A 141,104-nucleotide genomic window follows, 5' to 3' on the forward strand; every position below is an offset into this window, starting at 1 on the left:
ATGTTGGAAGGTGGCTTCCAATGCCAGCAAAGGGTGCTGGTCTCCCGCATGCGGCTTGAGTACGCCCTCCCCGGGCTGACAGCCACTGCTCACCAAGAGAGTCCAGCCCCTTCCTAGGCTCCACTCACACAAATACACCATAACCAACACCCCCCACACCCCCGCCCACCCAGTTCTGGACGAACGATCTTTGCAAATTAAGTTACCGTGAGTTATGTGAACTCCTAGCCTGCAAGCACTGGTGCTAGACTGGCTGTCTGCCTCCGGCCCTTTTGCTTCCCGCTTCAGGAACTAAGTCACCATGAATTTTCTTAATGATATGTTATTCGCCTGTTTTAGCCATTTTTCTTCTCTTTCTATCTGAGGCAGGGAGTGGTCTTGAGGGAGACAGCGTGCTATTGCAGAAAAGACAGAGGCCTTGAAATTAAATAGAGCCAGGTTTAAATACTGGCTTCACCACTCCACCAGGTAACTGTGGGCAAATGTCTAAAGTCTCTGTGCCTCAGTTTCCTCATTTGTAAAACAAAGGTGATAGCAGTATGTGCTTCATAGAAACATGAGGATCAAATGAGATAAATCAGGTAAAGACTTAATACATCATCTCATCTATATCCGGGATTACTAAGTGTGAAAAAAAGAATGAAGAATTAAATGCCCAGTGGAATGCTGTTTCCACTGAGTAGTATCAAGAGAAAGACGTGCACTTTGAAGTCAGACTGACTGGGTACCAGCCAGGCTATGGTGCCTTAGCAAGCTCGTCACATCTCTAATCCTCAATCTTTCTCATCTGCAAAATGGGCACACTAATATGCCATAGAAAGTTGACAGTTTTAAGTGTGATAATTTGTATAATAGCCTCCAGTATAACTCTTGGCACATAGTAAACCCATGATAAATGCTAGTTCTATTTCCTTTATCAGATAAATGAAGGTTTTGACATTTATGAGCTACCATGTAAAAATCCTTTTGGGATGGGCACAGTGGCTCACGCTTGTAATCCCAGCACTTTGGGAGGCCAAGGCAGGCAGATCACGAGGTCAGGAGATCGAGACCATCCTGGCTAACATGGTGAAAATCCATCTCTACTAAAAATACAATAAATTAGCCGGGCATGGTGGCACGAGCCCGTAGTCCCAGCTACTCAAGAGGCTGAAGCAGGAAAATTGCTTGAACCTGGGAAGTGGAGGTTGCAGTGAGCCGAGATTGCACCACTGCACTCTAGCCTGGGCAACAGAGTGAGACTCTGTCTCAAAAGAAAAAAAAAAAAAGAGGTTTTATCCGCTGAAATGTTTTTGATTTTCATTGTTTGTTGTCTTTATATATGAAATAGGTTTGTATGGATAGCTTTATATGAAACTTGCCTCCTATGTTCTGTATTTTTTGAAATACCTTAAATTATCCTTGGTTAATGTGACATTCCCTATGGAAGAGATCAGAGGTTTCACTTGTTTCTAGGACTCTTACTTTCTTAGTTCTTTAGTTCTTTTCTTAGTTACCGATATTTATATATCAAGAAAATCACCACTTGATTCAAAAAATTTGCTGCAAATATATTCTCTAGTTTATGTGTTTTTCTTTATAGTGTTTTATTGCTATGTGGCATTTAACATTTTTTGTATTTATATTTCTCATGCTTATTCTGTTCTTTCTAATAAATTATTTAAGAACATTTTCCCCAGTCTGAGATTGAAATATGTATATATATATATATGTATATATGTTTGTACTCCTACCTGCCATGGCCTATTCTAGATCTTGAATCTTAGATTTCTTTGGTGTTTATTTGGAAATAGGACATGAGACAAGCTCCAACATGCATATGTACTCGGCCTGTTAATTTTGTGTGGATCAATATCTAGTGGGCCTTTCTTTGTTGACATCACTTTGTGTTTCAGATTACATTCAGTTGCTTCAGCTAGTCGGTCAGTTTTTTCTCCTGAGTTCTCTCTGGGGGCCTCTGAGCAGCTTCCACACAGATAGGCTGTCCACTGTCTGCTGAAGGCCATCACCTTGGAATCATCCTGGGATTCCCTTTGCCACTTTTCTTTGTTCAATATTCTCATCTTCCTTTTTTTATTTCCTCGTGGTGAGTGTTGAGGGTATTCAGTGGAGCTGATGGTATGATACATGATTTTAGAAACATGATGAAAAGCCAGACAATGAAGAACCTCATATGCCATGAGTTTTAGCTTCCTTTTAATGGTAGTGTAACTATTGAGAATATTTTATAGGTGAGTTATATTTGCTCTTATTGAGGATCCACTGTGGCTAAAATTTGTGGAATAGATGGAATGAAGGAAAATTAGATAAAGCCTGTTGTAGTAATTCAGGAAAGATATAATGGTGTAAAGAAATAAGACAGCCATAGTGGGGGTGTCATTTTCACAGAGCTTGGGGTTAATTGGGTGTGGGAGAAAGGAAAGAAGGGTCAAGGATGGTATCCAGACTTCTGAGTTTGGCTAGTAGATGGATCCTCAGAGTAGGAGTATCACGTTTAGAGTAGGCACTGAGTTTAATTTTGGACATACAGTGTAAATGATTGCAATAGATCCCTTGCCCACATTCACCAAATGTTAACATTTTACTATGTTTACTTTATAATTTGTCTCTCTGTCTTTATCTCTTTCACTTTGTACGCGCGTGTGTGTGTGAGTGTGTGTGTGTTTTCTGACCCATTTGAGAAGTTTGTGGACATGATGCTCTTCTAAATCTAATTACTTCACTGAATGTTTCCTTGAAAGGACACTGACCTCCACTCTTCTCACTTTCTGGAGCAACACAACAAGCAGGGTGAGTGGAGAGAGAGGGTCTGGCACATGACCTTAGCCTTGCGGGAGAGGTAAGGTAGGCTCCATTTTTCCTGCACTGTGCGGCAGAGATGGTGCCCCTGTCCTTGGGCTCCTACGCTCAGCACGAGTAGTAGAACTCGGAGCTTCTGTAGGGCCTAAAATGCAGATGCTTTCTACATATGTTGATTTGGGCTTGCAGTCTTATTCCCAGGAGATCTCGAGCAGAACTGAAATGGTGGGCCTATCTGTCCCCCTCTGTAAGGTTCAAGAAAGACCATGTCACCTTCCTGCCCTTGAAAAGAACAGCTCCCTCTTACTACCTGCTTCTTTGCCACACCTGTCCTGCTTGGGTGCTGAGTAGGTTAAGAAGTCAGTAGGCAGAGATTTGTCCCAGCCCAGTTAGGGAAACATAGTACTTGAAAGGGAAAGAACAAGAAGACCAGGTATTTTTTCTTTTTTTGAGACTGAGTCTCACTCTGTGGCCCGGGCTGGAGTGCAGTGGCCTGATCTCCACTCACTGCAACATCTGCCTCCCAGGTTCAAGTGATTCTTCTGCTTCAGCCTCCCAAGTAGCTGGGACTACAGGTGCTCATCACCACGCCCAGCTAATTTTTGTACTTTTAGTAGAGACAGGGTTTCACCATATTGGCCAAGCTGGTCTCAAACTCCTGACTTCGATGATCTGCCCACCTTGACCTCCCAAAGTGCTGGGATTACAGGCATGAGCCACCACACCCAGCCAGACCAGGCATTTCTTATGGAGGCAGAACCAATGGAAGAGACAGAAAAGAATTTTAACAAATATTGAAAACTCTATGGAGAAGGCAGTGGGTTTTTTTATTTGTTTGTTTCCGAAAGTCTAGAACTGAAGGGAATGGCCTCTACTAGGGATAGCATTGGTGCTTTGAAAGGCAGTATGAAATGGCACATTGAACCATTCAGAGCTGATGGCAAAGACATAGAAACTTGAGAGGAAACAATAAGAAATATGGAGTGGAGGTCCAGGAGACCTCACATGCCAAGTGCCAAGAATTTTAGGAGGAATAATGAACAGATGGAAGAGGATTTCCAGTCGAGGAAATAATAGCGGTCATCTTCTGGTTGAACATGCTCTTTTCTGATACTGTTCTCAAATGAGAATAAAAGAATTAAAAGTTGTGAAACCACAAGGGCAGAAGCAAAAGGAAATGTGGCTAAAGCAGATGAATCTTGTTACCTTGTCTTCGTATTTTGGAAGTTGAAAATTACCACGGACTCCATGATTTAAGGCAGTGCTCGTTTATTAACCTGACAGTATCCATGGGTCAGGAGTCTGGGCTTGGTATAACTGAATCTTCTGCTCACAGCTCACACACTTGATATCAAGGTGTTGGCTGGTGCTGAGATTCTCAGTTGAGGCTCGGGGTTCTCTTCCAGGCTCACTGATTCTTGACAGAATTCATTTTCTTGCAGTCTTTGGACTGACATCCTCACTTTCTTGCTGGTATTTGGCTGGGGTTCACTCTCAGCTTCAAGAATCTGTCCTTCTTCTTCATTGACAGTTTACTGCATACTGTTTCCTTTCTCTTGGTGGCCAGCAAGATTGCTTCTCATGCCCTGAGAAGCAGGGACTCATCCCCCTCATGCTTCAAACATCTTTGACTTCCCTCCTCTGCCATCAGTCAGAGAAAATGAGTTTCAAATGTCTCACTTGATTATCTTAGGCTCACTCAGGTAATCTGTGTATCTTAAGATTAATGGAATTGGAACTTTAATTATGTCTTCAAACTCACTTCCCAATACAGATGCTCCTTGATTTACAGTGGGGTTGCATTTCAGTAAACCCATCATAAGTTGAAAATACCATGTAAAAATGCATTTAATACATCTAACCTACTGAACATCATAGCTTAGCCCAACCTACCTTAAATGTGCTCAGAACACTTTCATTAACCTACAGTTGGGCAAAATCATCTAATGCAAAGCCTATTTTTTTTTTTTTGAGACAGAATCTCACTTTGTCATGCAGGCTGGAGTGCAGTGGCATGATCTCAGCTCACTGCAGCCTCTGCCTCCCAGGTTCAAGTGATTCTCTTGCCTCAGCCTCCTGAGTAGCTGGGATTACAGGTGCACACCGCCATGCCTGACTACCTTTTGTATTTTTAGTAGAGATGAGATTTCACCACGTTGGCCAGGCTGGTCTCAAACTCCTGACCTCAAGTGATCCACCTGCCTTGGCCTCCCAAAGTGCTGGGATTACAGGTGTCAGCCACCACGCCCTGCCCACAAAGCCTGTTTTATACTAAAGTGTGGAATATCTCATGTAATTTATTGAATACCACCCTGAAAATGAAAATCAGAATGGTTGTATGAGTATTCCATATATGGTTTCTACTGAATATTGTTTTGTACCATCGCAAACTAAAATATCATAAAATGGCAAGTTGAATCATTGTAAGTTGGGGACCAGCTGAAGTATCTAGATTAGTGTTTGAACAGCCAGGATGGTGGGGCTTTGGGGACAGGGCAATCTTTAGCATTCTGCCAACCACCACCGTCCCCAGAATGGAGGGCTACACAGCTGTGGAAAGGCCCAAGGAAGATGTCCGTACACAGCCATGGAGTCATCTACAAGATATTATTATCCTGATAAAAGTCAGATGTAGAACAGTTATTCATAGCATACTATTAATACCTTTTGTCTAAGAAAGGGGGTGAAAACAGAGAAGATATATGCCTTTACTAATATTTTACAAAAGACAGAATGGAAAGTTAGATAAGTTAACAAGAGTGATAGTTTACAGGATTAGAAAGAGAATAAGGAAGGTGCAGGGGCAGGAATGAGCTATGCTTCTCTGAATGTACCTGCTTTATGGTCTAGACTTAAGAGCCATGTAAATGTTTTATATAATGTTAAAAATAAAAATGATAAAAATAAAGTGGTCTTTAAATGTTGAAAACCATCTGTGTGTCACGTTTGTGGTATGATTCCCCAGAGAAGAGATATTTAAACCGAGTGCTTTTAAATCACAGTATTATGGCAGAATATTTCTATCATAATATATTTTAGTGACCAAAATCCCATTAAGAAACCTTAAACTGCATTCAGTGTTCTTGTTGTCAGTGTTAATATGTGTATTGCCATTTGAAACTATTATATATATTTATATATATGGATATATATGGTGTATGTGTGTGCGTATATATATATCGTGTGTGTGTGTATATATATATATATACTCTCTGGTGTGTGTGTTTATATGGTCTCTCTATATATGGTGTGTGTGTGTATATATATATATAAGTGGCCTCTCTCTATATATATGGTATATATATGTCTCCATAGTGTGTTTGTATGTATATCTATATATATATATCTATATATGGTCTCTATATATATGGTAAGAGAAAACTAATAATTTTGCTAATTCCAATAATGACCAATATTAGTGTAAAATAAAATGTTCAATTATAAAAACATAAATAAAATTCTCTCGTATTTAATTTGACTCAAAAGTGTTAGGATAAACTCATTTATTTTTCTTTTTAAGGAAATTATATATTTCATAGTTTTATCTACGTGTATTGGTTTGCTCGGGCTGTCATAACAGAGTACCACAGATAGGGCAACTTAAACAACATAAATTTATTTTCCCACAGTTCATCGGCTACAGATCCAAGATCAAGGTCCCAACAGGTTTGGTTTCTAGTGAGGTCTTTCTTCTTGGCTTACATAGAGGGCTGCCTACTCCCTGTGTCCTCACATGTCCTTTCCCTTGTGTGTGCACACTTGTAGTGTCTTCTCCCCTTTAAGTACACCATTGCTGCTGGATTAGGCACCCCCCTTATGACCTCACTTAGCCTTAATTACCCCCTTAAGTCTCCAAATACAGCCCTATCTCTAAATACTTACCTATCTTCAAATATAGTCACATTGAGGATTAGGGCTTCAACATATGAATTTTGGGGGGAACAGAATTCAGTTTATAACACTAAGAAGCTATCATTCAAGTTTTAATTTGCAAATATCATTTTTTACTCAAATCATGGTCTCTTGTATAAATAGGTTCTGAGTCTCTGGCACAGCATTACATTTAGGCCAGAAATGAACAAATTGAGGCTGGAATATGTCTTTCCTGAAAGTGAGGAAGTTATCAGAGACTTCTAAGGTCATCTTAAAAAGAATGCAGGAGCCAATGTGAAGGAGCTTCTACTGGCCAAAAATGGAATTTCGAGGGTTCTTTATATATTTTAGACATGAGTCCACTGTCAGATAAACGGTTTGCAAATTTTTTCTCTCCATGTGTAGCTTGTCATCTTAACAGGATATCTTACAGAATCAAAGTTTTGAATTTTAATGGGTTCACTTTATCAATTTTTCCTTTAATGGTTTGTATTTTTGATGTCAAGTCTAAGAACTCTATCTAGAACCCAAAGATTTTCTCCCATGTTTTAAAAAATATTTTTTATGTTTATACGTTTTACATTTGAGTTTGTGATCCATTTTGAGGTAATGTCCACATAAAATATAAGGTTTAGTTAGAGGTTTTCTTTTGGTTTTGGTTTTTGCCTGTGGCTATTTAATTGCTCTGGTGTTATTTGTTGAAAAGGCTATCTTTCCTGCATTGAATTACTTTTGTACCTTGTCAAAAATCATTTGGGCATATTTGTGTGGGGCTACTTCTGGGTTCTCTAAACTTTTCCATTATCTGTGTGTCTGTCCCTTTATCAATACAACATTGTCTTGATTACTATAATTAAGATTACTTGATCATAATGAGGCTTAATATTGGGCAGAGTGATTCCTCTCCTTTTATTCTTCTGTGTCAAGATTGTTTTAGCTGTTCTGGGACCTATATGCTTTTCCATATAGGTTTTGGAATGAGCTTGTTTATTTTTGCAAAAACCTTGTTGGGCTTGCATTAAACTAATGCATCAATACAGGGATAGTTGACATATTTACTATATGGTCTGCTGATCCTTGAACGTGGTCTCTCTCTCCATTTATTTAGTTTTTTTTAAACCTTCTTTTATTAGCATTCTATAATTTCAGCATGTTTTGTTAAGTATATACCTAGTATTTATTTTTGGAGGGGAGCAACTGTAAATGGTATTACATCATTAATTTCAGTTTCCACATTTAATTGATGTGATTTTTCTGTTTGTTGATTTTATCGTCTACAACCTTACTAAACTCAGTTATCAGTTCTAGGATTTTCTTTGTTGTTGTTGTTGTTTTTTTTTTTTTTTTTTGCAGGTTCCAGGAGATTTTCTATATAGCCAATCATGTCATCTGTAAATGTGGACAGTTGTGTTTTTTTCTCTCTTGTTTGTGTGCCCTTTATTTTTATTGCCTTATTTTAATATCTAGAATTTCCAGTACTATGTTGAATAAGAGTGGTGAGAGCAGATGTTCTTGCTTTGTTTCTGGCCTTGTAGGGAAAGCATTTTTAGGCCTTCATGTTAACTATGATGTTAACTCTAGATTTTTGTAGATGTTCTTTATCAGTGGAGGAAGGTCACTCTCATTCCTATTCTTTATCTCCAATTTTCTTAGAGTTTTTTTTCTCTCATCATGAGTAGGTGTTGGATTTTGTCAAATGCTTTTTCTCTATCAATTAATATGACAATATGATTTTTTTCAGCTGTTGCTATTATACACTGCATTAATTGTTTTTCAAATTCTACAGCAGTTGCATACATAGAGTAATCTCACATGGTAATAGTGTGATAAAGATAAGAGATTAGGAAAACTGCTGGGAGCAGTGGTTCACACCTGTAATCCCAGCACTTTGGGAGTTCAGGAGCTCCCAGCACTTGAGCTCAGGAGTTTGAGACCAGCCTGGGCAACATGGTGAGACCTCATCTCTGCAAAAAATACAAAATTAGCTGGGCATGGTTACACGCACCTGTGGTCCCAGCTACTTGAGAGTCTGAGGTGAGAGTGCTGCTTGAGCCTGGGAGGTGGAAGGTGCAATGAGCTGAGATCATGCAACTGTACTCCAGCCTGGGCAACAGAGTGAGACTCTGCCTCAAAAAAAAATAAATAAATAAACAAATAAAAAAGATTAGGGATACTAAAATGAAAACATTAGTGTTTGGAGAGAAGGTCAAATGGATAAACTGAATCGATATTAGAAAAATAAGAGAATTCTGTAAGATAGCTGAAAAAGCTGGCATTTTATACACTGAAGTCATAATTGCTGTCCTTTAGAAGTTAGTTAATAAGAATTTGAGTTTAGAGTCAAAAGGGTCAGGCTCCATCAAATACTAATATCCTAATCAAAGAATTACTTGGCTGGGTGCGGTGGCTCACGCCTGTAATCCCAGCACTCTGGGAGGCTGAGGTGGGCAGATCAGGAGGTCAGGAGATTGAGACTATCTTGGCTAACATGGTGAAACCCCATCTCTACTAAAAATACAATAAATTATCCGGGCGTGGTGGCGGGTGCCTGTAGTCCCAGCTACTTGGGAGGCTGAGGCAGGAGAATGGCATGAACCCGGGAGGTAGAGAGCTTTCAGTGAGCTGAGATTGTGCCACTGCATTTCAGCCTGGGCAACAGAGCAAGACTCCATTTCAGAAAAAAATTATTTAACTTAACTTTAGGATGCTCTAATAATCAAAATTGATAGTGGCTTGTGAACAGATGGATCGCTTGAATAGAATAGAGCCCAGAAATAAACCCAAATGCTTCTGGGGGAGTTTAGTATATTATAAACATGACATTTTAAATCAATGAGGAAAAAGAAATCATTTACAGCTCACCTGACCATCGGCAGCAGGAATAGGAAGTCATTGGCAGAATAAAAAGATGGGTAGGGACAGAATTATAGAACAGTGCATTTCTTGCTCCCCCACTTTTCAAAGTATTTTTTGCTTTTACACAAGTATAAGTGTAATTTTATTTTCTAAATATATACTAATTCTTTTGTCTCTTACTTAGATGAATGAAAAAATTACACCTTTAGAAAAAGAGTTGTTAGAAAAAAACCTTGGCTGCGTGTGGGGGAAGTGACAGCACAGAAGAGACCAGAGAAGAGCCTCCTGGAGGAGACCCTGCACTTTGACCATGCTGTCCGGATGGGTGCGGTGCCCTCTTCTGCAAAGTGTTCACTTCTATGCTTTTTCTGTGGTTCCATTTCATAGAAAGACTTAGGGTGATATTTCTTTTCCCTCAACTTTTTATTTTAAAAACTTGCAAACACAGAAAAGTTGATAAAATAATACAGTGAACATCGGTATGCTATTCAACTGGATTCACCAATTGATGTTTTGTCATATTTGTTTTCTCTCCTCCGTGTATGGAAGATTGTATATGTGCCCTTTTCCCCCATGAATCATTTCAAAGTAAGTTACCAGTATCATGGCATTTCACTGTTAAGTACTTTCACAGATATCTTCTAAGAACCAGGACATTCTCCTATATAATCACAATACCATTAATACACTCCAAAAATTTAACATCAATACACTAATGATACCTACTGTATAGATTATAATCAGCTTTCTTGCAGTAATCTGTTTAGAAGGCTTGCATCCTGTCACTGTTCACTGATTAAACTTTGAACTCTAACTTGAAACCCTGGTCATCTCTTTGCCTTCTTTCTTATCTCCATTAAGTCAAAATGAGCTCTCATTTTATTTCAATGGAAAAGAGAATAGAAAAGAGGGGAAGAGTCCCTAGGAACCTTGGATAAAGTATGAGCACTTACTACCATATGTATTCTAGTTCTGTAGTTTTCAAACTTCAGGGAGCATCTCAAGGATTATTAAAGCACAGATAGCTGTCCCTCTTTCCCACTTTCTGATTCAGGAGGTGTGGGGCTGGCCCAGGAATTTGCATGTCTAACATGTTCCCACGTGTTGCTGATGCTGAGGGTCTAAGGACTACAATGCGAGAATCAGTGGTTTAGTGGATATCTACCTACTGAATACATGTTGTATTTCCTTTAGCACCTGTGATTACAGAGGAAACACCTTTCAACTGGAAGATGTCATTAAACAGAGGATAAGAGATCAGGTCAGTAAGAATTAGATTTAACTTAATGGAAATGTCACTGAAATGTTTAGAAATAATATGACAGGCCAGGCACAGTGGCTCATGCCTGTAATCCCAGCATTTTGGGAGGCCAAGGCAGATGGATCACTTGAGGTCAGGAGTTCAAGACCAGCGTGTCCAAAATGGTAAAACTCCCTCTCTACTAAAAATACAAAAATTAGCTGGGCATGGTGGTGCATGCCTGTAGTCCCAGCTACTCGGGAGGCTGAGGCAGGGGAATCGCTTGAACTCGGGAGATGGAGGTTGCAGTGAGCTGAGATGTGCCACTGCAATCCAGCCTGGGCAACAGAGTGAGACTCCATCTCAACATAAATAAGTAAATCAATAAAATAAAAATAAAAATAAAGGGAAGATGGGGCAGCTTTGTGTACTTCACATCCTGAAAATGGGCTGATTTCACTCAAGAGGCAGTGATTTAAGCTCTCTAGCCTGCATGGGATACATACAGGAGAAAAAAGAAGGAAAAGAAAAGAAATATAAATATAAATAAATGAAAATAACACTTCTCCCTGATTATAAAGGAAATCGCATTTTTTTTCTAATAATTTGGATGACAAAATATAAAGAAAAATCTTTAATTTTGCCACTTGAAACATTCTGGTTTGTTGCTTTTTACACTTTTTATGCATATAAACATTTTAAAAAGTAGAATCATAACATATGGTCTTCTGTCACTTACTATATTTTAAGCATGTTTCTGTGGCAGAAATATATCCTGGCATCATCATTTTTAATAGTTGGATGTATTTTTCTTTTTTTTTTTTGAGATGGAGTCTCCCTCTGTAGCCCAGGCTGAAGAGCAGTGGTGCCATCTTGGCTCACTGGAAGCTCTGCCTCCCAGGTTCATGCAATTCTCCTGCCTCAGCCTCCTGAGTAGCTGGGACTACAGGCACCCGCCACCACGCCTGGCTAATTTTTTGTCTTTTTTTAGTAGAGACGGGGTTTCACCGTGTTAGTCAGGATGGTCTCCATCTCCTGACCTTGTGATCTGCCCGCCTCGACCTCCCAAAGTGCTGGGATTACAGGCATGAGCCACAGCGCCCGGCCTATAGCCGGATGTATGTTAAGTGAATCGCTGCCACCCCAGAGGTGAATTTCCTTCTATATACATTTTAAGGGACTCGAGTGAGGATTTTTGCACTGAATTCATAGAAGTAGAATTCCTAGAGGAAAATAATATAAAACTGTTTCAGGATTTTTAAAAGAAATGTTCCAATTATCCTGTAGGAAAATTGGTTCAGTTTACACTCCCACCAACAGGGAGAGAGCTCCAGGTTCCCCCTTCCATTTGTCACCTTTGCTGGTCTTTAAGCAGAAAATCTCATTGTTTTCATTACATTTCTTTGATTTCTAGTGCTTTTGAATCTTTTTCATTTGCTCATTGGCCATTTTTATTCTTGCGGGACATGCCGGTTTCTCCATTGCCCATTTTCTGCTGGAAATCATTCATGTTTTTTTGTGAGTAATTTTAAAGATTTCTTTATAGGCTAAGGATACAAACTTTTTATCTGTCAATGAGGTTACAAAGACTTTCTCCCAGTAAGTAATTTGTCATTTCACTTTATTTATTTTTTGCTAGCAAAGCACCGAAATCAAATTTCACTTAATTTTTATCCTGCTGAATGAACACATTTTAACTTAGTGATTTTAGTGGAAACAGGAGCAGGACAGAATGTAATACCTAGATCTCACTCTATCACCCCAGCTGGAGTGCAGTGGCATGATCATAGCTACCGCAGCCACAAACTCCTGGGCTCAAGTGATTTTCCCACCTCAGCCTCCCAAGTAGCTCTAGGACTACAGATATGTGCCACCAAGCCCAGCTAATTTTTAAATTTCTTTTCTAGAGATGTGAATTCGCTATACTGCCCAGACTGGTCTTGAACTTGTGACTTACCCCACCTTGGCTTGCCAATATGCTGGGAGTACAGGTGTGAACTACTGCTCCCAGCCAAGAGCTTACTTTGTTTCCTAGTGAGGTTCTTGGTATCTTTTTATATTTGAGGCTTTCGTGCTAGTGCTGAAGTATTACACTCACCATCTGAGGTTTACAGGACTTTTGTTTTAATATTGAACAGAGGGAACTGTTTAGTTTTGCATCTTTGCAGGTATACAAAATGTGCCTACCAGGACTCTGCTTTATATCCATTGAAAAGCAGGGAGTAATACAGTAAAAGTTTGCCTGTCTAGAGGCTTTGGAAGAATGGAGTATTCTAGCTTAATTCTATTAACTTGGAAGGATGAAGGTGAAAAAAATTCAAAACTTTAATTTCCTGTTGAATGCAATTTGAAAATATAGCCAATGAGTCCACTTTTCTTCTCTAGTAAGTTTGGACATTCAGATCTACTTGGTCTTTTATCATAGAACTTTCAGTGCACCTGAGTCTTACATTGTGAAGATCCTTTTCTAAAATGTTAGATGTAAGAGGATAGAAATGATATTGGATGAGATCAGGCTGGATGAGAACTGATACCTGTAAATATATTTTTTAGATGAAATCTCTGATTGCCACTCATTTTCTTATTGAACTCATAAAAATAAAACACACTGGCTGGAGGGTGGAAGAAGGAAGGAGATTTATGTCTTTTAATTGCATGTCCTTGTTTCATATCGAGACAGAACATATAGTATCCCTGGCTTTGGACCTACAGAAGGAAACACATTTTTCTACCTGCTGTATGGCAGAGGTTCCTGAACACCTGGAGGGCTTATTGCAGCATGGATTGCTGGGTCCTACTCCAGAGTTTCCGATTCATCAGTTCTAGGGTGGGGCCTGAGAATTTACATTTATAAGAAGTTCCCAGGTGCTCCTGGTCCAGAGACTACATTTTTTAGAACCACTCTTATATGCTAATTGTAAATTGTAGAACTCTAGAAAAAAGCTTAGTTTGGTCTGGGATAAGAAGCACACAGGTAATGGAGCAAATCATGAAAAAGTCAACCCTTGATCCCAGGTAACAAACAATACACAGTGACGTAACACAATTCTTGGTTTTCATGATTGCAAGTCATAGCCAAGTATCAAGTGAGAAATTCAGTTTCATTTTCAGGGTTTAGAGGTCAGATGATTCTAGAAAAATAGGACTTAGTGATTAACCTCATGAGAGTGGGAGTTATTTATGTCCTTTTTCTCTCCCCCACCACTTAGCATTTAGCCTTACTTTAGAAGGGTCCTGCATTTGCTTTAACCTTGTAAAGAACTTTGAGTGCTTATTAAATGGAAAGGTGTGTGTGTGTGTGTGTGTGTGTGTGTGTGTGCATGTATTTAGAGACAGAGTCTCATTCTGTAGCCCAGGCTGAAGTGCAGTGGCACGATTTTGTCTCACTGAGACCTCCGCCTCACAGGTTCAAGGGATTCTCCTGCCTCAGCCTCCCAAGTAGCTGGGATTACAGGCACCTGCCACCATGCCCAGCTACTTTTGTATTTTTAGTACAGACAGGGTTTCATCATGTTAGTCAGGCTGGTCTTGAACTCCTGAATTCGGGTGATCCACCCGCCCCAGCCTCCCAAAGTGTTGGGATTACAGGCATGAGCCATCACGCCTGGCTCAAAAGCTTTCTGTTTTTAAGGATATTAGACATGTTTCTTGTTGTTTTGTTTTGTTTTTTTTTTTAATAAAAACTTAACACTAACGTAGGAGAATAAGAGAAAGTTTTTCCAAAAAAGAGAAAACATTGTGATTACTTTATCTTATTGGAATGTTGGATACTAAAGTCTGCTTTATCAATCGTCAAGCACACTATAAAATTTCCATTTTAATAGGATATGTACCTCAATTGAGGTAATAAAGTTTTAAAGTTTTTAAAGTGAAAGCCAGCCCCGCCCCTCTCCTGGAGTGGGCGGGGACAGCAGTTGCATGGGCAGCTTTCCTTGTGACAACACAGGTCCTTCATGACACGCTGCTGTCTGGCCACGCCTCCTTTTCCTTTCATCTTTCTCATTGACCAATGGGCTTCAAGCATTAAGGCCACGCCCCTATTCTGCATTCCAGTGCAGCCCTGGTTACGCCTCCTCTGGCTCAGTCACACAGCGACGTAGAGGTGACTGGAGGTGTATAGTTGTCCTCACCTGGATCATGCTGATGTGGCCCCAACCCCACCTCCCTACCCATCCCCACCTCCCTACACACCCCCACCTCCCTACACACCCCAACCTCCCTACCTATCCCCACCTCCCTACACACCCCCACCTCCCTACACACCCCCACCTCCCTACACACCCCCACCTCCTTACCCATCCCCACCTCCCTACCCACCCCCACCTCCCTACCCACCCCCACCTCCCTACCCATCCCCACCTCCCTACCCAACCCATGATGTCCAAAGAAACCCAACAGAACAAATTGGCCGAGGCCAAGGAAAAGGTAAACGCACCAGCACCCCAACCCAAGCCAAGGCCCCCTCTGACAGCCGAACTGCTGCCAGTCTGTGCCACTCCCGAGGCACACCAGGCTGGGCCCCCCCAGTGCCTCTGGGATCCCCACACCAAAATCTTGTCAGCCAGCCCAACCCCCACATGAGTCCTGCCCCTGCCCTGCCCAGCACCCCAGGGTGACTTTGAGCAGGTGACTCCCGGGGCTTCCAACTCCATACTCTGCCTTACCTCCTGCTACCCCAAACCCGACCTCCCTGGGCTCTTTGGGCTCACATCTCCAAGGACCTGGGTGCCCCAGAACCTGCCCTCACCAGTTGCCACAGGGTGACTTTGGGGATGTGACTCCTGGGGCTCCTTGTCTCTTACTTGGCCCTCACCTCCTGCCGCCCCAAGCCTGACCTCACGGGGCTCTTTGAGGTCACGTCTCCAAGGACCTGTGTCCCAATTTTGTTACCCCCACTCCCCAGTCTCAAAGTGGCAACTTGGGCATTGCGCTCATATGTCCCCACCCCCCGCCACTCCACCAAGGAGTGGAATGTAGTGATGTCACAGTCCCTCTACAAACTGTCATTACTACCATGAGACCAGCCTTTGGTCTTAGGACCCAGTCCCCTAAGTGTTCTTGCCCGCTTCTGTTTCCTCTGGTTGCAGCACAGGTTTCCAGCTGGAAGGGGAATGGGGACTGTGGGACCTAGAAGAGAGAGGTTTCAGGCTGCCTGACTTCCTTATCACAGACGTTGACAGTGTGAAAAGCCTACACCTCCCCCATGAGCTCAACATGTTGACAGTGTCTCTGGGTGGCAATGGGAGAATGGGTTGGGTTTGGTTTTCTCCCAGGCTTCTACTCTCCAGAGAGACTTTAACATTTTTTCTGAGTTCTGCACCTCAGATTTGAATTCTCCATTGTTCTTGAACCAGAGTGCCCCTCAGTCACTGGTTTCTGGAGTGAGATCTGCTTATCTTCTGCGGAACAGATCTTGGGAAACTGGACTTGACAGCTTGAGTCTTCCTCATCTCATCTCAACCTGGGGTACTTTGAGTGCCACAGGATAAATATGGGGCATCTTTCTGAAGCATCAGTTTCCCTTGATTCTATTGAGAGACAAAACATTAATGTACTTAGGGATGAAAGTCACATAGATTTATAAGAGTATACAAGACTTCTCTCTGAAATGAGGCTTGGGTTGTCCTCTTTCTGTTAAATTCCCAGATTTAACAGAAAGGCTGCCTTCTGCCATAAGGATACATTGATGTAAAGGTTTGAGAGGTACTGGTGCACTTCTTAACACTAACAGATGTGTGAGGGTGAATAACTCTAAACCACAGAGTGTACAGTTCCTGCCTACTTAATATTTGCTTTTCTACCAATGCCTCTGGTTTTGGTCCCTGGCAGCTGCTGATTTGTGGCAAAATCCCAGAGCTCAGAGTCAGAAAACTGAGTTTAAGTTCCATTACTGCCTTTTTTTTCAGCCATGGTATCAATCTCTCTCAGTCACTAACTGATTGTGACAACATTTCCTACAGTTGGTGGCATTAAATCAGATGGTCTACAAGAGTATTTAGTATAAACTGTAAAGCAGGATGTGACTGTAGGAGCTTGTAGTTCTCATGAGTATCACTGCTCTTCCTTTCCACAGTTGACAGACCATCATGCCCAGACCAACCCTAGTGTTGGTGCAGGAGCAAGCGACACCAAAAAGAAGAAAATAAATAATGGCACTAACCCTGAGACAACCACTTCTGGTGGTTGCCACTCACCTGAGGATGTGAGTCTTGGCTGGCCAGGCTCCTGGGGACAGAGGGCCCAAGGGGTGGTGGAGGGTAATTGTTAAGATTGTGGAAGAACTGCCAGGTACTGGTTAAGGGTTCTGGGTTTGAATCCTACCTCTCCATCTGCTAGGGATATGATTTAGGGCAAATTGCTTGAGCTCTTTGGGCCTCTCTTTTCACATCTGTAAAACAGGAGTGGTATTGTTTTACTTGTATTTGTGAAGTTTAAATGGGATTTGTCATTGTGTTTTTATGTTAATCCCTAGACCAGGGCCTGCTGTAAACTCTCCTTCTTGGGCTTGCATTTCCTGAGGTAGAGTTAGAGAGTATCAGAGGTTTCTGTTAGCTCTGAGAGCCTGACAGTTAAAGGCCCACTAGAATGGAAACCTCGGGGCCAAGGGCTCCTGTCTGCCTTTTCTGACCTCTATCCCCGCTGTGAGGAACTGTCCCTGGCCTGTATGTGCTCAACGTTTGCTGAATGAATGCACCTTTCTAAATCACAAGTTGGCAGAAGGGTGGGCTTTTCTCACACTCCATCTCCGAAGGTTTCTGTTACTGTCTTTTCAAGAGAATCTAGTTTCAGACTTTGAGTTCCGTGGCTGGGGGCAGAAACCAACAAAGACCCAAATCCTTCTTCTTTGGGAGTTGAGGAGAGTTTACCAGTTTGTGTTCCCATTAGGTCTGAGAACTGTGCCTTTTAAATCCATTCCTGAGCCCTGCCTACTGCTTCCTGGCCTGGGGAGTAGAGTCGAGGGGGCCACCCTCAGTCACCTTCCTTTGACTCTCCCCACAGAAACAACAGAACCGAGCTCAGCTGGAAGAAGTAACGCGATTTCTTTGTTTGCTCACGACATGACCGCTGGGTTTGGGGTCACTCAGATGTAGAGGCCCCAGTCTCATCTCCCCCACTCCCAGCCTGGGGAAGAAGGCTCACCCCCCTTATTCCACCCCATCCCCACAGGGTCCCTGATAAACTGGTCCCATGGGTGGGCCTGTCCTGGGGCAGTGGTGCCATTCTGGGGGCATGTCTCTTGCTGTGCCATCTCTGCCTCCTCCTAGCAAGAGCTCTGTCTTCCTCTTTCTATAGGAAAAGAAGGCAAACCACCAACATCAGGAAGCTCTAAGGAGGGAGCTAGAGGTGAGTGGAGGGTGTGAAGTTCCCTCCTGTCCTCTGGAGAATGTTTCTTTGCTTCTCTTTCAGCATTTGCTTGTCTTTTCTCCCAAAGGCCCAGGTTCATACCATACGAATCCTTACATGTCAGAAAACCGAGCTTCAGACGGCACTCTATTACAGCCAGCAAGCTGTCAAGCAGTTGGAAGGTAGGAATCTGGCACCCCATCATCCTTGAACCTGGCACTTTGACAGGCCTTTAGGGGGAGTCCTTTGGGCCACATCTGAATGTCTCTCATTCCAGGAGAGGCCAGGGATCTGATCGGCCGCCTGCACGATTCATGGAAGTTTGCAGGAGAGTTAGAGGAGGCTCTCTCTGCTGTCACTACACAGAAGAAGAAGGCGGATAAGGTGAGTTCAACCACTGCCCCGTCCCCTGGGAGCCCAGCTTTGCAGATAGAGGAGTGAGCCTAAAGTTCCCTTCTGTAGGATGGAGTGTCCTGCCCAGAAGGCAGCATTGCCATTTCTTGCTGCTTTTGTGTGTGGTTGTTAGAGGCAGACTGGGGCTGAGTCGGCTGCTGCAGGTGAATTGGGGAGCACTGTGGGGAGCGAGCACTGGACATAGAGCTCAGAGGCCAAGTGCCCGCCCTGCCCATCCTTGGCTGTGGCCTTGGCCAAGTCCTAAGTGGCGGTTAGGGTACTTGTACCATAAAGGTACAGAAGAGTATCTTGAGTATGTTATTATTTGTGTGGAGAGAGGGAGCAGGTATATATGTGTGTGTGTGTACATATTATGGTAATATATATAAAACATGTTTGTAAGGATTCATTAAAAAACTCAGGATAGAGGCACAGTGTGGGGGGGAGATATTTCCCTTCTGGACTTTCTGAGTTTTGGACTATGCGAACGTATCATCCTTTCAAAAATTCAACAAAGGATTAATTTCCTCCTTCTTAACTGTGCCCCTACCTCCAGCGAAAGAATGGGCTTAGAGAATCAGATATACCTGGGTGTTGAAATTCCAGCTCTAAGTGATCTTAGGCAGCACTTAACCTTTAATGCCACACATTTTTCATCTACACAATAGAAATAATAATGGTAATCTTCTCCTGTGGAGGTTGTGAGGATTAAATGGGATTATTAGCATCGTGCCTGGTGAAGCACTCAATAAAGGTTCCAACAGTGGTAGTAATAAGAGTAATAACAATAGCAATATTATCTGAGCTCTCTGGGCCCCTGTTAGCCAGCCCTAAATTCAGTCTCTTTTCCTGTCCCTTCCACCTTCACTGAGTTCTCTGAAAAACAAATGAGGGCCGGGTGCTCTCACTCACGCCTGTAATGCCAGCACTTTGGGAGGCCGAGGTGGGCGGGTCATCTGAGGTCAGGAGTTCAAGACTAGACTGACCAACATGAAGAAACCCCGTCTCTACTAAAAGTACAAAATTAGCCGGGTGTGGTGGCACACGCCTGTAATCCCAGCTACTCGGGAAGCTGAGGCAGGAGAATCGCTTGAACCCAGGAGGTGGAGGTTGTGGTGAGCCGAGATTATGCCATTGCACTCCAGTCAGGGCAACAAGAACAAAACTCTGCCAAAACAAAAAAACAAACAAACAAACAAAGAAAAACAAATGAGAACATGGGCTTGGAAATGCCTTGAGAACATGTCAGGTGTGATTGAGAGTGAGGAAGTGTTACTGTGGAGTAGTCACAGTGGCTGTTGTTCCTGGTCGTCCAGCTACTCCTCTGCCTGCTCTGTCCTGACTTAACCTTTCTCTATTTGCAGTACATCGAGGAGTTAACAAAGGAGAGGGACGCCCTGAGTCTGGAACTGTACAGGAACACGTAGGATGGGGGAAGGTGGAATGGGAGGTCTGGGGGCCCTTAGCGTGGGTGGTGTGCTGGGAGGTGGGGGGTACAGGTGAGCATGGGGAGAGGCTCCTACAGGTTTTCATGTGTGCACAGGGAAGCTCTAGTTCCAGCTGTGTCACTGACTCATGGGGTAGCCTCAGGCAACTCATGTCTTCTCTCTGGCCTGCCACCTGTGACTTTTAATTCCTGGGGTCCCTACCAATGCCACAGTTCTGTGGTTGTGGGCTGAAAGTAGAGGGTTGATCACCAAAGCGGTCCTTTCTGTTTTTCGTTCATTCCTTTCTCTACTGCCTCTGGCCATAGCATAACCGATGAGGAGCTGAAGGAGAAAAACGCCGAACTACAAGAAAAACTTCGACTTGTAGAATCTGAAAAGTCTGAGATCCAGCTCAATGTAAAGGAGCTAAAAAGGAAGCTGGAGAGGGCCAAGCTCCTGCTGCCACAGGTGAGCAGCTGCAGCCCCGGGGGTTGTGGGAGCCCCACCCGGCTGGGACCATGGTCTAGGGATCATGCAGGGTATGGGGAAGCTCCAGCCAAGAGCTGGAAAATTTGGGTCCCTGTTCTGGTCCCACCATAGAATCCTCTAGAGTGTGCTAAAAATGTACAAATTGGGGCCCTGCCTGGGGAATCAGAATCTCAGAGTTAGTGCTTAAAATATTTCTTTAAAGGATCCTGGATGAAAACCATTATTTTATAGATTACATTTATTTATTTTTTTATTTATTTATTTTGAGTTGGAGTCTCGCTCTTTCACCCAGGCCAGAGTGCAGTGGCGCAATCTTGGCTCACTGCAAGCTCCGCCCCTGGGGTTCACGCCATTCTCCAGCCTCAGCCTCCCAAGTAGCTGGGACTACAGGCGCCCACCACCACACCCGGCTAATTTTTTGTATTTTTAGTAGAGATGGAGTTTCACCGTGTTAACCAGGATGGTCTCCATCTCCTGACCTCGTGATCTGCCCGCCTCAGCCTCCCAAAGTGCTGGGATTACAGGCGTGAGCCACCGCACCTGGCCTATAAATTACATTTATATGGCTAGCTCATGAGTCTGTTTCCTTCTGAGGTTCAAACCAACACTTTCACTATTCCAGCAGCAGCTGCATGCAGAGGCTGGCCACCTGGGTAAGGAGCTGCAGAGTGTGTCAGCAAAGCTCCAAGCCCAGGTGGAAGAGAACGAGTTGTGGAACCACCTGAACCAGCAACAGGAGAAGAAGATGTGGAGGCAGGAAGAGAAGATACAGGAGCGGGAGGAGAAGATAAGGGATAGGGAGGAGAAGATACGGGAATGGGAGGAGAAGATACAGGAGCAGGAGGAGAAGATATGGGAGCAGGAGGAGAAGATGCGGAGGCAGGGGGAGATGATGCGAGAGAAGGAGGAGAAGATACGGGAGCTGGAGGAGAAGATACACGAGCAGGAGAAGATACGGGAGGAGGAGGAGAAGAGGCAGGAGCAGGAGAAGATACACGAGCAGGAGAAGAGGAAGGAGCAGGAGGAGAAGATGCGGAGGCAGGAGGAGATAATGCGAGAGAAGGAGGAGAAGATACGGGAGCTGGAGGAGAAGATACATGAGCAGGAGAAGATACGGGAGGAGGAGGAGAAGAGGCAGGAGCAGGAGAAGATACACAAGCAGGAGAAGATACACGAGCAGGAGAAGAGGAAGGAGCAGGAGGAGAAGATGCGGAGGCAGGAGGAGATAATGCGGGAGAAGGAGGAGAAGATACGGGAGCTGGAGGAGAAGATACATGAGCAGGAGAAGATACGGGAGGAGGAGGAGAAGAGGCAGGAGCAGGAGAAGATACGCGAGCAGGAGAAGATACGTGAGCAGGAGAAGAGGCAGGAGCAGCAGGAGAAGATGTGGAGGCAGGAGGAGAAGATAAGGGAGCAGGAGGAGAAGATAAGGGAGCAGGAGGAGAAGATGTGGAGGCAGGAGGAGAAGGTGCGGAAGCAGAAAGATATGATGCGGGAGCAGGAGGAGAAGATACGTGAGCAGGAGGAGATGATGCAGGAACAGGAAGAGAAGATGGGGGAGCAGGAGGAGAAGATGGGGGAGCAGGAAAAGAAGATGCAGGAACAGGAGGAGAAGATGCGGAGGCAGGAGGAGAAGATGTGGGAGCAGGAAGTGAGGCTGCGGCACCAGGAGGAGAAGATGCAGGAACTAGAGGTGAGGCTGCAGGAGCTGGAGGAGAGGCTGGGGGAGCTGGGGTGGAAGGCCGAGCTCTGGGGGGAGCAGACGAAGGTGCGTGGAAACCCTGGAGATCATACAGAACGACCTCACCACAACTTAGCAGATGGTGGTTGGCTCCCTCTGCTTTTCCACCAGTCTGTGGCCTACAGTTTAAATGGTGGGAAGAAGGGTATGAGATTTGAGGCTGGGGAGGGAGGCATGGGCCTCTAGGCAAGGGAGGCAGTCATTTAGGCCTGGAGGAAGGGGACAGGGCAAGGGGCCTGGGCAGGCGACAGAGCCCCACAGTGTCCTCGCCACCCTGTTTATGGGCCCAGAATCTGGAAGCCAGCCACTACCTACCCTGACACCTATCCTGCAGGTGGAGCTGAAGAGCCAAGAGGCTCAGAGTCTGCAGCAGCAGCGAGACCGTTACCTGGGTCACCTGCAGCAGTACGTGGCCACCTATCTGCAGCTGGCCTCTGAGAAGGAGGCACTGCACAGCTGCAGCAGCAGGAAGCTCAGGGCGAAGCGGTGGCCGAAATGGGCCACCAATAGTTGCAGGAGACCCGGTTGAGGGAGGTGATGAGGGCGGGGCCCCAAGCGGGATGACCTGGCAACCTCCGTGCCTTCTCACTCTCTTTCCTGGCCCCTTAGGAGCACCTGGAAGCTGCCATCTACCGAGCAAATGACAAGAACGCAAAAACAATAAACATGTAAAAGCCAGCAGCAAGGCCTGGAGAAGAGTAAGCCGCCACGTGACTGTTTAGAAGAGAGTCTGAGCACAAACCTGAAAAAAAACATTTATTTATTTTAAATTTTGGCAAAATACTGGGGCCAGGCACGGTGGCTCACGCCTGTAATCCCAGCAACTTGGGAGACCGAGGTGAATGGATGACCTGAGGTCAGGAGTTCAAGACCAGCCTGGCCAATACAAAAATTAGCCAGGCATGGTGGCGCGTGCCTGTAATCCCAGCTACTTGGGAGGCTGAGGCAGGAGAATCGCTTGAACCTGGGAGGCAGAGGTTGCAGTGAGCTGAGATCGTGCCACTGCACTCAAGCCTGGGTGACAGAGCGAGACTCCGTCTCAAAAAAAAAAAAAGTTTCTTCCTTACATGTATGTTTCTATTGTGTTTTTTCTTGGTCTTTCTCGTTTAGTCTTGTGTTGTCTTATGGCATTCCTAATAAACTTTGTTCTGCCTCCAGAGAGTATTGACGTTGACTTTATGGCACACAACTGGAGTAAGGGCAGATCGCCTTCATCTAGTTTGGGACTAAGCTGGTTCAAAGCAAGTTTTAGGTTTTGTGACAGCTGGTCTATGTTTTATTCATTTGGACTACTAGGGGTGGCCCTTCCAGGGTCCCCACCGAGGTCCCATCTCCTTCCCGGGACCCAAATCCTCATTAGATCATTTCAGCCCTGTGAGAGTGCCAAACATTCAGGTAGGCTCTCCAGCCCCTTAAGTACTACTTCATACTCAGTTTCTTAGCCTCTTAGCCCTCTACTGTTGACCAATCACCAAATGTGGGAAAAGCACCACAGACTGTCAGGGTCACCTCCTAGGCCTGGTCACTCAAGTTCTGGCTGAGGTCTTCAGTTACCTTCCAACAATTGTTTTTGATTGGGGGCAGGGCACACTTTTGTCCAGTTTTTCTAACTGCTCTTGTGGGGAGGCGAATCTGTAACAAGCTCCTCTGCCTTTAGTGAAAGTTGAAAACCTTCATCTGTCCTTTTTTTGTTGTTTTTGAGATGGAGTCTCACTGTTGCCCAGGCGCTAGTGCAGTGGCACGATCTCTGCTCACTGTAACTTCTGCCTCCTGGGTTCAAGCAATTCTCCTGCCTCAGCTTCCCGAGTAGCTGGGATTACAGGCGTGTGCCACCATGCCTGGCTAATTTTTTTGTATACCTTTAATAGAGACAGGATTTCACCATGTTTTCCAGGCTGGTGTATCGAGCTCCTGACTCAGGTGATCTACCTGCCTCAGCCTCCCAAAGTGCTGGGATTACAAGTGTGAGCCACTGTGTCTGGCCCATCTGTCTTTTAAAAAAATGTTTTTAATTGGAGGTATAATTTATATTCAGTGAAATGCAGAGATCTGTTTTACATTTGGTGAGTTTTAACTCATTTAACATTAACCATGGAAGCTACCTCCTTTGAAGATACAGAGTATTTCTATCATCCAGAAAGTGTTCCTGTGCTTTCATCCTGTCCGGCACTCCCCCAGCAGCTGATGAACATGCTGAGGACATTGGTACTGGATTCTGGCCACCCCAAAAGAGCCGCTTTGACAAGGCTTACCCAGCACTAAATCCCTGCCTGCTCTCTCAAAATTTCCATCTTTAAACTGGTTGTACCTATAACCCTCCCTCATCAACTCAATAGATAAACAAACCCTGAAAAATAAACACCCCTTCCTGGCCCAGCAGCCCACAGCCTAATATTGACTGTATTCCCAGGCTTTCAGAAATGGAACTCGCCTGCCGGTTCACCCTCACTAGGGCGGCAACTGCACAGGAGCAGCTGGGCTCACCCATTAAGCAAGAAGCCAATAGCTGGACAGTGACACTCAGACCCCAGCCTGGGCCAGCCTGGCTGAAAGCCCCCTTCTTTCCATCCCACTGTGGAGAGAGGGGGTGGAGCATACACAACTCTACTGCCCTCCGCATCCTTCAGCTGTGCTTCCTTCTGGGAGAGGGAGCCGCTCATTAATTTGGCCAAAGCCTTCTTGAGGGCTGTAGGTTTCACAGGCTGGGTGTGTGGGGCCCACCGCGCTAGAGAGAGAGGCTGGTTTGTCAGAAGGCAGCCACCTGGCCAGAGGAGGGTCAACCACCTTGGTGATCTCCTTCCCCCGGCTGGACACAGCGTCCTGCACTCTCTACATGTGACTGTTCCCCTCAGAGCTGCTTCCAGGGGAGGGGTTCTAACCCTGTGGGTGGGGACATTGTGTCACTTTACAGTGGGCCATGGCTCCCTCTGACATCTCCAACTCAGAGGCAGTAGAGAGAAGACGAGAAATTCCCTGGCCCTCCTCCCTCAGCGCCCCCACCTCTGCACACGTCCACATATGGAGACCCTGACAATGGGCCCTGGGAGTGCCGCCATCTGCACCTCCTTTCCATGCCTGCAGCAGCCATGCCCACTCTCCAGACCCTCACCCGCCTGGCTCAGTAGACGCTGCACCGCCTGTGGTCCTGCGCCTACACCTGGGCCTCTGTACCCGTCAGTTCCCCCAGTCTGGTTCTTATTTTCCCCAACAAGTAGGGAGCCTGTAAGGTCACCTGTTGAGCAAGCTGGGGGGGAGAGTAGGGTGGGGCTGGGAGGATGAGGAGGAGAAGCTCATGGTCATGCTGGAGAGTCAGCTGAGCAGAGTCTCTGCAGGCCCCTTGGCTGCCTAGCCAGTGGTGATCCCGCTCCCACCCTCATTTCTTCTTTGTTAACAAAACCATGACCTCATTAAATATTGGACACCTATAAACCTCATGGACCCTCCTCCAGCCTCCCCACCGTGTACAGGTGAGTCTAAGTCAACTCTAGTCATTTCATTCCTCCGGACTTTGACTGCTTGGGGCTTGGGCATGAGCTGCCTCTTCGCCTGAGCCTGACCCACAGGTACCCTCTGCGCCTACCATGCTGATGCACTGGGCCAGGGAGAGCTCCGTCTCGATGGAGATGAGCTGTGAGGAGGTGGCGGCTGGGTGGATCAGGTTGTGGTAACGGGTTTTGTTCGGAAGGTCGTCCATCAGTTTCTGCTCAGCATGGGCCACGTGGCAGTCCCCTGGGTAACCACACAGACATGCTGGGACCTTGTGCAGCTGTCCCCCACTGCAGCTGACAGCTATGAAGCAGGAGCTGAGAGGGCCAGGGAGCACAGACACCCTGAGAGCTAGCTGAAGCAGTGAAGGTGCTGGCAGGCCTTTCTTTCCCTGGGGACTTCAAATGACATTAATGACAGAGCTCAGCTACCTCCTCCCCATGCCATACCTCTTCCTCCTCCCCCTCCCTCGATCAGTGAACAGCATCCCACGCTCTACACATCTGATACAAAACTGGGTGTCTCTTCCTGACTCCTCCCTTGGTTCATCCAAGTAGCCCCCAAGTCCTGTCTGTCCTCCCATCTCCACGGCTACAGCCATGTCCCTGCCTCCCCCGCCCTGCCCACCTTCTATTCTCTCCACCTGCACTCTGCCCCTGCCATCCGTGTGCCATACAGTGGCAGACTGGTCTTTCTACAGCAAACTGAACTAGGGCCCTTCCCCACCCACAGCTCCCAGAGCTGGAGGTGGAGTTGAAGCTCATGTTCTGGCTTGGCATTCAGAGCTCTTTCCCCCTCAGCACTGGCTTATCCAGAGTGCTCACAGTGCAGGGCAGGAGCCCCATGACTCAAATGTGGGTTTGGTGCAGAACTGGGTCTGAGGTGGTGCTTTCCCTATGAAGAGACAGGGCCGACATGGGGGGATTTTCTGGGTTCAGAGTTAGACCTACAGAGTGCAAGGTTTCTCTGAGGCACCAAATGGAGGGGTCGAGCTAGCAGCTGGCTCCTGGTCTGGAGCTTCAAGGAGGGGTCTCAGCTCAGAGCCACATTCAATAGCCAGCTTACATGCAGCCTCCCGCAGGGAGCCCCTGGAGCTTCCACAGCCTCAGATCTGCCCCTCTGCATACCCCAGATCTCTTGCCAAGGGGCGTTTGGGTCTTCATGTCATCTCCCTCCCATGTCTGGGAGTAAAGTTGAGGTGCGGGGACTTGCGCTTGTGTACTCTGGTGTCTTAAGGGAGAGTGTGTCAAGTAGAGTGGAGGCGGCTTGGAAAGAGGGAGACTCAGAGGAGAGTGAAGGACACGTGACCAGGCAAGCCTGGGAGCAGGAAAAGAGAGTGAGCAGAGGAAACCGCTGGGTCAGGGGAGCGGATGGGAGGATCAGGGAATGAGGGGGGCTGGAGACATGGGGGTGGGGACGCTGGTGAGGGGATGCCTGGCTCACCAGGCTCAGGAGTCAGTTACATCCTCCCACAAGGGCCAGCTCACCTAGTCGCCCCAAAGCCCTCCCTCTGTGGGTGGGACCAGAGGGCCAAGAGCACAGATAACCCAGTTGAGCAGGACTGAGGCGGACTCAGGTGGGTGCTGGGCTGGACTCCTGGCTGTGGGGAGCAGCCGCCCCCCTGCCTACTGCATCCACTTTCCAACTCGCTGCCTATCTGAGCAGATGCAATATTGGGCACCTTGTGAAACATGCTCCTGGTGCACCTGCTGCCTGCTGCCCCTCCTGCAGAGTGCCCGGGCTCTCCAGAGAGGATTCCTGTAGAGGCTTGGCCTAGATTCTGAGTCCTGCCTCTCATACCCGGGGCTGCTACCCCAGAGGCCAGCTGCTTGAGTACCCTGGAAGCTAGTCTGTAGCCCCAGGCTACAGCTGGGTCCATCCCACAGCCCTTCTTTAGTGTATCTATTTGGACTGACTGCTCATTTCATAGACAGGGGTGTGTCTTGCCCCAGCCCATCTGGCATGTCTAAGGCAGCTGTGGGGTCAGAATCTGCAGCTCCCAGCCCCCAGCCCTGCAACACTAGGAGAGGCTGGACCCCACATCTCTGAAGTCCCACTGGGCTGGTGCGAGCGGGCTCCCGAGTCCAGAGCTGCTCTGCAGGCTGTGGGGCTCATGCACCAGCTTTGAACCCACCTGATGTGCTCAGGTTGCTCATCTTTGGGCCTGTCCTGACTCTCAGGCATTCAGCTGAGCCTGAGGGCCTCTCCCTCATCTTGACCACCAGCTACAGGCTCTGACTTAGAGGTTCCCAGAACCTTAGACCATTTGGCCGGCCCCCCATTTCTCACCTGAGGAAACTGAGACCAGAGAGGGAAAGCAACTTTCTCAAGGACTCCCAGCAATTCAGAGGCAGAACCAGGTCTAGGAGCCTCTTCTCGATAGATTTTTCTCCCTGTCCCTTGAGCCTTCTTTAGTGCCTCATTAACTTCCCTGTAAGGAAACTGCCCCGCTGAGGCTGGAAATGGTGCTCTCCAGAGTGGTGTGCACCAGTGACTGCGCCTGTGTTTGTACTTGTGAGTGTGTATGGGGGTGGGGATGAGGGGGGGAAGAAATGGCAGGGATTCTGAGGGCTGGATGCACTCCACCTCACCCCAAAAAGGGGCGCAGGAGAGCCCAGCCAAGCACAGCACATGCTTCCACTTTCCAATCTGCTGAATGCCTGTGAGGCCGGCTGGGCCCAGAAGACAAGGGACAGGTCCTTCCCCATAGATGGCAGGGGGGGCCCAAGATGGGTGGAAGCTTCTGCCGCAGCTTTGGGGGTCACATCCCAGCCCATGGGCTGACACTTAAGCAGAAAAAGCCACCTCTAGGAGTCAGTCATGGTCTAGTGATTCTGATGAGGAGGGGCCCCACCAGCCTTTGTCCAGGGTCTTGTCTGGGAAAAACTGCTCCCTGGCAGAAAGAGGCTAATAATTTGAGAGGAAGCCATAGCTGAAATCCTAAACTGTGTGAGTGTGTGTGTCCAGTTTGAAAAAGTGTATCTGACCTAAACATTTATATTGAAAAAATGGAAAGATATATTCCCCTTGTTTTGGAATACAAACTACAGAAAGCAACACTTAACAGAATCTCATCGGAAAGGTCAGATTCTGCATCTGGAAAGGCACAGTGATTTTCAACTGCAGTGTGTGTCCTTAACTGAGGAAGGGAAGGTGAGATTTATATTTAGTAAAAGGCAGCTATGAATTTACCTTTTATAAAGAGCTTGCTATATACTATTAGTGCTTTTCAATCATGTCAGAATCAGCCAGATGCCTGTGGAAATGAAAATTCCCAGGCTTCATTCCCAGAGATTCTGGTCCTGTGAGCCTAGGGTGGGGCCCAGAAATCTCTATGGGGTGGTGCAGGCTGCCCCAGGACCACACCAAGAAACACTGCAACTAGCCCCCACACATCCCAGTCCACAAATATGCAGGCAGGCATCTTATCTCCACAGAACAGATAGGGAAACTGAGGTCCAGAGTGGGGAAAGAAATGTCACGGGGCCACCCAGCAAGTGGTAGCAGAGCCAAGATACACCCACTGTCTGCAGACACCATCTCTGATGACAGCTCCACCTCCCCACGGGAACCTTGCCTACCCCCACCCCTACCTCCTGCTGCCTGTATGGTGGGTCTCTGTCCAAGGAAGATGTATCCTAGGTCCTCTAGGCTGACTGGGGCTCAGAGGAAACCTTGGCCCAGAGTGTAGGAGCTAGAAGGGTCCTTGGAATTCATGGGGGGAATTTGAGGCCCAAAGAAGGCAGTCCTCACATTTGAACTCTGTCTGGAGAAGGGCTGGGTCTCCTTCCTGAATGGTACGTTTGACTTCACCAGCCTGGCCCTCAGTCAAGCTGGCTGTCCAGGCCCGCCACACCTCAGGGTGGGTGACCAGAGGCGGTGGTGCCATAAAACACATTTCCTGGGAGATCCACCCCCAAAGCTCAAAACATTCCAGGGCTGGTGAGTTGGGCAAGCCCCCTTCCCTCTCAGCCCAGTTTCCCCATCTCTACAACAGCTGTGCTGGTGGAGACTTCTCCCTGAGACTGAGCCGCAGATTTTCTCCTGGGTGCCTACACCACCCAGGTTGCCGGCTCCTCTGTGCCCGCTCTTCAAGAAAGTCCTCTCAGGTAAGGAAGGCTTTGCCTTGGCTCTATCAGGAGCAGGAGCCAGTGCACCCCCAGCCCCCCAGACCAGTGGGGATGGCCAGGGCTGCCTACAAAGCTGCTGCCCAGCCCAGAGACACCCCCCTGGGAGGGTGGCCCTGGCCCTCGCAGCGGCTCTAAGAGGCGGCCCCAAGAGGCGGCCCCCACTCCAAAACTGGCAGAGCCACCCACGCCTTCCCTCAGCCCAAAGAGGCTTTTAGGAAAATGAATCATCTCAGGTTCAAACCCATGGGGTTGCTGAAAGACAAGAAAGTGCGGGGCGAGCTGGCGCGAGGGAGCGCTGCTCCGTGCAGACTTTGCAGGGAGGGCACTTAGGAAAAGGGACTGGAGTCTGGGAGGGTGACTAGCTCAGGGTTAAAGGGAGGGGATGGAGCTGGAGTGAGCTGGCCTCGTCCTCCCCCTTGGGCCTTCCAGCCTGGGCTCAGGTGATTCAAAGGAGCGAGCACCTCCCTCTCCCGGCCAGGGAGTTCTTGCCACATTCTTCAATCAGTACCATTCCCTTGGGGGCTGGGTGACAACACCCACCTCCAGACCTGGCTGGAACTGCTGTCTCAATTCTAGATCCAAAAGAACCTCTGGCAGCTTCTCCATCTCCCTCTCAGTCCAGCCTCACCTCTTCGCCTGTGGAGGAGCTCCAACAGCAAATCTCGCAACTGGAGGAACAAGGCAGGAAGGGCAGGGTCTGAAGAAGGAACCACCTTCAAAACGCAGCTCTGCCACCTTCTCTCCAGGACTCTTAGGCTTGCTTTCCTATTGCGCCCTCGACATCCTTTTGCTATAATCTGGCATGTTGACGTATAGTCTTTAAAAGCAACAACACTGTTGACGTGGAGCAGACTTCCCATTTGGGATGGTCTGGAGAAGTTAGGTTTGAGGGCATCCTCTCTTCTGCAAACTGCAGCAGTAATAGATGAGATATACAAAGTAAATAAAGGCCGCACACGGTGGTCACGCCTGTAATCCTGTAATCCCAGCACTCTGGGAGGCTGAGGTAGGAGGATCACTTGAAGCCAGGAGTTCGAGACCAGCCTGGCCAATATGGCAACACCCTGTCTCTACTAAAAATATAAAAATTAGCTGGGCATAGTGGTGCACACCTGTAGTCCCAGCTACTCAGGAGGCTGAGGCAGGAGAATCACTTGAACCCGCAAGGCGGAGGTTGCAGTGAAACGAGATCCCGCCACTGCATTCCAGCCTGGGTGACAGAGTGAGACTCCATCTCAAAAAATAAAAATAAAAAATAAAGTACATAAAAAAGACATGCCCAGGCTGAAAAATAAGTTAATCTTTATCTCCATGAACAAAAAGCAGAAAAAAAATGCAAAGTGGTTGGAGGCTGAAGAGCCTGGACCCTGCTGGGCTTTGGGAACCAATGATGGTGGCAGGTCCTTTGGGATAAAGAGGGACCAAATGACTCCTAGCTAGAAGCTGGGAGCTTGGGTGTACCCCAGTACTTGAAAGGATGCTGGCCGGGCGCAGTGGCTAATGCCTGTAATACCAGCACTTTGGGAGGCCGAGGGAAAGTAACTCTTATGTCAGTGTGAAAGCAAATCAGACAGGACAGGGGAACATGGAGGGGAGGAGAGCCAAACCAGGGCCTGGTTCCACCCGCCCCATTGGGCCAGAAGCACAAGTGGTTCTCTGCACAACATCAAGAGCGAGGACATGCTTTCAGCTCCACTTTAACTCAGGTTCCTAATGTGACAGCAGGCTTGTCAATCCCACTTGCCCCTGCGGCTCACACCAGAAAACTACCAGCAGTGTGAGTAAGGACAGAAGCAGGAGACTGAGCAGCCAGGGTTTGGGAATCCCACAGCAACCCACAGGCCCTCATCACACACAGCAAGGATGTGCCCTCACTGGGCTCACCACCACCACCAGACATCACCTTCACTACCTAATAACCTGCCTGGGTAACACCACTGTAACACAAGAAACAGGTCTAGAATCTAGCATGTATGCTACACCTGAAGGAGCAAAAGACGGTAATAAAATACGATAAAATTTTTATTTCTTTAATATAAAATTTAGAGCCATAATCAAAATGTGTAATTCTGACGGGGTTCACTACTTATAAAAACTTCACAGCCCTCTATTTTCAAATGTAAATGGTATTCCGTGGCTCCTCGCCAGCATGTAACTAGAGTTGCTCTGAAATCCGTTTCACGGCTTATTTTTTGCAAGCGGCGATTTCTTCAACCCACGTTCTCCAAGGGAAAAAAGGACATGAAATGTTTCCAAAAGTTTCTTACAATCTTTAGATAAACTACTGCTCAACAACTGCATCCTCCAAGTCAACACATCAAGAATCCTTCAATCACAAACACTTAAGGTGAGAAAACGGTGTCTATCCATGCAGGAGAGGGACACGTTATCCATGCTTATGAAGACAGCCTGGATATCGGCTACTGAAAAGCTGTGAATGTATCTTCCTTTTTCTACTTTCCAAAATTTTTGTGAGGTGATACTTATTTCTATGTTTGTTTCTATTCTTTTTATTTTGTATTTTTTAGCAGGTACATCCTTATGATAAATCTACTGTAGAACCAATGTCCCATATAGGACTCCACGTGCCACAGGAACCAAAAAGTCACATGCAGCGAAGATGAAGACACAGCAGACAACCTGTGTGGACACCACAGAGCCACCTGCCCAGGACACCAGTGGAGCCACAGGTGCAATTCAAAACGTTCTTAGTCATATTAATAAACATGGCCAGGTGCGGTGGCTCATGCCTGTAATCCCAACACTTTGGGAGGCTGAGGCGGGCAGATTACCTGAGGTTGGGAGTTCAAGACCATCCCGGTCAACATCGTGAAACCCCATCTCTACTAAAAATACACAAATTAGCCAGGTATGGTGGCATGCATCTGTAGTCCCAGCCACTCAGGAGGTTGAGGCAGAAGAATCATTTGAACCCAGGAGGCAGAGGCTGCAGTGAGCTGAGATTGTGCCCCTGCACTCCAGTCCAGGCAACAGAGTGAGTCTCCATCTCAGGGGGAAAAAAAATTGTTCTTAGTCACATTAATAAAAGTAAACACACACACACACACACATACACACACACACACACACACACACACACATATAAAATTAATTGTAATAATGGCCGGGTGCAGTGGCTCATGCCTGTAATCCCAGCACTTTGGGAGGCCAAGGTGGGCAGATTACTTGAGATCAGGAGTTCGACACCAGCCTGGCCAACATGGTGAAACTCTTGTCTCTACAAAAATACAAAAATCAGCCAGGCGTGGTGGTGTACATCCATAGTCCCAGCTGCTCGGGAGGCTGAAGCAGAAGAATTACTTGAACCCAAGAGGCGGAGGTTGCAGTGAGCCAAGATTGCACCACTGAACTCTGGCCTGGGCAACAGAGCAAGACTCCATCTCAAAAATAAAAATAATTTTAATAATGTATCATACTTATCCCAACAGATTGAAAATATTACCATTTCAACATGAAATATAAGAAAAATGATTGAGATATTTTACATAGGTTCTCTTTTTTTTTTTTTTTTTTTGAGACGGAGTCTCGCTCTGTCGCCCAGGCTGGAGTGCAGTGGCACGATCTTGGCTCACTGCAAGCTCCGCCTCCCGGGTTCACACCATTCTCCTGCCTCAGCCTCCCGAGTAGCTGGGACTACAGGCGCCCGCCACTTCGCCCGGCTAATTTTTTGTATTTTTAGTAGAGATGGGGTTTCACCGCATTAGCCAGGATGGTCTCGATCTCCTGACCTTGTGATCCGCCCGCCTCAGCCTCCCAAAGTGCTGGGATTACAGGCGTGAGCCACCGTGCCCGGCCTGGTTATTTCATATTAAGTCCTCAAAAACCATCAGCATAGCTTACATATGTAGCACATTTCAATTTGCAGTGAAATTTGCATTGAAAATATCTGATCTGCACTTAGACTCATAAAATATATAGTTGACAAAGTAGACTCACGTGGCCAAGTGACATTCTTAAATGCTTTCTAATAACGGAATCAAGTTTTTAAACCTGCATTTTAATTAATAAAAATTAGATAAAATATTCAGTGTCTCAGCTACGATGGACACACTTCAAGTGCTGATCAGCAAACGGTGTGAGTGCCGGCCAGACTAGCCAACGCAGGCTACACCGCTGCAGCTGAAACAGGCCAGTCTCTCTGCGCACGGGAACAGTCTGGGCAAGCAGGAGACGGGGAAATGGGCGCTGCCCTCGTGAGAACAAAGGACCCACAACAGGAACCCTGCACTCATCCCCTGCCAAAGACACCAACAACCCACGACGCAGCCTCCTCACAAAAGGGAGAGGCATTCAAGAACTTAGAAAATCACCTCTTCCTGGAAAATGCTCACTTTAAAACTTTGCATGTAACTTTACATTTTAATTACAAGGTTTTTAACATCCATTTTCTCATGTCTTCTTAACTCTGTGAAAGTAAACACAGCTTTTATTCTTACTCCTATAGTTCCTGTGTTGGAAGTTCACCTATGTGAACAAGCTGTTGCAACTGAAATTTTCTGAGAACAGATCTCCAGCTCTTTCCATTAACACAAACTATATTAAGTTTAGTTCTCTAATTTCCATTGCTTAAAGGCCAGAATGTGTGAAATATGTATTATCAGATTAGAAAAACAAAACAAACATCAGAAAAATATTTTGCAAAATAGCATTTGCTAAACTCTATGACACAAACTAGCTCTAAAACTTCCTGTTTCAAAATTTCACTGTGTGTCCACTAAGTTAGTTTTTCTGGCTGTGGATAGCAGGCCCACCGCACGCCGCAGGCCCACCGCACGCCGCAGACACACCCCATGACACAGGCCCACCGCACGCCGCAGGCCCACCCCACGCCACAGGACCACCCTACGCCACAGGCCCACCCCACGCCGCAGACGCACCCCACGCCGCAGGCCCACCGCACGCCGCAGGCCTACCCCACGCCGCAGACGCACCATGCCCCCCATGAACAGGCCAGCTGAGAGCTGCGGCCACTGCCCAGGGCTCCCTGCTCTGTGCTCAGCTGCCTGATCCAACCTGCCAGGGCTCTGCTTTCTCTATGTGTAGAAACAAAAAAAACCAGGAGCACGATGTGACAAAAAGCAGATTTTTATTAAACAGAGGTACAAATGTGTTTCATTTTCTAATAAATCTCTTTCACAAATCACCTTGTTTTTTCGCTCTTCTTGAATGATCATTTTTAGACAACACTGTCTGACTGTTTTGGCTTCTGCCAAAGTTAGTTTCTGTTCACAGGCTGAGTCTGACTTCTTCCCACCTCCTCCTAGTCGGGTCTTCCAAAACAATGCTCACCATTCTTTCACATTGACTTTGGTTTTGAAAAGAAAAGTTATCTTACAAAGTAGTATGTATAACTCTGTAATATATGAAGTGAGGCAATGATACAACCAGTTTTAAAAATAACCTTCCATGATGATTTTCATTTACATCCACCTGCTTATTAGCAAGAATCTTTTTACAGGTTTACTGCACACCCAATTTCTCTTCTGGAAAAACTTTTGAACATCATCATGCCCTCCAACTTCTCCTCTCACCTATATTTAAAAGGGTCTGCTCTTTACCCTAAAATCTATACTAGGTAATTCTCAGAATATTCCTTCAATCACCAAACAAAGTTTTGAGATCCTCGTGCTGGATTTCACTATCTTAATATGAAAACCAATAATCACCTATTAAAATTCAATACAGGCCAGGCACAGTGGCTAACGCCTGTAATCCCAACATTTGGAGAGGCCAAGGCAGGTGGATCACCTGAGGTCAGGAGTTTGAGACCAGCCTGACCAATATGGTAAAACCCCATCTCTACTAAAAATACAAAAATCAGTCAGGTGTGGTTGCAGACACCTCTAGTCCCAGCTACTCGGGAGGCTGAGGCAGGAGAATAGCTTGAACCCAGGAGGCGGAGGTTGCAGTGAGCCAAGATCGTTGACACTGCACTCCAGCCTGGACGATAGAGAGAGACTCCGTCACAAAAAGACAAACAAACAAACAAAAAAAAGTTAGTAAGTAAATAAATAGGCCAGGCGTGGTGGCTAATGCCTGTAATCCCAACATTTTGGGAGGCCAAGGGGGGTGGATCATCACCTGAGGTCGGGAGTTCAAGACCAGCCTGACCAACATGAAGAAACCCCGTCTCTACTAAAACTACAAAATTAGTGGGGCGTGGTGGCACAAGCCAGTAATCCCAGCTGCTCGAGAGGCTGAGGCAGGAGAATTACTTGAACCTGGGAGGCGGAGGTTGCGGTGAGTCAAGATCGCGCCACCGCACTCCGGCCTGGGCAACAAGAGCGAAACTCTGTCTCAAAAATACAAAAAAAAGTAAATAAATAAAACACAATACAATACAGCTAATACGATTTACCTAAGACGCTGTTGTATGAGCTGAACCAGAGGCAAACAATGTTTGCCAGAAGACTCACAGATCCCCGTATTAATAAGGTCTTTATCCAATGGAGTCCTGCTTCTGTGAAATGCTGAGGCATTTGCTTCCTGTTCATCAATTTCTTTTTCCTTCTGTGCTTCTTGTTTGGCTTCAATATCCTGTAATTCATAAACAGAAATTGTTTACAAGTGATCTCATTACCAGGTGTGAAGACACACAGGCTGGCTGACCCCTGACCCCAGTGCCAAGCTATCCCAGCCTCTGTGGCTGCCGCACACACCTACCCACAGGCCTCCACCTGCCCTGTTGGAAACCCCAACTCAGTTGTGCAGTTTCAAACAGTGTCTTCTGTTTACAGATCCAAGGTCCAGGCTGCCTCTGCTGATGCTCTCCAGCCTCCTTCTGTGAAGTCCCTAAAATCCTTAACCCTGCTACTGGCTCTCACAAAACCCAATGTGATCTGCCCCACACACGCAGCATCCAGCTGCTCTGTAAGGACAAGAAGGAGCTAGAATTCTCACACACAGAAGTCCTGTTTCAAATGTAAATGGCAGAGCCACTTTGGGAAACTATGAATACACACTGACCCCAGAACCTAACAAATTCCACTCCAAGTGTTTACCCAAAGGGAGGACATATGTTCACTAAAGTACTTGTTCACAGCACAATCGTGGCAGCTCTACACGGCCAAAAACAAGAAAGCCTGGACGTGGTGGCTCACGCTTGTAATCCCAACACTTTGGGAGGCCAAGGTGGGGGGATCCCGAGCCCAGGAGTTGGAGACCAGCCTGTGCAACACAGTAACACCTTGTCTCTACAAAAAAAAAATAAAAAAACTAGCCCGGCATGGTGACATGCCTGTGGTCCCTGCAACATAGGAGGCTGAGGTGGGAGGATCATGTGAGCCTAGGAGGACAAGGCTGCAGTGAGCCAAGATCAGGTCACTGTATACAGCCTGGGTGACAGAGCAAGACCCTGTCTCAAAAAAAAAAAAAGAAAACAAAAACCAAAAACAATTTAATGGCCTTCAATAGGAGAATGAACTAACAAAGAGTACTACACCCATAAAATGGAAAACTTCCCAATAATAAAAACGAAGTCACAATAGACACATCAGTGAGTGAATCTGAAAATCATTCTCCAAGGCAAGGCAGGAAAGAGTGCATACTATACAGTTATACTGCTGCGACACTCAGAGCAGGCGAAATGCATCTCATCTGAGGGCAGGGGAGTATCCTGGCTGCAAGTGCCAAGGGCACAGGGATCTTTCCGGGTGACGGGAATGGTCTACATGAGTAACAGGTTATCTGTTAACTTCACTGAAACAGGCAACATGCAGTATTTTATCACAATTAAATCATCTCAATAATTTTTAAAATTAGCACATAAAAGAATTTTAATTTAAGAAAATACTTGGATATAAAAGTTGAGTGTTTTACAGTTTTCAGTTATTCTTCACATGTGTGAGTGTGGTATTTCCGATCTCAGCGCACCACCAGGTCACGTGTGCCTCCAAGGCCATACCTGGATCTCTGCAGTAATGGCTGCGTGTAAGGCTGACTCCAACCCTCCAGCAGCCATCAAGCTGCCCACCAGAAGATCAATCATGAATCGACAACCTGGACTTATGTTCACTTCATTGCCTGAAACTGAACTAGAAAGTGTGTGCCAATTTGAGTGAAACGCCATCCCCTCCCAGCACCCTGACCCATGCCGTCTCCTGTTCCTTCCCCGAGCCCACCTGCGCAGGGCAGGAGAGCAGAGAGCACCCGGGCCTGCTTCTGGGCAGTGGGCAGCAGCACAGACCAGCCGCTCTGCAGCATGGCCTGGGAGGCTGAATGCACGGTGCTCAGCACGCCTGTGCTGCTGGCCGGGGTCACCACCGTCTGCTTCAGGCTGTTCAGGAGGACGCTGCCCAGACCTAAACCAAGGAATTCCGGGTCAACCTGGTGACTAATAGCAGCATGCAACTGAAAGGAGAAAAACAATTTTCACTTAGAACCCCTAAAAATGAGTGAATTTCAAAGTCTTATTAAACACCGAATAAAACTCAATTTGAAGTATTATTTAAATAGACAAAATAACTTCTCAGCTTATGTATTTTTAAAAACTGGACTAAAAAAACTCTTACCCACAATAGTTGAAGTATTTTCTAGAGGAATTTTTGTAACCCCACTATGAACACATATATGGAAAAGCTCAAGATCAGCAGAAGAGCTAAACAACTAGCAACAGCAACCTCCACCCCACTCCAACCATCTGCACCAAACACAAATAATGACTACAATGTAACCACAAAAGCTGCCACAGGCGGTGGCTCATGCCTGTAATCCCAGCACTTTGGGAGGCCAAGGTGGGAAGATTACTTGAGATCAGGAGTTCAAGACCAGCCTGGCCAACATGATGAAACCCCATCTCTATAAAAAAATCAGCCAGGTGTGATGGTACACACCTGTAGTCCCAGCTACTTGGGAGGCTGAGGCAGGAGAATCACTTGAACCTGGCAGGCCAAGACTGCACCACTGCATTCCAGCTAGGGTGACAAAGTGACACCCTGTCTCAAAAAAAAAAAAAAAAAGCTGCTAAAAATTAGATTGCGGAGCTGAGAGTACACAAGGAAACTCCTCAAGTGCAAAACCGAAATTCACATGGGCACACACAGCAGGAATCAAGAGGTTCCAGGCTCTGAAAGCAGAGCCAAGCTGCCAGGCTTCAGCACAACCTCCCACACGGGAATGCACACAACGACCCACTGAACCCGAGCTTCCTGCAGAAGGCTGGGAGCCACTCAGGATCACCTGCCTGCCAGCCAACCACAGCCAGGGGGCAACACACTGCCCGTCCCAGGCTCTGGGTAGCAAGAGGCCCCACGAGGAATGAGAGACCCGGCCCTGCCCTGGGAGTAGAAGTGAAATCAAAAGCACACCACTCATCTAGGTATAGATATCACAGGTCAGGAAATGACCACCGACACTCACCTAGAGTCTGTGAAACCTACAGAACCCTCAGGACCCCGGAGAGGCAAATGCAAAACCATACGCTGGGACACCTCGACAGCCTAAGACATACACGAGGCCACACCCCACAGCACCGACCAGAACAGAAACATCACTGAAAACCAGGAGGGGCAGCAAACACCTGGGGTGCACCCACAGAAACGCCAGGATGCCACAGGTATGGTGATAAATGCGTGCTACAGAGGACTAGAGAAGCACACTTCAGACCTCTGCTCAGTTCATTACTGTAACTAAACACTACACTCAGTTCTGTACATTCTAGAAGCACGGCAAAAAGGGGAGGGGCTGGAAGAGGGACATGACGGGTTGTTACACAGAAACCACTGTAATAAAAGGGAAAAATTACTATGTCGAGAAAACTGTGGTTCTTGTCATTAAGTTAGAGGGTTTTATTACAAAGACAAAAGATGATGATCAAACACTTCAGCTTTAGTTTTGCCAGGGAGGAAGACTTTTGTAGCTTTTATTTTGACCGTAACCATAACCTTCATGGTGAGGAAAGGAAGGTATTGCTTTGGGAGCCGAGCTTACTGAGTAGATCAAGCTTGTCCAACCCACGGCCCGAGGGCAGCACGGGGCCCAGGACGGCTTTGAATGCAGCCCAAAGTAAAATTTCTTAAAACATCATGAGATATTTTTGGGATTTTTTTCTAAGCTCATCAGCTATCGTTAGTGTATTTTATGTGTAGCCCAAGACAATTCTTCCAGTGTGGCCCAGGGAAACCAAAAGACCGGACCCTCTTGGTGCAGGGTTTTCACAGTACAGAGGAGAGACAGGCCAGCACTGGTGTCTCAGCTGAGCGCTGTCTCTCTCCATCACCTGTGATCTCACCCAGTCATTTCTCCACAGGCAACAACAGTAAAACAGTAACAATGCCAACGAACTAATGATTCTAGCAAAAATAACACAATCCATACACACTCTTCCTGCACGCTGAGGCTGACTTCCAGGACAAACATAAAATAAACAGATCACGTTTTTTAAGCCTTGCGTCCATTATTAGTGCATTACAATCTTACTTTAAAATACTTCACCCAACAGGCCTTCAAAATACATAAGCCTTCTTACAAATCGCTAAGACACTTATAAAAGGAGCAAGAGGAAGGGAAATCACAAATACCTGAAGTCGGGGAAGATTCAGCATTGCCACGGCCACGCACTCTTTCTCCTGGGGCGGGGGCCAGTCCGCGGAGCCGTCCATCCCCTCACTCACCTGCTGCAGCAGGAGATCCAGCTGCTTAAAAGTCACTGAGCAAATGTCCACCCCAAAAGGGACACGGAGGCCAATGGACCACTCAGAACACGATGACCAAGCACAGCTCTAAGAGGAAACGCAACAATCTAAAATGAATCTCCAAATGCAGCTGCTGGTCTGTTCCACAGGAGTCACCAGCGTGTGTGATGGAGCTGCCTTATGTTATTACCTATCATCCCTCTAACTGCCCAGTCGAAAAGCATTCATGGGTGTCTAGCTCACACACTACCAGCTTCCAATTTTCGCACCCATTTCCCTAGCCCCATCTCACTTGGCCATACCTAAAAAAGTAAAAACATTTTTAAAAATCTTTTCACTCTCAAAATGATTAATGCACATTAATGGATGGCAGTGAGGCTCTCCATCCACTTGAAGTGGTATAATAGCAACTCTAACTAGACAATGAACTGTTAGACACATATAACACACACACTACCTTTCATAGTGAGAGAACAAGTAATCGGCAAAAATCTAGGAGAACTGTAGAACACCATCAATAAACTGGATCTAATTTATAGAACACTCCACCCAACAACAGCAAAATACATATACTTTTTTTCTTTTGTGAGACAGAGTCTCACTCTGTTGCCCAGGCTAGAGTGCAGTGGTGCAATCTCAGCCCACTGCAAGCTCTGCCTCCCGGGTTCACGCCATTCTCCTACCTCAGCCTCCTGAGTAGCTGGGACTACAGGTGCTCGCCACCATGCCTGGCTAATTTTTTTTTTGTATTTTTAGTAGAGACGGGGTTTCACCATGTTAGCCAGGATGGTCCTGATCTCCTGACCTCGTGATCCACCTGCCTCAGCCTCCCAAAGTGCTGGGATTACAGGCGTGAGCCACCGTGCCCGGCCATACATATACTTTACATATACTTTTATTTTATTTTATTTTTTTTGAGATGGAGTCTAGCTCTGTCGCCCAGGCTGGAGTGCAGTCGCGCGATCTCAGTTCACTGCAAGCTCCGCCTCCTGGGCTCAAGCCATTCTCCTGCCTCAGCCTCCCGAGTAGCTGGGACGACAGGCGCCCGCCATCACGCCCAGGTAATTTTTTTTCTATTTTTAGTAGAGATGGAGTTTCACCGTGTTAGCCAGGATGGTCTCGATCTCCTGACCTCGTGATCTGCCCGCCTCGGCCTCCCAAAGTGCTGGACCATACATATACTTTTTAAGCACAAACAGACCATACATATACTTTTTATACATATATGTATACATATATGTATATACAGACCATACATATACTTTTTAAGCACATACAGAATGTTCACTAAGAGAGAACATATCCTCACACATAAATCTTAACAAATTTAAAAGAAATGAAATCATATGCAGTTTGTTCTCCAATCACAATGGTATTAAACTAGAAATCATTAACAGAACAATCTGCAAACACTTCAAAATAAAACAACGTACTTAATAATCCATGGGTCAGGCCAGGCGCAGTGGCTCATGCGTGTAATCCCAGCACTGTGAGAGGCCAAGTTGGGGGGATCACCTGAGGCCAGGAGTTGAAGATCAGCCTGGCCAACATGGAGAAACCCCATCTCTACTGAAAATACAAAACAATTAGCCAGGCATGGTGGCGGGTGCCTGTAGTCCCACCTAATCAGGAGGCTGAGGCAGGAGAATCACTTGAACCCAGGAGACAGAGGTTGCAGTGAGCCGAGATCATGCCATTGCACTCCAGCCTGGGCAACAACAGTGAAACTCCGTATTGAAGAAAAATAATAATAATGATAATAATAATCCATGGGTCAAAGAACAATTCTCAAAAGAAATTAGAAAATACTTTGAACATAAATGAAAACACACCAAAATTTGTGGGTTTAATTAAAGCACTGCTTAGAGGAAAATTTATAGCATCAAATCATTATATATTACAAAAAAGATAGGTCTAAATCAGCAATCTAAGTTTCCACCTTAAGAAACTAAAAAAGAGCAAAGTGAACACAAAACAAGCCAAAGGGACAAATGACAAGATAAAAGTAGAAAACCAATGAGATTGAAAGCAAAAAAACAAGGCAAAAATTAATGAAACTTAAAGATTGTTCTTTGAAAAGATCAACAAAATTGAAAAACTCTATCAAAACTGACAAAGAAAAAAACAGAAAAGATACAGATTATCAGTATCAGGAATGAATGAAGGGACATCACTGCAGGGCCCAGTGATGCTAAGGAAAACTTGACATGTAAAAATCAGACAACTTAGATGAAATAAAGCAACGTCTGAGTGCCATAAACCAGGAAAATCCTCCTAGAAACAAACAGGTCACCTCAATAGTTCTATATCTGTTAAATAAATTGAATTTGCAAAATCTTTTTTTTTTTTTTGGAGCTGGCGTCTCACTCTGTCACCCAGGCTGGAGTGCACTGGTGCAATCTCAGCTCTCTGCAATCTCCGCCTCCCAGGTTCAAGTGATTCTCCTGCCTTAGCCTCCTGAGTAGCTGGGATTACAGGCGCACGCCACCACGCTCGACTAATTTTTTGTATTTTTAGTAGAAACGGGGTTTCACCATGTTAGCCAGGCTGGTCTCAAACTCCTGACCTCTGGTGATCCACCTGCCTCGGCCTCCCAACGTGCTGGGATTATAGGCGTGAGCCACCGCGCCCGGCGTAAAATCTTTTAGAAAGAAATCTCCAGGTTCAGACGGATTCAAAAACATTTAAAGAAGAAATAACACTAATTCTACACAATCCCTTATAGAAAATGGAAAAGGAGGGAACACATGCCAATACTTTGTATAAGGTCAGCTTTCCCCTGACAGAAAGTCAGACGAGATAGTATAATACAAAGAAAGAAAACTGCAAACCAACATCCCTGATGAGCATCAACAGAAAAATCCTCAAAAACGTGTTACCAAGTCAAATTTAGCAATATAGAAACAGAATAGGGCTAGGCGCGGTGGCTCACGCCTATAATCATAGGATTTGGGATGCCAAGGAGGGTGGATCACTTGAGGTCAGGAGTTGGAGACCAGGCTGGCCAACATGGTGAAACCCCATCTCTATTAAAAACAAACAAACAAACAAAATTAGCCAGGTGTGATGGTGCACACCTCTAATCCCAGCTACTCAGGAAGCTGAGGCAGGAGAATTGCTTGAACCCAGGATGCAGAGGTTGCAGAGAGCTGAGATTGCACCAATGCACTCCAGCCTGGGTGACAGAGTGAGATTCTGTCTCAAAAAAAAAAAAAAAAAAAAAGAGTAGTAAATTGTGGCCAAGTGATCCCTATCCCAGTAACACAAGGCTTGGTCAGTATTTAAAAATCAGGCTGGTATAGTGTCTCACACCCATAATCCCAGCACTTTGGGAGGCCAAGGCAGGCAGATCACTTGAGCTCAGGATTTCAAGACCAGCCTGGGCAACATAGTGAAACCCCATCTCTAAAAAAGAAAAAAAAAAAGTTTAAGAAAAAGAAAGTAAAAATCATCAATGTAATACACCACACTAACACACTAAAGAAGGAAAACTGCATGACCATTTCATTTGGATTAAAAGCATTTAACCAATTTTAACACCCATTCAGGATTTTTCAAAAGCTTCTAAAAGGGGGAATTAAGGCTGGGCACGGTGGCTCACGCTTGTAATCTCAGCACTTTGGGAGGCCGAGGCAGGCAGATCACAAGGTCAGGAGATCGAGACCATCCTGGCTAACACGGTGAAACTCCGTCTGTACTAAAAACACAGAAAGTTAGCTGAGCACGGTGGCAGGCGCCTGTAGTCCCAGCTACTCAGGAGGCTGAGGCAGGAGAATGGCGTGAACCCAGGAGGCGGAGTTTGCAGTGAGCCGAGATCACGCCAGCGCACGCCAGCCTGGGCATAGAGCGAGACTCCGTCTCAAACAAACAAACAAAAAAAATTGGGGGGGAATTAAAGAAACTGCCTTAATCTGGTAATAAGACACCTCCATAAATATGCGCAGCTAACATCACAGTTGATGGTGAAAGACTGAACTGCTTTCCTCTACAGTCAGGAGCAAGGCAGGGCACCCACTGTCACCTCTCCTATTCAGCTTCACACTGCAAGTCCTAGCCAGGGCAATCAGGCCGGGAAAAATACATAAAAGGCAAGCAGACTGGAAAGGAAGAAATGAAACTGCCCCTCTATACAGATAGCATTTAATTGTCCATGAAGAAAACCCAAGGAAACTACAATGAAGCTCATAATAAATGAGTTTAGCACAACTGCAGGACACAAGAACAACAAACAAAACTCAGTGGTATTTCCTATATACTGGTAATGAACAACTGGAAACCCAAATCCTCCAAAATACCAAATCAAGCTCTATATTCAGTACCTGGGCAGGCCCACAGGTAATTCCCACTATGTGTTTGGCGTCCAGTCCTGGCAATGCTGCAGGTTCTGGCTTGGTCACGCGCAAGGTGTCAAAGTGCTGGCACTGGTCGTTGCTCCTCCAGCTGCAGACCTCGCTGTCCTCAGTCAGAGCCAGGCAGTGGGTGGAGCCTGCAGCCACATCAATCACCTTCTTCCCTACAAGGAAAGAGGGATGCAGATGCAGCTTCAAGCCTATGACCTGAATGGCCTAGAAAGATACTTCCACTAAGCCATTCAGGTCAGAAAGCTTTTAATATTAACTTCTTGAGGATAATCTGTTGCTTTAATATTAAGCACAATTCATTTGCTTTGGGTGTGTTATTAAAACTCCTATATTTTGTCAGCTACAATTTGTTAGGATCCACAGCCTACAAAGATCATAATGCTATGATACGAAAAGGATCTGTTCTTTTTCTCCTCATTCAGATTTTCATTCAGAAAGAAACAAGGTGCTTTTAATTAACTATTAGATCATATTCTCCCATCGCAGATATAACAACGCACAGCACACTCTTCACTGAGGAAGGCTTCCTAAGAAGAAATCTATTGTTCTCTCAGAGTTACGTGATAATCACTATTTAAAACGTTGTTTCTATTTAAACACTCAGCAAAATATTCTATTTTTCTTTCCTGGTAAATCTAACATGACCAACACAAAGGGTGTTTCACAGAAATGTCAACATATAAAATAATTCAGCTGAAAAATCACACTGCAGTGAGGGGAACAATTCTATCCTAGGAGCTTACCATAAGTTAACATCAGCAACAACAAAAGGTGTTTTCAACAGTAATTTAAATACTCTGAAAGTAAACGATTTCTGTATCTAATAACTGTCGTAGCTTTCCTATACTAATGGAGGGGAATATAAACAAGGAGGCAAGTGAAATTGAAATACCATTCAATGACACAGAGTAAACTTCTTACTCTGCAACTTATCTCAGAAGCTTAGAAAACAATAAATACCGTATGGGCACACAAAACTCTTAGACATCAAGATATTAACTCTTAGACATCAAGATATTAAAAAGATATAAACAGAAACCCATTTTAAAACTCAGCTCCAATCACTTACTGCAGGACATCCGCAAGCTACCAAAACTCAACGAGTGATGGTGTGTTACAGAATGGGTGTCTGCGTCTTTGAAAGGTTCACATTTGCTCTTGAATGACAATTTTTCTGATATACTGGCCCAGATATGACCAATGATCTCATGCCATCTGGTGTTCAGAGAAGGTACTACAATGAGAAGCAAATCCCAAACAAAAAGGTTTGTCTCTCAACCCCTTTTTTTATTTTTTTTATTTTGAGACAGGGTCTCACTCTATTGCCCAGGTTGGAGTGCAGGGGCCTGGTCTTGGCTTACTGCAGCCTCAACCTCCCCGGCTCTTGCTTACTGCAGCCTCAACCTCCCCGGCTGACGTGATTCTACCACCTCAGCCTCCCACATAGCTGGGACCACAGGTGGGCACCACCAGGTCCACCTAATTTTTGTATTTTTTGTAGGGATGGGATTATGCCATGTTGCCCAGGCTGATCTCGAACTTCTGGGATCAAGCAATCTCTCTGCCTCCATCTCCCAAAATGCTGGGATTACAGGCATGAGCCACCATGCCCAGCCGTGCTTTAATTTAAAGTGTATTTCATTTGATATTAGTACAGCCACTTCGGCTCTTTTTTACTATTTGAATGTTGTATCTTTGTATTCTTTTACTTTCAATCTGTTTATTTTAATTTAAAATGTTTATCTTGTAGATAGCACATTGGTGGATCATTTTCTTTTTTAATCCTTTCAGCCAGTCGGCTTTTTTTTTGAGAGAGAGTTTTGCTTGTCACCCAGGCTGGATTGCAATGGTGCCATCTCAGCTTACTGCAGCCTCTGCCTCCTGGGTTCAAGCGATTCTCCAGCCTCGGCCTCCTGAGTAGCTGGGATTACAGGTGCCTGAAACCATGCCTGGCTAATTTTTGTATTTTTAATAGAGACAGGGGTTTCTTCATGTTGGTCAGGCTGGTCTTGAACTCCTGACCTCAGGTGATCTGCCGCCTCGGCCTCCCAAAGTGCTGGGATTACAGGCGTAAGACCCTGCACCCGGCCAAAGTGGTGGATTATTTTTTTCTCAGAAAATCTATTCCATTCCTTTTCCAGAAACTGAATTTGTACAAGTTAACTAAAATAAATATTTATACTCCAATTTTTTTTGTTCTGAGGTTTTATTGAGTTTTAAGAATAGAATTTTATCTTTACACATTTAGAAAAATTAGAAAATATAGATGAAATATAACTAAGAAAATAATAACATCTTTTCCTTGTGTTCTAAGTTCATTACTATTAGCCGAGTGCAGTGGCTCACACCTGTAATCCCAGCATTTTAGGAGACTGAGGCAGGCGGATCACTTGATTCCAGGAGTTCGAGACCAGCCTGGGCAACATGGCAAAACCCTGTCTCTACAAAAAATACAAAAATTAGCCAGGCGTGGTTGCATGTGCCTGCAGTCCAGCTACTGGCAAGGCTGAGGTGGAGAACCACCTGAAGCCGGTAAGTCAAGGCTGAACTGCAGCCTCTGTTCCCCAGGCTGGAGTGCATTGGTGCAGTCTCAGCTCACTGCAATCTCCGCCTCCCGGGTTCAAGCGATTCTCTTGCCTCAGCCTCCCGAGTAGCTGGGATTATAGGCGCGTGCCACCACACCAGGCTAATTTTTGTATTTTTAGTAGAGAAGGGGTCTCACCATGTTGGCCAGGCTGGTCTTGAACTCCTGACCTCAAATGATCCACCTGCCTCGGCCTCCCAAAGTGCTGGGATTACAGGCGTGACCACCATGCCTGGCCAGTATTTTTCTTAGAGGCAGGATCTCACTCTGTCGCCCAGACTGGGCATGCAGTCGCACGATCTCAGCTCACTGTAGCATTGATCTCCCAGGCTGAGGCGATTCTCCTGCCTCAGCCTCCGGAGCAGCTGGGATCACAGGTGTGCGCCACCACACCTGGCTAATTGTTAATTTCTTTTTTTAAGAGATGGGGTCTTGCTATGTTGCCCAGTCGGGCAACATGGGATCCTCCAACTCCAGGCTTTGAGGGATCCTCCCGCTTCAGCCTCCCAAAGCTCTGAAAATTACAGACGTGAGCCACTTTGCCGGGCCTATATTGTTTTATATTTCTTCAATTTTGTTTTGTGGTCGCTGGAGGTGTTTTTTTCTTGGATTCCCTGCCGAGTGCTTCCACAGCTGCTCCACGTAATCTGCCCAAGACTCTTGCTGCATTCAGTTGAACACACACCAGGAAGCTCTTCAGTCCCCAGCCGACCACACAAAGATCCGTTCTCATCCCCAGGGGAGCTGGTCTCGCCACTCCATCCCTGGACAGCTCCAGTTGGCGTGAGCGCAACCACCCGCGGCATAATTAAGAGCGCTGGGGGGGGGCGGGCAGAAAGACAGACAGTCTCCCGTGGGAGTGCGGGCGGGCGTGCGTGCAACGGAAATCCCGCCTTCCGGCGCCCGCGGTTGGCCCTGGCCGCAGCCCGTGAGCGCCCAGCAGGAAGATAAACGGGATTGCGGGAAGCGGGAGAGTCCGGAGGAGCCGCTAAGGGCTTCTCTTCCCCTTCGGCTGCGCCCGCGGAGCAGCCCCGTTGCGATTGGCCGTACGCCGGGGGGCGGTAGTCCCGCGTCCGCCCGCCCCTCGGGCCGCGAGAGGCGCCGGGATCGTGGGCGCGGGCTGAGCCAGCGGCTGCTGTGTGGCTGTGTCCGCAAGCCGGCGGGGCGAGGCGGCCCGGCCCAGCGCGTCAGGTCCTGGCCTGGGACACCGGGGCGGCCGGCGGCAGGGGCGGTGCGGGCGCGGGGCTGGCGGGCATGGGCGCGGCGGCCGCACCTGGGCCTGCGCTGACCGCCCGCAGCGCAGCCTCCGGCCTCTCTTCATCTCTAGGTGGTGGCGGCTGTGGGTTTTTCTACTAGCGATCCTTTTGAGTAATTTGTTTCACGCACGCGCCCTGCTGTGGGGTAAAGCGGCAGATTTATGCTGCTGTCATTTGTCCGTTAAAACGATGGGCTTCCTGTCGTGTGTGTGTACTTTTTGGATTTGAGGGCAGATGACATTGTGACTTGGCCTCATGTGAGCGTCCATTCTCCAGGTCTCGCCAGCGTGGTGCAGAAACCCGGCACACCCTGCCTACCTTGGAAGGAGGCTTTCCCTTCCCCAATCTCCCTCTCCCTCCATCTCTTCCCTCTTTCCCTCTCTCCCCCTCACTCCCTTCCCCCAGCTCTTCTCTCCCCTCTTTCTGTTCTTTCTCTCTCTCTTTTTTTTTTTCTGCATTAAACTTTTTCGGGAGTGTTTTTGTAAATTATTAAAAAGCGTTAGGTGTTCAACATGTATGTTTACTTGCAGGCCTGAGAACTGGGAGGAAGCTGGAGAAAAGATGCCCTCTGAATCTTTCTGTTTGGCTGCCCAGGCTCGACTTGACTCCAAATGGTTGCAAACAGATATACAGGTGGGGTTTGACATGTCTTTTTCTTGATGTGTTTCTGCTTCCATTAAATTTCTCGGGTAAGGCTTTTTTTTTAGGGCATGTAAGGGGAAGTCAGTTGTATCTTGCTATATTAGAGGAGCAGGTTTATTTCCTGTAACTTATAATGTTAACAGTCTTTATGGCTGTTTTTGTAAATTGTGCACGGCTGCCTTTTAATTAGTTTCTTGCAAGTGCACGAAACTTGAGATATATGAATAGGCAAAATTTTTTTCCTATTTATTATTGCTGGTTAAGAAATCTGCCACACTCCTAACCATATCATGGTGACTGTTGTTACTGACAGTTTTTGAGCTGTTTAGTTAACTGTGGAGGGGAAAATTGGAGAAGTAAGTTCAGTAATTATGGCCTGTAGAAACTCACTCATTTTATGAGGTCTTGTGTTTGTGTTTCTGGAGAGACGAGAGTTAGTTCAGTTGAGCTGTTTGGTTTGTATTTGTAACCAATACAAGGACTAAGGACAATTGTGTTGAAACTGAGGTCATGATGTTAGGATCTTGAGGGCTGAAGGCTCCAAATAAATGGTATATATAGAATTCTATCTGACTTGAAATTTTCCCTTTCTGGACCTCCACATGCTGAGGCTAACAGTGTCCGTATGACAGTGCCTTCCGTGACAGGAATCAGCAACTTTTTTTTTTTTTTTGGCACGTATCAGTGATTCACTCTGTATATTTTAAAAAGTTTTAACCTCTTCCTCCTAGTCCTCCAGTATTTGTTAATAAATTAAAACGTTCCCCAAATTGTTTTCTGTGAAACAGTAGTTCCAAAAGATGCTCTTAGAAAAACTAAGTACATGGAAAAATCTAAACTGTGTGTTTTATTCATTACATTTGATGAATTTTTTTGTTGTTATTTTTTCCTCTCGAGAGGGAGTCTTGCTCTGTCACTCAGGCTGGAGTGCAGTGGCATGATCCTGGCTCACTGCATCCTCCACCTCTTGGGTTCAAGCAGTTCTCTGCTTCGGCTTCCTGAGTAGCTGAGATTACTGGTGCCCTCCACCTTGCCCAGCTAATTTTTATGCTTTTAGTAGAGACGGACTTTCACCATATTGGCCAGGCTGGTCTTGAATTCCTGACCTCATGATCCCCCCGCCTTGGCCTCCCAAAGTGTTGGGATTACAGGCTTGAGCCACCGCGCTTGACCCACATTTGATGAATTTTTTTGCCCTTTGTTCTTTTAAAAATCATGGTTAGAAAGGAGAGCATAATTGTTCTTTACGTAGATCCCAAGTGATTGGGATTTTTAGGGAGATTTTTTGGCACTCAGTAAATGTCTTTATTTTTAGTGTGGCATGATGTGTGTTTTTTATTATTAGAAAATATTTATAGATAGATTTATACATATTAAATTCCTTTTTTTTTTTGAGACAGAGTCTCACTATGTTGCCCAGGCTGGAATCCAGTGGTGCCATCTCGGCTCACTGCAGCCTCCGCCTTCTGGATTCAAATGATTCTCCTGTCTCAGCCTCCCGAGCTGCTGGGATTACAGGTGGCTGCCACCACGCCCGGCCAATTTTTGTATTTTTAGTAGAGATGGGGTTTCACCATGTTGGCCAGGCTGGTCTCAAACTCCTGACCTCAAGTGATCCGCCCGCCTCGGCCTCCCAAAGTGCTGGGATTACAGGTGTGAGCCGCCCACCTGGCTCATTTTCACTCTCCATTAGCTGCTTTTTTCCCCCATTCATTTCCTACCTTTCTGTGTATGATTTCTGAATTCAATGTATTTCACGTCTTAACCTTCTGAATTGTTTGTTCTCTCATTTTACATGTTGTTAAGGAAAATAAGAGGCTAAGTGAGACTTATAAATTTGCATGTAGTTTCTCAGATCAGGATAAATGCTCACCTGTTGCAGAATGGGACTCTGCTCTTGCTTCACCCAGGATGCGTTTCTCAGTTTCTTTCTAGAGTGGGGCCACACCCTACTCCAGCCCTCCAGACCCAGCTCCCTGCTCTCATATGATTCCACCAGACTGTATTCCAGCTGTCCTCCCTAACCTGGACCTAGATATTTTCTTTCTTTTTTTTTTTTTTTTTTTTTGTGAGATGAAGTCTCACTCGGTGGTCGGTGGTCCAGGCTGGAGTGCAGTGGCACAATCTCGGCTCACTGCAACCTCCACCTCCCAGGTTCAAGTGATTCTTCTGCCTCAGCCTCCTGAGTAGCTGGGATTACAGGTGCCGGCCATCACGCCCAGCTAATTTTTGTATTTTTGTAGAGACGGGGTTTCACCATGTTGGCCAGGCTGATCTTGAACTCCTGACCTCAAGTGATCTGCCCGCCTCAGCCTCCCAAAGTGCTGAGATTACAGGCGTGAGCCACCGTGCCCAGCCCCTGGACCTAGATATTTTCTCATGACCCTTTCCAAAGCCAGATTTGCATCGATTAGTTATATGTATGTGATAGGTTTTTCTAAAGTTTTTTTAGATGTTATCTTTTTACTTTAGTATAAAAGTGCTTTGAATATGCTGAATGTTAAATACATGTTTGTAGAATTTCATTGAAACTTTAATATTAATGAGAACCATTAACTTTTGTGTGTGTGTGTGTGTGTGTGTGACACAGTCTCGCCCTGTCGCCCAGGCTGGAGTGCAGTGGCATGATCTCAGCTCATTGCAACCTCCGCCTTCCAGGTTCAAGCGATTCTCCTGCCTCAGCCTCCCGAGTAGCTGGTGTTACAGGCACATGCCACCACACCTGGCTAATTTTTGTATTTGTAGTAGAGATGGGGTTTCACCATGTTGGTCAGGCTGGTCTCGAACTCCTGACCTTGTGATCCGCCCGCCTTGGCCTCCCAAATTGCTGGGATTACAGGTGTGAGCCACTGCACCCAGCTGACGTTTTTTTTAATTAAAAAACTTATATAAAATTTATTTTATTGTGGTATCTAGTTGAGTAAATTTTGACCTCTATAGATTCATGTAACCCCCAGCATCATCAGGATGGGGAAGTTTCATCACCTCAAAAGCTCCCTTAAGGTGCTCCTTTTTATCACATGTTCCCTGGGCTCCTACCCTGGCAACCACTGATCTGTTCTCCATCAGTATAGGGTATTCTTTTTGAGAATGTCATGTAAGTAGAACCGTATTTTAAGTAACATTTTGAAACCATCTTCATTTACTCCCAGTTATATGTTTGAGATTTATCAGTTGTTCTGTGTATTAATGGTTCTTTATATTGCTGAATAGTAGTATTTCATCGTTTGGATGTACCACATGGTGTTTATCCATTCTGCTATCGTAGGACCTTGTGGTGGTTTCCATTTTTCTTTCACAATTGTAATCCTGCTGTGAGCATTTCTGTACAGATTTTGTGTGAATGTAGTTTCCATTTCCCTAGGATAAAGACCTAGTAGTGTGAAAGTTGGGTCATGTGCTGAACTGTTTCCCGAAGCAAGTTAAGGCATAGTTTTAGATGGTCTTAATGGCTTAAAAATATTGTGATCTAAAAAGTTTACCAAGGTGTCATCTGTGTTAAGAACTTGAAATGCACCACTATTTCTTCATTACACTTTTGTTTATTCTTTGGAAAATACGACTTAAATAGCACACAGTTTATTTGTTACCATAAAAATTCTGACTAAATTTAAAGTTATATATGTGTATATAGCTACATATAACTATATATAGTTAAGAGTATTAATACTAATATTGTATCTTTGAAATTTCATGATTCTGCCCTATTTATGCAAATGAAAAAGGTTGGTAAATATTTTGCTAATTATTACTTGAACGGATTTTCTGTGTCAGTTTTTGTTCATGTTTATTTCAGATAACAGAGGGGTCTCTATATTTCAATATGCAAAGTTTTACCACCAAACTATTTCTGTACCTTTTAGGTGTCATTTTGTTTTCATCACCAATGTTACCAAATTATTTAACAATCTTATTGCTTCTAAATAATTTCTATTTGTAAGCCTACCTGTACACTATAATTAAATGTTAACTAATGTTTCTTATAGAAAGAAGTCATCTATACTACATAATTTTCACTCTTAAGAAACTGATTTCAGTAGAATGGCTTAAAAATCCCATTAGGAAGTTGATGGAATATCATTTTGGAAGACATGCTTTAAATAATTTGATATATTGGTTTCTTTTCTTTTCTTTTCTTTTTTTTTTTTGAGATGGCATCTCGCTTTGTCACCCAGGCTGGAGTGCATTGGCACCATCTCGGCTCACTGCAAGCTCTGCCTCCCAGATTCACGCCATTGTCCTGCCTCAGCCTCCTGAGTAGCTGGGACTACAGGCGCCCGCTGTCATGCCCGGCCAATTTTTTGCATTTTTAGTAGAGGTGGGGTTTCACCATGTTAGCCAGGATGGTCTCGATCTCCTGACCTCGTGATTCACCCGCCTCGGCCTCCCAAAGTGCTGGGATTACAGGCGTGAGCCACCGCACCCGGCCAATGTTTTGGTTTCTTTATGAAAATTTTACTGGATCTGTTACAGATATGATTGATGTATTTTATTTTTAAGTTGTCAAACATTCAGTTCATGATGTGTGTTTAACTTTTTGGGGAGGGACATTTGCAGAGACTGACTAATGGTATGGCATTCTGAAAAGCGGTTACAGATTAAAAATTTTTTAATTCTGCAGATGATAGTGTTGAACAAAGTGGAACAAAGAAAGAAGATCTGAATGACAGAGAGAAAAAAGATGAAGAAGAAACTCCTACACCTGTATATAGCACCAAGTGAATTCTGGACAGCTGGGTATGGGGCAAGCAACCAGGTAATCTTCTGAGTTTTGGCACTTTGGAAAGCTTGATCTGACACTTCTTTTCTAAATAACTTGGATGGATTATTAGTAATTTTTTGGTAACAATTTTTTTTTTTTTTTTTTGAGATGAAGTCTCGCTGTGTTGCCCAGGCTGGAGTGCAGTGGCGGGATCTCGGCTCACTGCAAGCTTTGCCTCCTGGGTTCACACCATTCTCCTGCCTCAGGCTCAGCCTCCCGAGTAGCTGAGACTACAGGCACCTGCCACCATGCCTGGGTAATTTTTTGTAGTTTTAGTAGAGACGGGGTTTCACTGTGTTAGCCAGGATGGTCTCGATCTCCTGACCTTGTGATCTGCCTGCCTCGGCCTCCCAAAGTGCTGGGATTACAGGCGTGAGCCACCGCACCTGGCCTGTTAACAATTTTTAAAAATGTAATTTAAAAAATTTAAATATTGTGGTAAAATGTACATACCATAAAACTTAACCATTTTAACCATTTTTATGTGTACAGTTCATTGGCATTAAGTATATTCACATTGTTGCCCAGCCATCACCACCATCCATCTCTAGAACTTTTGCATTTTCTCTGACTGAAACTCTGTATCCATGAGACACTAACTCCTTGCTGCCCCCAAGCAACCACCATTCTACTTTTGTCTCAGAATTTGACTACTCAACGTGTCTCCTTATAAGGGGAATCATACAGTATTAGTCCTTTTGTGACTGAGTTATTGAACTTCTTAGGTCTGTGGGGTTCATCCGCATGTGTCAAAATTTTCTTCCTTTTAAAGGCTCAATACTAGTCCATTATATATGTAAGCCACATTTTATCCCTTCATCAGTGGGCACTCAGGTTGCTTTCATCTCTTGACTTGTGTGAGTAATGCTGCTATGAACATTGGTTTACAAGTGTCTTGAGTCTCTGCTTTTAATTCTTTGTGTCTATACCTAGGAGTGGAATTGGTCAATAGATTTTTTTGTTTTTGTTTGTTTTTTTGAGACTGAGTCTGGTTCCATCTCCCAGGCTGGAGTGTAGTGGCGCAATCTCGGCTCACTGCAAGCTCTGCTTCCCGGGTTCATGCCATTCTCCTGCCTCAGCCTCCCAAGTAGCTGGGACTACAGGCACCCGCCACCACGCCCGGCAAATTTTTTTGTATTTTTAGTAGAGACGGGGTTTCACCGTGTTAGCCAGGATGGTCTCGATCTCCTGACCTCGTGATGCGCCTGCCTCGGCCTCCCAAAGTGCTGGGATTACAGGCGTGATCCACCGCGCCTGGCCAATAATGTGGTAGTTTTATGTTTAACTTATTATTTATTGTTATTTTTGAAATTGAGTCTCACTCTGTCGCCCAGGCTGGAATGCAGTGATGTAATCATAGCTCACTGCAGCCTTGGACTCCTGAACTGAAGTGATCTTTTTGCATCAGCCTCCCAAGTAGCTGTGACTACAGGTGAACAACACCACGCTTGACTAATTAGAGACAGACTCTCACTGTGTTGCCCAGGCTAGTCTTACACTCCTGGCTTCAAGCCATCTTCCTGCCTCAGACTCCTGAGTTACTGAGATTACAGGTGTGAACCACTGCACCTGGCAGTAGATGTAACTTTTTGAGGAACCAGTAAGCTGTTTTCCACAGTGGCTACACTGTTTTACATTCTTGCAGCCGTACACCAAGGTTCCAGTTTCTCCACACCCTCACCAACACTTTTTCTTTTTTTTTCCTTTTCTGATGATAGCCATCCTTTTTTGTGTGAGTAGGTACAGCATCTCGTTGTTGTGATTTGCATTTCCCTGATGATTAGTCATGCTGAGCATCTTTTTACATGCTTATTCACCATTTGTATACATTTACTGGAGAAATGTCTGTTCAAATCCTTTGCACATTTTTTTTTTTTTTTTGGAGATGGAGTGTGGCTCTTGTTGCCCAGGCTGGAGTGCAGTGGCGCAATCTTGGCTCATTGCAACCTCCACCTCCTGGGTTCAAGTGATTCTCCTGCCTCAGCCTCCTGAGTAGCTGGGATTACAGGTACCTGCCACCATTCCTGGCTAATTTTTTGTATTTTTAGTAGAGACGAGGTTTCACTATGTTGGCCAGGCTGATCTTGAACTCCTGACCTCGGGTGATCCACCCACCAAGGCCTCCCAAAGTGCTGGTATTACAGGCATGAGCCACTGTGCCTGGCCCTTTTGCCCATTTTTTAATTGAGTTTTTTGTTTTGGGTTATAGGAGTTCTTTATCATGGATGGAGTTCATAATCTCTTCCCTTTCTCCAACCCGGTGAAACCCATATATTTATTCTTTGCTTACTTTATTTTGTGTAATTAAATTTTTTAAATGTGTGATGCATTTTTGTTCCAATTAAAAATATACCTGGATTCTTATAAAAATGTATAGATGATAAAGATTTCACCTGACTGCCCACCCCAATTTCAGTTTTCCTCTAAGAGTTAGCCACTATTATCCCTTCAGTGTGGATATTCAGACTTTCTTTTCCTTGAATGGACATACCTGTGTAAATGTACATATATAAAAATAATTTGTGATGCCAGGCATGGTAGCTCACGCCTGTAATCCCAGCACTTTGGGATGCTGAGGTGAGAGAATTGCTTGAGGCCAGCAGTTTGAAGCTGCAGTGAACTATGATTGTGCCACTACACCCAACCTGGGTGACAGGGTGAGACCCTGTCTGTTAAAAAAAGTCCGTATGTGGGGTTAATAATAGTACCTGCCTTGTAGGCTATTATGGGATCAGCACAGTAGGCCAGGCAAAGTGCCTATGCAGTTATCTTGTGTGTAGTAAGTACCAGCATATACTACCTGTTATCCAGAAGTTTGCTGAGATGTGCCTTGTATTTTCTCTCTTTCCATTTTCATCAGTTTTACTAGAAGTTATCAGTTTAATTGAGTTTTTTCAAAGAGCCAGTTGTTGGTTTTATTGATTTTGTTTGTTTTGTTTTTCATTGATTTCTGTTTACTCTTTATTATTTCCTTTTTTCTGCTTCCTTTGGGTTCCATTTGCTCTTCTGTCTCTTCTAGTTTTTTTTTTTTTTTTTTGAGACACAGAGTCTCGCTCTGTCTCCCAGGCTGGAGTGCAGTGGCACCATCTCAGCTCACTGCAAGCTCTGCCTCCCGGATTCACGCCATTCTCCTTCCTCAGCCTCCCGAGTTGCTGGGACTACAGGCGCCCGTCACCACGCCTGGCTAATTTTTTGTATTTTTAGTAGAGGCGGGGTTTCACCATGTAAGCCAGCATGGTCTCGATCTCGTGACCTCATGATCTGCCCGCCTTGGCCTCCCAAAGTGCTAGGATTACAGGTGTGAGTCACCACACCCGTCCCTCTTCTAGTTTTTTAAGGTAAAGGCTTAGATCATTGACTTTAGATTTTTTGTCTTTTCTAACAGGTGTTCAAAACTATAACAGAAATTTATCTCTAAGCATTGTTTAGCCACATTTCACAAATTTGGAAATGTTTGTTTATTTTCATCTTCATTCAGTTGAAAATATTTTCTAATTTCCCTTTTAATTTCTTCTTTTACCCACTTATTATTTGGAAATGTGCTATTTCATTTCTAAATGTTTGGGGATTTTCAAATATCTCTTGTTAACAATTTCTAAATTAGTTGTAGTCAGAGAAAATATTCTGTGATTTCAATGTTGAGGCTTGTCTTAAGCCCCAGAATATGATCTGTTCTGTGGAATGTTTCATGCACACGTAATAAGAATGTGGCCGGGTACGGTGACTCATGCCTGTAATCCCAGCACTTTGGGAGGCCGAGGTGGGTGGATTACTTGAGGTCAGGAGTTCGAGACCAGCCTGGCCAACATGGTGAAACCCTGTCTCTACGAAAAATACAAAAATTAACTGGGTCTGGTGGTGGGCGCCTGTAATCTCGATTGTGCCACTGCATTTTAGTCTGGGTGACAAAGTGAGACTATGTCTCAAAAAAAAAAAAAGAAAAATGTGTATTTTGCTGCCCTGTAAAGCTTAATGAGATCAAGTTGATAGTGTTCAGGTATCCTTGACTTGAAATAATTTTCTGCCTACTTGTTCTATTCACTGTTAGGAGAGGAGTTGAACTAACACACAAGGTTGGATTACCACATTAGTTTGACATGAATCTCAGAGATCTTACCCATACCTGATTACTTAGTAACTTTAAAGGTACAAGTAATATCCTCACTTGTGTGCTCAGGCAAAGTGGGGAGAGATGTGGGACAATCTGTGCAACTCCCCCAAGTCCGTCCTCTTTGAACCCCGCCTGAGAGATGGGACCTCTCACTGAGGCGTGCCGTCCCCTCACTGAGGCATGTCGTCCTCTCAGGTGTGTCGTCCCCTCACTGAGGCGTGTCGTCCCCTCAGGTGTGTCGTCCCCTCACTGAGGCGTGTCATCCCCTCACTGAGGTGTGTCGTCCTCTCAGGTGTGTTGTCCCCTCACTGAGGTGTGTCGCCCTTTCACTGAGGCGTGTCGCCCTCTCACTGAGGTGTGTCATCATCTCACTGAACAAGGAGCATTAAGGATGTGCAGTGTTCCCATTTTGTAGTCAGATGGTTTATACACCTTAGGGAACCTTTTCCAGGGAGCCATGTCCCATAAGTCCATGGATTTTAGGTATGTTTACCAAACACAATCCTCAACTAACCACATCTTGCTAAAAACATTTCATAGATAAGGACTCTTTTCCTAGCAAATACTAGTCATTTATTTACAGAGAAGCCAGTCTCAGCATCTCAGCGTTCTGGGGAGATGAGCCCCAGTGACTGGCCTTTATTTCCCTGGAGTATCTCCATTGTGCTGGGGAGGCATGAAGAGCAATTTCACTGCTTAGTTCCTCTTCTGAGGAGAATTGAAATCTCTCATGCTAATTATGGATTATTTTCTTTCAGCTCTGCAGTTTTTGCTTCATGTATTTGAAAACTATGTTATAAGGTGCATGCAGTTTTTTTCTTTTTTTTGGAGACGGAGTGTTGCTCTGTCCCCCAGGCTGGAGTGCAGTGGCGCGATCTCAGCTCACTGCAACCTCAGCCTCACAGGTTCACGGCATTCTCCTGCCTCAGCCTCCCGAGTAGCTGGGACTACAGGTGCCCGCCACCACGCCTGGCTAATCTTTTTGTATTTTTAGTAGAGACGGGGTTTCGCCGTGTTAGCCAGGACGGTCTCAATCTCCTGACCTCGTGATCTGCACGCCTCGGCCTCCCAAAGTGCTGGGATTACAGGCGTGAGTCACCACGCCCAGCCAGGTGCATGCACTTTTAGGATTTTTATGTCATTTTCGTAAATTTGACCCCCTTTATCTCCGGTGATATTCTTTGTTGTGAAGTAACCTTGGTCTGACTACCCTCTTTTCTTCTGATTTGGTGTTTGCATAGTGTGTTTGCCTGGTTTAGCTTTTTTCACTTTCAACCTTTGTGTATATGTAAAGTGGATTTCTTTTAGGTATCATATAATTAGGTCTTGGTTCTTTATTCGCCCTGACAACCTCTGTTTTTTATTTGGAATCTTTAGACCACTTGGGTTTAAATATATCATCTCTGGCATTTTCAGTTACATCTTTAACTTGTCACTCTCCACTTGCAAATGGTATTACGCTGCCTGAGCTGTGGGGCAATGCTCTGACCACAGCTTCCTGCTTCTGACCTGTTCTTGGTTGGTTGTGTTGCTGTGTCATATGTCCAAGTGAACACCACGGCCTGGCTAATTCTGTATTTTTGAGTAGAGACAGGGTTTCGTCATGTTGGTCGGGCTGGTTTCGAACTCCTGACTTCAGGTGGTCCACCTGCTTTGGCCTCCCAAAAGCCACCACGACCGGCCAAAAAAAAAGTATTTATGTTAACCTACATGTTTATCATTTTGGGCCCTTAAGGTTTTGTTTATATCCCAGTTGCCCTCTGGTATCATTTTCCTTCAGTTTGAAGATCTTCATTTATCATTTCTAGATCTGCTGGCAGAGAAGTTTTTTTCAGTCTGTCTCGTTATCAATTTTGGCTTTATCTCTGACTCTACACAAATCACTTTGTCTCACCTTGGGCCTCTCATGTATAAAATAGGAGTAAGTGGCCAGGTGCGGTGGCTCACGCCTGTAATCCCAGCACTTTGGGAGGGCGAGGCGGGTGGATCACGAGGTCAGGAAATTGAGACCATCCTGGCTAACACGGTGAAACCCTGTCTCTACTAAAAATACAAAAAAATTAGCTGGGTGTGGTGGTGGGTGCCTGTAGTCCCAGCTACTCGGGAGGGTGAGGCAGGAGAATGGCATGAACCCGGGAGGCAGAGCTTGTAGTGAGCTGAGATCGTGCCACTGCACTCCAGCTTGGGTGACAAAGCGAGACTGTGTCTCAAAAAAAAGAAAAAAGGAATAAGTATAATATAATGTAAATAATTAAAATTATATAATATATATAAAATAAGTGAATACTTATCAGAGAGTTGCTGTGCAAATGACATGAAATAATGCACTTGAAGCTCCTAAGTCAGTGCCTGGCACATACTGTTTGATAAACATTTGTTGTGATTTTTAAAATCTGTTGTTTTGCCTTTCTCCTTCTTTCCCTTCACCTAGGTATCAAAGTACCTACAGTTATAGGTGGGTAAGTAGCCACGAAGTATACCTTTCTCGCTCAGATTAAAGCCCGGCTTGTTGACTCAGGGTGGCTTTAATGAAGAGGGTTTACTTGGAAGCTCTGCTTGCTCACAGATATGGAGCTTTCGCAGAACCGACTCTCTACCTGGCAGCCTTGAAGGGGCTTGGATTCAAAGCATGTTCTTCAGCCACGTCATCTTTAGTCAAACTGCAGGTGGAATTTGTCGCTTTTAGAATAGCTCCTATTCCTTTCATTCCTGTTTTTCTTTTTTGCTTTTGCATCTCAACCTAAAAAGAAAAACACATTAATTTGAGCCATAGGAATTTAGAACTTGTTTTTTCTTTTGCTTAGATACGTTTGACTAAAGCTTCCTTTTTCACAGGTTTATTTTTTCCAACATTTTATTATGAAAAAAATTATACTGAAAAGTTTAAAGAATTTTACAGTGCGCACCCACATATTCACCACCTAAGACTGTGCCGCTAGCATCATCCCACATGCTTTATCAGTGCTCTCTCCACCTTTTCATCCCTCTGTTCATCCATCAGTCCCTCACATTTTTTTTTGCAGTGTTTCCAAGGAGACCTCTGGACACTTGCTTCTCAACATTGCCGCATGTAGGCCTTCAGCAGGAGTTCAGAAGTGTACGTTTCATAGTGAGCCTTCTGGGAGTGTTAACAGATCACAGCTTTTCTTTTTGTCTAACGAAAAGGGCTTGTTGGCCATTTGGTGTTGTAATCTCTTAGGAGAGTAAACTCTTAGTGACTATCTAAATCATTCTTAATAATTCTCTCTGCTGTGTAAAGTAGGTCTAGGAGGACCCTTTCTGACGTTGTTAGCATAGGTTTTAGCTTAAGGTTTTGTAAATGCTGCTTATCAAAGTGATGAAGTTCCCATTTGTTACTGTTTTTTGAGAATTTTTATGCATGAGTATTGAGTTTTGTCATTTTCTTTTTCTTTTTTTTTTTTTTTTTGAGACGGAGTCTTGCTCTGTCGCCCAGGCTGGAGTCCAGTGGCGCGATCTTGGCTCACTGCAAGCTCCGCCTCCCGGGTTCACGCCATTCTTCTGCCTCAGCCTCCTGTAGCTGGGATTACAGGCGCCCGCCACCACGCCCTGCTAATTTTTTGTATTTTTAGTAGAGACGGGGTTTCACCATATTAGCCAGGAAGGTCTCGATCTCCTGACCTTGTGATTCGCCCACCTCAGCCTTGCAGAGTGCTGGGATTACAGGCGTGAGCCACTGTGCCCGGCCTGTCATTTGCTTTTTCTAAATCAATTGATTTGTAATCATGCAATTTTTGTTCTTTAGCCTATTAATAGGGTGGGTACATTGATTTTTGACTGTTGAACTGGCTTTGCATTCCTGCAATGAAACTACTTGGCGATGATGTGTAATTCTTTTTATATATTGTTTAATTCTACTTGCTAATAATTCACTGAATATTTTTGTGTCTGTGTATATGAAGTATATTGTCCTGTAGTTGGTACTGTCTGTAGGTTCGATATCATGCTAATATTAGCTTCTTAAAATGAATTGGGAAGTTTTTCCTCTTCTAGTTTCCAGAAGAGATTGTTTTGAGTCGTGTTAATTCTTTTTTAATGTTGGATGGAATTATCCAGTGAATTCATTTGGGTCTGGTAATTTCTTTTTTTTCGGGATTCTTAGGATTATGAATTCAGTTTTCTTGATAGTGGTAGGGCTATTCAGATGATCTATTTTATATTTGGTGAGTTGTAGTAATTTGTATTATTTGAGGAATAAGTCCATTTTGCCCAAGTTGTCAAATTTATGTGTGTAGAGTTGTTCCTAGTAATTCCTGTAATTCCTAATTCTCTTTTTTGATATCTTTAGAGTCTGTGACATCACTAATTTTGGTAATTTATGTCTGTTCTTTTTTTTTTTTTTTTTGGTCAGTATTGCTGAGAGAGGTGTGTCAGTTTTGTTGATCTTTTCTGCTTACTTTTGGGTTTATTTTGCTATTTTTTTTTCTTTTAGGTTGACAAGGTAGGCACTTATATTACTGATTTGTTTCCAAGTTTCTAACGTACCATTCATTTAGTGCTGTAAATTTCTCTCTCATCACCCACTGTAGCTCTTTCCCATACATTTTGATGTATTGTGCTTGCATTTTCTCTCAGTTCAGAATATATTTTAAAATTTCCCTTGAGACTTCCTCTTTGATCCATGGGTTATTTAGATGTTTATTGTTAAGTTTCTGAGAGTTAGGCAATTTTCCTGTAATTGTTCTCTTGTTGACTTCTAATTTGTTTCCATTGTTTGAGGGAACATATGCTGTGTGATTTTAATTTCAAAAAATTTGATAGGTTTGTTTTATGCCTCAGAATATGTTCTAACTTATTATTTGTTTTGTGGATACTTGAACAGATTATGTATTCTGCTGTTATTGGCTGGAGTGTTCTATAAATTTTGATTGGATCTAGTTGATTGATGGTGATGTTGAGGTCTATATCCTGGCAGCCTTTCTGTCTCCTAATTTTATTAGCTGTAGAAAGAGATTTTGAGGTCTCCAACTATAAAAGTATAGATGTTTTTTTCTCCTTTCAGTTCTGTTCATTGTTTTTGGTTTCAAATTGCTGCATCTTAATGGTGTATTGACCAAGTTCTCATTTTGTAATGTTGCCGTCTGTTCCTGGTAATTATCTTTTTTTTTTTTTTTTTTTTTTTTTTCTTGAGACAGAGTTTCGCTCCTTTTGCCTGGGCAGGACTGAAGTGGCATGATCTCAGCTCATCAGCCTCCAAACCCACCAGGTTCAAGTGATTCTCCTGCCTCAGCCTCCTGAGTAGCTGGGATTATAGGGGCCCGCCATCACGCCCAGCTGATTTTTGTATTTTTAGTAGAGATGGGGTTTTGCCATGTTGGCCAGGCTGGTCTCAAACTCTTGAGCTCAGGTGATCCACCCACCTTGGCCTCCCAAAGTGCTAGGATTACAGGTGTGCGCCACTGTGCCCAGCCTTCTTGGTAATTATCTTTGCTCTGAAGTTTACTTTATTTGATATTAATGTAGCCATCTTCTGCTGTCCTTTCAGTAATGTTTGCATGATCTTTCTTTTTCTATGCTTCTATTTTCAGTTTGCCTATTTGAAGTCACTTTCTTATGGACAACATGTAGTTGGATCATGTTTTCTAGCCTACTCTCCCAGTGTCTTTTAATGTATTTAGACTTTACATTTAATGTCATTATTGTTAAATTGAGGCTTAACACTGCCATTTTATTTTGTATTTTCTATTTCTTCTGTTTTTCATTTTTTTGGTTTGGTTCTTCCTGGCCCTCTGTGGTTTACTTGACCATTTTTAGCATTTTATTTTGATTTCTCTGTAGTGTTTTAGAGTGTATCTTTTTGTATAGCTTTTTTAGTGGTTTTTCTAGGTAATATATTACATACGAATTGAGCATCTCTAAACCCAAAATCCAAAATCGGAAATGCCCCAAAATTCGAAACTTTTTGGGCACCCCAGCATGATGCCCCCAAGTAGAAAATTCCATTCATAAGTACTTAGCATGAATTTTGTTTCATGCACAAAATTATTAAGAATACTATATAAAATTACCTTCAGGCTCTGTGTATAAGGTATATATAAAACATAAATGAATGTATTTCGACTTGGGTCCTATCCCCAAAATATCTCATTATTTATATGCAAATATTCCTAAATCTGATAAAAATCTGAAATGTGCAGCACTTGTGCTCCTGAGCGTTTTGTAAGGGACACTCAGCCTGTGTATGTATGAACACTTATTAGATTGTACCCGGCGTTGTCATTACTAGTTTCAGAGATATAGAAACTACCTCCCCTGACGTTCCTTTATGTTCTCCTGTTCATAATATACTTGCCTTAAATATTTCATTTGCTTACATTTATAACCACATATGGCAATGTTATAATTTTTGGTTGAACCTTCAGACATAATTTAGCAAAGTCAGGAGGTGAGGGAAAAGTCTGTTGTATTTATGCATTGGTGTGCTTGTCATTTCCTTCTTCCGGAAGTTCCAGGGTTTTCTTCTTTTATGGTTGCTATTCTGCTTAGAGAACTTCCATTAGCCTTTCTTTTGGTGTGGGTCTTCTGGTGACAAATTCTGTTTTACTTCCTCTGAGAATGTTTTGCTTTCCTTTTCATTCCCGAAGGACATTTTTGGTGGATATAAGAATTCTGGGTTAATGGTTCTTTTCATCATTTGAAAAATATTTTGTACTTTCAGCTGGCCTCCATGGTTTCTGATGAGAAATTTGCTGCCATTTGACTTGTTAATCCACAATAGTTAAGGTACAGTTTTTCTTTAGTGGCCTTTGAAATGTTTTCTTTGTCTTTTGTTTTTTGGAGTTTGGTTAAGATATGTCTTAGTTTGGATTTCTTTGGGTTCATCCTGTTTAGGGTTTGCTTACCTTAGATCTATAGGTTTATGTCTCTTGCCAAATTTGGGAACTTTTAAGCCATCACTTCTTAGAGTACAGTTTGAACCCCAACTTCTTTTCTTTTTTTTTTTTTTTTTTTTGAGATAGAGTCTTGCTGTGTCTCCCAGGCTGGAGTGCAGTGGTGCAATCTCGGCTCACTGTAAGCTCCGCCTCCCGGTCAACCTCACCTTCTTTCTCCTGTCCCTTTGTGAGTTCAGTGACTGGAGTTGTTATAGTCCCATAGTCCCATAGGTCCCTGAGACTGTTTTTTTCTCCCCCCCTCCGCGGGGGCATGTACTTCTTTCTTTTCTTTTCTTTTTTTTTTTGAGACAGAATCTCTCCCTGTTTTCCAGGCTGGAGTGCAATGGCACCATCTCGGCTCACTGTAACCGCCGCCTCCCGAGTTCAAATGATTCTCCTGTCTCAGCCTCTCGACTAGTTGGGATTACAGGTGCCCACCACCATGGCCAGCTAATTTTTGTATTTTTATTAGAGATGGGGTTTCACCATGTTGACCAGGCTGGTCTCAAACTCCTGACCTTGTGATCCGCCTGCCTCGGCCTCCCTAAGTGCTGGGATTACAGCTATGAGCCACCATGCCCCACCTTAGGGGCGTGTATTTCTTCTGTGTTATTCACATTGGGTAACTTCTATCTTTTACATCACTGATTCTTTGCCCTTTTTCCTCCACTCTACTGCTGTGTCCATTCACTGAGCTTTTTATTTTGGTTATTGGTATTTTTCAGTTCTAAACTTCCTATTTGGTTTCTTTTTTTTGTCTTCCTTTTCTTGTCTTAGGCTTTCTATTTTTTCATTTATTTCACATGTGTTTGTAATTGCTTGTTGAAGCCTTTTTATCATGACTGCTTTTAATTATTGGCCACATTATTCCCACATCTTTCATTGTGGTATTTCTATAATTGTTGTTTAAAATTTGGTTTTAGATCTTCCTGGTTCTTGGTATCATGAGTGACTTTCTCAATAGAACATGTTGTTAGGCGACTCTAGGTGTTACTTAAATCTTCTGTGTAAGTGGTTAAACCTTTCTGTGACCCTGCTCTGGCAGGGATAGGGTGTGTGCTTCAGCTCATCACTGGCAGCTTCAGACGAAGTCCAGGCTTCCCACTTTGCCTAGAGGCCCCTGGTTACTGTGAGGCAGGGGTAGGAGTTCTGACTCCCCAGTGGTGTCCATGGTTTGTGTATTTTCTCACCCACTGTTTCAGAGTGTACATGAGTGATGGACTGGGCAGTCAGGATTGCGATGGAATAAGCAGGAGGGTGTCAGGGAGAAGGGCACGTGGGTGCTCAAGGGCAGAACTGCCCTCTTGGAGCTTTGGGGTTGTTTCTGGGCTCTGCAGCCAAGCAGAAGGGAGATGTATTATTTAAAAGTGGAAAATGCAGTGACTCTTCAGGAAGGGCTTAACCCTTAAAGTGCTGGGCCAGCCTCCTTGCCTGAAGGGTGGCTCAGTGGGGATGCCCTGAGAAGGGCAGGGGCACTGCTTTACCTGTCAGTCTTTCACTTCTCCATCTTGAGCCCAGTGTGCAATTCAGTATTCTTCATGTCGTTTTAAATAACTATTAGCTCTTAGCTGCAAAGCTCCAGGTCTCACATCCTACTGCCGGTGCTGGGCACAGTGTGCATCACCCTGTGCCTTTCCAGGGAGTGGTAAGATGTGTCCCTCTCCTGCCTTCTAAGGTCCCTCCCGTCCAGTGGAGAGCATATCCAGGTAATGGGTAGCCGGAAAACTGATGTCTTCTGCCCAAGGGGAGGCAGTCAGTAGGGGTGTTGCTATTACCTGTCAGGATCCAGGGCTGTGAGGCTGGTGACTGCTGGCCTCCAGGCTAGTAAGCAGCAGACAGGCAGGCCCAGAAGAGCCCAGCTCTCACCCTGCCACTGGGAACTGTGCTGTTGTAGGGGATTGGTGGGAGGTAACTTAAAATTCCCCTATAATGATCTGTACTCAGGTAGACGCATGCTTAATCGAAAGACCAGAATCATTTGAATTATTTTCACTCATGTGATTGCCTTCTAGCTACTTATAAAACACTTCTTAGTATGGAAATTTTCAAAGATACACAGAAGTAGAGAGAATAATATAATGAAATATCACTTACTAGTTGGAATGTGTATTCTAACTAGTTACTTTATCTTCCTCTAAAATATGTCCATAAATGTGTTTCATGAGTCATGCGTGCTGGGTAATTTTATCAAGACATCGTTTTTATTTTGAATTTGGTTTTGCAACATAAAAATAATGGCTAGTGTTTTTCTCTGTTTAGGAGATGCGCTGCTGATAAATATTGATTGATATTGACTTCAGAGTTCTGTGTTAGTAACTTTTTTTTTTTTTGGGAGACAGAGTCTCATTCTGTCACCCAGGCTAGAGTGTAGCAGCACAAGCTCAGCTCGCTGCAACCTTCCGCCTCCTGGGTTCAAGCGATTCTTGTGCCTCAGCGTCCTGAGTAGCTAGAATTCTAGGCGCGCACCACCACACCCAGCTAATTTTTGTATTTTTTTTTAGCAGAGAAGGGGTTTTGCCATGTTGGCCAGGCTGGTCTCGAACTCCCGACGTGAAGTGATCCACCCGCCTTGGCCTCCCAAAGTGTTGCGATTACAGGCGTGAGCCACTGTCCCGGCCAACTTTTGTATGATGTTTTCAGAGAGGCAGTATGCCATGGTGGTTCAGAGTCTCTGTCATGTGCCGTACTCCTCTGTGTGGCCTCGGAGAAGTTGCTTAACCACTTGGTGCCTCAGTTTCTTCATCCATAAAATGGATGGACAACACTGCTTGACAGTGCTGGGTGTGAGGGTTGCCTGAATTCGTATGTGTAAAGTGGTTAAAACCGTTGTTGCCACATATCATGCCTTTGAGTAGTACCTGTTGTCACCATCCATTTTCTCAACATTACAACAAACTGTGGCCACATTGTCCATAGGTGAGATGTTATCTTGTCTTGTTTTCTAGATGTGAATGAACTGAAGGAGTGTCTTTCTGTGCTGGTTAAAGAGCAGCAGGCCCTGGCCATCCAGTCAGCCACCACCACTCTCAGCCCTGTGACTCAAGCAGAGGCTGGTAATCTTGGAGCACTGTTTCATTGCCTTGAACCATTTTTCAGGAGAATGTCAAAGTTAACTGGAAAAGCAGCGGCATTTCTCTGCCTCCTGTGGACAAAAAAAGGTAATATAAAGCGAAGAAAGAATCCTAATGGGCCGGGCGTGGTGGCTCACGCCTGTAATCCCAGCACTTTGCGAGGCCGAGGCGGGCGGATCACGAGGTCAGGAGATCGAGACCATCCTGGTTAACACGGTGAAACCCTGTCTCTACTAAAAATACAAAAAAAATTAGCCAGGCATGGTGGCAGGCGCCTGTAAGTCCCAGTTACTTGGGAGGCTGAGGCAGGAGAATGGCGTGAACCCAGGAGGCGGAGCTTGCAGTGAGCTGAGGTCGTGTCACCACACTCCAGCCTGGGCGACAGAGTGAGACTCCGTCTCAAAAAGAAAAAAAAAAAAGAATCCTAATGCCAGTTAAATATAAAATTCAGACTGTTTTGTTTCAGAAAGTTTAATTAAGATTTTCAATATAGTGTCTGTCTTCACCTTCTGAAATTTATTCTTGCTTTCCCTTTTTGTATGTTTTATGTAATCTGGAGAATGAATTTGCCAATTTGCTCATGTAGTAACAGACCATACTATGTAATCTCTGTCATTATTTATTCAATTAAAATTTTTTCTTTCTTTTTTTTTTTTTTGAGAAGCAACGTCTTGCACTGTCACCCAGGCTGGGGTGCAATGGTGTAATCATAGCTCATTCTAACCTTGAACTCTGGGTCTCTAGTGATCCTCCTGCCTCAGCCACCTGAGTAGCTGGGACTGCAGGCATGTGCCACAATGCCTGGCTAATTTTTGTATTTTTTGTAGAGCCGGTGTCTCACTCTGTTGCTCAGGCTGGCCTCTAACTCCTGGCCTCGAGTGAGCTGCCTGCCTTGGCCTCCCAGAGTGCTGGGATTATGAGCACGAGCCACCACACCTGGCCAAATTTTTTTTTCTTTTAATTTGTATAGATGGGGTATTGCCATGTTGCCTGGGCTGGTCTTGAACCCCTGGGCTCAAGTGACCCTCCCGCCTCGACATCCCAAAGTGTTGGGATTATAGGTGTGAGCCACTGTGCCTGGCTGAGATGATTTAAATTATACGGGAGGATGTGCACAGGTTGTATGCAAATATTACAGCATTTTCTATCAGGGTCTTGAGCATCCTAGGGTTTTGGTATGGAGCCAGGGGTGGGGCAGGCCTGGTAGCAAACCCCTGCAGATACCAAGGGACAACTGTACGTGTTGTATTTTTGAAAATAGTTTTAGAGTAAATTAAACCAAGAGACAGATGAGATTCCTACCCATTTGGTAATAGGAGTGCCATGGTTCTTTCCTTCCTTCCGGACTGCCTGTGATGGTCATGAATCAGAGTGTTCAGTACAGGTGCGCGGTGGGTGCTAAGATTGTCCAAGCAGTGTTGTGTGTTTGTCAAATCAAACTGAATTCCCTCAGCTGCAGAAATGGCTGAGAGCCCAGCTGATTTTTCTCTGCGCTGTTTGCTTTGTGATGACATAGGGTTGGTGGATTAATTGGAATATAGCTTTCATTAATTGGAAGAATTCCTAAAATTTAAAAAAAGCCTTTTTTTGAGATAATTGTGGATTCACATACAGTTGTAAGAAATAGTATAGAGATTCTTTTACTGTTCGCCCCATTGCCTTCAATGGTAGCTAGTTGCAAACTGTGACACAGTCATCAGAACTAGGGTGTTTACTTTGATAGTCTGCCTGTCTTATTCAGGTTTTCCCAGTTTTACATGCTCTCAATTGTATGTGTATTTCTTTGCAGTTTTTTAATGTGTGGATTTTCTGAGACCTCCACTGCAATCAGGGTACATGGACAAGGGCCCTTTATACCCACATTCACGCCTTCTCTCCCCACCCTACCTCCTGGCAACCACTCATCTGTTCTTTGTGTCTATTATGTGATTTTTTGATATTGGCTTTTTAATTTTTTTTTATTGTTATTACTGTAATTTTGGGAGACAGGGTCTCACCCTGATGCCCAAGCTGGAGTGCCATGATATAATCATAGCTCACTGCAGCCTCAGACTCCTGGGCTCAAGCAGTCCTCTCATTTCAGCTTCCTGAGTAGCTGGGACCTCAGATGCATGACACCACACCCAGCTCATTTTGTATTTGTAGAGACTGGGGTCTTGTGTTTCCCAGGCTTGTCTTGAACTCCTGGCCTCAAGCAAGATTGACTTTTTTCACTTAGCATAATCCCCTTGACATTTTCCCAAGGAGATTGTTGCATGTATCATTATTGCTGAGTAGTTGTTTTTTTTTTTTTTTTTTTTTTTTTTTTTTGGAGACAGAGTCTCGCTTTGTCACCCAGGCCAGGCTGGGGTGCAGTGGCGCGATCTTGGCTCACTGCAACCTCCACCTCCCGGGTTCAAGGAATTCTGCCACAGCCTCCCAAGTAGCTGGGACTACAGGCATGCACCACGACACCTGACTAATTTTTATATTTTTAGTAGAGACGGGGTTTTGTCATGCTGGCCAAGCTGGTCTCAAACTCCTGACCTAAAGTGACTCACCCACCTCCTCTGACCACACTTGGCCCATGTGCTTTCTCTTGTAAGGACTGTGTGTCCTGTTACATGTCTGTGTCTTGTCATGTTCATATTTCTCATTTAGGATTCAGGAGCAAAGATTTCCATCTTCCAGGTACCCAGTGCCCTTCTCAGAGGTTCTTGTGTTTCTTCTCTGAGCTCCCGGTGCATTATTCAGGCACTTGTGGATAAGTGTGTACCGTTGCCCCGGCCAGCCGTGTTCTTCTTTGCCATTTTTATTACACATTGTATCTTGGGGAGATCCTTCCATAACATCCCTGTTTGTTGTTTTGTTTTTTTGTTTTTTTGTTTTTTTTTTGAGATGGAGTCTTGCTCTGCCTCCCAGGCTGGAGTGCAGTGGTGCGATCTTGGCTCACTGCAGCCTCCGCCTCCCAGGTTCAAGCGATTCGCCTGCCTCAGCCTCCAAGTAGCTGGGATTACAGGCATGTGCCACCATGCCCGGCTCATTTTGTATTTTTAGTGGAGACAGGGTTTCGTCCTGTTGGCCAGGCTGGTCTTGAACTCCATATCACATGTTTTTATAGCATATCCCCTGATCATGAAAGCAAATTTTAGTAAATTTGGAGAATATAGTCTATAGTAGCAATACTGTAATATATATATATTAGAAATATGATATAGTATAAAGTATAAAATAAAATTACTTTCTATGCATGATTGAATTGAGATTATGCATTTTTGTATTCTAGCCTTTTCTCTCTTGTACAGGATGGCTTTTGTGGTGTACCATTTGCATAACCTTTTACTACATGCGGAAGGAAACTGTGACTTGTGAAGTTAACATACACAAGTAGTGAAGAGCTTAAAAACACACAGGAGGGTGATGAGCACCACCCTCAGAAGAGGGCGACTCCCCATGGGGTGGGTCAAGCATGCAGGGCTTCACCCGCGGCCAGGAGCAGTCCCCGAGTGGAGGACGCCGGAGCTGGGGCGAGCCAGGCTACCCTGTGCGGCTCTGCTGCTCTTCTTCCAGCTCCTCTCTGGCCTGGTCTCCCATGTGGGGTTTATTCTCCCTCCGTTTATGTATTTATCTGTTTATCGTCTGCTTCCTCCCACTAGAATCTCACTTTGGGAGGTCATTTCATGAGCATTTTCCCAAGACATTTAAAATTCCTTATACGTTTCTTTGACTCTTAAAGAGAAAACTTTTCCTTTACAAAAGACATTTGATCAAAGTTGTTAAACAATGAAACTAAAAATCCACTTGTGATCCTGTCACTTGAAGAAAACCATTGGTCAGATTTTGGTACACACCCTTTCACAGTATTGATTTTATGTAGTATCTGCACCCTCTGCTGCTGACTGGTTGTATGTTCCGTGTGTGTCGTCTGCAGTTCCCAGCCTGTGAGCAAAGGTGTGGAGGGGCTCGCCAGAGTGGGATCCCGAGCGGCGCTGTCTTTTGCCTTTGCCTTCCCGCGTAGGGCTTGGCGATCAGGTACGGTCCCTGGTGTGGCGCATTGTTCTGCTTCCCTAACACATCAACAGACTGGGTTTCGAGCTCGGTTCAGCCACCGTGTGCCCTTCAGCTGATCCCATGTGCTCTCTGTGCCTCAGTTTCCTTGCTTGTGAGATGAGAGGCTGCAGAGGCTGGCTTTTCCATCTGTGCTTTAAAAAAAAAAAAAAAAAACAGAGTGCATGCACCCCCACCCCCACGTCAACCACTACCACAGACTTAATTCTAGAAGTACAGACTTAATTCTAGAAGAACAAGAAGTTAGTGTATTGCTTATGTGACAGCCGTGAAATACAGAGTTGACTGAAACAGCTGCGCTAGATTTTGGCCTGTTGAGTGAGGGATTGGAAAGGTGACAGTGGCATCATCTCTCGCTGAGGGGTGGGAAGCCCAGCAGGAGAGTGAGGGGAGTAGGCAGGCTCCTCTGACAAGTGTGCGCCCAGGCGAGGATGCGGACCTCTGCAGTGAGCTGTTGCAGGAGTCCCTGGATGCCCGATGAGCACTTCCCGAGGCCTCGCTCTTTGACGAGAGCACCATGTCCTCTGTGTGGCTGGAGGTGGTGGAGAGAGTGACCAGGTTCCTCAGGTCTGTCGTAACAGGGTGAGTTCTTTCCTTTCTTGCCTTCTGCATGCAGACACCTGGCCTGCTTGAGGCTGCTTCTCACCACCCTCTCTTTAGAGCTAAGAAGCGTAGTAGGTTGGTTTCTCACCTGTTTTCAGCGGGCTCTCGGCGCTGTGATTCCGGGTCTGGGTTCTCAGCTTTTCAGGAGATTTGATATATGATACTCTGACTAGACCCAGGAAGCTGTGATACTAAATGAGATGGATGAGGGAGGATGCTTAGAGATTTGGCCATCAGTCATTCGTGGAGGGTTGAGCACTTACATTGTGTATCTGTCTGTGATTAGGAGCTGCTGTCCTGAGTGCAGAGTGGTGCTTGGTTTGAAGTCTTATAGATAATGTAGGAGTAAACAACTACTCAAGATCAAATAGTTTAGTCCTGTAGCTGGTCTTTTTAGTGTAAAAAATTTTGAATAGGAATCATTTGTGTGTAAGAAAAACATGAACTCTGGTTTTAGATGCTACGCATTTTTGTTAAGGTTTTTAAATTTAAAGAAAATATAAAATTCAACAGGAAGGACAGATGCAGAGGAAAAGTGAGGCCACTCCTCACTCTCCTTGCAGAGGTCAGCACTGTGCCTTCTTCCATCCGGCAGGAGGCCTTTGGCGTTTGCGTCCCCGGCTCTGAGTCCACTTCCTGAGCCTGCTGGCGAAGGCATCACCACAGAGTTTTAATGCTGGAGGCCCTGAAGATAGGCTTGGAGTTGATTTCACAAATTCAGCTGTAATATTGATGCCATAAGATCCCTTCTCTGCAGTCTTGGGATAGAATTTTAAAAAATTTATTATTGAGTAACACAGAAAAGTTAAAAATATTTCATTGATCAGAGATAAAGATTAGTGTAGACATTTTGCCTCCAGATTATCAGGTGGTTTTGGAGATTGGTTCTCTAATTCCGTAGGAGAATGTTGATACTGTTATAGTCTTACAAGTCATTGAAACTGGAAAAGATAGCTAGATATTCTTCTACTCATGTTTTTGATAATGAGATAAATTATTTTATGCTTCACAAATTTGGAGTATGTCATCTACTATAATATAGTATCTGAATGAATAATTTAAATAAAATATATTTCTGTAAGCTGATTGTTTTTAAAATCTATGAATAAATTTCAGTAGCAAGTCTCAGAAACTTGATTCTAAATATTAAAAATACATCCTTCCTTGGGAGGGAGCGTGTAGTAAACGTGTTAGTGTGATTGTAAGCATGCTGTCTTTCTGGAGGTCGCTTTGTTCCTGCATCTACTGTTCATTTCAGGGATGTTCACGGAACGCCAGGCACCAAAGGGCCAGAAGCATCCACCTGCAGGACCAGCACTTGGCCCTGGCCATCCTGCTGGAGCTGGCTGTGCAGAGAGGGACGCTGAGGTGAGGGCTGCTGCAGACTGGGAACGCTTTGGGGAAGCGGCTCTGTATCCAAATACCTGTTGCATTGTGTGTGTTTCACTGAATCGTTTGTGACTGCAGCAGATGTGGTGCTCTGTACAGAGAACCATGTCCCAGAGCTCGCTCTCTCTTTTCCTTTTCTTCACTTCCTTTTTTATGCTTAGTTTTCTAGACTGGGAATTGTTTTTTTGTTGTTGTTGTTTTGTTTTTCTTTCAGTTTTCCTCATTTAATTATTTTTATTCCATGAATTTAAGATCCTAGATCTTTCATGTAAACATGCTCTTTGAGCTTCTTAACTGGTCTTTCCTATCAGCAGAAGGCGATGACTTGTGCTAAAATCTTGGTGTCAATTCAGTGATTTAATTACCACGGCTTTACTTTCGTTTCCTTTCATATCCCAAGTATTTCTTCACTTCTATCTAGCTGTTTGCTTTTATTTTTGATCAACCATGAAAAAAAAGTTAATCTCTTTTTACTAGGAATAAATATCTTTTCTCCTTTAGCCTCCCAATGTTGTCTGCCATCCTGTTGTTGCTTCAGCTGTGGGACAGCGGGGCCCAGGAGATGGAAAATGAGCGTTCCACCGCCCAGGGCACCAGTGCCCCACTTTTGCCCTTGCTGCAAAGGTTCCAGAGCATCATTTGCAGGAAGGATACACCCCACTCCGAGGGCGACATGCACATGAGTGTCATGATGGAACTTTGTGTGTAGGTGGCACTCGAGTCTAGTTATTTTTTAAGCAAGACCAGCGTGCGTGTCCACGGCAGTATTTTTCTCTGGCGTGTGTGTGTTTGGTGGTAACAGCATCAAGTCAGATGAGACAGGTGTGAGAGGCCACTTGTTTGTGGAGAAGACTCGGATCAGTGAACACTGACTTCCTTGTCAGCAGAGAACCAAGCTTGAAACGTGCACTTTTAAATCAATACCAGAAAAGAACAATGAAAATAGTGGCCTGCTTTGTTGGCCCTTCCTATGTACTGGGCTCTGTGCAGGGCATGTCACCTGAGCTGTCGCTCTGTTTAGTACCAGCTCCCCACTTAACAGGTGTGGACACCGAGCTGGGGGAGGAGCAGGCGTGTGGGGCCCTGGGCGTAAACCTCCAGGACTGCTGGTCTTTACAGGTCAAGTACAAGTTGGATTTTGCCGGTCTTTTTGGGAAAGTCTTAGGCATTCCAATATCATGCTTTGGTTTTTCTATTATTTGCAGTCTTTAATGATAATAGGGCTCTTCTGCCTTTAGAAGAATTAGAACTATGATTTAATTTGCAAATGAAAGTAGGTGTTCTCCAGAGTGGGCAACGTTTAGATTGAAATAAAGTTTTTGGTTTTAGATTTCAAGGCCAGCTTGAGATGCTGTGCTAGGTTCCCCCGGAGGTGGTTCTGCCTTTCTCCGGGGGTCCTAGGCCTGTAGGGTGGTTTGGTTGTTAGTAATCTGTGGATTCAACTTACCTGTGGTATCATAAATGTATACATGCACAGTCAATGTTGTGTACATGTGTACCGCAAATTTAGACATTTGTACAGTGAGTTTATATGCTGCATAAATATATAGCTGTATAGTATAACTGTATTATCAGCATTGTCATTTGATGGGTCAAATGAGTCAATACCAAAATACAAAGAGTAATTAAAGGCTAATTGTGTTACTTTAATTTTTCCCACCATTTCTGAATGTTTGTTTACTTTTCCTTTCTAGCTTTTGTCTGGCCCTCTGAGCCCCATTGAGAGTTTCCTGAGGTACCTTCCACAAGACAACGAGCTTGCCATTGATCTGCGACAAACGGTGGTTGTTGTCATGGCCCATTTAGACCGTCTGGCTACGCCCTATAGATGCTTCCGCTGTGTAGCTCTCTGACATCTCATAAGGTGTGTGCAAGAACCGTGTTCTCCATGTGTTTTGTAGCTAGTACCACTTCTAGGTTTTCATTCTGGGCCCGTGTGGAGACTTGTATTTTCTGGTATTGTTGAGGGGAGCTGGCCTGTGGTTTTTAAATGTGTTTGCCGTTGAAAATGTTATCTGTGTTGAGAGTGAGTGATGAGCAAGCTGAGGCACACAGGCCTGGGGACCCAACCTGGGGGCCCAGGTTCCAGGTTCAGGTGGCACAGCCCCAGAGAGCTCCCCTTTATCCACAGCCCCAGGCCCTCCCACCTGCAGGGGGTTCCACAGCCTTCTTTATACTCTGAACACGGGCTGTCTTAGTATGTAATGCTGGTTATAGTAGTGAGAGTATAATTATATATTATATCTGTTATGTAATAGTAATGGTAATAGTAGTGATTTGCGTGTGTGGAGCACCTGTAGGGTGCAGGCCCACTGAGGACCTCATGCACGCTGTTGTATCTCATTATGTCAATGAGAAAACTGCCTTTGGGAATGGTAGTGAACTTTGCCGGGGTATAACTAATCCTAGTTTTGAATCCAGATTTTTCTAAGATTTTATTTCTAATATGAAGAGTATTTATTTTGTTTTACAGTCATTTTAAAAAAAAGGAATACAGTCACATGGTTCAAAAATCAAACCTAGGCAGAGACACACTGTCGCTTCCCCGCCCACCCCCTCCACCCATTTTCCACCTGCTGCCTCTGACTTTTCAGTCTCCTCTGTAACCTCCTCGTTCCCGTAACCTCCTCGTTCCCGTAACCTCCTCGTTCCCGTAACCTCCTCGTTCCCGTAACCTCCTCGTTCCCGTAACCTCCTCGTTCCCGTAACCTCCTCGTTCCCGTAACCTCCTCGTTCCCGTAACCTCCTCGTTCCCGTAACCTCCTCGTTCCCGTAACCTCCTCGTTCCCGTAACCTCCTCGTTCCCGTAACCTCCTTGTTCTCTGGAATGAGTACGCTAGTGGTAGCATGTTGCATTACTTGTGTTGCTTGTTTTTTTTTTGCTAACCATATATACTGGAGTACTTTATCAGAGTGTCGCTCTTTGTTTTTATAAAGCAGCTTAGTCTTCAGTGTGCGGATGTGTCTTTTATGTATCTTTCTGTAGTGAGTCTCTTATTGGTGGACACTTGGGCTTATTGCCGAAATGTTGCTATACAAATAGTGCTGAGGTGGCTCACGCCTGTAATCCCAGCACTTTGAGAGGCTGAGGTGGGCGGATCACCTGAGGTTGGGAGATTGAGACCAGCCTGGCCAACTTGGAGAAACCCCGTCTCTACTAAAAAATAGAAAAATGAGCCGGGCATGGTGGCACATGCCTGTAATCCCAGCTACTCGGGAGGCTGAGGCAGGAGAATTGCTTGAACCTGGGAGGCAGAGGTTGCAGTGAGCCAAGATCGTGCTATTGCACTCCAGGCTGGGCAACAAGAGTGAAACTCCGTCTGAAACAAAAACAACAAAAAACACAAATAGTACTGCAAGGCCTGACCTGGAACATGTGTCCTCCACGTGTGCACACGTGTGTGCCTGTGCACATGCACGGGTGGGGATGCACCTAGTGTGGGCTGATTGTCACCAGGTTGCTCCTGTACAACTTGATTTCTCTCACCACCGATAGGGCTGCTGGTCTCCCAGCCTTGTGTGTGGCCTTTTGGGATTTTGCCTGTTAAAGCACAAAATGGTGACCCTGATATAGTTTGAGCATTTTAAAATACATTAGTATTTAAGGGCCATTTATACTACTTTTTAATGGGCTCTGTTAAAATGAAATGCAATAGAAACGGAAAAATAGCCTGTTCAGTTGCTTCATCATACCTGTTAAATGAGGTAATACAGCATGGTACGAGCTATTTTGATGTTTTGAATCAGCATATTCTTATCTTACAGGGATCATTGCAAGAGGTCAAAGGTTGCGGGTTAATAGGATGGAAATACTATGCCAATGTGATTGGTCCAATCCAGTGCAAAGGCCTGGCCAACCTGGGAGTCACACAGATTGCCTGTGCAGAGAAGCACTTCCTGATTCTGTCACGCAATGGCCGCGTGTACACACAGGCCTACAATAGTGACACACTGGTGAGTGTTCTGGGCACCGCCTGCAGTGTTCCCTTGGGGGGCAGGGTCTGTACTACAGATGCACAAGCTCTGGTGTTTCTTTAAGCCATTTGATTTCTGAAGATTGATGAGCTTCTTTTTATTGTATATTATGTTTAATGATCTCAGTTGTAATATTGTCAAGATTTAGGTTGTGAAGATTAGGAAGTCCTTACAGTGAAACTCATTGATAATCATGAGATTCCCATTTGTAAACTCATTTCCATGTGTAAACTCATTTGACTTTGGGGCCAGACAGGTGACAGATGAGGGAGTTGGGCCTCATGGGGATAGCGGCAAATTGGGACGTGGCATGTTTTCATTAAAGCGAGGTATTCCTCCCTGTCGGCTGTGTGTCTCTGTGGCACGGGGCTAGCCTGCCCTGCCCCTGCATCGGCTCTGGTCTTGGCACAGAGCACTTGGAGGCTGCCCGCTGTTCTGTTGGTGCTGGGTGGGAAGGGCTGGAGAGCCGGCCCGTGCCCCCAGGGACTTATGCCCCACTTCCAGTTAGAGCAGGCTTTGCTCAGGGATACATGATAAAGGAGAGCTGCGCTGCTTTCATTTTCCTTGGACTGATGACTACTTTTCTTCGTATTTTTCCTTTTTTAGGTCCCACAGCTGGTCCAAAGCCTTGCCTCCAGAAACATTGTAAAAATTACTGCCCGTTCTGATGGTCACCATTACCTAGCCTTGGCTGCCACTGGAGAGGTGTACTCCTGGGGCTGTGGGGGTGGCGGACGGCTGGGCCACGGGGACACTGTGTATATATTGCTCATTTCTGTAGGGGACACACTCTTCTTTTATGTTGCCATATCCTAAACAGGATGGAGCACAGATGTGTGTCCAGGTGTTTTCCAGCTGCCCTGACATGTAGCGCTGGGGTGGAGCAGGACACTATGATATGCCCCCTCCTTGGTGATGGCTTAGGAGCTCTGCCCGTGCGTGGAGGGCAACAGGAATTGGCCTTTCGGCTCTTCTCCACCCCGTGCAGCCTTGGCCAGCCTTCTATCTACTCAAACTGCATCGCCACTCTGGAGTTTGCCAAAACAAATCCCACACCACTGTTCCTTCATTCACAAACGGTTCACCCTGTCTCCCGTAGATAAGGTGTCACCCTTTCCTTGAACCATAATATTATTTTTACAGGAACAAAAGTCAGCAGTTTCTTCCTAATATTATCCTATTCGGTGAAACCTTTTATTGTGAAAGAACAGAGATAAAACAAAGTTGTTATAAATGCCAGGTTGTAAGAATTGGGAGGTCTGATAGCCCCATGGAGTGATGGGAACCCTCTTGTACTTTGCTGTTGTGCGTGGAACTTTGGCATTAGGTTTAAATGAAGGATGTGTGTACACACCAACCCAGCAAGCCCATTTCATGTGGGCCAGAGCCCTGAGCAGGGAGCAGGCAGTGCAGAGCTTGAAATGAGCGAAGTCATGACTGCCCTTGTGTCCTTTGAGAGGAGCCTGGGGGGCATGGCCCATGCACACCACAGGATGGAGTTGAGGTCATCATTGCTGACAGCATCTGCTGGGAAGATCCCAAACTGGGAGAAAAGCAGAGTGATGTGCATCGTGTGGTACATGTATGCCAAGCTCAGAACAGCCCAACCCTGACAGTGTTGAAAGGGATTCAGGCAAATGTAAAATGAGTGAAAAACAAAAGATTGATCTCCATGGAATTTATAGCTGTTACTCTCACACTGGATCCTAAAGGCTGGGATTGACATGGGGTACATGGGACTTGAAAGGCGTTGAGGTGCAGGACAGGGTGGTATATCTGCTTACTTCCTTTATGGTATTTGTAACTGACTTTGTATAAAATATTTCATAGTAAAACAATTCTCAGTGGAGAGTAAGTACTGGGATGAGTAACTTAGGCCTTATTCTAGGACTTCGAGGCAGGAAGAGAGATGAGTGCAGATGGCAGAAGCTGGAGATAACCTTTTGGGGAAGTTGAAACTTAAGCTGAATAAGGGAGAGTTTGTACTGAGTAGAGTCATTGGGCTGTCCCTGTGAGCGCCTGTGCCACTGTGTGTGTGTGTGTGTATTTTGCAAACTAGTAGGTCACAAAGTGAGTAAACCATGTCATTGGAGAGGCCTGGCTTCTATAGATTCTCAAGAAAATGTCATCCATCATAGGAACATATTCTGGATCCTAAGAATAGGATATTTTGCTAACTTTGCAATTTCTTCAACTAGTAAGACTTCTCTACCCTAATCCCCACTGCCTCATACTTTTCATTTGTAAATAGATTGCAGAGTGCTGGCTTCATTCCATCCACATTCATTTAACAAATACATACAAATGTTAGTCAGCTTTATGAGGCTTCCATACAGCCAGATGACAGTTTCAGATGTAGAGTTGGGTGGTTTTGACAAGTGCACGCAGTTGGGTCACTGTCCTCAAGACATGGGGTGCTCCCGTCGCTTCCGGGGATTCGAGTCGATGCCCCTTCCTACCTCCAGTTCCTGACAACCTCTGATCTGCCCTCTGTTGTTACGGTTTTGTCTTTTCCATAATTTAATATAAACAAAGCCATACAGCGTATGGTGTTTTGTTTCTGGCGTCTTTCACTTAGCATGATGTCTTGAGATGCAGCCATGTTGTTGGGTGTGTGGGTAAGTCATTCCTTCTGTTGCAGATGGACCGTGGTTTTGCGCCATTGTGAATAAAGCTGCAATGGACTTTATTGTACAAGTCTTTTTTTTTTTTTTTTTGAGATGGAGTTTTGCTCTTGTTGCCCAAGTTGGAGTGCAATGGCGTGATCTCAGCTCACTGCAACCTTCACCTCCCCGGTTCAAGCGATTCTCCTGCCTCAGCGTTCCAAGTAGCTGGGATTACAGGAGCCCGCCACCATGCCCAGCTAATTTTGTATTTTTAGTAGAGATGGGGTTTCACCATGTTAGCCAGGCTGGTCTCAAACTCCTGACCTCAGGTGATCTGCCCACCTCGGCCTCCCAAAGTGCTGGGATTGCAGGCGTGAGCCACCATGCCCAGCCTATTGTACAAGTCTTTAACAAACACTGTTTTTATATTTCTACTGGATACCATGCTTGGCATCGGGTTCCAACTGAACAAAAAGTCATGGGGTGTTAGGTGTTTGCATTCTGTCTTTCTTATTTTATTAGGTACCTGGAAGGTGAAACTGGCCTGATGCTGTGATGGTCTAAATTTGGATAGTGAATTTCCTTTGCTAACACTAATAAGAAATAACACCAAGAAGAAGGGCATTCATGTTTGTTCCCTTCCTCCCCAAGGCCTCTGGAGGAGCCTAAGGTGATCTCCGCCTTCTCTGGAAAGCAGGCCGGGAAGCCCGTGGTGCACATCGCTTGCGGGAGCACTTGCAGTGCGGCCATCACTGCTGAGGGGGGAGCTGTACACCTGGGGCCACGGGAACTACGGCCAGCTGGGCCACGGTACGTCTGGTCTGCATGAGTGGGAGCATACAGCAGGAGGTGGCCTCTTACAGGACTTAGTCACGGCCGTCCTATCTGTTTGAAGGCTCCAGTGAGGACGAGGCCATTCCGATGCTGGTAGCTGGGCTTAAAGGACTGAAGGTCATCGATGTGGCATGTGGGAGTGGGGACGCTCAAACCCTGGCTGTCACTGAGAACGGTACGTAGAGCTCTCGCCACCCTCGACAGGCCCTCGAGGACACGCATGGCAGCTTCCCTGGAGGAAGCCACCCACCCTGTTGTCCAGTGGGTGTGGGGCTCAGTGGCATTGGTGGAGAGGCCCCGGTGGTTACTGGGCTTGTTTGCCTGGGGCCTGTCAGCTGGTTCGCAGTGCCACCATCTCTGTATGAGGATTTTATCACCTTATATAATTATGCTGATACATGCAGTTGGGAACACATACAGTGGTACGGTTGACCAGCAGTCCGCACAGTGGCAACAGAAGCAGGCAGGCAAATGGGAGGGTGGTCCGCAAGTGTCTGCTGTGTGCCGGGCCCCAGTTACTGTGTGTTATGGAGGCAGTGGGCTTTTGGTTCTGTGAAGCAGTGAACGCTGAGCCCAGGCTAGTAAGAGTCAGGACTTTGTTTTTCATGGAATGAAAACAAAAAGAAAGCTCAGCTTTCCCTGTCTTTATTGCTTCTATATCAACCTCAAGTGTCACCTAGATTTCATTTGCTCAGTAGCCACCCTTGTAGTGTTAACTATGCACATGGGTGGTCTAGATTAGTGTGCATTTTTCATTATATTATTTTCAGTCATTTAAAATTTTTCATTAAAATGCAGAGTTGTTGTTATTTAAATGCATTTGTATTTTTTAGGGCAAGTGTGGTCTTGGGGAGATGGTGACTATGAGAAATTGGGCAGAGGTGGTAGTGATGGCTGCAAAACTCCAAAGCTGATTGAAAAGCTTCAAGACTTGGATGTGGTCAAAGTCCGCTGTGGAAGTCAGTTTTCCATTGCTTTGATGAAAAGTGGCCAAGTTTATTCATGGGGAAAAGGTGACAACCAGAGACTTGGACACAGAACAGAGGAACATGTTCATTATCCAACTCTTAGAAGGCTTGCAAGGTGAGTGCAAATGTAAACTTTTAAAACCCTTCAGGACAGTTTCTTTAGTAATGTTTTAAAGTTTGCAGGTTTTATGTTCTTAACCTGACATTCCATGAATGGACTGTCATTAGAAACTTTTACTGCTAGCTTGGTGTAGGTATTGATACTAAGAGGAAAGTGGGTGTGTCTCTATTAAAAAATGACTTTGAATTATTCTTATCAAATTTAATTTAAACCCATTGAGTTTTACAAACATTGCCACTTTCTGTGGCAGGCACGCATTCGTCACACAGCAGGCTGGACTCAGTAAGGGTTCCCTCTGTGGGGTGAGGTCACCTGTACTTGTACTGCAAGCACACTGAGACCGTGAGTGTGCGTTGTGCTGTGGGGCCACATTGGGAGGTGGGATTGGGTCCACCTGGGACGCTCTCATGTGAACTCATCCTTGGTGGGTGATTCCTGCTTGCTCAGTTGCAAAGGTGTCCAGCATGCATTGTAGTTGGAGGGAACAGATGGAAGCCAAGCTATGTAGATAAGAGAGCCGGCGCCTTCAGTGTGGGCTGCCGGCGCAGGCAGAGAGGATGGGAGCCTCCGCAAGAAGACCCTGAGATTCTTCTATGGTGTTCTTACTAGGGATGTTATGCTGCAGGAAGTTGGGGTGGGGGCCATCAAAACTATGATGATGGAGGGATTTTTCTAAGGTAAAACTGGACTTTTCTGTACCACTTGGCCTAGTGGTTGGGAGATAGTCTTCATCCTAGTCGAGAACTGGCGAAGGGCAGGCAAGTTGACAAGAAAGTAGGGAAGAAGGGAAAAGGCAGTGAGAGGTACATCAGATGGACTCTTTAGGGTTCTCTCAGGGTGGGCAGCCTTTTTCTTAAAGGGCCAGATTGTATTTGAAGCAGGTGGACCTGGCTGTGTTCCAACACCAGTGTCTTCACAGAAGCAGGCTTTGGGCTGCGTTCTATGGGGGGCTGTAGTTCGTTGGGTCCTGGTTACTATATACATTCTTTGTGTGTTTGCTTCTTTACCAAGTGGGTTTGGAAGTGGTACTTTTAAGTAAGACTTGGCAGCTCCTTTCTCCATTAGTTTTATTTTAAAGCATGTTAATATCTTGATGTCTAAGAGTTTTGTGTGCCCATACGGTATTTATTATTTTCTAAGCTTCTGAGATAAGTTGCAGAGTAAGAAGTTTACTCTGTGTCATTGAATGGTATTTGAATTTCACTTGCCTCCTTGTTTATATTCCCCTCCATTAGTATAGGAAAGCTATGACAATTATTAGATACAGAAATCGTTTACTTTCAGAGTATTTAAATTACCGTTGAAAACACCTTTTGTTGTTGCTGATGTTAACTTATGGTAGGCTCCTAGGATAGAATTGTTCCCCTCACTGCAGTGTGATTTTTCAGCTGAATTATTTTATATGTGGACATTTCTGTGAAACACCCTTTGTGTTGGTCATGTTAGATTTACCAGGAAAGAAAAATAGAATATTTTGCTGAGTGTTTAAATAGAAACAATGTTTTAAATAGTGATTATCACCTAACTCTGAGAGAACAATAGATTTCTTCTTAGGAAGCCTTCCTCAGTGAAGAGTGTGCTGTGCGTTGTTATATCTGCGATGGGAGAATATGATCTAATAGTTAATTAAAAGCACCTTGTTTCTTTCTGAATGAAAATCTGAATGAGGAGAAAAAGAACAGATCCTTTTCATATCATAGCATTATGATCTTTGTAGGCTGTGGATCCTAACAAATTGTAGCTGACAAAATATAGGAGTTTTAATAACACACCCAAAGCAAATGAATTGTGCTTAATATTAAAGCAACAGATTATCCTCAAGAAGTTAATATTAAAAGCTTTCTGACCTGAATGGCTTAGTGGAAATATCTTTCTAGGCCATTCAGGTCATAGGCTTGAAGCTGCATCTGCATCCCTCTTTCCTTGTAGGGAAGAAGGTGATTGATGTGGCTGCAGGCTCCACCCACTGCCTGGCTCTGACTGAGGACAGCGAGGTCCGCAGCTGGAGGAGCAACAACCAGTGCCAGCACTTTGACACCTTGCGCGTGACCAAGCCAGAACCTGCAGCATTGCCAGGACTGGACGCCAAACACATAGTGGGAATTACCTGTGGGCCTGCCCAGGTACTGAATATAGAGCTTGATTTGGTATTTTGGAGGATTTGGGTTTCCAGTTGTTCATTACCAGTATATAGGAAATACCACTGAGTTTTGTTTGTTGTTCTTGTGTCCTGCAGTTGTGCTAAACTCATTTATTATGAGCTTCATTGTAGTTTCCTTGGGTTTTCTTCATGGACAATTAAATGCTATCTGTAGAGAGGGGCAGTTTCATTTCTTCCTTTCCAGTCTGCTTGCCTTTTATGTATTTTTCCCGGCCTGATTGCCCTGGCTAGGACTTGCAGTGTGAAGCTGAATAGGAGAGGTGACAGTGGGTGCCCTGCCTTGCTCCTGACTGTAGGGGAAAGCAGTTCAGTCTTTCACCATCAACTGTGATGTTAGCTGCGCATATTTATGGAGGTGCCTTATTACCAGATTAAGGCAGTTTCTTTAATTCCCCCCCCCAATTTTTTTTGTTTGTTTGAGACGGAGTCTCGCTCTATGCCCAGGCTGGCGTGCGCTGGCGTGATCTCGGCTCACTGCAAACTCCGCCTCCTGGGTTCACGCCATTCTCCTGCCTCAGCCTCCCGAGTAGCTGGGACTACAGGCGCCTGCCACCGTGCTCAGCTAACTTTCTGTATTTTTAGTACAGACGGAGTTTCACCGTGTTAGCCAGGATGGTCTCGATCTCCTGACCTTGTGATCTGCCTGCCTCGGCCTCCCAAAGTGCTGAGATTACAGGCGTGAGCCACCGTGCCCAGCCTTAATTCCCCCTTTTAGAAGCTTTTGAAAAATCCTGAATGGGTGTTAAAATTGGTTAAATGCTTTTAATCCAAATGAAATGGTCATGCAGTTTTCCTTCTTTAGTGTGTTAGTGTGGTGTATTACATTGATGATTTTTACTTTCTTTTTCTTAAACTTTTTTTTTTTCTTTTTTAGAGATGGGGTTTCACTATGTTGCCCAGGCTGGTCTTGAAATCCTGAGCTCAAGTGATCTGCCTGCCTTGGCCTCCCAAAGTGCTGGGATTACAGGTGTGAGACACTATACCAGCCTGATTTTTAAATACTGACCAAGCCTTGTGTTACTGGGATAGGGATCACTTGGCCACAATTTACTACTCTATTTTTTTTTTTTTTTTTTGGAGACAGAATCTCACTCTGTCACCCAGGCTGGAGTGCATTGGTGCAATCTCAGCTCTCTGCAACCTCTGCATCCTGGGTTCAAGCAATTCTCCTGCCTCAGCTTCCTGAGTAGCTGGGATTAGAGGTGTGCACCATCACACCTGGCTAATTTTGTTTGTTTGTTTGTTTTTAATAGAGATGGGGTTTCACCATGTTGGCCAGCCTGGTCTCCAACTCCTGACCTCAAGTGATCCACCCTCCTTGGCATCCCAAATTCCTATGATTATAGGCGTGAGCCACCGCGCCCAGCCCTATTCTGTTTCTGTATTGCTAAATTTGACTTGGTAACACGTTTTTGAGGATTTTTCTGTTGATGCTCATCAGGGATGTTGGTTTGCAGTTTTCTTTCTTTGTATTATACTATCTCGTCTGACTTTCTGTCAGGGGAAAGCTGACCTTATACAAAGTATTGGCATGTGTTCCCTCCTTTTCCATTTTCTATGAGGGATTGTGTAGAATTAGTGTTATTTCTTCTTTAAATGTTTTTGAATCCATCTGAACCTGGAGATTTCTTTCTAAAAGATTTTACGCCGGGCGCGGTGGCTCACGCCTATAATCCCAGCACGTTGGGAGGCCGAGGCAGGTGGATCACCAGAGGTCAGGAGTTTGAGACCAGCCTGGCTAACGTGGTGAAACCCCGTTTCTACTAAAAATACAAAAAATTAGTCGAGCATGGTGGCGTGCGCCTGTAATCCCAGCTACTCAGGAGGCTAAGGCAGGAGAATCACTTGAACCTGGGAGGCGGAGATTGCAGAGAGCTGAGATTGCACCAGTGCACTCCAGCCTGGGTGACAGAGTGAGACGCCGGCTCCAAAAAAAAAAAAAGATTTTGCAAATTCAATTTATTTAACAGATATAGAACTATTGAGGTGACCTGTTTGTTTCTAGGAGGATTTTCCTGGTTTATGGCACTCAGACATTCCTTTATTTCATCTAAGTTGTCTGATTTTTACATGTCAAGTTTTCCTTAGCATTCTCTTGCTGTCTGAAGTCTGTGGGCCCTGCAGTGATGTCCCTTCATTCATTCCTGATACTGATAATCTGTATCTTTTCTGTTTTTTTCTTTGTCAGTTTTGCTAGAGTTTTTCAATTTTGTTGATCTTTTCAAAGAACAATCTTTAAGTTTCATTAATTTTTGCCTTGTTTTTTTGCTTTCAATCTCATTGGTTTTCTGCTTTTATCTTGTCATTTGTCCCTTTGGCTTGTTTTGTGTTCACTTTGCTCTTTTTTAGTTTCTTAAGGTGGAAACTTAGATTGCTGATTTAGACCTATCTTTTTTGTAATATATAATGATTTGATGCTATAAATTTTCCTCTAAGCAGTGCTTTAATTAAACCCACAAATTTTGGTGCATTTTCATTTATGTTCAAAGTATTTTCTAATTTCTTTTGAGAATTGTTCTTTGACCCATGGATTATTATTATCATTATTATTATTTTTCTTCAATACGGAGTTTCACTGTTGTTGCCCAGGCTGGAGTGCAATGGCATGATCTCGGCTCACTGCAACCTCTGTCTCCTGGGTTCAAGCGATTCTCCTGCCTCAGCCTCCTGATTAGGTGGGACTACAGGCACCCGCCACCATGCCTGGCTAATTGTTTTGTATTTTCAGTAGAGATGGGGTTTCTCCATGTTGGCCAGGCTGATCTTCAACTCCTGGCCTCAGGTGATCCCCCCAACTTGGCCTCTCACAGTGCTGGGATTACACGCATGAGCCACTGCGCCTGGCCTGACCCATGGATTATTAAGTATGTTGTTTTATTTTGAAGTGTTTGCAGATTGTTCTGTTAATGATTTCTAGTTTAATACCATTGTGATTGGAGAACAAACTGCATATGATTTCATTTCTTTTAAATTTTTTAAGATTTATGTGTGAGGATATGTTCTCTCTTAGTGAACATTCTGTATGTGCTTAAAAAGTATATGTATGCTCTGTATATACATATATGTATACATATATGTATAAAAAGTATATGTGTGGTCTGTTTGTGCTTAAAAAGTATATGTATGGTCCAGCACTTTGGGAGGCCGAGGCGGGCAGATCACGAGGTCAGGAGATCGAAACCATCCTGGCTAACACGGTGAAACTCCGTCTCTACTAAAAATACAAAAAAAATTACCTGGGCGTGATGGCGGGCGCCTGTCGTCCCAGCTACTCGGGAGGCTGAGGCAGGAGAATGGCTTGAGCCCAGGAGGCAGAGCTTGCAGTGAACTGAGATCGCACGACTGCACTCCAGCCTGGGCGACAGAGCTAGACTCCATCTCAAAAAAAATAAAATAAAATAAAAGTATATGTAAAGTATATGTATGGCCGGGCACGGTGGCTCACGCCTGTAATCCCAGCACTTTGGGAGGCTGAGGCAGGTGGATCACGAGGTCAGGAGATCAGGACCATCCTGGCTAACATGGTGAAACCCCATCTCTACTAAAAATACAAAAAAAAATTAGCCAGGCATGGTGGCGAGCACCTGTAGTCCCAGCTACTCAGGAGGCTGAGGTAGGAGAATGGCGTGAACCCGGGAGGCAGAGCTTGCAGTGGGCTGAGATTGCACCACTGCACTCTAGCCTGGGCAACAGAGTGAGACTCTGTCTCACAAAAGAAAAAAAGTATATGTATTTTGCTGTTGTTGGGTGAAGTGTTCTATAAATTAGATCCAGTTTATTGATGGTGTTCTACAGTTCTCCTAGATTTTTGCCGATTACTTGTTCTCTCACTATGAAAGGTAGTGTGTGTGTTATATGTGTCTAACAGTTCATTGTCTAGTTAGAGTTGCTATTATACCACTTCAAGTGGATGGAGAGCCTCACTGCCATCCATTAATGTGCATTAATCATTTTGAGAGTGAAAAGATTTTTAAAAATGTTTTTACTTTTTTAGGTATGGCCAAGTGAGATGGGGCTAGGGAAATGGGTGCGAAAATTGGAAGCTGGTAGTGTGTGAGCTAGACACCCATGAATGCTTTTCGACTGGGCAGTTAGAGGGATGATAGGTAATAACATAAGGCAGCTGCATCACACACGCTGGTGACTCCTGTGGAACAGACCAGCAGCTGCATTTGGAGATTCATTTTAGATTGTTGCGTTTCCTCTTAGAGCTGTGCTTGGTCATCGTGTTCTGAGTGGTCCATTGGCCTCCGTGTCCCTTTTGGGGTGGACATTTGCTCAGTGACTTTTAAGCAGCTGGATCTCCTGCTGCAGCAGGTGAGTGAGGGGATGGACGGCTCCGCGGACTGGCCCCCGCCCCAGGAGAAAGAGTGCATGGCCGTGGCAACGCGGAATCTTCCATGACTTCAGGTATTTGTGATTTCCCTTCCTCTTGCTCCTTTTATAAGTGTCTTAGCGATTTGTAAGAAGGTTTATGTATTTTGAAGGCCTGTTGGGTGAAGTATTTTAAAGTAAGATTGTAATGCACTAATAATGGACGCAAGGCTTAAAAAACTTGATCTGTTTATTTTATGTTTGTCCTGGAAGTCAGCCTCGGCGTGCAGGAAGAGTGTGTATGGATTGTGTTATTTTTGCTAGAATCATTAGTTCGTTGGCATTGTTACTGTTTTACTGTTGTTGCCTGTGGAGAAATGACTGGGTGAGATCACAGGTGATGGAGAGAGACAGCGCTCAGCTGAGACACCAGTGCTGGCCTGTCTCTCCTCTGTACTGTGAAAACCCTGCACCAAGAGGGTCCGGTCTTTTGGATTCCCTGGGCCACACTGGAAGAATTGTCTTGAGCTACACATAAAATACACTAACGATAGCTGATGAGCTTAGAAAAAAATCCCAAAAATATCTCATGATGTTTTAAGAAATTTTACTTTGGGCCGCATTCAAAGCCATCCTGTGCCCCGTGCTGCCCTCGGGCCGTGGGTTGGACAAGCTTGATCTACTCAGTAAGCTCGGCTCCCAAAGCAATACCTTCCTTTCCTCACCATGAAGGTTATGGTTACGGTCAAAATAAAAGCTAAAAAAAGTCTTCCTCCCTGGCAAAACTAAAGCTGAAGTGTTTGATCATCATCTTTTGTCTTTGTAATAAAACCCTCTAACTTAATGACAAGAACCACAGTTTTCTCGACATAGTAATTTTTCCCTTTTATTACAGTGGTTTCTGTGTAACAACCCGTCATGTCCCTCTTCCAGCCCCTCCCCTTTTTGCCCTGCTTCTAGAATGTACAGAACTGAGTGTAGTGTTTAGTTGCAGTAATGAACTGAGCAGAGGTCTGAAGTGTGCTTCTCTAGTCCTCTGTAGCACTCATTTGTCACCATACCTGTGGCATCCTGGCGTTTGCGTGGGTGCACCCCAGGTGTTTGCTGCCCCTCCTGGTTTTCAGTGATGTTTCTGTTCTGGTCGGTGCTGTGGGGCGTGGCCTCGTGTATGTCTTAGGCTGTCGAGGTGTCCCAGTGTATCGTTTTGCATTTGCCTCTCCGGGGTCCTGAGGGTTCTGTAGGTTTCACAGACTCTAGGTGAGTTTCGGTGGTCATTTCCTGACCTGTGATATCTATACCTAGATGAGTGGTGTGCTTTTGATTTCACTTCTACTCCCAGGGCAGGGCCGGGTCTCTGATTTCTCATGGGGCCTCTTGCTACCCAGAGCCTGGGACGGGCAGTGTGTTGCCCCCTGGCTGTGGTTGGCTGGCAGGCAGGTGATCCTGAGTGGCTCCCAGCCTTCTGCAGGAAGCTCGGGTTCAGTGGGTCGTTGTGTGCATTCCCGTGTGGGAGGTTGTGCTGAAGCCTGGCGGCTTGGCTCTGCTTTCAGAGCCCGGAACCTCTTGATTCCTGCTGTGTGTGCCCATGTGAATTTCGGTTTTGCACTTGAGGAGTTTCCTTGTGTGCTCTCAGCTCCGCAATCTAATTTTTAGCAGCTTTTTTTTTTTTTTTTGAGACAGGGTGTCACTTTGTCACCCTAGCTGGAATGCAGTGGTTCAGTCTTGGCCTGCCAGGTTCAAGTGATTCTCCTGCCTCAGCCTCCCAAGTAGCTGGGACTACAGGTGTGTACCATCACACCTGGCTGATTTTTTTATAGAGATGGGGTTTCATCATGTTGGCCAGGCTGGTCTTGAACTCCTGATCTCAAGTAATCTTCCCACCTTGGCCTCCCAAAGTGCTGGGATTACAGGCATGAGCCACCGCCTGTGGCAGCTTTTGTGGTTACATTGTAGCCATTATTTGTGTTTGGAGCAGATGGTTGGAGTGGGGTGGAGGTTGCTGTTGCTAGTTGTTTAGCTCTTCTGCTGATCTTGAGCTTTTCCATATATGTGTTCATAGTGGGGTTACAAAAATTCGTCTAGAAAATACTTCAACTATTGCGGGTAAGAGTTTTTTTAGTCCAGTTTTTAAAAATACATAAGCTGAGAAGTTATTTTGTCTATTTAAATAATACTTCAAATTGAGTTTTATTCGGTGTTTAATAAGACTTTGAAATTCACTCATTTTTAGGGGTTCTAAGTGAAAATTGTTTTTCTCCTTTCAGTTGCATGCTGCTATTAGTCACCAGGTTGACCCGGAATTCCTTGGTTTAGGTCTGGGCAGCGTCCTCCTGAACAGCCTGAAGCAGACGGTGGTGACCCCGGCCAGCAGCACAGGCGTGCTGAGCACCGTGCATTCAGCCTCCCAGGCCATGCTGCAGAGCGGCTGGTCCGTGCTGCTGCCTACCGCCTAGAAGCAGGCCCGGGCGCTCTCTGCTCTCCTGCTCTGCACAGGTGGGCTCGGGGAAGGAACAGGAGACGGCATGGGTCAGGGTGCTGGGAGGGGATGGCGTTTCACTCAAATTGGCACACACTTTCTAGTTCAGTTTCAGGCAATGAAGTGAACATAGTCCAGGTTGTCGATTCATGATTGATCTTCTGGTGGGCAGCTTGATGGCTGCTGGAGGGTTGGAGTCAGCCTTACACGCAGCCATTACTGCAGAGATCCAGGTATGGCCTTGGAGGCACACGTGACCTGGTGGTGCGCTGAGATCAGAAATACCACACTCACACATGTGAAGAATAACTGAAAACTGTAAAACACTCAACTTTTATATCCAAGTATTTTCTTAAATTAAAATTCTTTTATGTGCTAATTTTAAAAATTATTGAGATGATTTAATTGTGATAAAATACTGCATGTTGCCTGTTTCAGTGAAGTTAACAGATAACCTGTTACTCATGTAGACCATTCCCGTCACCCGGAAAGATCCCTGTGCCCTTGGCACTTGCAGCCAGGATACTCCCCTGCCCTCAGATGAGATGCATTTCGCCTGCTCTGAGTGTCGCAGCAGTATAACTGTATAGTATGCACTCTTTCCTGCCTTGCCTTGGAGAATGATTTTCAGATTCACTCACTGATGTGTCTATTGTGACTTCGTTTTTATTATTGGGAAGTTTTCCATTTTATGGGTGTAGTACTCTTTGTTAGTTCATTCTCCTATTGAAGGACATTAAATTGTTTTTGGTTTTTGTTTTCTTTTTTTTTTTTGAGACAGGGTCTTGCTCTGTCACCCAGGCTGTATACAGTGACCTGATCTTGGCTCACTGCAGCCTTGTCCTCCTAGGCTCACATGATCCTCCCACCTCAGCCTCCTATGTTGCAGGGACCACAGGCATGTCACCATGCCGGGCTAGTTTTTTGATTTTTTTTTTGTAGAGACAAGGTGTTACTGTGTTGCGCAGGCTGGTCTCCAATTCCTGGGCTCGGGATCCCCCCACCTTGGCCTCCCAAAGTGTTGGGATTACAAGCGTGAGCCACCACGTCCAGGCTTTCTTGTTTTTGGCCGTGTAGAGCTGCCACGATTGTGCTGTGAACAAGTACTTTAGTGAACATATGTCCTCCCTTTGGGTAAACACTTGGAGTGGAATTTGTTAGGTTCTGGGGTCAGTGTGTGTTCATAGTTTCCCAAAGTGGCTCTGCCATTTACATTTGAAACAGGACTTCTGTGTGTGAGAATTCTAGCTCCTTCTTGTCCTTACAGAGCAGCTGGATGCTGCGTGTGTGGGGCAGATCACATTGGGTTTTGTGAGAGCCAGTAGCAGGGTTAAGGATTTTAGGGACTTCACAGAAGGAGGCTGGAGAGCATCAGCAGAGGCAGCCTGGACCTTGGATCTGTAAACAGAAGACACTGTTTGAAACTGCACAACTGAGTTGGGGTTTCCAACAGGGCAGGTGGAGGCCTGTGGGTAGGTGTGTGCGGCAGCCACAGAGGCTGGGATAGCTTGGCACTGGGGTCAGGGGTCAGCCAGCCTGTGTGTCTTCACACCTGGTAATGAGATCACTTGTAAACAATTTCTGTTTATGAATTACAGGATATTGAAGCCAAACAAGAAGCACAGAAGGAAAAAGAAATTGATGAACAGGAAGCAAATGCCTCAGCATTTCACAGAAGCAGGACTCCATTGGATAAAGACCTTATTAATATGGGGATCTGTGAGTCTTCTGGCAAACATTGTTTGCCTCTGGTTCAGCTCATACAATAGCGTCTTAGGTAAATCGTATTAGCTGTATTGTATTGTGTTTTATTTATTTACTTTTTTTTGTATTTTTGAGACAGAGTTTCGCTCTTGTTGCCCAGGCCGGAGTGCGGTGGCGCGATCTTGACTCACCGCAACCTCCGCCTCCCAGGTTCAAGTAATTCTCCTGCCGCAGCCTCTCGAGCAGCTGGGATTACTGGCTTGCGCCACCACGCCCCACTAATTTTGTAGTTTTAGTAGAGACGGGGTTTCTTCATGTTGGTCAGGCTGGTCTTGAACTCCCGACCTCAGGTGATCCACCCCCCTTGGCCTCCCAAAATGTTGGGATTACAGGCATTAGCCACCACGCCTGGCCTATTTATTTACTTACTAACGTTTTTTTTGTTTGTTTGTTTGTCTTTTTGTGACGGAGTCTCTCTCTATCGTCCAGGCTGGAGTGCAGTGTCAACGATCTTGGCTCACTGCAACCTCCGCCTCCTGGGTTCAAGCTATTCTCCTGCCTCAGCCTCCCGAGTAGCTGGGACTAGAGGTGTCTGCAACCACACCTGACTGATTTTTGTATTTTTAGTAGAGATGGGGTTTTACCATATTGGTCAGGCTGGTCTCAAACTCCTGACCTCAGGTGATCCACCTGCCTTGGCCTCTCCAAATGTTGGGATTACAGGCGTTAGCCACTGTGCCTGGCCTGTATTGAATTTTAATAGGTGATTATTGGTTTTCATATTAAGATAGTGAAATCCAGCATGAGGATCTCAAAACTTTGTTTGGTGATTGAAGGAATATTCTGAAAATTACCTAGTATAGATTTTAGGGTAAAGAGCAGACCCTTTTAAATATAGGTGAGAGGAGAAGTTGGAGGGCATGATGATGTTCAAAAGTTTTTCCAGAAGAGAAATTGGGTGTGCAGTAAACCTGTAAAAAGATTCTTGCTAATAAGCAGGTGGATGTAAATGAAAATCATCATGGAAGGTTATTTTTAAAACTGGTTGTATCATTGCCTCACTTCATATATTACAGAGTTATACATACTACTTTGTAAGATAACTTTTCTTTTCAAAACCAAAGTCAATGTGAAAGAATGGTGAGCATTGTTTTGGAAGGCCCGACTAGGAGGAGGTGGGAAGAAGTCAGACTCAGCCTGTGAACAGAAACTAACTTTGGCAGAAGCCAAAACAGTCAGACAGTGTTGTCTAAAAATGATCATTCAAGAAGAGTGAAAAAACAAGGTGATTTGTGAAAGAGATTTATTAGAAAATGAAACACATTTGTACCTCTGTTTAATAAAAATCTGCTTTTTGTCACATCGTGCTCCTGGTTTTTTTGTTTCTACACATAGAGAAAGCAGAGCCCTGGCAGGTTGGATCAGGCAGCTGAGCACAGAGCAGGGAGCCCTGGGCAGTGGCCGCAGCTCTCAGCTGGCCTGTTCATGGGGGGCATGGTGCGTCTGCGGCATGGGGTAGGCCTGCGGCGTGCGGTGGGCCTGCGGCGTGGGGTGCGTCTGCGGGGTGGGGTGGGCCTGTGGCGTGGGGTGGGCCTGCGGCGTGCGGTGGGCCTGTGTCATGGGGTGCGTCTGCGGCGTGCGGTGGGCCTGCGGCATGCGGTGGGCCTGCGGCGTGCGGTGGGCCTGCTGTCCACAGCCAGAAAAACTAACTTAGTGGACACACAGTGAAATTTTGAAACAGGAAGTTTTAGAGCTAGTTTGTGTCATAGAGTTTAGCAAATGCTATTTTGCAAAATATTTTTCTGATGTTTGTTTTGTTTTTCTAATCTGATAATACATATTTCACACATTCTGGCCTTTAAGCAATGGAAATTAGAGAACTAAACTTAATATAGTTTGTGTTAATGGAAAGAGCTGGAGATTTGTTCTCAGAAAATTTCAGTTGCAACAGCTTATTCACATAGGTGAACTTCCAACACAGTAACTATAGGAGTAAGAATAAAAGCTGTGTTTACTTTTACAGAGTTAAGAAGACATGAGAAAATGGATGTTAAAAACCTTGTAATTAAAATGTAAAGTTACATGCAAAGTTTTAAAGTGAGCATTTTCCAGGAAGAGGTGATTTTCTAAGTTCTTGAATGCCTCTCCCTTTTGTGAGGAGGCTGCGTCGTGGGCTGTCGGTGTCTTTGGCAGGGGATGAGTGCAGGGTTCCTGTTGTGGGTCCTTTGTTCTCACGAGGGCAGCGCCCGTTTCCCCGTCTCTTGCTTGCCCAGACTGTTCCCGTGCGCAGAGAGACTGGCCTGTTTCAGCTGCAGCGGTGTAGCCTGCGTTGGCTAGTCTGGCCAGCACTCACACCGTTTGCTGATCAGCACTTGAAGTGTGTCCATCGTAGCTGAGACACTGAATATTTTATCTAAATTTTATTAATTAAAATGCAGGTTTAAAAACTTGATTCCGTTATTAGAAAGCATTTAAGAATGTCACTTGGCCACGTGAGTCTACTTTGTCAACTATATATTTTATGAGTCTAAGTGCAGATCAGATATTTTCAATGCAAATTTCACTGCAAATTGAAATGTGCTACATATGTAAGCTATGCTGATGGTTTTTGAGGACTTAATATGAAATAACCAGGCCGGGCACGGTGGCTCACGCCTGTAATCCCAGCACTTTGGGAGGCTGAGGCGGGCGGATCACAAGGTCAGGAGATCGAGACCATCCTGGCTAATGCGGTGAAACCCCATCTCTACTAAAAATACAAAAAATTAGCCGGGCGAAGTGGCGGGCGCCTGTAGTCCCAGCTACTCGGGAGGCTGAGGCAGGAGAATGGTGTGAACCCGGGAGGCGGAGCTTGCAGTGAGCCAAGATCGTGCCACTGCACTCCAGCCTGGGCGACAGAGCGAGACTCCGTCTCAAAAAAAAAAAAAAAAAAAGAGAACCTATGTAAAATATCTCAATCATTTTTCTTATATTTCATGTTGAAATGGTAATATTTTCAATCTGTTGGGATAAGTATGATACATTATTAAAATTATTTTTATTTTTGAGATGGAGTCTTGCTCTGTTGCCCAGGCCAGAGTTCAGTGGTGCAATCTTGGCTCACTGCAACCTCCGCCTCTTGGGTTCAAGTAATTCTTCTGCTTCAGCCTCCCGAGCAGCTGGGACTATGGATGTACACCACCACGCCTGGCTGATTTTTGTATTTTTGTAGAGACAAGAGTTTCACCATGTTGGCCAGGCTGGTGTTGAACTCCTGATCTCAAGTAATCTTCCCACCTTGGCCTCCCAAAGTGCTGGGATTACAGGCATAAGCCACTGCACCCGGCCATTATTACAATTAATTTTATGTGTGTGTGTGTGTGTGTGTGTGTTTACTTTTATTAATGTGACTAAGAACAATTTTTTTTTCCCCCTGAGATGGAGACTCACTCTGTTGCCTGGACTGGAGTGCAGGGGCACAATCTCAGCTCACTGCAGCCTCTGCCTCCTGGGTTCAAATGATTCTTCTGCCTCAACCTCCTGAGTGGCTGGGACTACAGATGCATGCCACCATACCTGGCTAATTTGTGTATTTTTAGTAGAGATGGGGTTTCACGATGTTGGCTGGGATGGTCTTGAACTCCCAACCTCAGGTAATCTGCCCGCCTCAGCCTCCCAAAGTGTTGGGATTACAGGCATGAGCCACCGCACCTGGCCATGTTTATTAATACGACTAAGAACATTTTGAATTGCACCTGTGGCTCCACTGGTGTCCTGGGCAGGTGGCTCTGTGGTGTCCACACAGGTTGTCTGCTGTGTCTTCATCTTCGCTGCATGTGACTTTTTGGTTCCTGTGGCACGTGGAGTCCTGTATGGGACATTGGTTCTACAGTAGATTTATAATAAGGATGTACCTACTAAAAAATACAAAATAAAAAGAATAGAAACAAACATAGAAATAAGTATCACCTCACAAAAATTTTGGAAAGTAGAAAAAGGAAGTTACATTCACAGCTTTTCAGTAGCCGATATCCAGGCTGTCTTCATAAGCATGGATAACGTGTCCCTCTCCTGCATGGATAGACACCGTTTTCTCACCTTAAGTGTTTGTGATTGAAGGATTCTTGATGTGTTGACTTGGAGGATGCAGTTGTTGAGCAGTAGTTTATCTAAAGATTGTAAGAAACTTTTGGAAACATTTCATGTCCTTTTTTCCCTTGGAGAACGTGGGTTGAAGAAATCGCCGCTTGCAAAAAATAAGCCGTGAAATGGATTTCAGAGCAACTCTAGTTACATGCTGGTGAGGAGCCACGGAATACCATTTACATTTGAAAATAGAGGGCTGTGAAGTTTTTATAAGTAGTGAACCCCGTCAGAATTACACATTTTGATTATGGCTCTAAATTTTATATTAAAGAAATAAAAATTTTATCGTATTTTATTACCGTCTTTTGCTCCTTCAGGTGTAGCATACATGCTAGATTCTAGACCTGTTTCTTGTGTTACAGTGGTGTTACCCAGGCAGGTTATCAGGTAGTGAAGGTGATGTCTGGTGGTGGTGGTGAGCCCAGTGAGGGCACATCCTTGCTGTGTGTGATGAGGGCCTGTGGGTTGCTGTGGGATTCCCAAACCCTGGCTCCTCAGTCTCCTGCTTCTGTCCTTACTCACACTGCTGGTAGTTTTCTGGTGTGAGCCGCAGGGGCAAGTGGGATTGACAAGCCTGCTGTCACATTAGGAACCTGAGTTAAAGTGGAGCTGAAAGCATGTCCTCGCTCTTGATGTTGTGCAGAGAACCACTTGTGCTTCTGGCCCAATGGGGCGGGTGGAACCAGGCCCTGGTTTGGCTCTCCTCCTCTCCATGTTCCCCTGTCCTGTCTGATTTGCTTTCACACTGACATAAGAGTTACTTTCCCTCGGCCTCCCAAAGTGCTGGTATTACAGGCATTAGCCACTGCGCCCGGCCAGCATCCTTTCAAGTACTGGGGTACACCCAAGCTCCCAGCTTCTAGCTAGGAGTCATTTGGTCCCTCTTTATCCCAAAGGACCTGCCACCATCGTTGGTTCCCAAAGCCCAGCAGGGTCCAGGCTCTTCAGCCTCCAACCACTTTGCATTTTTTTTCTGCTTTTTGTTCATGGAGATAAAGATTAACTTATTTTTCAGCCTGGGCATGTCTTTTTTATGTACTTTATTTTTTATTTTTTGAGATGGAGTCTCACTCTGTCACCCAGGCTGGAATGCAGTGGCGGGATCTCGTTTCACTGCAACCTCCGCCTTGCGGGTTCAAGTGATTCTCCTGCCTCAGCCTCCTGAGTAGCTGGGACTACAGGTGTGCACCACTATGCCCAGCTAATTTTTATATTTTTAGTAGAGACAGGGTGTTGCCATATTGGCCAGGCTGGTCTCGAACTCCTGGCTTCAAGTGATCCTCCTACCTCAGCCTCCCAGAGTGCTGGGATTACAGGATTACAGGCGTGACCACCGCGTGCGGCCTTTATTTACTTTGTATATCTCATCTATTACTGCTGCAGTTTGCAGAAGAGAGGATGCCCTCAAACCTAACTTCTCCAGACCATCCCAAATGGGAAGTCTGCTCCATGTCAACAGTGTTGTTGCTTTTAAAGACTATACGTCAACATGCCAGATTATAGCAAAAGGATGTCGAGGGCGCAATAGGAAAGCAAGCCTAAGAGTCCTGGAGAGAAGGTGGCAGAGCTGCGTTTTGAAGGTGGTTCCTTCTTCAGACCCTGCCCTTCCTGCCTTGTTCCTCCAGTTGCGACATTTGCTGTTGGAGCTCCTCCACGGGCGAAGAGGTGAGGCTGGACTGAGAGGGAGATGGAGAAGCTGCCAGAGGTTCTTTTGGATCTAGAATTGAGACAGCAGTTCCAGCCAGGCCTGGAGGTGGGTGCTGTCACCCAGCCCCCAAGGGAATGGTACTGATTGAAGAATGTGGCAAGAACTCCCTGGCCGGGAGAGGGAGGTGCTCGCTCCTTTGAATCACCTGAGCCCAGGCTGGAAGGCCCAAGGGGGAGGACGAGGCCAGCTCACTCCAGTTCCATCCCCTCCCTTTAACCCTGAGCTAGTCACCCTCCCAGACTCCAGTCCCTTTTCCTAAATGCCCTCCCTGCAAAGTCTGCACGGAGCAGCGCTCCCTCGCGCCAGCTCGCCCCGCACTTTCTTGTCTTTCAGCAGTCCCATGGGTTTGAACCTGAGATGATTCATTTTCCTAAAAGCCTCTTTGGGCTGAGGGAAGGCGTGGGTGGCTCTGCCAGTTTTGGAGTGGGGGCCGCCTCTTCTCAGCCGCTGCAAGGGCCAGGGCCACCCTCCCAGGCGGGTGTCTCTGGGCTGGGCAGCAGCTTTGTAGGCAGCCCTGGCCATCCCCACTGGTCTGGGGGGCTGGGGGTGCACCGGCTCCTGCTCCTGATAGAGCCAAGGCAAAGCCTTCCTTACCTGAGAGGACTTTCTTGAAGAGCGGGCACAGAGGAGCCGGCAACCTGGGTGGTGTAGGCACCCAGGAGAAAATCTGCGGCTCAGTCTCTGGGAGAAGTCTCCACCAGCACAGCTGTTGTAGAGATGGGGAAACTGGGCTGAGAGGGAAGGGGGCTTGCCCAACTCACCAGCCCTGGAATGTTTTGAGCTTTGGGGGTGGATCTCCCAGGAAATGTGTTTTATGGCACCACCGCCTCTGGTCACCCACCCTGAGGTGTGGCGGGCCTGGACAGCCAGCTTGACTGAGGGCCAGGCTGGTGAAGTCAAACCTACCACTCAGGAAGGAGACTCAGCCCTTCTCCAGACAGAGTTCAAATGTGAGGACTGCCTTCTTTGGGCCTCAAATTCCCCACATGAATTCCAAGGACCCTTCTAGCTCCTACACTCTGGGCCAAGGTTTCCTCTGAGCCCCAGTCAGCCTAGAGGACCTAGGATACATCTTCCTTGGACAGAGACCCACCATACGGGCAGCAGGAGGTAGGGGTGGGGGTAGGCAAGGTTCCTGTGGGGAGGTGGAGCTGTCATCAGAGATGGTGTCTGCAGGCAGTGGGTGTATTGTGGCTCTGCTGCCACTTGCTGGGTGGCCCCATGACGTTTCTTTCCCCACTCTGGACCTCAGTTTCCCTATCTGTTCTGTGGAGATAAGATGCCTGCCTGCATATTTGTGGACTGGGATGTGTGGGGGCCAGTTGCAGTGTTTCTTGGTGTGGTCCTTCGGCAGCCTGCACCACCCCATAGAGATTTCTGGGCCCCACCCTAGGCTCACAGGACCAGAATCTCTGGGAATGAAGCCTGGGAATTTTCATTTCCACAGGCATCTGGCTGATTCTGACATGATTGAAAAGCACTAATAGTATATAGCAAGCTCTTTATAAAAGGTAAATTCATAGCTGCCTTTTACTAAATATAAATCTCACCTTCCCTTCCTCAGTTAAGGACACATACTGCAGTTGAAAATCACTGTGCCTTTCCAGATGCAGAATCTGACCTTTCCGATGAGATTCTGTTAAGTGTTCCTTTCTGTAGTTTGTATTCCAAAACAAGGGGAATATATCTTTCCATTTTTTCAATATAAATGTTTAGGTCAGATACACTTTTTCAAACTGGACACACACACTCACACAGTTTAGGATTTCAGCTATGGCTTCCTCTCAAATTATTAGCCTCTTTCTGCCAGGGAGCAGTTTTTCCCAGACAAGACCCTGGACAGAGGCTGGTGGGGCCCCTCCTCATCAGAATCACTAGACCATGACTGACTCCTAGAGGTGGCTTTTTCTGCTTAAGTGTCAGCCCATGGTCTGGGATGTGACCCCCAAAGCTGCGGCAGAAGCTTCCACCCATCTTGGGCCCCCACTGCCATCTATGGGGAAAGACCTGTCCCTTGTCTTCTGGGCCCAGCCAGCCTCACAGGCATTCAGCAGATTGGAAAGTGGAAGCATGTGCTGTGCTTGGCTGGGCTCTCCTGCGCCCCTTTTTGGGGTGAGGTGGAGTGCATCCAGCCCCCAGAATCCCTGCCATTTCTTCCCCCCCTCATCCCCACCCCCATACACACTCACAAGTACAAACACAGGCGCAGTCACTGGCGCACACCACTCTGGACAGCACCATTTCCAGCCTCAGCAGGGCAGTTTCCTTACAGGGAAGTTAATGAGGCACTAAAGAAGGCTCAAGGGACAGGGAGAAAAATCTATCGAGAAGAGGCTCCTAGACCTGGTTCTGCCTCTGAATTGCTGGGAGTCCTTGAGAAAGTTGCTTTCCCTCTCTGGTCTCAGTTTCCTCAGGTGAGAAATGGGGGGCCGGCCAAATGGTCTAAGGTTCTGGGAACCTCTAAGTCAGAGCCTGTAGCTGGTGGTCAAGGTGAGGGAGAGGCCCTCAGGCTCAGCCGAATGCCTGAGAGTCAGGACAGGCCCAAAGATGAGCAACCTGAGCACATCAGGTGGGTTCAAAGCTGGTGCATGAGCCCCACAGCCTGCAGAGCAGCTCTGGACTCGGGAGCCCGCTCGCACCAGCCCAGTGGGACTTCAGAGATGTAGGGTCCAGCCTCTCCTACTGTTGCAGGGCTGGGGGCCGGGAGCTGCAGATTCTGACCCCACAGCTGCCTTAGACATGCCAGATGGGCTGGGGCAAGACACACCCCTGTCTATGAAATGAGCAGTCAGTCCAAATAGATACACTAAAGAAGGGCTGTGGGATGGACCCAGCTGTAGCCTGGGGCTACAGACTAGCTTCCAGGGTACTCAAGCAGCTGGCCTCTGGGGTAGCAGCCCCGGGTATGAGAGGCGGGACTCAGAATCTAAGCCAAGCCTCTACAGGAATCCCCTCTGGAAAGCCCGGGCACTCTGCAGGAGGGGCAGCAGGCAGCAGGTGCACCAGGAGCATGTTTCACAAGGTGCCCAATATTGCATCTGCTCAGATAGGCAGCGAGTTGGAAAGTGGATGCAGTAGGCAGGGGGGCGGCTGCTCCCCACAGCCAGGAGTCCAGCCCAGCACCCACCTGAGTCCGCCTCAGTCCTGCTCAACTGGGTTATCTGTGCTCTTGGCCCTCTGGTCCCACCCACAGAGGGAGGGCTTTGGGACGACCAGGTGAGCTGGCCCTTGTGGGAGGATGTAACTGACTCCTGAGCCTGGCGAGCCAGGCAGCCCCTCACCAGCGTCCCCACCCCCATGTCTCCAGCCCCCCTCATTCCCTGATCTTCCCTTCCGCTCCCCTGACCCAGCGGTTTCCTCTGCTCACTCTCTTTTCCTGCTCCCAGGCTTGCCTGGTCACGTGTCCTTCACTCTCCTCTGAGTCTCCCTCTTTCCAAGCCGCCTCCACTCTACTTGACACACTCTCCCTTAAGACACCAGAGTACACAAGCGCAAGTCCCCGCACCTCAACTTTACTCCCAGACGGGAGGGAGATGACATGAAGACCCAAACGCCCCTTGGCAAGAGATCTGGGGTATGCAGAGGGGCAGATCTGAGGCTGTGGAAGCTCCAGGGGCTCCCTGCGGGAGGCTGCATGTAAGCTGGCTATTGAATGTGGCTCTGAGCTGAGACCCCTCCTTGAAGCTCCAGACCAGGAGCCAGCTGCTAGCTCGACCCCTCCATTTGGTGCCTCAGAGAAACCTTGCACTCTGTAGGTCAAACTCTGAACCCAGAAAATCCCCCCATGTTGGCCCTGTCTCTTCATAGGGAAAGCACCACCTCAGACCCAGTTCTGCACCAAACCCACATTTGAGTCATGGGGCTCCTGCCCTGCACTGTGAGCACTCTGGATAAGCCAGTGCTGAGGGGGAAAGAGCTCTGAATGCCAAGCCAGAACATGAGCTTCAACTCCACCTCCAGCTCTGGGAGCTGTGGGTGGGGAAGGGCCCTAGTCCAGTTTGCTGTAGAAAGACCAGTCTGCCACTGTATGGCACACGGATGGCAGGGGCAGAGTGCAGGTGGAGAGAATAGAAGGTGGGCAGGGCAGGGGAGGCAGGGACATGGCTGTAGCCATGGAGATAGGAGGACAGATAGGACTTGGGGGCTACTTGGATGAACCAAGGGACGGGTCAGCAAGGGACACCCAGTTTTGTATCAGATGTGTAGAGCGTGGGATGCTGTTCACTGATCGAGGGAGGGGGAGGAGGAAGAGGTATGGCATGGGGAGGAGGTAGCTGAGCTCTGTCATTAATGTCATTTGAAGTCCCCAGGGAAAGAAAGACCCGCCAGCGCCTTCATTGCTTCAGCCAGCTCTCAGGGTGTCTGTGCTCCCTGGCCCTCTCAGCTCCTGCTTCATAGCTGTCAGCTGCAGTGGGGGACAGCTGCACAAGGTCCCAGCATGTCTGTGTGGTTACCCAGGGGACTGCCGCATGGCCCATGCCGAGCAGAAACTGATGGACCACCTTCCGAACAAAACCCGTTACCACAACCTGATCCACCCAGCCACCAGCTCCTCACAGCTCATCTCCATCGAGACGGAGCTCTCCCTGGCCCAGTGCATCAGCATGGTAGGTGCAGAGGGTACCTGTGGGTCAGGCTCAGGCGAAGAGGCAGCTCATGCCTAAGCCCCAAGCAGTCAAAGTCCAGAGGAATGAAATGACTAGAGTTGACTTAGACTCACCAGTACACGGTGGGGAGGCTGGAGGAGGGTCCATGAGGTTTATAGGTGTCCAATATTTAATGAGGTCATGGTTTTGTTAACAAAGAAGAAATGAGGGTGGGAGCGGGATCACCACTGGCTAGGCAGCCAAGGGGCCTGCAGAGACTCTGCTCAGCTGACTCTCCAGCATGACCATGAGCTTCTCCTCCTCATCCTCCCAGCCCCACCCTACTCTCTCCCCCAGCTTGCTCAACAGGTGACCTTACAGGCTCCCTACTTGTTGGGGAAAATAAGAACCAGACTGGGGGAACTGATGGGTAGAGAGGCCCAGGTGTAGGCGCAGGACCACAGGCGGTGCAGCGTCTACTGAGCCAGGCAGGTGAGGGTCTGGAGAGTGGGCATGGCTGCTGCAGGCATGGAAAGGAGGCGCAGATGGCGGCACTCCCAGGGCCCATTGTCAGGGTCTCCATATGTGGACGTGTGCAGAGGTGGGGGCGCTGAGGGAGGAGGGGCCAGGGAATTTCTCGTCTTCTCTCTACTGCCTCTGAGTTGGAAATGTCAGAGGGAGCCATGGCCCACTGTAAAGTGACACAATGTCCCCACCCACAGGGTTAGAACCCCTCCCCTGGAAGCAGCTCTGAGGGGAACAGTCACATGTAGAGAGTGCAGGATGCTGTGTCCAGCTGGGGGAAGGAGGTCACCAAGGTGGTTGACCCTCCTCTGGCCAGGTGGCTGCCTTCTGACACACCAGCCTCTCTCTCTAGCGCGGTGGGCCCCACACACCCAGCCTGTGAAACCTACAGCCCTCAAGAAGGCTTTGGCCAAATTAATGAGCGGCTCCCTCTCCCAGAAGGAAGCACAGCTGAAGGATGCGGAGGGCAGTAGAGTTGTGTATGCTCCACCCCCTCTCTCCACAGTGGGACGGAAAGAAGGGGGCTTTCAGCCAGGCTGGCCCAGGCTGGGGTCTGAGTGTCACTGTCCAGCTATTGGCTTCTTGCTTAATGGGTGAGCCCAGCTGCTCCTGTGCAGCTGCCGCCCTAGTGAGGGTGAACCGGCAGGCGAGTTCCATTTCTGAAAGCCTGGGAATACAGTCAATATTAGGCTGTGGGCTGCTGGGCCAGGAAGGGGTGTTTATTTTTCAGGGTTTGTTTATCTATTGAGTTGATGAGGGAGGGTTATAGGTACAACCAGTTTAAAGATGGAAATTTTGAGAGAGCAGGCAGGGATTTAGTGCTGGGTAAGCCTTGTCAAAGCGGCTCTTTTGGGGCGGCCAGAATCCAGTACCAATGTCCTCAGCATGTTCATCAGCTGCTGGGGGAGTGCCGGACAGGATGAAAGCACAGGAACACTTTCTGGATGATAGAAATACTCTGTATCTTCAAAGGAGGTAGGTTCCATGGGTAATGTTAAATGAGTTAAAACTCACCAAATGTAAAACAGATCTCTGCATTTCACTGAATATAAATTATACCTCCAATTAAAAACATTTTTTTAAAAGACAGATGGGCCGGACGCAGTGGCTCACACTTGTAATCCCAGCACTTTGGGAGGCTGAGGCAGGTAGATCACCTGAGTCAGGAGCTCGATACACCAGCCTGGAAAACATGGTGAAATCCTGTCTCTATTAAAGGTATACAAAAAAATTAGCCAGGCATGGTGGCACACGCCTGTAATCCCAGCTACTCGGGAAGCTGAGGCAGGAGAATTGCTTGAACCCAGGAGGCAGAAGTTACAGTGAGCAGAGATCGTGCCACTGCACTAGCGCCTGGGCAGCAGAGTGAGACTCCATCTCAAAAACAACAAAAAAAGGACAGATGAAGGTTTTCAACTTTCACTAAAGGCAGAGGAGCTTGTTACAGATTCGCCTCCCCACAAGAGCAGTTAGAAAAACTGGACAAAAGTGTGCCCTGCCCCCAGTCAAAAACAATTGTTGGAAGGTAACTGAAGACCTCAGCCAGAACTTGAGTGACTAGGCCTAGGAGGTGACCCTGACAGTCTGTGGTGCTTTTCCCACATTTGGTGATTGGTCAACAGTAGAGGGCTAAGAGGCTAAGAAACTGAGTATGAAGTAGTACTTAAGGGGCTGGAGAGCCTACCTGAATGTTTGGCACTCTCACAGGGCTGAAACGATCTAATGAGAATTTGGGTCCTGGGAAGGAGATGGGACCTCAGTGGGGACCCTGGAAGGGCCACCCCTAGGAGTCCAAATGAATAAAACATAGACCAGCCGTCACAAAACCTAAAACTTGCTTTGAACCAGCTTAGTCCCAAACTAGATGAAGGCGATCTGCCCTTACTCCAGTTGTGTGCCATAAAGTCAATGTCAATACTCTCTGGAGGCAGAACAAAGTTTATTAGGAATGCCATAAGACAACACAAGACTAAACGAGAAAGACCAAGAAAAAACACAATAGAAACATACATGTAAGGAAGAAACTTTTTTTTTTTTTTTTTGAGACGGAGTCTCGCTCTGTCACCGAGGCTTGAGTGCAGTGGCACGATCTCAGCTCACTGCAACCTCTGCCTCCCAGGTTCAAGCGATTCTCCTGCCTCAGCCTCCCAAGTAGCTGGGATTACAGGCACGCACCACCATGCCCGGCTAATTTTTGTATTGGCCAGGCTGGTCTTGAACTCCTGACCTCAGGTCATCCATTCACCTCGGTCTCCCAAGTTGCTGGGATTACAGGCGTGAGGCACCGCGCCTGGCCAGTATTTTGCCACAGTTTAAAATAAATAAATGTTTTTTTTCAGGTTTGTGCTCAGACTCTCTTCTAAACGGTCACGTGGCGGCTTACTCTTCTCCAGGCCTTGCTGCCGGCTTTTACATGTTTGTTGTTTTTGCATTCTTGTCATTTGCTCGGTAGATGGCAGCTTCCAGGTGCTCCTAAGGGGCCAGGAAAGAGAGTGAGAAGGCACAGAGGTTGCCAGGTCATCCCGCTTGGGGCCCCGCCCTCATCACCTCCCTCAACCGGGTCTCCTGCAACTATTGGTGGGCCATCTCGGCCACCGCTTCGCCCTGAGCTTCCTGCTGCTGCAGCTGGGCAGTGCCTCCTTCTCAGAGGCCAGCTGCGGATAGGTGGCCACGTACTGCTGCAGGTGACCCAGGTAACGGTCTCGCTGCTGCTGCAGACTCTGAGCCTCTTGGCTCTTCAGCTCCACCTGCAGGATAGGCGTCAGGGTAGGTAGTGGCTGGCTTCCAGATTCTGGGCCCATAAACAGGGTGGCGAGGGCACTGTGGGGCTCTGTCGCCTGCCCAGGCCCCTTGCCCTGGCCCCTTCCTCCAGGCCTAAATGACTGCCTCCCTTGCCTAGAGGCCCATGCCTCCCTCCCCAGCCTCAAATCTCATACCCTTCTTCCCACCATTTAAACTGTAGGCCACAGACTGGTGGAAAAGCAGAGGGAGCCAACCACCATCTGCTAAGTTGTGGTGAGGTCGTTCTGTATGATCTCCAGGGTTTCCACGCACCTTCATCTGCTCCCCCCAGAGCTCGGCCTTCCACCCCAGCTCCCCCAGCCTCTCCTCCAGCTCCTGCAGCCTCACCTCCAGTTCCTGCATCTTCTCCTCCTGGTGCCGCAGCCTCACTTCCTGCTCCCACATCTTCTCCTCCTGCCTCCGCATCTTCTCCTCCTGTTCCTGCATCTTCTTTTCCTGCTCCCCCATCTTCTCCTCCTGCTCCCCCATCTTCTCTTCCTGTTCCTGCATCATCTCCTCCTGCTCACGTATCTTCTCCTCCTGCTCCCGCATCATATCTTTCTGCTTCCGCACCTTCTCCTCCTGCCTCCACATCTTCTCCTCCTGCTCCCTTAACTTCTCCTCCTGCTCCCTTATCTTCTCTTCCTGCTTCCACATCTTCTCCTCCTCCCTCCGCATCTTCTCCTCCTGCTCCCGCCTCTTTTCCTCCTGCTCCTGTATCTTCTTCTCCTGCCTCCACACCTTCTCCTCCTGCTCCCGTATCTTCTCCTCCTGCCTCATCTTCTCCTCCTGCTCCTGCCTCTTCTCCTCCTCCCGTATCTTCTCCTGCTCGTGCATCTTCTCCTCCTGCCTCCACATCTTCTCCTCCTGCTCCCATATTTTCTCCTCCTGCTTGTGTATCTTCTCCTCCTGCCTCCACATCTTTTCCTGCTGCTCCTGCCTCTTCTGCTCGTGTATCTTCTCCTGCTCCTGCCTCTTCTCCTCCTCCTCCCGTATCTTCTCCTGCTCATGTATCTTCTCCTCCAGCTCCCGTATCTTCTCCTCCTTCTCCCGCATTATCTCCTCCTGCCTCCGCATCTTCTCCTCCTGCTCCTTCCTCTTCTCCTGCTCGTGTATCTTCTCCTGCTTGTGTATCTTCTCCTGCTCCTGCCTCTTCTCCTCCTCCTCCCGTATCTTCTCCTGCTCGTGTATCTTCTCCTCCAGCTCCCGTATCTTCTCCTCCTTCTCTCGCATCATCTCCTCCTGCCTCCGCATCTTCTCCTTCTGCTCCCATATCTTCTCCTCCTGCTCCTGTATCTTCTCCTCCCATTCCCGTATCTTCTCCTCCCGCTCCCTTATCTTCTCCTCCCGCTCCTGTATCTTCTCTTCCTGCCTCCACATCTTCTTCTCCTGTTGCTGGTTCAGGTGGCTCCAAAACTCGTTCTCTTCCACCTGGGCTTGGAGCTTTGCTGACACACTCTGCAGCTCCTTACCCAGGTGGTCAGCCTCCGCCTGCAGCTGCTGCTGGAATAGTGAAAGTGTTGGTTTGAACCTCAGAAGGAAACAGACTCATGAGCTAGCCATATAAATGTAATTTATAGGCCAGGTGCGGTGGCTCACGCCTGTAATCCCAGCACTTTGGGAGGCTGAGGCGGGCAGATCACGAGGTCAGGAGATGGAGACCATCCTGGTTAACACGGTGAAACTCCATCTCTACTAAAAATACAAAAAATTAGCCGGGTGTGGTGGCGGGCGCCTGTAGTCCCAGCTACTTGGGAGGCTGAGGCTGGAGAATGGCGTGAACCCAGGGGGCGGAGCTTGCAGTGAGCCAAGATTGCGCCACTGCACTCTGGCCTGGGTGAAAGAGCGAGACTCCAACTCAAAATAAATAAATAAATAAATAAATAAATGTAATCTATAAAATAATGGTTTTCATCCAGGATCCTTTAAAGAAATATTTTAAGCACTAACTCTGAGATTCTGATTCCCCAGGCAAGGCCCCAATTTGTACATTTTTAGCACACTCTAGAGGATTCTATGGTGGGACCAGAACAGGGACCCAAATTTTCCAGCTCTTGGCTGGAGCCTCCCCATACCCTGCATGATCCCTAGACCATGGTCCCAGCTGGGTGGGGCTCCCACAACCCCCGGGGCTGCAGCTGCTCACCTGTGGCAGCAGGAGCTTGGCCCTCTCCAGCTTCCTTTTTAGCTCCTTTACATTGAGCTGGATCTCAGACTTTTCAGATTCTACAAGTCGAAGTTTTTCTTGTAGTTCGGCATTTTTCTCCTTCAGCTCCTCATCGGTTATGCTATGGCCAGAGGCAGTAGAGAAAGGAATGAACAAAGAACAGAAAGGACCACTTTGGTGATCAGCCCTCTACTTTCAACCCACAACCACAGAACCGTGGCATTGGTAGGGACCCCAGGAATTAAAAGTCACAGGTGGCAGGCCAGAGAGAAGACATGAGTTGCCTGAGGCTACCCCATGAGTCAGTGACACAGCTGGAACTAGAGCTTCCCTGTGCACACATGAAAACCTGTAGGAGCCTCTCCCCATGCTCACCTGTACCCCCCACCTCCCAGCACACCACCCACGCTAAGGGCCCCCAGACCTCCCATTCCACCTTCCCCCATCCTACGTGTTCCTGTACAGTTCCAGACTCAGGGCGTCCCTCTCCTTTGTTAACTCCTCGATGTACTGCAAATAGAGAAAGGTTAAGTCAGGACAGAGCAGGCAGAGGAGTAGCTGGACGACCAGGAACAACAGCCACTGTGACTACTCCACAGTAACACTTCCTCACTCTCAATCACACCTGACATGTTCTCAAGGCATTTCCAAGCCCATGGTCTCATTTGTTTTTCTTTGTTTGTTTGTTTGTTTTTTTGTTTCGGCAGAGTTTCGTTCTCGTTGCCCTGACTGGAGTGCAATGGCATAATCTCAGCTCACCACAACCTCCACCTCCTGGGTTCAAGCGATTCTCCTGCCTCAGCTTCCCGAGTAGCTGGGATTACAGGCGTGTGCCACCACACCCGGCTAATTTTGTACTTTTAGTAGAGACGGGGTTTCTTCATGTTGGTCAGTCTAGTCTTGAACTCCTGACCTCAGATGACCCGCCCACCTCGGCCTCCCAAAGTGCTGGCATTACAGGCATGAGTGAGAGCACCCGGCCCTCATTTGTTTTTCAGAGAACTCAGTGAAGGTGGAAGGGACAGGAAAAGAGACTGAATTTAGGGCTGGCTAACAGGGGCCCAGAGAGCTCAGATAATATTGCTATTGTTATTACTCTTATTACTACCACTGTTGGAACCTTTATTGAGTACTTCACCAGGCACGATGCTAATAATCCCATTTAATCCTCACAACCTCCATAGGAGATGGTTACCATTATTATCTCTATTGTGTAGATGAAAAATGTGTGGCATTAAAGGTTAAGTGCTGCCTAAGATCACTTAGAGCTGGAATTTCAACACCCAGGTATATCTGATTCTCTAAGCCCATTCTTTCGCTGGAGGTAGGGGCACAGTTAAGAAGGAGGAAATTAATCCTTTGTTGAATTTTTGAAAGGATGATATGTTCGCATAGTCCAAAACTCAGAAAGTCCAGAAGGGAAATATCTCCCCCCTACACTGTGCCTCTATCCTGAGTTTTTTAATGAATCCTTACAAACATGTTTTATATATATTACCATAATATGTACACACACACACATATATACCTGCTCCCTCTCTCCACACAAATAATAACATACTCAAGATACTCTTCTGTACCTTTATGGTACAAGTACCCTAACCGCCACTTAGGACTTTGCCAAGGCCACAGCCAAGGATGGGCAGGGCGGGCACTTGGCCTCTGAGCTCTATGTCCAGTGCTCGCTCCCCACAGTGCTCCCCAACTCACCTGCAGCAGCCGACTCAGCCCCAGTCTGCCTCTAACAACCACACACAAAAGCAGCAAGAAATGGCAATGCTGCCTTCTGGGCAGGACACTCCATCCTACAGAAGGGAACTTTAGGCTCACTCCTCCATCTGCGAAGCTGGGCTCCCAGGGGACGGGGCAGTGGTTGAACTCACCTTATCCGCCTTCTTCTTCTGTGTAGTGACGGCAGAGAGAGCCTGCTCTAACTCTCCTGCAAACTTCCATGAATCGTGCAGGCGGCCGATCAGATCCCTGGCCTCTCCTGGAATGAGAGACATTCAGATGTGGCCCAAAGGACTCCCCCTAAAGGCCTGTCAAAGTGCCAGGTTCAAGGATGATGGGGTGCCAGATTCCTACCTTCCAACTGCTTGACAGCTTGCTGGCTGTAATAGAGTGCCGTCTGAAGCTCGGTTTTCTGACATGTAAGGATTCGTATGGTATGAACCTGGGCCTTTGGGAGATAAGACAAGCAAATGCTGAAAGAGAAGCAAAGAAACAGTCTCCAGAGGACAGGAGGGAACTTCACACCCTCCACTCACCTCTAGCTCCCTCCTTAGAGCTTCCTGATGTTGGTGGTTTGCCTTCTTTTCCTATAGAAAGAGGAAGACAGAGCTCTTGCTAGGAGGAGGCAGAGATGGCACAGCAAGAGACATGCCCCCAGAATGGCACCACTGCCCCAGGACAGGCCCACCCATGGGACCAGTTTATCAGGGACCCTGTGGGGATGGGGTGGAATAAGGGGGGTGAGCCTTCTTCCCCAGGCTGGGAGTGGGGGATATGAGACTGGGGCCTCTACATCTGAGTGACCCCAAACCCAGCGGTCATGTCATGAGCAAACAAAGAAATCACGTTACTTCTTCCAGCTGAGCTCGGTTCTGTTGTTTCTGTGGGGAGAGTCAAAGGAAGGTGACTGAGGGTGGCCCCCTTGACTCTACTCCCCAGGCCAGGAAGCGGTAGGCAGGGGTCCGGAATGGATTTAAAAGGCACAGTTCTCAGACCCAATGGGAACACAAACTGGTAAACTCTCCTCAACTCCCAAAGAAGAAGGATTTGGGTCTTTGTTGGTTTTTGCCCACAGCCACGGAACTCAAAGTCTGAAACTAGATTCTCTTGAAAAGATAGTAACAGAAACCTTCAGAGATGGAGTGTGAGAAAAGCCCACCCTTCTGCCAGCTTGTGATTTAGAAAGGTGCATTCATTCAACAAACGTTGAGCACATACAGGCCAGGGACAGTTCCTCACAGCAGGGATAGAGGTCAGAAAAGGCAGACAGGAGCCCTTGGCCCCGAGGTTTCCATTCTAGTGGGCCTTTAACTGTCGGGCTCTCAGAGCTAACAGAAACCTCTGATACTCTGTAACTCTACCTCAGGAAATGCAAGCCCAAGAAGGAGAGTTTACAGGAGGCCCTGGACTAGGGATTAACATAAAAACACAATGACAAATCCCATTTAAACTTCACAAATACAAGTAAAACAATACCACTCCTGTTTTACAGATGTGAAAAGAGAGGCCCAAAGAGCTCAAGCAATTTGCCCTAAATCATATCCCTAGCAGATGGAGAGGTAGGATTCAAACCCAGAACTCTTAACCAGTACCTGGCAGTTCTTCCACAATCTTAACAATTACCCTCCACCACCCCTTGGGCCCTCTGTCCCCAGGAGCCTGGCCAGCCAAGACTCACATCCTCAGGTGAGTGGCAACCACCAGAAGTGGTTGTCTCAGGGTTAGTGCCATTATTTATTTTCTTCTTTTTGGTGTCGCTTGCTCCTGCGCCAACACTAGGGTTGGTCTGGGCATGATGGTCTGTCAACTGTGGAAAGGAAGAGCAGTGATACTCATGAGAACTACAGGCTCCTACAGTCACATCCTGCTTTACAGTTTATACTAAATACTCTTGTAGACCATCTGATTTAATGCCACCAACTGTAGGAAATGTTGTCACAATCAGTTAGTGACTGAGAGAGATTGATACCATGGCTGAAAAAAAAGGCAGTAATGGAACTTAAACTCAGTTTTCTGACTCTGAGCTCTGGGATTTTGCCACAAATCAGCAGCTGCCAGGGACCAAAACCAGAGGCATTGGTAGAAAAGCAAATATTAAGTAGGCAGGAACTGTACACTCTGTGGTTTAGAGTTATTCACCCTCACACACCTGTTAGTGTTAAGAAGTACACCAGTACCTCTCAAACTTTTACATCAATGTATCCTCATGGCAGAAGGCAGCCTTTCTGTTAAATCCAGGAATTTAACAGAAAGAGGACAACCCAAGCCTCATTTCAGAGAGAAGTCTTGTATACTCTTATAAATCTATGTGACTTTCATCCCTAAGTACATTAATGTTTTGTCTCTCAATAGAATCAAGGGAAACTGATGCTTCAGAAAGATGCCCCATATTTATCCTGTGGCACTCAAAGTACCCCAGGTTGAGATGAGATGAGGAAAACTCAAGCTGTCAAGTCCAGTTTCCCAAGATCTGTTCCGCAGAAGATAAGCAGATCTCACTCCAGAAACCAGTGACTGAGGGGCACTCTGGTTCAAGAACAATGGAGAATTCAAATCTGAGGTGCAGAACTCAGAAAAAATGTTAAAGTCTCTCTGGAGAGTAGAAGCCTGGGAGAAAACCAAACCCAACCCATTCTCCCTTTGCCAGCCAGAGACACTGTCAACATGTTGAGCTCATGGGGGAGGTGTAGGCTTTTCACACTGTCAACGTCTGTGATAAGGAAGTCAGGCAGCCTGAAACCTCTCTCTTCTAGGTCCCACAGTCCCCATTCCCCTTCCAGCTGGAAACCTGTGCTGCAACCAGAGGAAACAGAAGTGGGCAAGAACACTTAGGGGACTGGGTCCTAAGACCAAAGGCCGGTCTTGTGGTAGTAATGACAGTTTGTAGAGGGACTGTGACATCACTACATTCCACTCCTTGGTGGAGTGGTGGGGGGTGGGGACATATGAGCGCAATGCCCAAGTTGCCACTTTGAGACTGGGGAGGGGGGGTCACAAAATTGGGACCCAGGTCCTTGGAGACGTGACCTCAAAGAGCCCCAGGAGGTCAGGCTTGGGGCGGCAGGAGGTGAGGGCCAAGTAAGGAACAAGGAGCCCCAGGAGTCACATCCCCAAAGTCACCCTGTGGCAACTGGTGAGGGCAGGTTCTGGGGCACCCAGGTCCTTGGAGATGTGAGCCCAAAGAGCCCAGGGAGATCGGGTTTGGGGTAGCAGGAGGTAAGGCAGAGTATGGAGTTGGAAGCCCCGGGAGTCACCTGCTCAAAGTCACCCTGGGGTGCTGGGCAGGGCAGGGGCAGGACTCATGTGGGGGTTGGGCTGGCTGACAAGATTTTGGTGTGGGGATCCCAGAGGCACTGGGGGGGCCCAGCCTGGTGTGCCTCGGGAGTGGCACAGACTGGCAGCAGTTCGGCTGTCAGAGGGGGCCTTGGCTTGGGTTGGGGTGCTGGTGCGTTTACCTTTTCCTTGGCCTCGGCCAATTTGTTCTGTTGGGTTTCTTTGGACATCATGGGTTGGGTAGGGAGGTGGGGGTTTGTAGGGAGGTGGGGGTGGGTAGGGAGGTGGGGATGGGTAGGGAGGTGGGGATGTGTAGGGAGGTGGGGGTGGGTAAGGAGGTGGGGGTGTGTAGGGAGGTGGGGGTGTGTAGGGAGGTGGGGGTGTGTAGGGAGGTGGGGATAGGTAGGGAGGTAGGGGTGTGTAGGGTGGTGGGGATGGGTAGGGAGGTGGGGTTGGGGCCACATCAGCATGATCCAGGTGAGGACAACTATACACCTCCAGTCACCTCTACGTCGCTGTGTGACTGAGCCAGAGGAGGCGTAACCAGGGCTGCACTAGAATGCAGAATAGGGGCGTGGCCTTAATGCTTGAAGCCCATTGGTCAATGAGAAAGATGAAAGGAAAAGGAGGCGTGGCCAGACAGCAGCGTGTCATGAAGGACCTGTGTTGTCACAAGGAAAGCTGCCCATGCAACTGCTGTCCCCGCCCACTCCAGGAGAGGGGCGGGGCTGGCTTTCACTTGAAAAACTTTAAAACTTTATTACCTCAATTGAGGTACAAATCCTATTAAAATGGAAATTTTATAGTGTGCTTGATGATTGATAAAGCAGACTTTAGTATCCAACATTCCAATAAGATAAAGTAATCACAATGTTTTCTCTTTTTTGGAAAAACTTTCTCTTATTCTCCTACGTTAGTGTTAAGTTTTTATTAAAAAAACAAAACAAAACAAGACAACAAGAAACATGTCTAATATCCTTAAAAACAGAAAGCTTTTGAGCCAGGCGTGATGGCTCATGCCTGTAATCCCAACACTTTGGGAGGCTGGGGCGGGTGGATCACCCGAATTCAGGAGTTCAAGACCAGCCTGACCAACATGATGAAACCCTGTCTGTACTAAAAATACAAAAGTAGCTGGGCATGGTGGCAGGTGCCTGTAATCCCAGCTACTTGGGAGGCTGAGGCAGGAGAATCCCTTGAACCTGTGAGGCGGAGGTCTCAGTGAGACAAAATCGTGCCACTGCACTTCAGCCTGGGCTACAGAATGAGACTCTGTCTCTAAATACATGCATACACACACACACACACACACACCTTTCCATTTAATAAGCACTCAAAGTTCTTTACAAGGTTAAAGCAAATACAGGACCCTTCTAAAGTAAGGCTAAATGCTAAGTGGTGGGGGAGAGAAAAAGGACATAAATAACTCCCACTCTCATGAGGTTAATCACTAAGTCCTATTTTTCTAGAATCATCTGACCTCTAAACCCTGAAAATGAAACTGAATTTCTCACTTGATACTTGGCTATGACTTGCAATCATGAAAACCAAGAATTGTGTTACGTCACTGTGTATTGTTTGTTACCTGGGATCAAGGGTTGACTTCTTCATGATTTGCTCCATTACCTGTGTGCTTCTTATCCCAGACCAAACTAAGCTTTTTTCTAGAGTTCTACAATTTACAATTAGCATATAAGAGTGGTTCTAAAAAATGTAGTCTCTGGACCAGGAGCACCTGGGAACTTCTTATAAATGTAAATTCTCAGGCCCCACCCTAGAACTGATGAATCGGAAACTCTGGAGTAGGACCCAGCAATCCGTGCTGCAATAAGCCATCCAGGTGTTCAGGAACCTCTGCCATACAGCAGGTAGAAAAATGTGTTTCCTTCTGTAGGTCCAAAGCCAGGGATACTATATGTTCTGTCTCGATATGAAACAAGGACATGCAATTAAAAGAGATAAATCTCCTTCCTACTTCCACCTTCCAGCCAGTGTGTTTTATTTTTATGAGTTCAATAAGAAAACATGTGGCAATCAGAGATTTCATCTAAAAAATATATTTACAGGTATCAGTTGTCATCCAGCCTGATCTCATCCAATATCATTTCTATCCTCTTACATCTAACGTTTTAGAAAAGAATCTTCACAATGTAAGACTCAGGTGCACTGAAAGTTCTATGATAAAAGACCAAGTAGATCTGAATGTCCAAACTTACTAGAGAAGAAAAGTGGACTCATTGGCTATATTTTCAAATTGCATTCAACAGGAAATTAAAGTTTTGAATTTTTTTCACCTTCATCCTTCCAAGTTAACAGAATTAAGCCAGAATACTCCATTCTTCCAAAGCCTCTAGACAGGCAAACTTTTACTGTATTACTCCCTGCTTTTCAATGGATATAAAGCAGAGTCCTGGTAGGCACATTTTGTATACCTGCAAAGATGCAAAACTAAACAGTTCCCTCTGTTCAATATTAAAACAAAAGTCCTGTAAACCTCAGATGGTGAGTGTAATACTTCAGCACTAGCACGAAAGCCTCAAATATAAAAAGATACCAAGAACCTCACTAGGAAACAAAGTAAGCTCTTGGCCGGGAGCAGTAGTTCACACCTGTACTCCCAGCATATTGGCAAGCCAAGGTGGGGTAAGTCACAAGTTGAAGACCAGTCTGGGCAGTATAGCGAATTCACATCTCTACAAAAGAAATTTAAAAATTAGCTGGGCTTGGTGGCACACACCTGTAGTCCTAGAGCTACTTGGGAGGCTGAGGTGGGAAAATCACTTGAGCCCAGGAGTTTGCGGCTGCGGTAGCTATGATCATGCCACTGCACTCCAGCTGGGGTGATAGAGTGTGATCTAGGTATTACATTCTGTCCTGCTCCTGTTTCCACTAAAATCACTAAGTTAAAATGTGTTCATTCAGCAGGATAGAAATTAAGTGAAATTTGATTTCGGTGCTTTGCTAGCAAAAAATAAATAAAGTGAAATGACAAATTACTTACTGGGAGAAAGTCTTTGTAACCTCATTGACAGATAAAAGGTTTGTATCCTTAGCCTATAAAGAAATCTTTGAAATTACTCACAAAAAAACATGAATGATTTCCAGCAGAAAATGGGCAATGGAGAAACCGGCATGTCCCGCAAGAATAAAAATGGCCAATGAGCAAATGAAAAAGATTCAAAAGCACTAGAAATCAAAGAAATGTAATGAAAACAATGAGATTTTCTGCTTAAAGACCAGCAAAGATGACAAATGGAAGGGGGAACCTGGAGCTCTGTCCCTGTTGGTGGGAGTGTAAACTGAACCAATTTTCCTACAGGATAATTGGAACATTTCTTTTAAAAATCCTGAAACAGTTTTATATTATTTTCCTCTAGGAATTCTACTTCTATGAATTCAGTGCAAAAATCCTCACTCGAGTCCATTAAAATGTATATACAAGGAAATTCACCTCTGGGTGGCAGCTATTCACTTAACATACATCCAGCTATAGGCCGGGCGCTGTGGCTCATGCCTGTAATCCTATCACTTTGGGAGGTCGAGGTGGGCAGATCACAAGGTCAGGAGATGGAGACCATCCTGGCTAACATGGTGAAACCCCGTCTCTACTAAAAAAAGACAAAAAATTAGCCAGGCGTGGTGGCAGGTGCCTGTAGTCCCAGCTACTCGGGAGGCTGAGGCAGGAGAATCGCATGAACCTGGGAGGCAGAGCTTCCAGTGAGCCAAGATGGCACCACTGCACTTCAGCCTGGGCGACAGAGGGAGACTCCATCTCAAAAAAAAAAAAAGTAAAATACATCCAACTATTAAAAATGATGATGCCAGGATATATTTCTGCCATAGAAACATGCTTAAAATATAGTAAGTGACAAAAGACCATATGTTATGATTCTACTTTTTAAAATGTTTATATGCATAAAAAGTGTAAAAAGCAACAAACCGGAATGTTTCGAGTGGCAAAATTAAAGATTTTTCTTTATATCTTGTCATCCAAATTATTAGAAAAAAATGCGATTTCCTTTATAATCAGGGAGAAGTGTTATTTTCATTTATTTATATTTATATTTCTTTTCTTTTCCTTCTTTTTTCTCCTGTATGTATCCCATGCAGGCTAGAGAGCTTAAATCGCTGCCTCTTGAGGGAAATCAGCCCATTTTCAGGATGTGAAGTACACAAAGCTGCCCCATCTTCCCTTTATTTTTATTTTTATTTTATTGATTTACTTATTTATGTTGAGATGGAGTCTCGCTCTCTTGCCCAGGCTGGAGTGCAGTGGCGCATCTCAGCTCACTGCAACCTCCATCTCCCGAGTTCAAGCGATTCTCCTGCCTCAGCCTCCCGAGTAGCTGGGACTACAGGCATGCACCACCATGCCCAGCTAATTTTTGTATTTTTAGTAGAGAGGGAGTTTTACCATTTTGGACACGCTGGTCTTGAACTCCTGGCCTCAAGTGATCCATCTGCCTTGGCCTCCCAAAATGCTGGGATTACAGGCATGAGCCACTGTGCCTGGCCTGTCATATTATTTCTAAACATTTCAGTGACATTTCCATTAAGTTAAATCTAATTCTTACTGACCTGATCTCTTATCCTCTGTTTAATGACATCTTCCAGTTGAAAGGTGTTTCCTCTGTAATCACAGGTGCTAAAGAAAATACAACATGTATTCATTAGGTAGATATCCACTAAACCGCTGATTCTCGCATTGTAGTCCTTAGACCCTCAGCATCAGCAACACGTGGGAACGTGTTAGACATGCAAATTCCTGGGCCAGCCCCACACCTCCTGAATCAGAAAGTGGGAAAGAGGGACAGCTATCTGTGCTTTAATAATCCTTGAGATGCTCCCTGAAGTTTGAAAACTACAGAACTAGAATACATATGGTAGTAAGTGCTCATACTTTATCCAAGGTACCTAGGGACTCTTCCCCTCTTTTCCATTCTCTTTTCCATTGAAATAAAATGAGAGCTCATTTTGACTTAATGGGTATAAGAAAGAAGACAAAGAGATGACCAGGGTTTCAAGTTAGAGTTCAAAGTTTAATCAGTGAACAGTGACAGGATGCAAGCCTTCTAAACAGATTACTGCAAGAAAGCTGATTATAATCTATACAGTAGGTATCATTAGTGTATTGATGTTAAATTTTTTGGGTGGATTAATGGTATTGTGATTATATAGGAGAATGTCCTGGTTCTTAGAAGATATCTGCGAAAGTACTTAACAGTGAAATGCCATGATACTGGTAACTTACTTTGAAATGATTCACAGGGGAAAAGGGCACATATACAATCTTCCATACACGGAGGAGAGAAAACAAATATGACAAAATGTCAATTGGTGAATCCAGTTGAATAGCATACCGATGTTCACTGTATGATTTTATCAACTTTTCTGTGTTTGCAAGTTTTTAAAATAAAAAGTTGAGGGAAAAGAAATATCACCCTAAGTCTTTCTATGAAATGGAACCACAGAAAAAGCATAGAAGTGAACACTTTGCAGAAGAGGGCACCGCACCCATCCGGACAGCATGGTCAAAGTGCAGGGTCTCCTCCAGGAGGCTCTTCTCTGGTCTCTTCTGTGCTGTCACTTCCCCCACACGCAGCCAAGGTTTTTTTCTAACAACTCTTTTTCTAAAGGTGTAATTTTTTCATTCATCTAAGCAAGAGACAAAAGAATTAGTATATATTTAGAAAATAAAATTAGACTTATATTTGTGTAAAAGCAAAAAATACTTTGAAAAGTGGGGAAGCAAGAAATGCACTGTTCTACAATTCTGTTCTGTTCTTACCCTCTTTTTATTCTTCCAATGACTTCCTATTCCTGCTGCCTATGGTGGGGTGAGCTGTAAGTGATTTCTTTTTCCTCATTGATTTAAAATGTCATGCTTATAATATACTAAACTCCCCCAGAAGCATTTGGGTGTATTTCTGGGCTCTATTCTATTCAAGCGATCCATCTGTTCACAAGCCACTATCAATTTTGATTATTAGAGCATCCTAAAGTTAAGTTAAATAATTTTTTTTGAAATGGAGTCTTGCTCTGTTGCCCAGGCTGAAATGCAGTGGCACAATCTCAGCTCACTGAAAGCTCTCTACCTCCCGGGTTCATGCCATTCTCCTGCCTCAGCCTCCCAAGTAGCTGGGACTACAGGCACCCGCCACCACGCCCGGATAATTTTTTGTATTTTTAGTAGAGACGGGGTTTCACCATGTTAGCCAAGATAGTCTCGATCTCCTGACCTCCTGATCTTCCCGCCTCAGCCTCCCAGAGTGCTGGGATTACAGGCGTGAGCCACCGCACCCAGCCAAGTAATTCTTTGATTAGGATATTAGTATTTGATGGAGCCTGACCCTTTTGACTCTAAACTCAAATTCTTATTAATTTGACAGAGACCTCTTCTCTGGTCTCTTCTGTGCTGTCACTTCCCCCACACGCAGCCAAGGTTTTTTTCTAACAACTCTTTTTCCAAAGGTGTAATTTTTTCATTCATCTAAGCAAGAGACAAAAGCTTAGATGGAATTATGGACAGCATAATTATGACTTCATAATTATGACTTCAGTGTATAAAATGCCAGCTTTTTCAGCTATCTTACAGAATTCTCTTATTTTTCTAATATCGATTCAGTTTATCCATTTGACCTTCTCTCCGAACACTAATGTTTTCATTTTAGTATCCCTAATCTTTTTTATTTATTTATTTATTTATTTCTTTTTGAGGCAGAGTCTCACTCTGTTGCCCAGGCTGGAGTACAGTTGCATGATCTCAGCTCATTGCACCTTCCACCTCCCAGGCTCAAGCAGCACTCTCACCTCAGACTCTCAAGTAGCTGGGACCACAGGTGCATGTAACCATGCCCAGCTAATTTTGTATTTTTTGCAGAGATGAGGTCTCACCATGTTGCCCAGGCTGGTCTCAAACTCCTGAGCTCAAGTGCTGGGAGCTCCTGAACTCCCAAAGTGCTGGGATTACAGGTGTGAACCACTGCTCCCAGCAGTTTTCCTAATCTCTTATCTTTATCACACTATTACCATGTGAGATTACTCTATGTATGCAACTGCTGTAGAATTTGAAAAACAATTAACGCAGTGTATAATAGCAACAGCTGAAAAAAATCATATTGTCATATTAATTGATAGAGAAAAAGCATTTGACAAAATCCAACACCTACTCATGATGAGAGAAAAAAAACTCTAAGAAAATTGGAGATAAAGAATAGGAATGAGAGTGACCTTCCTCCACTGATAAAGAACATCTACAAAAAATCTAGAGTTAACATCATAGTTAACATGAAGGCCTAAAAATGCTTTCCCTACAAGGCCAGAAACAAAGCAAGAACATCTGCTCTCACCACTCTTATTCAACATAGTACTGGAAATTCTAGATATTAAAATAAGGCAATAAAAATAAAGGGCACACAAACAAGAGAGAAAAAAATACAACTGTCCACATTTACAGATGACATGATTGGCTATATAGAAAATCTCCTGGAACCTGCAAAAAAAAAAAAAAAAAACAACAACAACAACAAAGAAAATCCTAGAACTGATAACTGAGTTTAGTAAGGTTGTAGATGATAAAATCAACAAACAGAAAAATCACATCAATTAAATGTGGAAACTGAAATTAATGATGTAATACCATTTACAGTTGCTCCCCTCCAAAAATAAATACTAGATATATATACTTAACAAAACATGCTGAAATTATAGAATGCTAATAAAAGAAGGTTTAAAAAAAACTAAATAAATGGAGAGAGAGACCACGTTCAAGGATCAGCAGACCATATAGTAAATATATCAACTATCCCTGTATTGTTGCATTAGTTTAATGCAAGCCCAACATGGTTTTTGCAAAAATAAACAAGCTCATTCCAAAACCTATATGGAAAAGCATATAGGTCCCAGAACAGCTAAAACAACCTTGACAAAGAAGAATAAAAGGAGAGGAATCACTCTGCCCAATATTAAGCCTCATTATGATCAAGTAATCTTAATTATAGTAATCAAGACAATGTTGTATTGATAAAGGGACAGACACACAGATAATGGAAAAGTTTAGAGAACCCAGAAGTAGCCCCACACAAATATGCCCAAATGATTTTTGACAAGGTACAAAAGTAATTCAATGCAGGAAAGATAGAATTTTCAACAAATAACACCAGAGCAATTAAATAGCCACAGGCAAAAACCAAAACCAAAAGAAAACCTCTAACTAAACCTTATATTTTATATGGACATTACCTCAAAATGGATCACAAACTCAAATGTAAAACGTATAAACATAAAAAATATTTTTTAAAACATGGGAGAAAATCTTTGGGTTCTAGATAGAGTTCTTAGACTTGACATCAAAAATACAAACCATTAAAGGAAAAATTGATAAAGTGAACCCATTAAAATTCAAAACTTTGATTCTCTAAGATATCCTGTTAAGATGACAAGCTACACATGGAGAGAAAAAATATGCAAACCATTTATCTGACAGTGGACTCATGTCTAAAATACATAAAGAACTCTCGAAATTCCATTTTTGGCCAGTAGAAGCTCCTTCACATTGGCTCCTGCATTCTTTTTAAGATGACCTTAGAAGTCTCTGATAACTTCCTCACTTTCAGGAAAGACATATTCCAGCCTCAATTTGTTCATTTCTGGCCTAAATGTAATGCTGTGCCAGAGACTCGGAACCTATTTATACAAGAGACCATGATTTGAGTAAAAAATGATATTTGCAAATTAAAACTTGAATGATAGCTTCTTAGTGTTATAAACTGAATTCTGTTCCCCCCAAAATTCATATGTTGAAGCCCTAATCCTCAATGTGACTATATTTGAAGATAGGTAAGTATTTAGAGATAGGGCTGTATTTGGAGACTTAAGGGGGTAATTAAGGCTAAGTGAGGTCATAAGGGGGGTGCCTAATCCAGCAGCAATGGTGTACTTAAAGGGGAGAAGACACTACAAGTGTGCACACACAAGGGAAAGGACATGTGAGGACACAGGGAGAAGGCAGCCCTCTATGTAAGCCAAGAAGAAAGACCTCACTAGAAACCAAACCTGTTGGGACCTTGATCTTGGATCTGTAGCCGATGAACTGTGGGAAAATAAATTTATGTTGTTTAAGTTGCCCTATCTGTGGTACTCTGTTATGACAGCCCGAGCAAACCAATACACGTAGATAAAACTACGAAATATATAATTTCCTTAAAAAGATAGAAAAATAAATGAGTTTATCCTAACACTTTTGAGTCAAATTAAATACGAGAGAATTTTATTTATGTTTTTATAATTGAACATTTTATTTTACACTAATATTGGTCATTATTGGAATTAGCAAAATTATTAGTTTTCTCTTACCATATATATAGAGACCATATATAGATATATATATATATAGATATACATACAAACACACTATGGAGACATATATATACCATATATAGAGAGAGAGGCCACATATATATATATATACACACACACACCATATATAGAGAGACCATATAAACACACACACCAGAGAGTATATATATATATACACACACACACGATATATACATACGCACACACATACACCATATATATATATATATATATATATAAATATATATAATAGTTTCAAATGGGAATACACATATTAACACTGACAACAAGAACACTGAATGCAGTTTAAGGTTTCTTAATGGGATTTTGGTCACTAAAATATGTTATGATAGAAATATTCTGCCATAATACTGTGATTTCAAAGCACTTGCTTTAAATATCTCTTCTCTGGGGAATCATACCACAGAGTTGACACACAGATGGTTTTCAACATTTAAAGACCACTTTATTTTTATCATTTTTATTTTTCACATTATATAAAACATTTACATGGCTCTTAAGTCTAGACCATAAAGCAGGTAGATTCAGAGAAGCATAGCTCATTCCTGCCCCTGCACCTTCCTTATTCTCTCTCTAATCCTGTAAACTATCACTCTTGTTAACTTATTCAACTTTCCATTCTGTCTTTTGTAAAATATTAGTAAAGGCATATATCTTCTCTGTTTTCACCCCCTTTCTTAGACAAAAGGTATTAATAGTATGCTATGAATAACTGTTCTACATCTGACTTTTATCAGGATAATAACATCTTGTAGATGACTCCATGGCTGTGTACGGACATCTTCCTTGGGCCTTTCCACAGCTGTGTAGCCCTCCATTCTGGGGATGGTGGTGGTTGGCAGAATGCTAAAGATTGCCCTGTCCCCAAAGCCCCACCATCCTGGCTGTTCAAACACTAATCTAGATACTTCAGCTGGTCCCCAACTTACAATGATTCAACTTGCCATTTTATGATATTTTAGTTTGCCATGGTACAAAACAATATTCAGTAGAAACCATATATGGAATACTCATACAACCATTCTGATTTTCATTTTCAGGGTGGTATTCAATAAATTACATGAGATATTCCACACTTTAGTATAAAACAGGCTTTGTGGGCAGGGCGTGGTGGCTCACACCTGTAATCCCAGCACTTTGGGAGGCCAAGGCAGGTGGATCACTTGAGGTCAGGAGTTCGAGACCAGCCTGGCCAACGTGGTGAAATCTCATCTCTACTAAAAATACAAAAAGTAGTCAGGCATGGCGGTGTGCACCTGTAATCCCAGCTACTCAGGAGGCTGAGACAAGAGAATCACTTGAACCTGGGAGGCAGAGGCTGCAGTGAGCTGAGATCATGCCACTGCACTCCAGCCTGCATGACAAAGTGAGACTCCGTCTCAAAAAAAAAAAAAAAAAAGGCTTTGCATTAGATGATTTTGCCCAACTGTAGGCTAATGAAAGTGTTCTGAGCACATTTAAGGTAGGTTGGGCTAAGCTATGATGTTCAGTAGGTTAGATGTATTAAATGCATTTTTACATGGTATTTTCAACTTATGATGGGTTTACTGAAATGCAACCCCACTGTAAATCAAGGAGCATCTGTATTGGGAAGTGAGTTTGAAGACATAATTAAAGTTCCAATTCCATTAATCTTAAGATACACAGATTACCTGAGTGAGCCTAAGATAATCAAGTGAGACATTTGAAACTCATTTTCTCTGACTGATGGCAGAGGAGGGAAGTCAAAGATGTTTGAAGCATGAGGGGGATGAGTCCCTGCTTCTCAGGGCATGAGAAGCAATCTTGCTGGCCACCAAGAGAAAGTAAACAGTATGCAGTAAACTGTCAATGAAGAAGAAGGACAGACTCTTGAAGCTGAGAGTGAACCCCAGCCAAATACCAGCAAGAAAGTGAGGATGTCAGTCCAAAGACTGCAAGAAAACGAATTCTGTCAAGAATCAGTGAGCCTGGAAGAGAACCCCGAGCCTCAACTGAGAATCTCAGCACCAGCCAACACCTTGATATCAAGTGTGTGAGCTGTGAGCAGAAGATTCAGTTATACCAAGCCCAGACTCCTGACCCATGGATACTGTCAGGTTAATAAACGAGCACTGCCTTAAATCATGGAGTCCGTGGTAATTTTCAACTTCCAAAATACGAAGACAAGGTAACAATATTCATCTGCTTTAGCCATCTTTCCCTTTGCTTCTGCCCTTGTGGTTTCACACCTTTTAATTCTTTTATTCTCATTTGAGAACAGTATCAGAAAAGAGCATGTTCAACCAGAAGATGACCGCTATTATTTCCTCGACTGGAAATCCTCTTCCATCTGTTCATTATTCCTCCTAAAATTCTTGGCACTTGGCATGTGAGGTCTCCTGGACCTCCACTCCATATTTCTTATTGTTTCCTCTCAAGTTTCTATGTCTTTGCCATCAGCTCTGCATGGTTCAATGTGCCCTTTCATACTGCCTTTCAAAGCACCAATGCTATCCCTAGTAGAGGCCATTCCCTTCAGTTCTAGACTTTCGGAAACAAACAAATAAAAAAACCCACTGCCTTCTCCATAGAGTTTTCAATATTTGTTAAAATTCTTTTCTGTCTCTTCCATTGGTTCTGCCTCCATAAGAAATGCCTGGTCTGGCTGGGTGTGGTGGCTCATGCCTGTAATCCCAGCACTTTGGGAGGTCAAGGTGGGCGGATCATCGAAGTCAGGAGTTTGAGACCAGCTTGGCCAATATGGTGAAACCCTGTCTCTACAAAAAGTACAAAAATTAGCTGGGCGTGGTGATGAGCACCTGTAGTCCCAGCTACTTGGGAGGCTGAAGCAGAAGAATCACTTGAACCTGGGAGGCAGATGTTGCAGTGAGTGGAGATCAGGCCACTGCACTCCAGCCCGGGCCACAGAGTGAGACTCAGTCTCAAAAAAAGAAAAAATACCTGGTCTTCTTGTTCTTTCCCTTTCAAGTACTATGTTTCCCTAACTGGGCTGGGACAAATCTCTGCCTACTGACTTCTTAACCTACTCAGCACCCAAGCAGGACAGGTGTGGCAAAGAAGCAGGTAGTAAGAGGGAGCTGTTCTTTTCAAGGGCAGGAAGGTGACATGGTCTTTCTTGAACCTTACAGAGGGGGACAGATAGGCCCACCATTTCAGTTCTGCTCGAGATCTCCTGGGAATAAGACTGCAAGCCCAAATCAACATATGTAGAAAGCATCTGCATTTTAGGCCCTACAGAAGCTCCGAGTTCTACTACTCGTGCTGAGCGTAGGAGCCCAAGGACAGGGGCACCATCTCTGCCGCACAGTGCAGGAAAAATGGAGCCTACCTTACCTCTCCCGCAAGGCTAAGGTCATGTGCCAGACCCTCTCTCTCCACTCACCCTGCTTGTTGTGTTGCTCCAGAAAGTGAGAAGAGTGGAGGTCAGTGTCCTTTCAAGGAAACATTCAGTGAAGTAATTAGATTTAGAAGAGCATCATGTCCACAAACTTCTCAAATGGGTCAGAAAACACACACACACTCACACACACACACGCGCGTACAAAGTGAAAGAGATAAAGACAGAGAGACAGATAAATTATAAAGTAAACATAGTAAAATGTTAACATTTGGTGAATGTGGGCAAGGGATCTATTGCAATCATTTACACTGTATGTCCAAAATTAAACTCAGTGCCTACTCTAAACGTGATACTCCTACTCTGAGGATCCATCTACTAGCCAAACTCAGAAGTCTGGATACCATCCTTGCCCCTTCTTTCCTTTCTCCCACACCCAATTAACCCCAAGCTCTGTGAAAATGACACCCCCACTATGGCTGTCTTATTTCTTTACACCATTATATCTTTCCTGAATTACTACAACAGGCTTTATCTAATTTTCCTTCATTCCATTTATTCCACAAATTTTAGCCACAGTGGATCCTCAATAAGAGCAAATATAACTCACCTATAAAATATTCTCAATAGTTACACTACCATTAAAAGGAAGCTAAAACTCATGGCATATGAGGTTCTTCATCGTCTGGCTTTTCATCATGTTTCTAAAATCATGTATCATACCATCAGCTCCACTGAATACCCTCAACACTCACCACGAGGAAATAAAAAAAGGAAGATGAGAATATTGAACAAAGAAAAGTGGCAAAGGGAATCCCAGGATGATTCCAAGGTGACGGCCTTCAGCAGACAGTGGGCAGCGTATCTGTGTGGAAGCTGGTCAGAGGCCCCCAGAGAGAACTCAGGAGAAAAAACTGACCCACTAGCTGAAGCAACTGAATGTAATCTGAAACACAAAGTGATGTCAACAAAGAAAGGCCCACTAGATATTGATCCACACAAAATTAACAGGCCGAGTACATATGCATGTTGGAGCTTGTCTCATGTCCTATTTCCAAATAAACACCAAAGAAATCTAAGATTCAAGATCTAGAATAGGCCATGGCAGGTAGGAGTACAAACATATATACATATATATATATATACATATTTCAATCTCAGACTGGGGAAAATGTTCTTAAATAATTTATTAGAAAGAACAGAATAAGCATGAGAAATATAAATACAAAAAATGTTAAATGCCACATAGCAATAAAACACTATAAAGAAAAACACATAAACTAGAGAATATATTTGCAGCACATTTTTTGAATCAAGTGGTGATTTTCTTGATATATAAATATCAGTAACTAAGAAAAGAACTAAAGAACTAAGAAAGTAGGAGCCGTAGAAACAAATGAAACCTCTGATCTCTTCCATGTGGAATGTCACATTAACCAAGGATAATTTAAGGTATTTCAAAAAATACAGAACATGGGAGGCAAGTTTCATATAAAGCTATCCATACAAACCTATTTCATATATAAAGACAACAAACAATGAAAATCAAAAACATTTCAGCGGATAAAACCTCTTTTTTTTTTTTCTTTTGAGACAGAGTCTCACTCTGTTGTCCAGGCTAGAGTGCAGTGGTGCAATCTCGGCTCACTGCAACCTCCACTTCCCAGGTTCAAGCAATTTTCCTACTTCAGCCTCTTGAGTAGCTGGGACTACAGGCTCGTGCCACCATGCCCGGCTAATTTTTTGTATTTTTAGTAGAGATGGATTTTCACCATGTTAGCCAGGATGGTCTCGATCTCCTGACCTCGTGATCTGCCTGCCTTGGCCTCCCAAAGTGCTGGGATTACAAGCGTGAGCCACTGTGCCCATCCCAAAAGGATTTTTACATGGTAGCTCATAAATGTCAAAACCTTCATTTATCTGCTAAAGGAAATAGAACTAGCATTTATCATGGGTTTACTATGTGCCAAGAGTTATACTGGAGGCTATTATACACATTATCACACTTAAAACTGTCAACTTTCTATGGCATATTAGTGTGCCCATTTTGCAGATGAGAAAGATTGAGGATTAGAGATGTGACGAGCTTGCTAAGGCACCATAGCCTGGCTGGTACCCGGTCAGTCTGACTTCAAAGTGCACGTCTTTCTCTTGATACTACTCAGTGGAAACAGCATTCCACTGGGCATTTAATTCTTCATTCTTTTTTTCACACTTAGTAATCCTGGATATAGATGAGACTATGTATTAAGTCTTTACCTGATTTATCTCATTTGATCCTCATGTTTTTAGGAAGCACATGCTGCTTTCACCTTTATTTTACAAATGAGGAAACTGAGGCACAGAGACTTTAGACATTTGCCCACGGTTACCTGGTGGAGTGGTGAAGCCAGTATTTAAACCCGGCTCTATTTAATTTCAAGGCCTCTGTCTTTTTTGCAATAGCACGCTGTCTCCCTCAAGACCACTCCCTGCCTCAGATAGAAAGAGAAGAAAAATGGCTAAAACAGGCGAATAACGTATCATTAAGAAAATTCATGGTGACTTAGTTCCTGAAGCGGGAAGCAAAAGGGCCGGAGGCAGACAGCCAGTCTAGCACCAGTGCTTGCAGGCTAGGAGTTCACATAACTCACGGTAACTTAATTTGCAAAGATCGTTCGTCCAGAACTGGGTGGGCGGGGGTGTGGGGGGTGTTGGTTATGGTGTATTTGTGTGAGTGGAGCCTAGGAAGGGGCTGGACTCTCTTGGTGAGCAGTGGCTGTCAGCCCGGGGAGGGCATACTAAAGCTGCCTGCGGGAGACCAGCACCCTCTGCTGGCATTGGAAGCCACCTTCCAACATCAAGCAAGCCCGGTGTGTGTGTGTGTGTGTGTGTGTGTGTGTGTGTGTGTGTGTGTGTGTGTGTGTGTGTGTCATTGGGGAAGCAATGAGATTTGAAAAATTTTATTTCTTTTTTTTTGAGACACAGTGTTGCTCCGTCACCCAGGCTGAAGTACAGTGGCGTGATCATGGCTCACTGTGGCCTCGACCTCCTGGGCTCAAGCAATCCTCCTGCCTCAGCCTCCTGAGTAGCTGTGACTACAGACGCACGCCACCGTGCCTGGGTTATTTTAACGTTTTTTGTAGAGATGGGGATCTCACTATGTTTGTTACCCAGGCTGGTCTCGAACTCCTGGGCTTAAGTGATCCTCCTGCCTTGGCCTCCCAAAGTTTTGAGATTACAGGCATGAATCCCTGCAGCTGGCTGAGATTTGCAAGATTTCTAATACATACAGTAAATAAAAATAATAGCTGCCACTTAGCAATATAACATTGGGGTGGGGAGCAGGAGCTGTTTTAAGGGGTTTACATCAATTTATTTACTCCTAGGTACTTTACATACTGCATCTAATTCAACCTTTACCCCAACCCCCTGAATTGGGAATTATTGTTATAACTTCGACTTTTCACAGGAAGAAGCTGACAGAGAGATTAGGTCATTTGCTGGACCACTATTAAGTGGCCGATCGGGGGCTTGAACAAGTGGACTCCAACCTTGCAGGTCTGTACCCTGGAAACGACCACATTGCCCTTCTTTGAGTCTGGAGTGCCCCCAGCAAGTTTCCTTGTACAGAGCCTCACTCAGAGCAGACACACAGCAAGGGCTCAGTGCTTCTGAAAATGGTAACCAGGCTGGGACTTGGTGGTGAGTTTGCTGCTTTTCGTATTCAAGCTCAGGGAGGCTGTAGACTCACTGGGTGGCTGGCCTTAGAACTCCCTGCATCTGTCTGAACCAGAGATAAGCCCCCAGCCAGTGCTTAGCTTGGCTGCCGGGATCTACTTGTCCAATAGTAACAACGTTATGATAGTACATTTTGTTTGAGTACAACAAAGCAGACAGTGCTAATGAACAATGCAAAACATTTAGCACCTAGGGAGGCACCAGTACTGACATATCAGAACAGACAGACCCCTCACCCCCCAGGGTCCCAGGAGACAGTCCTTCTGCCTCCCCCACAGTATAGCCAAGGCTTTAACCCTTTTACTTACTGGAATGTAGGGAGATGAGGGCATTGGAGGTGGAAGATGAGGTCAGGGCTGCTGGGAAGAGTGGTTTGAGGCAGCTACTATTTACCAATGAATATGGAAGAATTTCAATATTTTAACAGTTGGTGTGGCCATGCTGGCTGAATTCTGCCATCCTTACTGTGGGTACTGGGGTAATAGTAGGAACTAACTCGTGCAGGGGTTACACGAGGAAAAGGAAGTAAAGTTCCTGCTTCTACTTCAGAGCAGGTATTCAGTCAATGAGCATTGGTTTTAATGGCCTGAACAGATGTGTGCGCGTGTGTGTGTGTGTGCGTGTGGCTGTGGAGTGGGGAGAATGAGCTAGTCTTGCTGACTCCAGACCTTGTCTTACCATCCATTGCTTTCATCCTCTTCAATTGTAGCTGAGTCTGGAACCCAGAGCCTGGGGCAGGTTGTGGATTCCTTAACCAGTCTATGGTCACTTTGCTTCACTAGACACCTCCCTGAGTTTTACAGAACTGGCTCAGTTTGTCCAGAGCAGCTGCCCATTTGTTGAAAAATTGAGGCAGCCGTGATAGAGGAAGTGAAGGCCTGGCTGGGCTGTGGAGGGCTGGCTGCGGGAAGCGACCGTGTGGTGAGGCTCTGGTTTATCTAGGAGGACCTATACATATGATCTTCTATCTGTTCTTTCCATGAACATTTGTTGAGTGCTCGGTGTCTGCTAGCTAGTGGCTGTATGTTAGTGATCAAAACAAACATGGTCCCTGTCCTCCTGGCATTCACAGTGACACAAGGGAGATGGATAGCATATAAACAAACAAACCAGCACATCAGTGTGATTATAAATGTGATAAATGTAATAGGAAAACGATTAGGCTCACCTCCCCACATTCCAGCAACCAAAGCAGGAGGAAAGTGTAGTCATGGAGGTTCCCCCTGTGGAGGTGATGATTCTGTTGAGACCTGGTGGATGAATAGGAGTTTTCCAGGTAAGGAGTGAAGGGTGGGGTGTTCCAGGTAGAAGGAACAGCAAAAAAAAAAAAAAAAAAAAAAAAATCATGACTTCAACTGGGTAGTTAGATTACAAAAGCAGACAGAAGGGAAGGAGAGGGGAGGGGAGGGTTAAGGAGGAGGCAGCTACTAAGGCCCTTGTTAGCCCTGCTGTGGAGAGGGTTAGTTTTATTCTATGTATAATAGGAATCCATTGGAAGGTTGTAAACAGGGGAATGACAAAATCTGATTTAAGTTTTGAAAAATATCTAGTTGGTTGCTGTGACCAGATTGTATTGAGTCTAGCTTGTAGAATACAAAGATGGAAGCAAGAAGTCCAAGTGGGATGCAAATATTAAAAAGCCCCCACCCTTATAGGAAAAGACTGATTGTTCTTTGGTCTTAGTAATAAGTAACCACCAGAGCTGGTCTTAAATCAAATAGGTTAATGGCAACTCATCTCACTGAATCTGCAGCTGAAACCAAGAAATCAGTGATAGTCTGTGCTTTGAGAATCAGTCAAGCTGCCCCAGATTCACTGCAGTATGTTTCTCAGGCTGATGTCACCCCTCTCTCTGCTTGGAAACCAACTTCATCCCAAAACAAATTCTTCCCCAAACCTATATAAGATTAACAGTTTGTTTTGCTCATCCAGACTATACCTGACCATCAAAGGGCTCCTGTGCTTAAAGAAGCAAGAAATGCAGCTGGTTATAGACACTAAGGGGTGGTTTTATCCTCTAGTAGAGGTTGCCTTAGGCAGATCAGGCTGCTACAACAAAATACCATAGGCTGAGTGGCTTAGAAACAACAAATATTTATTTCCTACAGTTCTAGGGGCTGCAAAGTCCAAGATCAAACTGTCATCAGATTTGATGTCTAATGAGGGCTACCTTATTGGTTTACAGATGGCCATTTTCTCACTGTGTCCTCACATGGCAGAAGGGGAAATGAGCTCTCTGAAGTCTCTTTTATAAGGGCACCAATCCCATTCATGATGGCACCACACTCATGATCTAATCCCCTCCTAAAGGCCCCACTCTAAATAAAATCACATTAGGGATTAGTTTTCAACATATGAATGGGTAGTGGTGTGGGGGGCACATGGAGCAGCTATTCAGTCTATAGCAGGGATCTTTACAGTCATCCAGGCTATCGATGGTGATGGTCTGTTCTCTTGTCACTGCTGAGAATGTCATCTTGGGGTTTATTCTCTGACCCTCCCTGGGCCAGGTGCCTATGGCTGACAAACCCTTTTCAGAAGGACATTATCTTTGTTTGAAGATTTTATGTCTTTATTTAGGTGTACGGCTGCATCTTGTCTCAGGGGATGTTCTGCCCCTTCAAGGGAATGTGTCAGTTGGGGCTGAGTCAGGAGACAGAAACCACACCAGTTATATGAACAGACATAAGTCGATAAAAAGAATGGTTAACTGGATATAAAGTTGTTAAGTTGGTCCATGGAAAGGATCAAAAGGACTCTAAGGTCTCATGGGGGTGGTGACTACAAAAAACATCTACCACCTCTAGGGCTGAAAGGAACAAAGGAAAGACATTGGAATTATTAAGACTTAGAAACTGGTCTGCAAGTTTTGAAGAAACCTGCAAACTGGACTCAGCTGGTGTTACAAGAAGACACTGCACCACTGTTGCCAAGGTGAGTAAGTGATGCTCAAAACAATTCCCCAAAAAGCAAACAAGAAAGGGCAAGTCCTTTTCCTCTTCCCTTGAGCACCCCCATTAGCAGGGATGAAGAGAGCTGCTGGTGAAGCAGAAGTGCAGTTTTTCAGAATTCCAGCTCCAGCACCACAGAGCAGGGTATGGAAATTTCGGTTTGGAGCTGAGAGTCCGCAGCTTAATTAGTGGAACAGGGGACATTGTATTTCTCTGTTTCCATCCCATTTTTACAAAGCATTTAATTATCAGAGGTCAGCCTCATTTCTAAGATTTGGAGAAGTCATCTCATTGTCACTTCAAGTGCTTCTCTTCAGTTCCTTTCTGTTCAGTTGTGGGAGCAGATGCATGTACAATCAGCTGTACATGGGATGTACAACATGTGATGCTTTTCGTGAATGAAGGGCTGGAGGAGATGGCGGAATGTGGGGACATGTGGGGACAGTTCAGCCTGAATGGTTCTAATCCTTCGAAGTGGTACAATGCCCTTGTACTAGGCATTGAAGGATGAGTGATGAGTAGAATTCCAACTGAGTTGACAAAAGAGTCACTGTAAGGCCCATTTTACAGAAGAAGAAACTGAGGCCCAGAGAGTTTGTTTCTGCAGTCAGAAAGAACCACGTCCATCCATCCAAATGCTTAGCCTGGAGTCCTAATCCACTGCCCTGTGACTATAGCTTCCAATTTCTTCAGGTTTATCGTCCTATAAAACTGGAATAATGACATTTGCCTTTTGGGGTAGTGGTGAGGGTTAACTGGTGCCATATGTTAAAAACATAAACCCATTTTGGAAGACAGATGCTGGGCACATTTCCACTCCCACACACCAGCCTTGCTACTTGTAGTTCAAATTCATGCCTCAGCAAAGTTATAAGTCAGTCCATGTCATAGATCTGGAGGTGGGAGGGGTGGTGGCATTCTTACATAGTTGAAACCCAGAACATAAAATCCTTGAATGTCATTATCTCAGTGAATGCTAATAATAAGAATAATGATGAGAATGGTGATATGCTTCCACTTAATGAATACCTACTATGTATGTGCCGGGTATTTTACATAGATTATATCACTTTTGCCTATTTGGCAAATAGGTATTTAGTGTGCAACACATGCCTGACATTATGTTAACGCTAATAGCCATAACAAAACTGAGTGGTAGGTCTTATCATTTCTGTTTAACAGATGATGATGAGGTTGAGACTCACCCCTCTGGCCTCTTTTCTCATCTGTACAACAGGGACAATAATAATCCTACCTCTAGGATGCATCGGGGATTACAGTTCATATAGCATATTGCCTGGGCCATAGCAGATACTCAACATGTGTTTGTTACTTAATAGATTAGCACTACTGTTGCTGCTAGTGCAACCACTGCTCAGGGTCAGAGAGCTAGCAAATGGCCTATCTGACTACACAGCCTCTGCTCTGCCCCCTCTGCCGTGCTCTTTATGCTCAGTCAGTCTTTCTATGGTGGCTGCCTCCCCACAAAGGCAGGCCTGGCTTTACTGTAAATTCTGTTGGAAGAAAAGAAGGAGCAGCCAGAGGATACCAAGTCACAGCAGAAACACAGCTGTTTTGAAACAGAGGAAGGTCCCAGGAGTAGCTATTATCTTTTTTTTCTCATAAAAGTGATCTATGGATGATTGGGTCAAGATGGCAGATGGAACACTTAGCAGCATCCTCGCCCCACCCCTAAATATCTAGAAATAACAGAAGTGTGTGTGTGTGTGTGTGTGTGTGTGTGTGTCTTGCAAAACCATATAGGAAATCAGGAAGGCATGCCTCCTGTGGTTTAGACACTACAAAAGATGAGATTAAAGAGAAGTAAAAACAGCCTCAAACACACCAAGGTAGTAAATAATGGGTATCATTCCAAGGGTGGTAGATACCTAGAGCCGAGAGGTCGGGGAGATAGGGGATTGATTTGGAGCTGTGCAAGAGAAGCAGTCAGGCATGGTGACCAGCTCCCTCCCATCCACCCTGTTTTGAAATAGTAAGTTACATAAGTGTCACCCCACAGATGGCAGCAGTAAGTCTGACTGCAAATACTGTATCCTGGGTGGGTGGGTTAAGTAACAGGGGTCTCAAAGTCCAGAAAACAAATTTATAACCTATCCCTTGAGGTAGACTGTGGTGAACAGAGAAAGCACTTTCAGATAGGCTGACAAGAAATTTTAAACTTCAAAATAAAAACATAGCCAAGAGTCACCAGATATTTGGAAAACCCAACACATGAAACAGTAACATCAAAAACAACAAACCAAAGAACTTACACCTGAAGAAATAAAGAGAGCAAATAGAACCAGACTATGGAATACGTATCATTATATACCTTGGACAAATGACAGAGCTTACAGTTTTCATTTTTTAAAAATATAAAAAATGCATCGAGGTTTTTAGAAATTAAAAAATTGTATTCTTGAAATAAAAATCTCAATAGATGGGTTGAATAGCAAAATGGATTGAAGAGTAAATCAGTGAACCAGAATATTGTGCTAAGTAATTCTCCCAGAATGCAGTGCAAAACAATAAATAGATGGAAAGAATGAACAAAACGTTATGAGACGTGAATGACAGCTGTAAAAGTTCCACTATCTGCTTAATATGAATTAGAGGAGAGAAGAAAATTAAGGAAGGAGAGTGCCTAAAACAAAGCAAAAATTTAAGACAATTTCTTAGAAACTGGAAATACTCATATTGAGAGGAAGCAGTGAATATTTACAGGAAGAATGTAAAAAGACTGACATGTAAGTAAATCATGATAAAACTTCAGGACACTAAGGATAAGGAGGAAACTGTGAATGTTTTCAGAGTTAAAAAAATTGTGTGGGATGGAATAAGAATAAGATCGATACCAGACTTTACATTTGCAACATGGTAAGAAAACAGAATAACATTTTTACAGTTTTCTGGTGAAAATACTTGTGAACTTATGATTCTTGTTAAAGTGAACTAAATATGGCCTGAGAAGGACTCTGTACTTCTGTATTTGAGTCCTTGTGGACTAACCATAACCTAACTTAATAGACAAGATTGAAAACCTAGCTTAGGAGTATGCATCTGTAACAGTAGCTGAGTCTTGGCCAATCCCAGCCACTATATTTCAATCACTCATACACTGCTGAGTGTTCAACCTGTGTTCAAATAATGCAAATGCCAACCTGTAACCAATCCAGCTGTTTCTTTACCTCACTTTCAATTTCTGTGTGTCACTTTCCTTTTCTTGTCTATACATTTGTTCTGACCATGAGGCATCCCTGAAGTCTCTCTGAATCTGCTGTGGTTCTGGAGGCTGCCCAACTTGTGAATTGTTTTTTTTTTCTTTCTTGCTCAATTAAACTCCGTTTAATTTGAAGTTTTCTTTTAACATTGTTTAACCAGCCAAAGTGCAAGTGAATGTGAGGGCATCATAAAGACATTTCAAGACACAAAAACAGATTCAAAATGTTTATAATTCACTGTCCACATAGACTAACCTTTCTCAACAGGGTACCATTGGCATTTGGGGTTGAACAATTCTTCATTGTGTAAGACTGATCCACACATCGCAGGTTGCTTAGTGTCCTTGACCATCATCCATTAAATGCCAGTAGCGTTTCTCCTCCCTGTGACAATACACAACAGCCCCACATTTGGAGATGGTGCTGTATCACCTCTGGTTGAGAAACCACGGTGTAGAAAATATATTCAAAAAGAAAATAAACCTGGGAAGAAAAAAAGGGATATAAGAAGCACAGGTGAGCAAGAGAATCAGTAAAGTTTACTTTTAAGTCTAAATAAATTATCAGAATAAACCTATAATAATAAAGTAAAATCTGAGATAACTCAGGATGGAAAGTTAATGAAGTCTGGAAAGGAGGTACGAGAGAGAAGTAAAAGCATGCTAGGAGTCTCATTTTATCTATTTGATTAGCTCTGGATGTCAATTAATAATAGGCATAGCTACTGTATAAAAATATAAAGATACAGGATCTAAACACATACTTTTCAATTCATTAGAAGAAAAATTAGTTGGGAACAAGTAAAATGCCAACAGCTAACTGAAGATCAGGGATGAAAAAGAAACACAAAAACAGCACATAAAATAGAAAGCACAAGGTAAATTGGTAGAAAATGTGCAAATATATCAGTAACCATAATAAATATGACTACATAAAATTCGCTGCTAAAAGACAGAGACTTTTGAATTGAGTTTAAAAAGAGCTGAACCATGTGTTGTTGTGTAAGAGACAGCAAAACAGAGTGATACAGAAAGATTGAAAATAAAGAGATGGAAAAGGTAACTGGAAAAATGCCAAGAAAAGGAAAGCAAGTGGTACAAGCAATCTTACCCTTCGGCAAAATGGATTTTAAGGCAAAAATAATCATTGTTATTCAAAAAGACAAAAAATAATATTTCATAGTGATAAAATACTCCATCTACTAATAGGTTTAGCCTTATGCTTGTGTGTACCTAGTAACATAGGATTGAAATATATAATATGAAAACTGAGAATTATAAGGAGAAAACAAATCCATGGCTTTGTGGGAAATTTTATCTTTAGAAATCTACAGAACAAGTAGTCAAAAATCAAGAAAGAAACATAAAGATCTAGGACCATGATCGACAAGGTTTTGTTATTATTATTATTACTGTTTATTTATTTATTTATTTTTTTGAGATGAAGTCTCACTCTGTCACCCAGGCTGGAGTGCAGTGGCACGATCTCGGCTCACTGCAAGCTCCACCTCCCGGGTTCACGCCACTCTCCTGCCTCAGCCTCCTGAGTAGCTGGGACTACAGGCACCCGCCACTACGCCCGGCTAATTTTTTGTATTTTTTAGTAGAGACGGGGTTTCGCCGTGTTAGCCAGGATGGTCTCGATCTCCTGACCTCGTGAACCACCCGACTCGGCCTCCCAGAGTGCTGGGATTACAGGCGTGAGCCACCGCGCCCAGCCATGGTTGCCCTTGTCAAAGACCCACGGTAACTTTACAAAAATTGTCCTGACTTGAAATAATAGTTTTTTCCTTTTAACCTTTTCTTTCCCGTTTTCTCTCCAATGATACTGCCTGCTTCTCCTCTTCCCAGGTAACGTTGCCAGCAGAGTGACTGTATCCATCTATATCTTTCTTCATGCTCTTGAAATCATATCTATATATATACTTATACATGTAGATTTCTCTTCCTATAGCTTACAAAAACAGAACCATAGTTTATACATTTCTCTGCATCTTTCAGAAATGGAAGATGAAAGTGCTCTCAAGTCAGTGGACAGAGGTTTAAGTTATTCTTTTTGAGACGGAGTCTTGCTCTGTTGCCCAGGCTGGAGTGCAGTGGCGCGATCTCGGCTCACTGCAAGCTCCGACTCCCGGGTTCACGCCATTCTCCTCCCTCAGTCTCCAGAGTAGCTGGGACTGCAGGCGCCCGCCACCACACCCGGCTAATTTTTTGTATTTTTAATAGAGATGGGGTTTCACCATGTTAGCCAGGATGGTCTCAATCTCCTGGCCTTGTGATCCACCTGCCTCGGCCTCCCAAAGTGCTGGGATTACAGGCGTGAGCCACTGCGCCCAGCCAAGTTATTCTTGTTAAATGGCTGCATAATGTCATGATATAAATGTACTGCAATTTACTCAATAATTCTTCTATCTATGGGCATTCACATTATTTTCAGTTTTTTCCTCCATTGCAATCATGGTCACTGTTCATGTGAACACACACATACACATATATTCTAGGGTGTTTATTTCTATGGGATGAATTCCCATGCGTGGGATTGCCGGGTGAAAGAATGTGTGGAGTTGTTTTCTTTTGATATATGTTGCCAGATTGAGCTCCAATAAGGTCACAGCTGCTGGCGATGCGGTGAAGAGCGTCCCTTCCCAGCCTGTAGCAGGTGTTATGGTGTTCCCAATTTGCTAGTCTGATGTGAGTAAAGTGATAACTCGTCGTATAATTTACATTCCTGAACTCTTAGGGAGACCGAACATCTTTTTACATTTATTCGACGTTTGGACTTGTTCTTCAGGGAATTGCCTAAGATAGCTTTTGATCATTTTTATTCTGATGCCAATGTGCAAGGGCTCTTTGTCTATAGGTATTAACCCTTTATCTGCCATCTGATTTGCAGATAGATGGAAAGATCTCGTCAAGTACTAGGTTAACATAATGTCACATGTTTTCTTCTAACATTATAATGGCTTCACCTTTTAGATTTAAGTCTTTAATTCATCTGGAGTTAATTTCTGTCTAAATGACGTAAAATAAAGTCCCAATTTTATTTCTTCTGTCTCTGCAACGTCCAATACAGTAGCCATAGCCACTTGTGGCTATTGAGCACTTGAAATATCACACTTCAGAACTGGAATGGGCTGTAAGTCTAAAATATAGACTGATTTCCAGGACTCAGTATGGAAAACAAAGAATGTAAATTGTCTAATTTCTAACTTTTATATTTATCATATGTTCAAATGTGAATGTTTTGGACACATAAGATTAAATAAAATATTATGTAAATTAACTTTGCATATTCCTTTTTACTTCTTTTTTTTTTTTTTTTTTTTTTTTTTTTTGAGTCGGAGTCTCGCTCTGTCTCCCAGGCTGGAGTGCAGCGGCGTGATCTCGGTTCACTGCAAGCTCTGCCTCCCGGGTTCATGCCATTCTCCTGCCTCAGCCTCTGGAGTAGCTGGGACTACAGGCATCCACCACCATGCCTGGCAATTTTTTATTTTTTTTATTTTTTATTTTCAGTAGAGACAAGGTTTCACCGTGTTAGCCAAGATGGTCTCAGTCTCCTGACCTCATGATCCACTGGCCTCGGCCTCCCACAGTGCTGGGATTACAGGCATGAGCCACCATGCCCGGCCCTCTTTTTACTTCTTAATGTCCCTACTAGAAAAATTTTAGGCCAGGCATGGTGGCTCACGCCTGTAATCTCAGCCCTTTGGGAGGCTGAGGTGTGAGGATTGCTTGAGCCCAGGAGTTTGAGACAAGCCTGGACAACATAGTGAGACCCCAGCTCTTTAAAAAATGTTTTTAAAATTAATCAGGCATGGTGATGCATGCCTGTGGTCCCAGCTATATGGGAGGCTGATGCAGGAGGATCACTTGATCCTGGGAGACTGAGGTTGTAGTGAGCCATGTTAAAGACATAGCACTCCAGTTTGGGTGACAGAACAAGACCCTGTCTCAAAAAAAAAAAAAAAAAAAAAGAAAAGAAAAGAGAAACAAGAAAAAAATTTTAATTACATACATAGCTTACATTATATTTCTATTGGATGGCTTTATTCCAGATGATCAGTTGTGCCAGAGCTATTTCTTAAACACTTTTGCTCCTTTCACTTATCTTTTATCTGCCTCGTGAGGGGTATATCTATTTTATTTCTCGTAGTAGACATCTGTTTTATTCATCACTTCTCATCATCCTTGAATAGCCCTTTTCTGTTGGGGGAAATTCACAATCATGAGTTTCACCTCTCCGGGGTAGGAGTTAGACCTCAAATTCCCAGTCTCTCTCACAGTTAAGATGTGCATAGTTGACGTTTGTAGAATG

At 45.1% G+C, this 141,104-nt stretch overlaps 5 protein-coding genes and 2 pseudogenes across 23 annotated transcripts; 4 read left to right on the top strand and 3 right to left on the bottom strand.

Moving 5' to 3' along the window:
• Positions 1 to 14,841: 14,841 nt before the first annotated feature.
• Positions 14,842 to 23,318, top strand: LOC129014404 (golgin subfamily A member 6-like protein 1). Of its 7 annotated transcripts, none has more exons than XM_063652495.1 (11): positions 14,842 to 15,193; positions 16,842 to 16,970; positions 17,768 to 17,797; positions 18,062 to 18,112; positions 18,201 to 18,294; positions 18,390 to 18,496; positions 19,870 to 19,928; positions 20,259 to 20,400; positions 21,044 to 22,114; positions 22,497 to 22,567; positions 22,772 to 23,146. In XM_063652495.1, exons 1-11 carry the CDS (start codon positions 14,906 to 14,908, stop codon positions 22,824 to 22,826), a joined length of 2,097 nt encoding a protein of 698 aa, XP_063508565.1. In that variant the 5' UTR covers positions 14,842 to 14,905; the 3' UTR covers positions 22,827 to 23,146. The 7 variants fall into 7 exon arrangements, with proteins under 7 accessions (XP_063508565.1, XP_063508566.1, XP_054307745.2 ...); XM_063652496.1 differs by having other exon boundaries at positions 21,047 to 22,114; XM_054451770.2 differs by lacking the exon at positions 22,497 to 22,567 and having other exon boundaries at positions 22,772 to 23,318.
• A 3,391-nt stretch (positions 23,319 to 26,709) lies between these two features.
• LOC134738212 (sterol regulatory element-binding protein 1-like) lies at positions 26,710 to 30,384 on the bottom strand (annotated as a pseudogene).
• Positions 30,385 to 34,868: 4,484 nt separating this feature from the next.
• On the bottom strand, positions 34,869 to 47,662 carry LOC129013818 (E3 ubiquitin-protein ligase HERC2-like). Its single transcript, XM_063652339.1, has 5 exons — positions 47,642 to 47,662; positions 44,750 to 44,995; positions 40,317 to 40,517; positions 37,920 to 38,148; positions 34,869 to 36,336 (listed from the first exon to the last, which is right to left on the bottom strand). Exons 1-5 carry the CDS (start codon positions 47,660 to 47,662, stop codon positions 36,329 to 36,331), a joined length of 705 nt encoding a protein of 234 aa, XP_063508409.1. The 3' UTR covers positions 34,869 to 36,328.
• A 260-nt stretch (positions 47,663 to 47,922) lies between these two features.
• Positions 47,923 to 81,509, top strand: LOC129013819 (E3 ubiquitin-protein ligase HERC2-like). 5 transcript variants are annotated; one of them, XR_008494083.2, is made up of 9 exons: positions 47,923 to 48,566; positions 49,162 to 49,264; positions 53,895 to 54,029; positions 68,133 to 68,194; positions 72,018 to 72,118; positions 74,016 to 74,125; positions 75,841 to 76,010; positions 77,912 to 78,100; positions 81,379 to 81,509. XR_008494083.2 is itself a non-coding variant. In XM_054450534.2 (8 exons), exons 3-7 carry the CDS (start codon positions 53,937 to 53,939, stop codon positions 75,997 to 75,999), a joined length of 525 nt encoding a protein of 174 aa, XP_054306509.1. In that variant the 5' UTR covers positions 47,923 to 48,566; positions 49,162 to 49,264; positions 53,895 to 53,936; the 3' UTR covers positions 76,000 to 76,010; positions 81,379 to 81,509. The 5 variants fall into 5 exon arrangements, 2 of the variants coding, with proteins under 2 accessions (XP_054306509.1, XP_063508569.1); XM_054450534.2 differs by lacking the exon at positions 77,912 to 78,100; XR_010123922.1 differs by lacking the exons at positions 53,895 to 54,029; positions 72,018 to 72,118 and having other exon boundaries at positions 67,982 to 68,194.
• On the top strand, positions 78,742 to 94,665 carry LOC134737541 (E3 ubiquitin-protein ligase HERC2-like). 8 transcript variants are annotated; one of them, XR_010123924.1, is made up of 6 exons: positions 81,404 to 81,537; positions 81,623 to 81,736; positions 84,580 to 84,773; positions 91,390 to 91,618; positions 91,706 to 91,834; positions 93,200 to 93,279. XR_010123924.1 is itself a non-coding variant. In XM_054450535.2 (5 exons), exons 2-4 carry the CDS (start codon positions 81,649 to 81,651, stop codon positions 91,576 to 91,578), a joined length of 471 nt encoding a protein of 156 aa, XP_054306510.1. In that variant the 5' UTR covers positions 81,404 to 81,537; positions 81,623 to 81,648; the 3' UTR covers positions 91,579 to 91,618; positions 91,706 to 94,665. The 8 variants fall into 8 exon arrangements, 7 of the variants coding, with proteins under 7 accessions (XP_063508572.1, XP_054306510.1, XP_054306515.1 ...); XM_054450535.2 differs by having other exon boundaries at positions 91,706 to 94,665; XM_054450540.2 differs by lacking the exons at positions 91,706 to 91,834; positions 93,200 to 93,279 and adding an exon at positions 89,021 to 89,128 and having other exon boundaries at positions 91,439 to 91,607.
• A 4,452-nt stretch (positions 94,666 to 99,117) lies between these two features.
• LOC134737577 (uncharacterized) lies at positions 99,118 to 102,778 on the top strand (annotated as a pseudogene).
• Positions 102,779 to 106,168: 3,390 nt separating this feature from the next.
• Positions 106,169 to 114,807, bottom strand: LOC129013820 (golgin subfamily A member 6-like protein 1). Of its 2 annotated transcripts, XM_063652503.1 has the most exons (10): positions 114,384 to 114,807; positions 112,607 to 112,735; positions 111,780 to 111,809; positions 111,465 to 111,515; positions 111,283 to 111,376; positions 111,081 to 111,187; positions 109,649 to 109,707; positions 109,177 to 109,318; positions 107,379 to 108,533; positions 106,169 to 106,721 (listed from the first exon to the last, which is right to left on the bottom strand). In XM_063652503.1, exons 1-10 carry the CDS (start codon positions 114,669 to 114,671, stop codon positions 106,659 to 106,661), a joined length of 2,118 nt encoding a protein of 705 aa, XP_063508573.1. In that variant the 5' UTR covers positions 114,672 to 114,807; the 3' UTR covers positions 106,169 to 106,658. The 2 variants fall into 2 exon arrangements, with proteins under 2 accessions (XP_063508573.1, XP_054306519.2); XM_054450544.2 differs by lacking the exon at positions 111,780 to 111,809 and having other exon boundaries at positions 114,384 to 114,800.
• Positions 114,808 to 141,104: the final 26,297 nt, after the last annotated feature.

The sequence above is a fragment of the Pongo pygmaeus genome, chromosome 16 (assembly GCF_028885625.2).
Source record: "Pongo pygmaeus isolate AG05252 chromosome 16, NHGRI_mPonPyg2-v2.0_pri, whole genome shotgun sequence".
Taxonomy (NCBI): Eukaryota; Metazoa; Chordata; class Mammalia; order Primates; family Hominidae; genus Pongo; species Pongo pygmaeus.

Excerpts from the sequence above, each read along its gene's own strand:
- LOC129014404 (XM_063652495.1), top strand. The coding sequence starts at position 14,906 with ATGCTGATGTGGCCCCAACCCCACCTCCCTACCCATCCCCACCTCCCT. Across the intron at positions 16,971-17,767 it reads GTTGCCACTCACCTGAGGAT|AAACAACAGAACCGAGCTCA; the intron begins GTGAGTCTTGGC and ends CTCTCCCCACAG. Across the intron at positions 20,401-21,043 it reads CCAAGCTCCTGCTGCCACAG|CAGCAGCTGCATGCAGAGGC; the intron begins GTGAGCAGCTGC and ends TCACTATTCCAG.
- LOC129013818 (XM_063652339.1), bottom strand. The coding sequence starts at position 47,662 with ATGCCCAGTCTGGGCGACAGA. Across the intron at positions 40,518-44,749 it reads TTACCTGTGGGCCTGCCCAG|AGCTGTGCTTGGTCATCGTG; the intron begins GTACTGAATATA and ends GTTTCCTCTTAG. Across the intron at positions 38,149-40,316 it reads TGAATCTTCCCCGACTTCAG|TTGCATGCTGCTATTAGTCA; the intron begins GTATTTGTGATT and ends TTCTCCTTTCAG.
- LOC129013819 (XM_054450534.2), top strand. The coding sequence starts at position 53,937 with ATGACAGAGAGAAAAAAGATGAAGAAGAAACTCCTACACCTGTATATA. Across the intron at positions 54,030-68,132 it reads GGTATGGGGCAAGCAACCAG|GAGAATGTCAAAGTTAACTG; the intron begins GTAATCTTCTGA and ends ACCATTTTTCAG. Across the intron at positions 72,119-74,015 it reads GCGTAGGGCTTGGCGATCAG|GGATGTTCACGGAACGCCAG; the intron begins GTACGGTCCCTG and ends TGTTCATTTCAG.
- LOC134737541 (XM_063652501.1), top strand. The coding sequence starts at position 81,649 with ATGCTGGTAGCTGGGCTTAAAGGACTGAAGGTCATCGATGTGGCATGT. Across the intron at positions 81,737-84,579 it reads CCTGGCTGTCACTGAGAACG|GGAAGAAGGTGATTGATGTG; the intron begins GTACGTAGAGCT and ends CTTTCCTTGTAG. Across the intron at positions 84,774-89,020 it reads TTACCTGTGGGCCTGCCCAG|AGCTGTGCTTGGTCATCGTG; the intron begins GTACTGAATATA and ends GTTTCCTCTTAG.
- LOC129013820 (XM_063652503.1), bottom strand. The coding sequence starts at position 114,671 with ATGCTGATGTGGCCCCAACCCCACCTCCCTACCCATCCCCACCACCCT. Across the intron at positions 111,516-111,779 it reads ACCGAGCTCAGCTGGAAGAA|GAAAAGAAGGCAAACCACCA; the intron begins GTAACGTGATTT and ends CTCTTTCTATAG. Across the intron at positions 109,708-111,080 it reads AGAAGAAGAAGGCGGATAAG|TACATCGAGGAGTTAACAAA; the intron begins GTGAGTTCAACC and ends CTCTATTTGCAG.